The sequence below is a fragment of the Mus caroli genome, unplaced genomic scaffold (genome assembly GCF_978045245.1).
Source record: "Mus caroli unplaced genomic scaffold, Mus_caroli_1 scaffold_14, whole genome shotgun sequence".
NCBI classification, from domain to species: Eukaryota; Metazoa; Chordata; class Mammalia; order Rodentia; family Muridae; genus Mus; species Mus caroli.
The window spans coordinates 1,935,907-2,079,444 of record NW_028227269.1 but is presented as its reverse complement, the minus strand read 5'-3'; the positions used below and the strand labels follow the sequence as shown (position 1 = coordinate 2,079,444).

Here is a 143,538-nt window from a genome sequence, read left to right as displayed (position 1 = left end):
ATTTCAACATAAAGGGAAAGGCACACTGAGTAGGACAAGCAGAGACAGGCAAAGAGTTCAAATAGGAGCACTCACCAACACATTTTTCTGCCAATTCTCCTAAAAATGCATCAGACAGTTTTGGGTTCCAGTCCCTGGTGTGGATCTGCAAGATGTGCTTTCTGGCCTAAGAAGAAGAGTACAGCGACATAAGACAGCACCAACTTCTCATGGGTTTGCTGTAACAAATTCTGACTGTACCCCCACACAAAGCTGTTACTGTTTTAAAAGAATTTTAAACACCTTGGCATTCACATCAACCTGTTTGTTATAAAACCTAAGATTTGGGGAGCTGGAGAGAAGGCTCAGCAGTTAAGAGCACTGGCTGCTCTTCCAGAGGTCCTGAGTTCAATTCCCAGCAACCACATGGTGGCTCACAACCATGTGATGGAATCTGATGCCCTCTTCTGGTATGTCTGAAGACAGTGACAGTGTGCTCACATACATAAAAAGAAAACTTAAAAACAAAAACCCTACGATTTTTATCTCTGCTTCATGAGTTTAGACAATTAATGTTCTAAGAGGTAAAAAGAAACTTTATTAGTGGCATTAAATAGTGAATCACTAATGTGTGACTAGAAGCTAAAACTAAATGTTACGTTCCTACATGCCTCCTTTTCTATTTTATTTATTATTAGTGGTGGGGAGGTAGGGAGAGGTATGCACACACACTACATCACAGAAAAACTCTTGGGATCATCTCTGCTCCAACTATGGAGTCTGGGGATCAAAATCATGTCATCAGAACTCCACGACAAGTGCTCTTCTCATAAGCCATCAACAGCCCTAGACTGCTTTTACAGCAATACTTTTTGAACATTGCCTCCAATTTCTTCTAATGAAATTTATGCAACCACAGTGAGAATCACTGGTAACTTAAATGTGTTGCTAAATACAATGTCTGAATTCTTTTCTCTTCTCATTAGCAACAAGTGCAAATTGATCACATCATGGTCTATTCATTTGGCTTCAAGAACATCTATCTATTCTTATATTCCTCACCCACTGCCTATTCTGTAGGACAGAAGATGAGGTAGCTCATTTAGTCTCATGGCCTTAAATACTATGAAAGAACAGAAGTCAGCATAGATCTCTTCCAGAAGCCAGGCCGAAGAACACTGGCAATGTCTCTCTGAACAAAACATATCCCCATGAACTGGTAGGGCCGCAACCCTGGGCTTAGCCTGGTGTTGGAAATCACAAACTGATAATTCTCTGTATCAAAACAGAATGTACCCACTTTGGCCATATCTCCTACAACTAAATTGACCTCTGGGCCCTGAACTGTTCTGGTAGCTGCACCTGAGCAATGAAAGTGAGACTATATCCCAAGGCTCAGGGAACATCACAGAAGGGGCAGACAGGATGGGAGAGTGAGAAGGGTGAGTGTTGTAGAATGCTACATCCTGATATGGTGAGGCTACTGAATTCAAGAAGTCACAGCAGCTGTCATTACTGGCACAAGAAAGGCAAAGAATAAAAGAGGGCTGCAGAAAGCCCCACACCTGACTGAGGAGCTATTGGGGGTGTGGACACTGGTAGGTTGCCCATGTTTCAGTGAATGACCCCAAACCCATTTATTATGTGAGTATGGGCAGCACTAAGTAGACCAATGAGAGAGTGTTTTAAAGGGGTGGGGAGAACGCGAAGTAGAAAAGAAAGGGATGCTACTGAGGGGGATCCAGGACAATCTGAAGGAAGAAAACTGTGGGTGGATATGATCAAACATATTACATACAATTATGAAATTATCAAAGAATAAATTTAAAATATTTGTAAAAGAGCAAGAGAGGCTATATAGGTAGCATTTTGAAGCCTTTCAATTCGTGTGTGGATCCAAATCTAAGTCAATGGCAAGTAGTTATGCTGACAGATAGCAAACTGAGGCATCAAAATATCCTACAAAGGGCAAGTCTGGCTGGCACTCCTAATCACTACATCTGCTCTACATATGTAAACCAGGCATCTCACAGACAACAATATGCATGCCTAGTGTATCCTCTCTAATATGAGCTCTCCATGGAAATTTAAGAAATAAATTAACACAAAAACATAATTACAACTATGAAGGAAAGAACTTTTTACAATTTACAAGAAGCTATTTTGTATAACAAATAACCATATGTTATTCTGTCTTTAGGGGACATTTTTTAAATACCTCAACATAATGAATAATATTTACTGCTTTTAACTAACTAGACTTCATATGTTAACTATGAAACTTTAGTACCGGATATTTATGAACATAGTTTTAGGGAGGGTGGCTGGAGAGCTGGCTCAGCCCTGGATGCTCCATCTGTAACTTCAATTTTTGGGGATCCAGTAACCTCTTCTGGCCTCCGCAAGAACCAGGCATGCACTCAGTACATTTACATACATGCAGGCAAAATACTCATACTAATAAAATAAAAATGAATGTTTTTAAAAGTTTATTGGGGAAAATACCTAGTTTGGTCAACTAGAGACATACAACAAGTAAACGTGATAACTGAGTCAATGAGGGTATGGGTGTCAAATAGGCATCTGCATAAACCCAACCAGGAAGTTCCCTTTCCCTAAGATTCTTGAGCACTGTGATAACTGCTAGTAGAACAAGAATGAACTGTTCAATAATTATCTATCGATAGTTTGCTGCTGTTATTCCAGTTGTTCTGAGATACCATGAAACCCAAGCTGGCCACAAACTTAGAATTCTCATGCTTCAGTCCCAAAGTGCTAGGAGTATAGGCAAGCATTAACAAGGAGTGCTACACAAGAATTTAAGTATTAACTAAGATATCCCATAAGCAAAAATTGTGAAAATACAACCTTCAAAGCTTCTGCTGCTGAACTTTGGGGGCAGGTTACTGGGGCCTGCTGGGAACAGAACTTCTAAAAGGCAACTATGTCTGCAAGGCTGTATGTAGTGCAAGGCCATTTTTGCTGGCTATAAGCGAGGTCTCTGGAACCAAAGAAAGCACACAGCTCTTCTTAAAATTGAAGATGTTTATAGTCAGGACGAAACTGAATTCTACTTGGGCAAGAAATATGTTGATGTGTATAGAGAGAAAAAAACCAAAAACAAACAAACAAACAAAAACAAAAACCAAAAAACCCAATACAGTGACTTCCTGGACAAACCAAACAAACTCAAAGTAATTTAGGGAAAGGTAAATTAGGCCTAGGAAGCAGTAGCATGGCTAGTGCCAAATTCCAATGCGTCCTTCCTGCAAAGACATTGGCACAGAATCATGAGATGCTGTAGCCTCTACTGGAATGTAAAGAAAGCAAAGTGTGGCAAGGGGTATCACCTTCAAAGTATATGCTTTGTAACTGAGTTGTGTGTGTGTGTGTGTGTGTGTGTGTGTGTGTGTGTATACATGTTCATGTGTGTATACATGTATATACACACACATACATACATACATATACCACACTTACACACACACACACACACACACACACACACACACACACACTTACATATATCAACAACAACAAAAACCCCTTACCCTTTGATCAGGCAGGTTGAAAAGAAATTCTCTGTCAAAACGACCAGGTCTCCTGAGTGCAGGATCAATAGAGTCAAGTCTGTTTGTAGCACCAATGACAACAATTTCACCTCTATTATCTAATCCATCCATAAGAGCAAGGAGGGTTGACACTATAGAGCTGTTTAAAAAGAAAAGGCCATGCAAAACTTAATGAAAAAAAAGTAAACATTCTTGTTAATAATAAGGCCTTAAATACCAACACAATAATTGTACCACAAATATATATTAAGGAAGCACAGAGAAAACAATACTGGAAGTGCACAGAAGGCTGGGGAGGGTTGCAGTACTCTATCTGTTAGCAGAGAGCAATCTTGGTGTTGTCCATTTGTTTCCCCGTCTAGAAATGTATGGTCTCTGCAGTTCTCCTATTTCTAGAAATGGTGTTTTTCTTAGTTTGCCAACTGTTCTCACTCCTATTCTTTATTTTTATTGCTGAAACAATTTCTGGAAAGCACAAACCATGTCAAAAATAATTTTCTGTCCCAAACACACTATTCTAGCTGTGTTTAAAATGTGAGATATTATTTATTTTAGGGAATATCTATGATTTATGTTTTCTAATTGAATGGCTGAAATTTTATGATATAGGCATCTTATCTAGAAATAATGTGAGCTAGTATCTTTAATTATAAATTTATGTTTAACCACTGGTCTCATTTAAATCTGATATGACCCACACAGGCTCATGTTTTGGATGCTTGGTCTTCTACAAATAGTACTGCTGCATTCTGATCTTATCTTTAACTTTGTAGACCATTCAGAGTTGGTTTCGTACAGAATGGGAAATCTGGGTGTAGTTTGAACTGAGGAAATACAAGTTCCTGGTATGTATCGTACCATTTATAAAAGAGTTGTGATTCTTTTCTTTTTTTTTTTTTTTTGGTTTTACGAGACAGGGTTTCTCTGTGTAGCTCTGGTTTGGCCTCAAACTCAGAAATCTGCCTGCCTCTGCCCCTCAAGTGCTGGATTAAAGGCATTTGGCAACACTGCCCAGCCTGAGTTTCTTAAATATTTGATTTTAACACTTATGTTGGAAATCAGCTGACTATATACACATTGGTTCATTTCTAGCATCTCTTCTATTCAATTGGTCTGTGTGTTTTTCTTTAGCCATAGCAGCTTATTTGGGTTATAACACTTCAACAGTGTGTCTTGAAATTAGGTGTTATAATACTTGTAGTTTTCTAGTCTACAGGATTCCTGATGACTCGGGTGTTTGTGCTTTCATATCAATTTTAAGGCTGTCTTTATCTAGTTTTCTCAAGAATGTCAATAGTATTTGGAGGGGATTGCATTGATGTGTGACAAACATACTTTGGGGAAAATGAAGTAACCTACTTCCTCAATTACCCACCACTCCCTACTTTTGACCACCTCCCAACTTGCATGATATTAGGAGTCTATTAAGGAATTGACCTGTTGCTTAGAGGTCCCAGGGTTACTTCTTGAAAATCAATTACACCTGTCAACCAAGCTCTTAAATATGTGGGCTTGTGAGAGACAATTTAATTCAAGCCACCACCTCAACTGAATGATTTGATAAACAATTTATGTTCACCAGAGACACTGGTCTATAGGGATTTTTGTAGTTTTGTTGTTATGTTTTTGTCTGATTTTTTTATTAGGATGATGGGTTTAGAAGGCTTCCCCACCTTTCAAATTTTTGGAACAAATGGAAAAGAATTAATACAATTAATACTTTCTTCTAAAAGTCTGTTAATTCAGCAATGAAGTAACTGTTCTTAGCTTTCTCTCTATTGGATGTCTTTTTCACTAATGATGCCTTCTTATTACTTTGTTTTATGTTTGGTTTCAGTGTTACTGTTTTGAAAGGGGGTCTCATACACCCTAGACTAGCCTCAACTGCTGAGGCCGTCCTTGAATTCCTGACCCTCTGACCTCTGCCTCCTCAGTGCTAACATTAAACACATGTATCACCACTCCAGGCTCTGTAATATTGTAATATTGTTAGTTATTACTGTTCTAGCCAATTTTTCTATGCCATCAGTGTTCACTCTCAGTGGGTCAAATGTTCAAAACAATGTGCCCTTTTGGTTTACATTTTCCTGTTATCATATAGTTTTGCATAAAATTCCTAGTTATATTTTATAATAGCTATTAAATGTTTGTTGATTTGAAATTGCATTTATTTGGGAGTTTTCTCTATTTTTTTCTGATTAACTAGAGGTTTGTCAATATTATTTAAAAAAAGCTTATCCATCACAGATCACTTGATTTTTATGTTTACAGGTTTCCATTTATTTCTGTTCTGATTATTACATCTTCCTTTTACTAATTTGTGTTTGGTTTATTCTTGTTTTACTATGCCTACTAGATGCATAATTAAGTTATTTATTTGTAATTTAACTTTTATTTTGGGTTTATTGCAATAAATTGCCTTCATATATACTGCTTTTAGTATAGCGCTTAGATTCTGGTATGTTATATATCTACTATCGTTTGTTGTTGTTTTTTTTCTTTTAACCTACTCTGTTTCACTAACCTTTTGTATTTTTAAATATGTGTGTTTATGTGTGTGCACATGTGAGTATACATATGTGTGGAGGGTACACACCAAATGTTTGGAAGCCAAAATGGGTATGCAATCCCTCAAAGCTAGTTACCGGCAGTCACAAGGTGCATGGATTGCTCCATGTGCTGGGATCTCAGCTTCAGCCCTCATGTTTGTTAATAAGCACTCTTCCAGCCCCCTTAAGGAATCCCTTTCCTCCTCTATCACTAATTTTTATTTGAATTATTGAGTTTCTCATTTACATCATGAATTACTTTCTAAATATTGTTGAGCTGTCTGTGTTCACTTTAATTCATTAAATTTCATTATGCTTATTTTGTAGAATTCTTTCTTATCACTTATATTTTTCCCATAGAGGTTTATTACTTGAGAGCAATTATGCTCAGTTGTCACGTTATTGCTTTTCTCATGATTTCCGTGAGCTTATAGTGACATCCATGCATCTGGCTGATCAGATGGATATCTCTGCCCCATCATAGGCAGCACTCATATTAAACAGCATTCTTTGAAGATGTGTCTCCAAAGGCCAGTTTGGTAAACGATGTTGCTTTGGGTCTAATCCCACAGTACAGTGTCTCTATGGTTTCTTTTATGCCCATCAGTGGATCTGGGTGTGGCATACGGGCATGGGGTCAAAAACCCTTCTATTTCCAGATGCCACACTCACAAAAGCACTCTCGAGCAGGATGTGAGACACCCATAAGTATTGTTAGGCACTGACTGTGGTTCCAGAACCATGCAAAATGTATGCTTTCTCAAGAGTAGTGCCAGTGTCTTGGGCCCAATGATGATCCTAAAGAACAGAAACGAACATGGCAGTAGACAGAGATGGGTGACGTAGCTATGTAGAAGCAGGGGCTAAAGTGGAATATTAGGATGGGGATTTAAGCTGACTACAAGTCTTGGAGAGACTATGGCTTGAACCTGACTGACTAAACACCTTCAGGAAGAGACGTGAAATAGGGTCACTGTACCAAGACAACATGGTCATTCAATGGTCCAAACATTATTTTCTGGTGAATGACTGTATTTGTGAATGAGACACCTTTCTAAATAATCACAGTGTCAAAATAAAGCAAGTGGGATGAATAACAGAAAAACTAGACTTTGAGGTGGAAAGGGAGCAATTCAAAATCTCTCAGATAACCTAGGAACATAACCTAGGAGGGTGGGGCTGGAGAGATGGCCCCTTGTGTAAAGACCCTGAGGCAAGCCCTGAAAACCTGAGCTCCATCCCTAGGACCATCATGGTAGGAGAGTAGCATCTGAAAGCTGTCCTCACATCTCTGCACACACCATGGGGAAATGTGCTCTGCTGCTTGAACATACAGAATGAATGAATGAATGAATGAATGAATGAATGAATGAATGTTGTTTTTACAATTTTTTAGGACAACCCGGTTTAGTGAACTCCAAGCCATGGCTACGCAGTAGAACTCTGTTTCAAAAGAATAAAATTTTAAGTTTGGCAAGATAACTAAGCAGAAGATAGCTTGCTACCAAGCATGACAGCTTCGCGCGCACACACACACACGCACACACACACAGAGTGGGGGGGGGGGGCAATTTAAAACATATTTTTAAAAAATTTTTAAGATCTACCCAGAAAAAAAGTAAAATATACACACAGAATCACAAATACAAATATTCACAGCAGGACTATTACAGTGGCCCAAACCAAAGGCAGCCAAATTGCTACAGACTTTAAATTAATTCTGTGTTGAGTGAAAGTACCTCAGGAAATAGACACATTTAAAAATTCTTATAAGCCTTCCAGTGTTTAACCAAGGGCAAAGGCCAAATACTACGTTGATAAGTGGAGAGGAGAAAGGAAAATCAATACAGTCAGTTCAGGAAAAATTACCTGTGGATCTGATCTTGTCTACTAGAGCGAACAGGAGCTAAGCCATCTATTTCATCAAAAAATATTATAGAAGGCCTCATCAAATATGCCTATAAAGAGAAAATTAATATTACTTTTCATTTTTGAATTTAACTTAGTATTTTCTTAATAATGAACATAAAAGCAAATAGTACAACATGCAACAAGTATTTAAAAGCACACAGTAGGGCTGAGGAATATAGTTGAACGCGTACAAGATCTGGGTCCGTTTTCTAATGGGATCTAGAATCAAACACCAAACAACAGAAACAAAGACATCACAGTGAAAAGGAAACATCATGAGGAGAGTCAGCTGCAAGGTGTCCCACAGCCCAAAAGTACTATTGTCAGACATATGTTATCTTTTTATAATAAAGAAAATTGAACCCAAGGTCTCACTATGCAGCCCTGACTGGCCTGAAACTTGCGATGTAAACAGGATGACCTCGAAGTTAGAGATCCACCTGCCTTTGCCTCCCAAGGGCTAGGATTAAAGGTATGAGCCACTAGGTCCTGCTCTATACTAATAACTTTTAAATGATTTTTGAACTGTTCCATCAATTATATATCTACTTCACATTTTTACGTAAAGGATATTTTGTTTTGTTTTGAGACTTCCATTCTATAAATTAGGGGCGTCTGGATTTTACCATGAAGACCACCAGACTGGCCCCAGCATTTGCTGGAATTAGAAGTGTTAGACAGCAAACCTGACTTACAAAAGATTTCACCTATATCACCACAGAAATGCATGGCTAATAAATTCTTGATTATATTTTTATTCACATATATTAACTGATATATAATCAAATATAAAATTAATTGCTTTCTTCACTAAATCCATCAAGCACATGAAAACTTATTCTTTTTTAGTACTTGAAAACTGGGATTTGCTTGTTGTTTGAGACATGTTCTCACTCACTAGCTCAGCCGGCTTGAAGCTCAAAGCAACCCTCCTATGTCACCCTGACCAAGTGCTAGGCTTGTCCTCATGCCTAGGCTCCAGTGATCCTCTCACCTCAGGGTCAGGAGTGGGACTCTTTCACTGTTATGTTTATTTGTTGTGATTCCAGGGATTGAACTCAGGCCTTAAACACATACTGATAATAATAAAAAATATCTGGGACAATTGCATACTACCATGTTCTGTTTGGAAAAATAACATTTTAAAAGTACCTGTTACAGTCAGCCTACTCATTTATCTCATTCTGCACTTTCAAAGCATTCATTTACTTCTGAATTCCACAAATCATGTGTTTATAATCTAGCATGGTCCGAGTAAGAAGGTCTCAAACATTCACTTTTTAAATTTCTGAACCTTTAGGGTAGCACTTAGATTAAAAGGTGGTACAATGTTCAGGAGGCAGTGTGTTATAGGTCACTGAAGACACATCCTAAGAGAGACTGTGGGGTCCTGGCCTGCTATTTCACCTTTCCTTCCCGGCTAATGAACTATAATGTGAGAAGTTTTGTTCTGACATCTGCTCCAGCATCATGTACTTTCTTACCAAGGTACCAATCGAGGACTAAGACCAGCAAACATGAGAGCAGATGTACTTGTTCTCCACCTAGGAAACTGGCCCAAGCACTTACTATAGTGACAGAAGAGCATCTACAATACAACTATGACAGTAAATAACATAGGGTTTTATAAGATTCCTCCCACAAATATTTAACATTTCCTATGTGTCCCATTTCCTCGGTAACACTAGAATCTAAGATGACTTTACACCCGGGTTTCCAGTGAGCCCCAACAGTCACCCCAGCAGGTGCTTATGGATCGTCATCACCCTCACAAGCCCTAGGACGGGGGCCTAAGCATAAGAAGCTTCACCTCTGCCGCTCTGCACCGCTCACCAAAATGCTTTGTGATCTTGCATCTGTACCAATCATGTACAAACATTTTTTCCTTGTCTTTACTTAAGTCACAGATGTGTCCAGCCTATGGCCCATGTGCCCCTTATCTATGAATACAGTCCAAACCAAGATTATAAATTTACTTAAAACGTTATGATATATTTTTATGTATTTTTTTTTAATTCAATTGTCTGGTTCTGGAGAAAACAACATGTTCTTGCAAAATCAAAAGGTTGGACACATCTGCTCAAACTGTTTATATAGTAAATATATTGCATGAGCTATTATAAGAAATGTAGAAATGCTATTAAGCATACATAAAGATGTATATAAGCTATATTTAAATCCTTTACTATTTTATTTATTAGACCAAAACATCTGCAGACTTTGGAATCCTGGGGACTGCTAGAATCAGTTTCCCACAAATAACAGAGGGTAAGTATGGCTTACAACTACTAATCCTAAATTTCACACTCTTTTTTTTTTTTTAAGATTTATTATTAGACATAAGTATACTGTAGCTGTCTTCAGAAGCGCCAGAAGAGGGCATCAGATCTCCTTATGGGTGGTTGTAAGCCACCATGCAGTTGCTAGGATTTGAACTCAGGACCTTAGGAAGAGCAGTCAGTGCTCTTACCCACTGAGCCATCTCACAAGCCCTCAAATTTCATACTCTTAATTAGAATATATGTCCCCTCATAACTGTATCTACAGACAAAATATAATATTTTATAAGATTTATTTATTTATTTTATATGAGTACACTGTAGCTGTCTTCAGACACACCAGAAGAAGGCATCAAATCTCATTATGGATGGTCATAAGCCACCATGTGGTTGCTGGGAATTGAACTCAGGACCTCTGGAAGAACAGTCAGTGCTCTTAACCGCTTAGTCATCTCTCAAGCCCAAAAATATTCTTTTTTAAAAAAAAAAAAAAAAAAAGGAAGAGAAGAGAAGAGAAGAGAAGAGAAGAGAAGAGAAGAGAAGAGAAGAGAAGAGAAGAGAAGAAGAGCACTTGAATTAGCTGGTTACCTTACCTGATCAAAGAGAAGCCTCAGCTGCCTTTCCGACTCCCCGACCCACTTGCTCAAACAGTCTGCTCCTTTTCGCATGAAAAATGCTACCTTTTTGTCTCCTTGACTGCATTCATTAGCTAAGGCTCTAGCAACCAAGGTTTTACCTGTGCCAGGAGGACCATAAAACAAACAGCCCCTAGAAGGAATCAAAGAAAATAGTCAATGCTATCACCAATGACCAAGTTTAAGATATCCCTCTACCGCATTTAACTTTGGATTACTATATAGTAATTAAGCACTGGCTTTTTCTAGTGTATCTGCAAGTTTTTCACTTTGCTGAGTCCTCCAAGGACCAAACTCCTCCAATCAAGAAAGGTTAAAACTATAGGAGGATTCTGAAAGGCCTGGAATTTCCCATCTCCATGAAGAACCTCATCTTGTGCCTTAATGACTCATACTCCAAAGTAGAAAGCCAGTCTTTGAGCTCTAAATAATAATTCCTAAGTCATTGTTAGAACATAGCAAATAAATAAGTATATATATATATGAAATTTTTATAATCAAAGGCAAATTAATTGATATTCAATCAATTAAAAATAATAGTACAAAAATAAATATCTAATATATGACATACCTTGGAGGCTGAATTTTAAATTTTTCAAAAATTTCTGGATATAAAAGTGGAAAAACTACCATCTCCTTCAAAGCGTGAATATGATGGCTCAATCCACCTATGCTATCAAACCGCACCTTGGGGAAAGAGGGTGAAGTTTAATATAAAGTGGTTTTATATGATCGATTCTTTTGCCTGTTTTTGAGTCAAAGTCTTACAGTTTACCCCTGGCTAGTCTGAAATTCACTGTATAAACCAGTCTGGCCATGAATTCAGAGAGATGCTTGTCTCTGCCCCGCAAGCACTGTGATTAAAGGCGTGCACCACCACACCCTTAATTCATGAGCTTCAGAAATACATTCCTTCAGAAGTTGTTTTCTTTTTCCTTTTTTTCCCATTTTTCAAAACATGGCATATGTGTGTGTGTGTGTGTGTGTGTAGTCTTGGCTGAAACTCATTCTGAACAAGGTTGGCCTTGAACTCAAGAGATGCACCTGAGCATACATACAAATAAGTGTAGAAAATAAAGTCAAAGGTAAAATTCAACTGAGGCAAATGAAGCTATTTTTCAGGTAACTCAGGAATAAGATAAAATGTCAAACCTAAAACATTAATAAATCTATAGAAGATGTTACATTTCAAATGCCATACTGTCTCCTCCCAGAAGAAAACTTACTTCATGGATAAAGCAAGAAAGCCTTAGTTACCAAAGTGGCGCTCCAAACCACAAATTAATCAAACAAAACCTTACTTACTCTTCGGTATTCAGTCCTCTACTAGGAAAGAGCTTTAACTCCTCCTCACAGGGAACAGTAATGAGGACACTGGAAAGCACTAACACAGCACTGATACACCAGGAGTGACAGAGACTGCTCCTCTCACTCACAGCAATTACACCAATTAAAACATGTTGCAAAGAATGTGTACAAAAACAAAAAAATGACAAAAGAAAATTTCACAGAACGTTAACAGATATTGCCTACTGAGCCTGGTAGAGCCTTTCCCCACTACTCATTCTACCATAGAACTTGGAAATGTTTTATCAATCATTTATTATGACAGAAAAATAAACTATAAAAATTGAAGCAGGCTGAGCTAAAGGGATCTGCAACCCTATAGATGGAACAACAATATGAACACTCGGAGCTCGTGTCTCTAGCTGCATATGTAGCAGAAGATGGCCTAGTCGGCCATCATTGGGAAGAGAGGCGCCTTGGTCTTGCAAACTTTATATGCCCCAGTACAGGGGAACACCAGGGCGAAGAAGAGGGAATGGGTGGGTAGGGGAGTGGGGGGGGGGTGTCTGGGGGACTTTTGGGATAGCATTGGAAATGTAAATGAAAGTACCTAATTAAAAAACAATTGAAGCAGGTCAAAACAGAAATATTCTAAAAGAAGCTAAGTTCTCTTATTTATGTTATCAAATTAAAAGTGACTGGCAGAGACATCTGAAGTTAAAAGACGCAAACTACATCTAAAAAGATGGTAAGGTCCTCAAAAACTTGTTCTATTTTCTAGGAATTCAGGACACACATAATCTAAAATTTCCATTAGTCCTAGTTAATTAAATAGATACTTTACTCTGTAACTTTGATTTGGAGATAATTAAAATTTCATCTTCAATTGTATATGTAAGTCTACTTTGATAACTTCTTTAAATCACATGTAAGAATCAGTTAAATTACATTGTAGAGACGAAAGAGACCCATAAAAACAACGATAAACTCTTGGTTATGCAATGATATTTTAAATTATCCCATGTGAGACACTGTGGTCAGTGCAGCACATCCTCATAAGCCTGCGGTCTTCCCACACCACCTTCCTTCCCTGGGGCATTCACTGAGCATAACAACGACAACAGTGTTTTACACTGATGACACCACACCTAAATTTCTACCCACATAGTTCTACCTTATACCAAACCAATCAATTGCTCACATGTAACTCCTACTGCAGGCATGGCAGATACCTGTAACGTGTGTACAGTCAGCCCTTCCAGTCTCATTCCTCTTCTTCTATACTCAACTCGAGATAATGGAGCCACCCAATACTTTCAAGTCCATCTATTATTAGCTATCTATTTACTTAAGCCAAACACCTACACAGCACACGCAGTTTGTTTCTGTCATTCTCCAAAAGCAATCAGTTCACAAAATTCCATCATCTTTGAATCCTCTTATTTCAATGCAATTACAAATTACAAATAATGCCCAATGGGCACCTGTAATACCTACCTTGCTTCTCTTAAAAATCATTAGCAACATCACAGCCAAAATAACACACATAAAACCCAAGTGCTATTATGAAATCATGTACTTAAAACATCAAATTGAGCCAGGCGTGGTAGTGCATGCCTTTAATCCCAGTACTCAGGAGGCAGAGGCAGGCGGATTTCTGAGTTCGAGGCCAGCCTGGTCTACAGAGTGAGTTCCAGGACAGCCAGGGCTACACAGAGAAACCCTGTCTCGAGAAAAAAAAACAAACAAACAAACAAAAAAGAACCCTTCAAATTGGCTCCTGTGGTATATGGAACATTTCCTACCTGCTATATATTCTTTTGGTTTTGTTTGGTTGGTTGGCTTGGTTTGGTTTCTCTGGCTGTCCTGAAACTCACTCTGTAGACCATGCTAGCCTCAAACTCAGAGATTCACTTGCCTCTGCTTCCCAAGTTCTGGGATGAAAGGCCTGCACTACCCTATCTGGCATCCGCTATACATTCTAATTACAAAACAGGAAAAGACTTTATTAAGCGGCCCAAGTTTTGAGGATCCAAAACATATGTGAAAGTACTAATACTGGTCATATCTGAGTTTCCGTTTTTATATAGACTGTTTTAGAAATAAGGAAACCCTTAAGAACATAACAAAAAAGCTACTCTGGGAAAACATTTACAAACTTACTGATTTATCAATGTTCATGGGATCAACATCAGCCAAGCTTGCACCCACTTTTACCCGTTCTCGGAGAATGCCGCTCGCTAAATCTTCTGCTCTGAAGTTCATAGGCAAACATCTGAAACGTGTAAAACATGAAGATAAAGGCATTAAAATATTGAGGGGCCAATGGCATGGCTCAGTGGGTAAAGGCTCTCGCCACCATCCTGAGGACCTGAACAGGATCCCTGGACCCATAGTGGGAAGCAAAAATCAACTCCCACAGTTATCCTCTGACCTTCACACATGTGCATGATGGCTTACAAACACAAAATAAATAAATGCTACATTTATTTAAATCTTTCACATTTTAAAGTCAACATAAGCTAAAATCTTTAACATGGGCCCTGCACCTCACCTGGGCAGCACACACAGTAGAGCTGAACCTGGTGGAGGGGGTACAAGTGAGCCAACCCTAGGGGCAAGAACAAGAGAGAGCTGGCCCTGCCACTTATCTGTCATGAGATAGGGTGGATGCATGGGGGTTGCCTTCCCCAGTCACCACCTGTGGGGGTCAGGAGAGCTAGTCCTACCCCTCATTAGCCCAAGAGAGCAGGCCCTACACCTCACCCAGGCAACACCGCGGAGCTGGCCCTGACAACAAAGGCTTGGGTAAGCCAGCCCTGAGGGGGTGAGAACAGGAGAACTGGCCCAGCCCCGAGCCCCTAGCCTGGACTGGGCAGCACAGTGGAGCTGGCTCTAGAGGCTTCGGAGCAGGTGAGCCGGCCTCAAGGGCTTGAGAGCAGGAGAGTTGTGTAAGTGAATCTGTGTGGACAGAGGGCTATACTGTCAGTCACAGTGTGACATACTACAGACAGCATCCAGGACAAGATGTTTTCTGTGCTTTGTTTTGTTTATTGTGTTTGTTTGTGAGGGTTTTTTTGACGGGAGATTGCAAGGCTGGAGAGGCATATCCCACGGAAGTGAGTGGGATGGGCATACATGATGGAAATCACAAGAATCGATAAAAAGTTAAAAAAAAAAATTTAAATATTCTGTAACATATTTTCATCAGCCTGCTTTATCATAACCCAGAAAAACAACATCAAAAGGTTGCATGTCTTAAATTATTCTTCCTACTTTCAAGTGACCCAAATCAGTAATTCACCAGATAAAACAAACATGAGCATGAATCTATTTTCTCAGAGTTTATCTCCCAATAGGAAAAGCTGGGAGGTTTTGCTGTGATATGAACAGTAGGACCTTAAGGTCACGGTGAAGCCCAGCCAAACGGCCTCTGGTCAGTGGAAGCACAGTACAAGAAGAGAGGAATGCCTCACATGAGACCTTGTTTTGTATCCATTTCCTACTTCACACGTGAAGCCCTGTGTTCCTGCCACAATGACATCTGCTTGGATGTGAAGCAGCCACAGGGGCCTACTGCCAGGGACAGCACTATTTTGTATGCAGTCAGCCTCCAAAACTACATGCTACATAAAATCCTTTTTTTTTTTTTTTAACAAATTACCTAGGCTCCAGTATGTCATTATAGCACAAGAATATAATTTAGTACAGGTAAAGATCATTATATGGGATAGCCTAAAAAGTGTACAATTTTTATGATAACTACAGCTTCATTAACATTTCTAAATTCTAATTACCTTTTAAAAACATATTAGCAACAAGCAATGGTAGCACATGCATTAATCCCAGCACTCAAGGCAAAAGCAAATGGAATTCTGAGTTCAAGGCCAACCTGGTCAACAGTACAGAGTGAGTTCCAGGACAGCCAAGGCTGCACAAAGAAAAGAAACATGGTCTCAAAAAAATAAATAAATAAATAAATAATTGCTAAAGTAGGTTATCCTAACCTGGACATACAGTTTAGTGCACCATAGAAGTATACCTAGAAAGTTTACTAACCTGTTTCTTGCCCTTGCCATGCTTTTCGATTTCCTTCTTTCAAAGCGTTCCTCGTCAGAAGAAGTGGTATCACTACTGTGAATGGCATGTTTCTTCCTCCTATTGGAAAAGGAAAGAGTAAAACCATTAGAGTGTGCAACAGCTTCCTCACTTCAGGCCTCTGTGTCATCTGTTTTGTGTCCTTCTGCTTTAGTAGTGCAGCTCTTAACCCAAGGCTCCCACATTTGTTGTTCCTCCTCCGCTGACTGAGCTAAGGTCTAGCTGGCGATAACTTTTACTTCCCAATAATGACTCTTCTACCCTGTTTGAAGTCTAACCAAATGCATGAAATATTTCTAATAAAAAAAAATAGCCAGGCTTGATGATATGTCTGCAGTCCAAGGTATTTGGGAAGAGCATGAAGTAAGAGGATCTCTTGAGCCCAAGAGACCAGCCTGGACAACATAATAAGATCCTACCTCAAAAATAAGTAAAAGAGGAGCTGGAGAGATGGCTCAGCAGTTTAGAGTACTGGCTGATCTTATAGTGGACCCAGGTTTAGTTTCCAGTAATCATATGGTTACAGCTGTCTGTAACTCCGGGTCTAGGGAATAAATGCCCTCTTCTGGCCTCCAGAGGTACCAGGCATTAAGTGGTGCACATTCATGCAGGTAAAATACCTATACATAACAAAATAAAAGAATTATCCAAAATAACTAAATAAAAGAGACTAAAATCATTCCAAAGAAGAAATAATGGTTAAATTATTATATAACTGGCCAGGCATGGTGGTACACACCTTTACCCAGCATTTGGGAGGCAAAAGTAAGCATATCTCTTGAGTTCGAGGACAGTCTGGTCTTCATAGCAAGCTCCAGAACTGCAAGTACTACATAACAAGGTCTCAAAAGACAAAAGGAAAAAAAAATATTGCATAACTGGTCTAGAAACTACAATAATTTTTTAACATTGCATTCCTTCAACATGTCCTGACAGAATTTATCGTAGACAAATTAAAATCTTTTTTCTTTTAAATTGTATACTTCAAGACACAGCCACAGCAATGACTTTCTAAATTAATATTCCAATAGTTCAAGAAATTGTAAAAAGTACTCACAAATAAAACTGAATCAGATTTAAGACCCTCTAGCTGGGTATAATGGCATATGCCTAGAACTCTCAGCATGGAGGGGACTAAAAGAATTGAGGTTCTAATCCAGCCTAGGCTTTAGTGAGATGCTATTTCAAATAAATAAATAAGCTTTTCTATATCACAAAGAAAACAACTACCAGAGTGAAGTCTAGAGAAAGAAAAAATCTTTGCCAGTGATTTATCAAATAGGGGATTACTGTCCAGAATATGCAAAAAATAAAAATAAAAAAATCTAAAGACTGTATAATAATCCAATCTATAAAAAGACACTATGGGAAGAGAAACTAGATGGTCACCACAAATTCAAAGCCAAACTGATATAGCAAGGAATTGTCTCAAAAATTAATAAAATGATACACTTCTAAATTTCTAAATTTCTGTATCTGCCGGTTGCACTTTGTTTTGTCCTTAGGTATGAAAAGGGGGAAATGCATCAAGACCTAGTGCCAAGGTGTGGTGGGCAGTGAGTGTCTGTATTCCCAACTATTAGGGAGCAGAGGCGCAAGACTCTCTTGAGATAGGAGCTTCAGGCAAGCCTGGGCAACAAAACAAAACCAGTTCTCTCAAGGGAAAAAAGCTAGCCAATGTCTCAAAGAAGGACATCATGAGCCCTTCTCCAGTCAACTCTTAAGATACTTCAACTTAGCTGGGCGTGGTAGCGCACACCTTTAATGCCAGCACTTGGGAGGCAGAGGCAGGTGGATTTCTGAGTTCGAGGCCAGCCTGGTCTACAAAGTGAGTTCCAGGACAGCCAGGGCTATTTCTCAAAGAAAAAAAAAAAAAAGATACTTCAACTTTCAGGATGTAAAAGTCAAAATTAATTTAAAATTTAAATTTAAAAATAAACTGTGAACCAAAAAGAGTCATGTGTAGGATAATAAGTGTTGTCACTAATGAGAGAAAGGACAGGAGAAAGCCAGGAAGAAAGCAAAGGATGCAATTAAATCTCTCATTTTCTCATTAACATATACAACTACTTTCTTCTTCCAAATCAAACACAACTTACCTGATATGGCTTCTTCTTGCTGGAGACCTGTGAATATCAAATAGTGTATTTTCCCTCTTTTTTTGATGAGCCGGTACTAAAAGAAAAAGAGAGAAAGAACTGAGGAGTCCATGCACTAAGAGAGCATAAGTTGACTCTGTTAACTTTCTAGGAGGATGGAGTTCTGTATCTTCAATTTCCACACTGCTGTGTGGAAACAGAACAAAGACAAAAACTTTGTATCAGTACTGCTTTTTTTCAAATAAACATTTTTTAAGATTTATTTATTTAACGTATGAGTACACTGTAACTGTCTTCAGACACACCAGAAGAGGGCATCAGATCCCATTTCAGATAGTTGTGAGCCACCATGTGGTTGCTAGGAATTGAACTCAGGACCTCTGAAAGAGCAGTCCATGCTCTTAACCACTGAGCCATCTCTCCAGCCCCCAAATAAACATTTTAAATAGACGTTAATATTTCCAAAAGTATGATCCATTTTTTACAAACTTGTAGTAGGGAAGAAAGTAGCATAGTAGTACCCCAGTAATAGTTTCCTACAAAAACATAAATGTGACAAATCTTCATGCTTAAAAGCACCTTCACAAGAGCTAAGAAAGCAGGTGAGCATCTGGTTACAGCATAGTATAAAATATGCATTAGAAAAGCAGGAAGAGAAGGTTTACATGGCCTGCCCTACACCTCCCCACAAAGGCTCCGTGAGGGCAAGACCCTGCCTATCTGTGGTAGTTTTAGTGAGATGTCCTCAGGTATTTGAATTCTTGGTCCTTAATAGGATGTTTGGGAAGGATTAAGAGATAAATAAGGCACGCCTTTAATCCCAGCAGAGGCAGGTGGATTTCTGAGTTTGAGGCCAGCCTGGTCTACAGAGTGAGTTCCAGGACAGCCAGGGCTACACAGAGAAACCCTGTCTTGAAAACCAAAAAAAAAAAAAAAAAAAAGAGAGAGAGATAAATAAGTCTTTGGGCTGAGTAGTAGTATCACAGACCTTTAATCCCAGCACCCAAAAGACAGAGACAGGTGGATCTCTGTGATTTACAAGTCAGGCTGGTGCTCTAGAGTGAGTTCTACGACAGCCAAACCCACAGAGAACCCTTGTCTCCAAAAAAAAAAAAAAAAAAGTGAAAGTGAGTGAGAGAATGAGAGAATGAGACGGAGACAGAGACAGAGAGCCTTGTTGGAAGAGGTGTCACTAAGGTAGGCTAAGGCTTCAAAAGTATCTCACCAAGCTCTCAGCACACTCTCTCTGCCTCCTGCTTGTGCATCACATAGCACATGAGCAGTTTGGTCTTCATGTGGGTCCCCCAACAAATAGAGTGGGAGCTATCTCTGAATCTGTTGCCTACCTGTGGATCCCATTCCCCTAGCCTAGTGGGAGAGAATGTGCTAGTCCTGCAGGGACTTAATATGCCAGGGTGGGGTGATACTCAGGAGGGCTCCCTGTTCTCAGAGAAGTCGGGGGGGGGGCTGCTTTTAGGATGTAAAGTACAAATAAAGAAAGATGTAAGTGCTCAGCTGCTGTTCTAGCTCCTGCCACCATGCAATCCCTTTGTCATCACAGAGTCTATCCTTCTAGAACAGTAAGCTCCATTCATCTCTTTTGTAAGTTGCCTTGGTCATATTGCTTTATCAGCACAATAGAAAATAACTAAGATAGAAGCTAAGCTTCCAACTTGTGATTGGAAAAAGCCTAAGGGGTTACATGCTTTTGCTTGAATACAGGAAAGCTACAACTAAAGTAGTTGAAGGAGCTGAGACTCTACCCCAAGATGGAAGGCAAATGTGGCAGTATCATGCATATGGTATTAGCTTTGGAGGCATTAAAAATACAAGAGTGAGGTTGTTATAAATTACCAGTTTCAGAGAGGCACTGAGACCAAGCAATGCTGAAGTCATTGTCAGAAAAGATCCTAAGAAGCAATTATGTAAAGCTGTGAAAGTGAAGCCTGGGTTGTAGCATAGCAGAGACACCAAGATGTTGGAGATGCTACAGCCATGAGACATCTGCTGGAGAGAGTTGCATATAGGGACTGGAATGAGGCCAAGAAAGACATATGTGGCAGAGAGCAAAACTGGAGGGGCAGGTCTAAGACACAGAAAGAATTACAGGATTTGGCATTTACCCTGCTGGGATTCTATCTTGCTTTGGTCCAGTATTTCCTCATGATGTCCCCATTTCTCTCTTTTGAAAGGGAAGGTATATTCCATGCCAGTATATTGCATACTTGGAAGTATGTGTTATTGTTTTTTTAATTTTACATGAGATCCTAGTCACAAATCTTAAAGTTAGACTAAATACATTTTGCATTACGATCTCATGGGCCTATGGGACCAGGGAGTAAAGTGAGAATGGCCACCATAGGCTCAAGGTACTTGAAGACCAGCTAGCAGTGCTCTTTCAAGAGGTTATGGAACCTTTAGGAAGTGGAGCCTTGATGGGGGTGGGGAGGGGCACTGCATCAATAAGCAAGAGCCTGAGAACTCACAGCCTCACCTCACTTCCAGCCACTTGCCACCATGCCTCCCCCATCATTGTGGACTACTCTTCTGGAACTAAATAAATTCTTTCTTACTTAAGTTGCCTTGAGCCAACAAAACCAACAACCAAACTCCTAATACAGAGACTGATGAGGACACTGATGTTGATACACACAAATACACACACACCTACATGCACATGGACACACACACACAAAGACTTGCCAAGTAAACATGAAAAAAGTGTTCAACCTCCTTAGAGAGACACAAACTAAAACTACAATGTATACCCTATTATAGCTAGGTTTTTGCACACACATACATATATATACAAGCACATCATAACAAGCACTGATGAGTATATGAAACAACCTTTTTATTAATTTCTTAAATTTATTTATGGGGCAGAGGAGTCGTGAGAGGACAACTGTGTTCTCAGTTCTCTCCTGCCACCTTCACAGGAGTTCTGTGGCGCTAACTCAGACTGTCAGGCTTAGGCAGCAAATGTCTGAGCCATCTCACCAGCTCTGGCACATAAAGTTTTTATTTTGGGGTTTTTTTTGGTTTTGTTTTTGTTTTTTGAGACAGAGTCTTACTGCATAGCCTTGGCTACCTAGAACTTACTCTGTAGCCCAGGCTGCCTCTGTGTCCCAGTTCTGGAATTAAAGGCATGTGTTACTAAGAGTTATGCCAGGAGCATGAACTCGTTCTCTTCTCTAGCAGGGAGTGTAAAGGGCCAACTCTATGTAGTCCTGGCTGGGAGCGGACAGTCTTAATGGAAATGCCACAACCAACCACTTTGGAAGATAGCTACTTTTTTACAAAATTAAATATGCACACCTAATCATAAAATCTAACAACCATACTTTTTAAGTATTTGCCTGTTTGTCCTTAGTTTTTTTTTAAACAGTCTCAGGCTCAGGATCAAAATTTAGATTTCCCCTTCTGTCGCAGACTTGGAGCACTGATATTAAAGATGTGCTGGTACCAGCACACCTGGGCTTATAACAACCAAACCAAAAGCTGAAAGTAATCTTAATGTCCTTAAAAAATGAATAAGAAAACAGTTGTCAGGGCTGATGAGATGGCTCAGCAGGTAAGAGCACCTGACTGCTCTTCCGAAGGTCCTGCGTTCAAATCCCAGCAACCACATGGTGGCTCACAACCATCTGTAACGAGATCTGACTCCCTCTTCTGGAGTGTCTGAAGACATCTACAGTGTACTTACATATAATAAATAAATTAATCTTTAAAACAAAAAACAAAAAAACAGTTGTGATTGTCCATGCCTACAATGAATACTACAATAATTAGACTGAATGAAAGAAAGAGAAGGCAAAATGTATTCTTGTGGTCTTTTAGCTGGATATGGTGGTGATTTACGCCTCCTAACTTGGAAGAGTGGGAAGGGAAGATCACAAGTCTGAAGCCACCCTAAGCTATACAGGGAATTCCACACCAGCCAAGGCTAAGAATGAGACTACTTCAAAAAATTTAAAAAACAACAAGCACTTACAATTTCATTTGTATGAAATAAAAAACATATAAATCTTATCTAAAGTTAAAGTTAAATAGATAGGTACCCAAAGACTAAAACAAGGGAGACACAAATAATAGAGCAGCATGCATACAGGAATGAGGGAACCTGGGGGCATTGATGAGTATGTCTGCTATCTTCAGTATGGTCAAAGCTTCATGGGTATGGACAAATTACAAAACTTGCCAAATTGTAAACTACAAATACATACTTGGAATTTTATTTCAGATAAAGATTCAAAAAATGAAAAACAAAAGAGCAGAATAATGATTCCCAACATTTTTTCTGCTGTAACACATCTCTCTTATTAGTGACAGAGCTGAGACCGTGACTCCTAGGAGGAATAGAGGAACGTTTAAACGTTTGAACAGCTTCTAGAGTTAGCACACCTCTACCATACAAGCACAATTTTAGAGTATAAGATTCTGAGTAAGGGGCTGGAGAGGTATTCAGTAGTTAAAAGCACTGATTACTTTCTAGAGGATCCTAATCTGCGTCCCAGTACTCACATGGTGGCTCACAACCATCTGTAACTCCAATTCCAGGGAGTCTAATGCCCTCTACTGGCCCTTTTAGGCACTTAGCATACACATGATGCACAGACATATGTATACACTGACATACTTTCAGGCAAAATACACATTATTCACAATAAAACTCTTTTTTTCCTTTTTAGCCTTGGCCTTCCACCATAGCCTTGGCCACCCTAAAACTCTCTATGTAGACCAGGCTAGCTTCAAACTTACAGAGACCCATTTGCTTCTCCCTCCTGGGATTAAAGACTTGCACCACCATACCTGACCAAAATAAATAAATAAACAAACACACACACACACATATACATACATATATATATATATATATATATATATATATATATATATTCTAAGTAAAAATATTCTTGAAAACATTATAAGAAAAAGGGTACATGAAATGTCACAGAGACTGACCCAATGACAAAGCATTTGCCCGTGTATACAAACCTTATCTTTAATTCCTAACAACAAAATAAAAACACAGAATGCAGCATACAAGCAAATTTAACACACAGAAACAAGACAGTAGTGGCAAAAGGATTGAGTGAGAGGAAAAAGAAGAACAAGAAATAACACTATGCATGACCCAGAGCTCCACCGTAGCTACCACAGCATGTGTACACAGAATTATGTAGAAAAAGACACACAGGACTTCAGAGGTTTCATTATGTTAATTCAGCACTGTTTGTTTGTTTGTTTGTTTGTTTGTTTTTTCTTGGTGGTGGGTTTTGTTTTGTTTTGTTTTTTTAAATTAGAAAAGGGATCTTGCCAATGATGAAGACTTGGGCTTAAGGCTTTTAACTTCAGCCTCCTAAACAGCAAAGAACACAGGGCTACATCACTGAGTACAGAAAAAAATGCTCTTTTTTTCTCAAGAGTGGTAAATTAGACAAGGAAGTTGTTGAGTCACCTACCTATAGGCGGTGCTTGGTATCGATCCACTGTTTTCCTTTGTCTCAAGTTATATGGTCTATCATTTTCTTCTCCTTCTGCCTCTTCAACCTCTATGTCTCCATCCTCCTCTTGAGATTCTAGTTTCCATATATAGAAAAGAAGAAACACTTTAATCCATAGGTATGGCTCCATTCTCAACCGAGTATTTACTTTCATCTATTATTCTTTCTACACATTTGACATATTAAAATGTTAGCAATTTATGATACAGTATAAACTAGTATAGCCAAAAATAAGCCTAGGTAAATATATATAAAAACAAAAAGTTCTTCCTACCAACATTTAATACACTTCTGTGAAAAAATAAACCACTGTGAATGAGGTATGGTGATGCACACCTTTAATAGGATAGCCCTGTTGCTGTTATATATATCTTGATGTTAATTCAGCTTCCACAAGAGGGGCTACCTGGCACTCAGGACTTCACGTGACCCTTCTAATAAATAAAGAAACCAATCACTGGATCCGAGAGAGAGAGAAGAGGCGGCAGAGAGACTTTTGAATGGGGGCAACAGGAGGACAAGATGTAGCTACACGTGGCCCCGTTTAGGAGGATGCGCCACTGGAGGATTTATGTTTAATATGGTCTATAAGATTAGGATTCTAATTGCTGCACCCAACAACTGAATTACCTGTTGATTCTAAACCAAGTTTGTGTGGTGTTTTCCTTCACTCGGCGACTCAACTGGATTCCAAAGAGAAAGGTACAGCGGCAAACCGTGGGTTTGCAAGATGTGCACCCCAAGTGGCCATGGGAATTTTGAAGTGTGGAGCTAGTGTGGTAGCAACCCACCAGTGGGAACTTAGTGAGCTGCGTGGAGTGTTTTCAGAGCTCTGAGTCAGAGAGTCTCCATGAGATGAGACCAAGCGGCCATGCCCACCAGTGTGAGGCCAGCCAGTCCACCGGGACCGGCTGGCACAGAGTGGTTTGCTTTATTTACTATTTCCCCCCCAAAAAAATCTCAGCACTCAGAAGGCAGAGACAGGCAGATCTCTGTGAGTTAGAGGCTAGCCTGGTCTATAAAGGTAGTTCCAGGACAGCTAAGGCTACACAAAGAAACCATGCCTGGGGGGAGGAGGAGAGGGAGATTATCTTGGAAAGTAAACTATATTATCAATATACCAAATCTCCTGATGATCTTTGATGATCACTGCTTAGAGAATTATACCATTGGGTTTGCTGGACACCAGTTTAAAAATTGACAGGGCCAATGTAGTCTTCATGTTCCTAGTTCCAGCCCTACAAGTTCATTCTGTGTTACTCAGTTCAGAACTACAGATGTCAGGTAAACAGTATTAGCTCCTTCACTGCTATCACTACCTCCATTTCTCTCTCTTCTTCTCAATCTATAACAAAAAACTAAAATCCAAATCATCAGAGACTCGGAGCCCTTTAGTTAGAAAGTTAACAAGTAACACAAGAGGGCTACCAACGAGGCAGGCTAGCCCAAGCCAAGGTTTGCCCACACTACACAAGTAAAGGGCTACAAAAGAGCCGCTTCATTCTGCCAACTGAAGGAACTGAAACTTCAGATAGTATCTGAATTTAAATTACTTTATACAGCACAGACATAAAAGGCAAAAAACAAAAGCAAAACAACTGTCTCTAAGTCCATAGCTAGTATACATCCTTCTTCCCTCTCAGAGTCCCCTAGCATTTCCCTCCCATGGCGCTGTACAGACCTTCTTCCTCGCCCTCAGTGGACACCTCATGATGATTCTGTATGCCATAACTATTTCTTCTCAGCGATTTTCTTCGTCTTTTTACCCTTGAATACATATCCATATTTTCCTTTTAAAGAAAGAAATTTGTCAACTAATAATATAGCATTTATCTCTGCTATAAATAAGTCAATAAATCAAACATGTTTGCTCAATATAATTTACCATACATCTACTTGCAAGTCACAAGTTCATGAAAAGAACATCTTAAAATCAGTAAATATAAAGGATAAAAAGGATATGGGAAGTGGCATAGTTCAGAGTCAGTGTTTAACATATACAAGACCTTGGGTTCAAGCCCATAGGGCTATTTTTATTTTTCTTTACAAGAAGGGAAGAGGGGAAAAAAGCTAAGAGAGAAGAAAATCAGAGAGAAGAAAAAGAAATTGGGTGAGGGGTTTGAAGAGGGAGCTGCAGGAACAGCAGCAAACAGTAAAATCCCAAACTAAGCATGGAATGAAGAGGAATAAACAATTGTTAATTTTAAAATATATGGCATTGGGTGGCTTGAGAGATGGCTTAGCAGATAAGAACACTGGCTGCTCTTCCAGAGGGCCCAGGTTCAATTTCCAGCATCCACTTGACAGCTCACAATTATCTATACCTCCAGTTCCAGGAGATCCAACACCATCACACAGACATACACACGGCAAAACACCAATGCACATAAAATATAAATAAATAAATAAATACTGCTGTTGGGCTGGGAGTGTAGTTCAGTTAGCAGTGCTCACCTCACTGCCCAATGCCCTGGGTGCCATCTGCAGCACCCCACAAACCAGGCATGATACCACATACCTGCAAGTAGGAGGTCAGAAGTTCAAGGCCAGTTAGCTACATTAACAAGAAAGAGGGGGAGAGGGGATGAAAGAGGAGAGGAGAGGAGAGGAGAGGAGAGAAGAGATCTACTGCTATCATCCTGTTTCTAGACTCCTAATTTTTTGCAAGTATAAAGAAAAATATTTTTCTTCCAGGCTTCCCAGCACACACATCAAGAGGTTCACGACCAACTGTGACTCTAGCTCTAGGGGATCCAACACCCTCTACTGGCTTCCGTGGGCATCTACACACAAGGCACACACACAGACAGACATGAATAAAACCTAAGGAGAAGTACTTGCAAAGGTTTCCACAGCTAATATACTCACAAATTCTGTATCTGTCCACATTCGAAGCCTCTCTACTTCGCCTGATCGACGGTTTCGTCGGATATTAATATTATCCATTTCTTGTAATACAGCTTCAGCAGTACTACAATCATATAATAAAAAGAGTTTAGACAATGGTGGGAGCACATTTACACAACATAAACGTTAAAGGGCTTGTCAAACCAATATTAAACTATCTCTTGATATGTAACTATATATAACATCTCAATTGAATAACTTTCATAGCCAGAATTTATCAAAACACAATTCCCAATTCATAAAACAAGATGTCCAAGTGTGGTGGAGCACACCTTTAATCCAAGCACACAGAAAGCGGTTAGGTAGATTTCTGTGGGTTCAAGACCAGTGTACTGGCTTTGTGTCAACTTGACACAGCTGGAGTTATCACAGAGAAAGGAGCTTCAGTTGAGGAAATGCCTCCATGAGATCCAGCTGTAAGGCATTTTCTCAATTAGTGATCAAGGAGGAAAGGCCCCTTGTGGGTGGGACCATCCCTGGGCTGGTAGTCTTGGGTTCTATAAGAGAGCAGGCTGAGCAAGCCAGGGGAAGCAAGCCAGTAAAGAACATCCCTCCACAGCCTCTGCATCAGCTCCTGCTTCCTGACCTGCTTGAGTTCCAGTCCTGACTTCCTTGGTGATGAACAGCAATGTGGAAGTGTAAGCCGAATAAACCCTTTCCTCCCCAACTTGCTTCCTAGTCATGATGTTTGTGCAGGAATAGAAACCCTGACCAAGACAACCAGCCTGGTGCACACAGTTTCAGACCAGCAAACACTAAATAGTGAGATATTATACTAAAAGATGGAATTGTTCTATTATAAAATTAATTCCCAACATCCCTATCAGGTAGCTAGTTCACAAACACATGTAACTCTAGCCCCAAGGAATCCAAAGCCCTCTTCTGCTCTCCACAGGCACAGGTACTGCATTTACACATACAAACACAGAAATTAAATAATATTTAAAAAGACATGAAAGACTATCTTCAACTTTTATACATTTATTAAAACTTTACAATTATAAACCTTTTTTTTAAGGCTCTAAATAAATAAACATGTTTGCTTATTAAAACTTTAAAAATCCATAATGTAGGTTAGGCATGGTGGCGAATACCTTAATCTCAGCACTTCAGAGGCAGAGATAAATGAATGATTATAAATTCATGACCAGCTTAATCTACACAGTAAGTTTCAGGCCAACCAGGTCTACACACTGAGAGAAAGAAAAGGGGATAAAGGAGAGAAAACACCACCCTAGCATGATAAATAACTACTACATTCATGGCACTGGCGGGGCGGGAGGGGCGGGGGAAGGACACCACCCTAGCATGATAAATAACTACTACATTCATGGCACTGGCGGGGCCGGAGGGGGGGGGGAAGGACACCACCCTAGCATGATAAATAACTACTACATTCATGGCACTGGCGGGGCGGGAGGGGGGGGAAGGACACCACCCTAGCATGATAAATAACTACTACATTCCTGGCACTGGCGGGGCGGGGGGGGGGGGGGGGGGGGGGAAGGACACCACCGCAGCATGATAAATAACTACTACATTCATGGCACTGGCGGGGCGGGGGGGGGGGGGGGGAGGACACCACCCTAGCATGATAAATAACTACTACATTCCTGGCACTGGCGGGGCGGGAGGGGGGGGAAGGACACCACCGCAGCATGATAAATAACTACTACATTCATGGCACTGGCGGGGCGGGGGGGGGGGGGGGGGGGGGGGGAAGGACACCACCCTAGCATGATAAATAACTACTACATTCATGGCACTGGCGGGGCGGGGGGGCGGGGGGAAGGACACCACCCTAGCATGATAAATAACTACTACATTCATGGCACTGGCGGGGCGGGAGGGGGGGGGGAAGGACACCACCGCAGCATGATAAATAACTACTACATTCATGGCACTGGCGGGGCGGGGGGGAGGGGAGGACACCACCGCAGCATGATAAATAACTACTACATTCATGGCACTGGCGGGGCGGGGCGGGGGGGGGGGGGGGGAAGGACACCACCGCAGCATGATAAATAACTACTACATTCATGGCACTGGTGGGGCGGGGGGGGGCGGGGGGGGAGGACACCACCGCAGCATGATAAATAACTACTACATTCATGGCACTGGCGGGGCGGGGGGGGGGGCGGGGGGGGAGGACACCACCGCAGCATGATAAATAACTACTACATTCATGGCACTGGCGGGGCGGGGGGGGGGGCGGGGGGGGAGGACACCACCGCAGCATGATAAATAACTACTACATTCATGGCACTGGCGGGGCGGGGCGGGAGGGGGGGGAAGGACACCACCCTAGCATGATAAATAACTACTACATTCATGGCACTGGCGGGGCGGGAGGGGGGGGGAAGGACACCACCGCAGCATGATAAATAACTACTACATTCATGGCACTGGCGGGGCGGGGGGGGGGGGCGGGGGAAGGACACCACCCTAGCATGATAAATAACTACTACATTCATGGCACTGGCGGGGCGGGGCGGGAGGGGGGGGAAGGACACCACCGCAGCATGATAAATAACTACTACATTCATGGCACTGGCGGGGCGGGAGGGGGGGGGAAGGACACCACCGCAGCATGATAAATAACTACTACATTCGTGGTATGGGGGGGGGGGGGAGTTGAATCTTTTAATATTAAGTTGTTACCCAAAAAGTATAGAAAATAGATATATAAAAACTTTAAAGCTAATAAGGTTAATTAAGCAATTTTTAAATTAAAGTAGAACACACCAATGTTTAAGAAACCTAGGATAATGTCTTAGCAATTGCTATTTAGGTTTTTTGTTTGCTTTGCTAGGCTCAGTTCATGTAAAAACTGGGAATGGCACCCATGTGGGAAAAGGTGGAGAATAGCTACAAGTGAATGGGGTGGAGACAGAAGACCCCTGCCTGGAGTGAGGCGAGTGAGTGGTTTGCTCCGGATTCAGCAGGAGAACCTATCTCAAAAATTAGTGCAATTGAGGAAAACACTCTATGTCAACCCCTGGTCTACAATGGCACTCCCCATACATATTCAAACAAATGTACACACAAACACATATACAACATATACACATGCATACACTAAAACAGCTGAAAAATCAAAAAATTAAATGAAATTGCTTAATTCATAAACACTCATACCTATTTACTAGCTGATCAAATAATAAACTCTGATTCACACTTTCAAATCTGTTTTTCCTGGACCGACAACTTTTTCTGACTTCCATGTCACCATTTATACATGAAAGGTCGCCATCTCCTTTCTTTTCCCCTCGAAGGGGGTGGCTTCGAAGTGCTGCAAGAGAGAGAATTTCATTTCAAAGTACAGAGTACAGAAAAATAGGGAAAAAAAATCAAAATTTAAAGGCTATAAAAACTGAATATAACTTCTTAAGTGGCTTTTTATTAAACAATCAAGGATCTCAATATTAATATTTTATGAAATTTAGTCATTTCCAACTAAAAGAGTATGCTATTAAATCACTCTAAGGGGTTGGAATATATGGCTCAGAAGTAGGAAACTTTTGGGGCGTGCAGGAGAACCATAGTTCAATCTCTAGTCCCAAAAAAATGTTAATAAAAACAAAACTAAATGGCTACTCTTTTGTCCATTCTCACACCTAACCTAATTAATGCCACTGTAACCATTTCAATGTTATCCAGTTTCCCATCAGAATACTCACACAAGCTACTATGTCCGTTTGGTAATGTAGCACCAGGCTGAGAAGCTAACCTAGAATACAGATACATTTAATACACAAACATATCAATATTTGTTTATATAAGTAAGAAATAAATAATGCTATTCTTATCCATTTTTAAAATAATATATTTTACTTTGATAACCTATCAATTAAAATAATAGTAGTTCAAAGTCATTTCATTATTTCAAGAAACTTTAATAAAAAACTGAATATAAGCTGAATTAATGTTGCTGTCAACTGTACAATTCAAATCCTATTAAAAGATTAAGGTTAAGCAGCATAAATTTAACCAAGACCGTAAGGAGCCATGGCAACAGACAACTATAGACTTCACTGAGAAAATAAATTCCAAGCTATGACAAATTTATTCAAACAAACTGTAAAAGAGGAAAAGAAATACTTAAATATCACAAACATTTGATAATCCAATCCATTTTAAAACACACACAAAGACCTATTCCCCCTTGTCTCTGAAACAAATAAAAAAGTCTATCTTAATACACTCTCAAATGTAAAAGCTCACGGTTAGCACCTTTGTACACCATATGCATGATACTCCAGGTATATGAATGTAAGTATAAAGCAACTGACTTAATACATGCACTCTAAAATGTTGCTGCTACATAATGGTTTCCAGAAATTCTCCAAAATCATTCTCAATATCAACTTACAACCACAAAGCATCACTTTTATTACCTCATAAGTACACTTTGGCACTTATAACATAACATGAACTCAGTTTAATATAACATAACATGAACTCAGTTTAATATAACATAACATTAACTCAGTTTAATATAACATAACATTAACTCAGTTTACTTGCAAATTATCAGTTTATTCATGGGTCTTGGTGCCAAATAAATTTTGGATGGATGTAGCTATAAATGACTAAATCACATCATTAAATTAGTCAAAACAGTAAGATGCAATGCTAAAAATAATTATGGAGAGGGGGAGGGGGAGGGGAGGAGAGGGAGGGGAGAGGGAGAAGCTTTTCTGAACAACATTATCATCACGGAGAAAAACAGCACAAATATGGTTCTGTTTTGCTCTAAAGGAGACAGGGTTTACTTAGCTCCTAATTTGTTGCTTATAATGTTGCTTTTAAGAAAAGAGGACTGGGGCCTGGCGTTGGTGGCACAAGCCTTTAATCCCAGCACTTGGGAGGCAGAGGCAGGAGGATTTCTGAGTTCAAGGCCAACCTGGTCTACAGAGTGAGTTCCAGGACAGCCAGAGAAACCCTGTCTCGAAAAACCAAAAAGAAAAAAAAAAAGAAAAGAAAAGAAAAAGAAAGAAAGAAAAGAGGACTGGGGATGTGTTCAATTCTCAGCATTGCTTAACCTATAGCTCCACCCCCCAGCCCAACTACCAGTGCCTCACCAGGAGATAGAGGAAAGAAGGAAAACAAAAATTTCAAGCAATTCAAGTACCTGACTATAATAATCATTAGCATCTCTCTTTATGAAGAAGATCCAGGCACTCTTGAGAGGTAGAAAGAACCAGAGTTCAATGCCAAATATGCTACATAACAAGTTCTAGGCTAGCCTAGGCTATATGAGACTCTGTATCATACATAGATGGATGGATGGATGGATGGATGGATGGATGGATGGATGGACGGGTGCATAGATGCATAGATAGATACTTAGATACCTAGATACATAGGTAGGTAGGTACATACATACATACATACATACACAGACAGACAGACAGACAGACAGACAGACAGATAGACAGGCAGGCAGGCAGGCAGGCAAAGACTAGTGAGATGTCTTTGTGGATAAAAGACCTTGCCATCAAACCTGACCTAATTTGATCCCCAAGATCTGCAAGATGAAAGAAGAGAATAGACTCCTATAAGTTGTCCTTTAACCTCCCATGCCCCACTATAATGCACTTTTGCACATACATATTACACATACAAATTAAATAAATGCTTTAAAAAGTAGAGCTAAGGCTGGTGAGATGGCTCAGTGGGTAAGAGCACCCGACTGCTCTTCCGAAGGTCCAGAGTTCAAATCCCAGCAACCACATGGTGGCTCACAACCATCCGCAACGAGATCTGGCGCCCTCTTCTGGGATGTCTGAAGACAGCTACAGTGTACTTACATATAATAAATAAATAAATCTTTAAAAAAAAAAAAAAAGTAGAGCTAAAATGGAACTCAGAATTATAACTACCCATGTACATTCAAGACCCATCAAAATCCCTATCCTTTTAGTACCAATAGTTTCTGGTACATGCTATTATACATGTCTTTATAAAACAAACACATTTTACAGCATATTTGGAAAAATAAAATTACAGAAAGTTTAAAATAAGTCTATTATCAATTATGAATATACATGAGTATTTGTAAAACACTTTCATTTAGAAAGAAAATTAACATCATTGCCAGCCCTAAATCATAGCAAACAATCCATGTATTCATGAAAAAACAGATACAACGAGTCCTCACCTGGTCTGACCAGATGGTATGTTCCATTCCTCTCGCTGACCAGTACTTCGTGATTTTGATTTGTCTTTGCAAACAGAATCCGGCTGTTTCAAAGTGCGTTTGGCTGGAGGAGATACGTGGCTATCACTTAAGCTTCCGTCAACTTCAGCCTTCTGAAAGACAATAAAAATGTATGTATTGGGGCTGGTAAGAGCACTGACTATTCTTCCAAAGGTCCTGAGTTCAAATCCAGAAACCATATGGTGGCTCACAACCACCTATAATGAGACCCAGCACCCTCTTCTGGTGTGTTTGAAAACAGCAACAGTGTATTTATTTATAATAATAAATAAATCTTTGGGCTGGAGTGAGCGGGGCTGACCAGAACAAACTGGGTTGGCCAGAGCAAGCAAAAGTCCTAAAATTCAATTTCCAACAACCACAAGAAGGCTCACAACCATCTGTATAGCTACAGTGTACTTGTATACATAAAATAAATAAATAAATCGTTTTTTAAAGTGTGTATTATTCCTATCAAGATTAATATGCTTAGATAATAATGTTTTTGTTTTAATTTATATATAAGGAATTTGAACTAGCCTTTAGACACTCTCAAAAAATTAAAAAGAAAAAGAAAAAAGAAAATATTATGAGTGTTTGAGGTGCACATATGTATCTCTCTGTGACATGATGCCTCAGACTCGCCCAAATACTCCACTACTCAAATCCCAAAGCAAGGACACTTTTTCTAACACGGACCCTTCCAATGTAGGAAGTCATAACACATAGCCAAGCCAATCAAATTCTGCCAAGTTTCTCCACAACATCTCAAGTCCAAGATCCTACCCATGAGCTAGCTCACTGCACTTAACAGTCAGATCTCTTCCCTTCAGTTTGCTTCTCTTTAACAACCTTGACTGTAAGAATATAGTTTTCAGCCTAGAATGATCGCTCACGTCTATAGTCCCACCTCAGAGGCTGAAGCAAAATGTGAAAACTCAAACTACAAATGTGAAAACTGCCAGAACTACACAGTTAAGTTCTAGAGCCACACCACAAGACTCTGAAAACAAAACAAGAAATAAAAGGGAAGGGAGATGAGGACGGAGGTAGAGAATAGAGAAGGAATGAATAGCTTTTATTTGCTAATCCAACCCTCCAGTCTGTGTCTAGGTGTTTCCTCATAATCTGATTTAGGCCATACATTTTAGAGAGAACGTATGGAAATAATGTTGGGTACACTAACTCACCCTTCCCCCATCACCTGACCATAATCTAGGTCAAGCTGGTACCTGTCAGGTTTCCCATTGGCTTCACTACATAACAGAATGATAACTAAACAATACAGTGACCCTTTCTGCAGGTTTACCTGGCTCTGTGCTTTAAGGGAAAGTGTCTTCCTTCCCACTAATTTACTCATTTCTATCAAGTATAGACTCATGGGTTCTCTATACTAAAATCATAACACTTTACTCTTATTTTATTGCTTAAATTAGGTAAGAATTGGCTAAAAGGAGACCCTTAAAAAGTGATTCCTGAAGCAAGCCAGTAAGTAACATCCCTCCATGGCCTCTGCATCAGCTCCTGCTCCCTGACCTGCTTGAGGTCCATCCAGCCTTCCTTTGGTGTTGTGCGAGTAAGTGTAAGCTGAAGAAACCTTTCCGTCTCTCTCACCGCCCCTGCCCCATCATTTTTATTTTTATTTTGTTTTGTTTTGTTTTGTTTGTTTTCGAGACAGGGTTTCTCTGTGTAGCCCTGGCTGTCCTAGAACTCACTCTGTAGACCAGGCTGGCCTCGAACTCAGAAATCTGCCTGTCTCTGACTCCCAAGTGCTGGGATTAAAGGCGTGTGCCACCACTGCCCGGCTTGAATACTTTTTTACAGAAGATTTTTTTTTCAGGACTCATTTTGTACTTTCTTGTTCTGGCTCTAGAAATAATCATTTCTGCAAGAATCCCTGGTTCCTTTTGGTAAAAGATGGTGTTTAAGAACTAGGGCTGGCCGGACGGTGGTGGCACACGCCTTTAATCCCAGCACTTGGGAGGCAGAGGCAGGCGGATTTCTGAGTTCGAGGCCAGCCTGGTCTACAAAGTGAGTTCCAGGACAGCCAGGGCTATACAGAGAAACCCTGTCTCGAAAAACCAAAAAAAAAAAAAAAAAAAGAACTAGGGCTGGAGAGATGGCTCAGCGGTTAGGAGCACAGACTGTTCTTCCAGAGGTCCTGAGTTCAATTCCCAGCAACCACATGGTGACTCAGAACAATCTGTAATGGGATCTGATGCCTCTTCTGGTGTATCTGAAGAGAGTGACAGTGAAGTCGCATGCATAAAATAATAAAATAAATCTTTAAAAAAAAACCAAAACTAAGAACCAGTACTTGGTGCACTTGCTGTCACTGGCGTCTCACTCACTCCAGTGAGCCCTCTCAGAAAAGAGCCACACACATCTGAGCACAGACGTAGGCAGATCTGCTTGTAAGCCATGGATAAATAGTGAAAGACATGGACTTACCCCAATCCTGCTACTATCTATCCCACATCCTAACTCCACCCGTTCTTTTCCTCCTCTACATTTATAAAGCCTTCTCAGATATAACCTTGGCTTCCACTATAATCAATACATTTATTTAACCAAGCATAGTGGCTCATACCTATAATCCCAACACCTAGGAAAAAAAGCAGGGAAAGGAGCAGAGGCTGGACATGGAGATATACACCTGTAATCCCAGCATGTGAAGGTTGAGCGAGGTAGATCAGGAGTTCAAGACTATCTATACATATCCTCCTTTCCTACATGAGATCTGGTCTCAACAACAAAATGGCCCTAGGTTTGCTCTGCAGCACCACAAACAAAGGAAAAGGTATCATATGCCATCCTAGATAAGCATTTTCCAAGGCATATATAAGCAGGAGCAATATGGCTAATATAAAAATACATGAGAAAGGCCGGGCGTTGGTGGCGCACGCCTTTAATCCCAGCACTCAGGAGGCAGAGGCAGGCGGATTTCTGAGTTCGAGGCCAGCCTGGTCTACAGAGTGAGTTCCAGGACAGCCAGGGCTACACAGAGAAACCCTGTCTCGAAAAGCCAAAAAAAAAAAAAAAAATACATGAGAAAACCTAAATCTGGGCATAGGGGACTACTTAGGTCAAGGACAGCCTAGAAACATAGAGAAACCCTGTCTCAAGAAAAAATAAAAAATCCTTTAGATAATCTAATTGTTTCCGTTTATACACTTAAGAAAATGCATTAAACCACTCTGGAAATCAGTTTGGCAGTTCCTCAGAAAATTGGACATAATACTACCAGAGGATCCAGCAATACCTCTCCTGGGCATATATCCAGAAGATGTTCCAACCGGTAAGAAGGACACATGCTCCACTATGTTCATAGCAGCCTTATTTATAATAGCCAGAAGCTGGAAAGAACCCAGATGACCCTCAACAGAGGAATGGATACAGAAAATGTGGTACATTTACACAATGGAGTACTACTCAGCTATTAAAAGGAATGAATTTATGAAATTCCTAGGCAAATGGATGGATTTGGAGGGCATCATCCTGAGTGAGGTAACATATTCACAAAGGAACTCACACAATATGTACTCACTGATAGGCGGATATTAGCCCAAAAACTTAGGATACCCAAGATATACAATTTGTTAAACGCATGAAACTCAAGAAGAACGAAGACCAAAGTGTGGACACTGTGCCCCTTCTTAGAATTGGGAACAAAAAACCCATGGAAAGAGTTACAGAGATAAAGTTTGGAGCTGTGAAGAAAGGATGGACCATCTAAAGACTGCCATATCCAGGGATCTATCCCATAATCAGCTTCCAAACGCTGACACCATTGCATACACTAGCAAGATTTTGCTGAAAGGACCCAGATATAGCTGTCTCTTGTGAGACAATGCCGGGGCCTAGCAAACACAGAAGTGGATGCTCACAGTCAGCTATTGGATGGATCACAGGGCCCCCAATGGAGGAGCTAGAGAAAGTATCCAAGGAGCTAAAGGGAACTGCAACCCCATAGGCGGATCATTATTATGAACTAACCAGTACCCCAGAGCTCTTTGACTCTAGCTGCATTTGTATCAAAAGATGGCCTAGTCGGCCATCACTGGAAAGAGAGGCCCATTGGACTTGCCAACTTTATATGCCCCAGTACAGGGGAAGGCCAGGGCCAAGGGGTGGGGGGGACTGGGGGGGGGGGGGAGTGTATTGGGGACTTTTTGGATAGCATTGGAAATGTAATTGAGGAAAATACCTAATTAAAAAAAAAAGAAAATTATGAGCAGCTATAAAAAAAAAGAAAAAAGAAAATGCATTAAAATTATCCAACTCCTAAATGCGTATTTTTCTATTTTCCCAAAGCAAGTTATCTGTATTACACTGGTGAGAATGTAGTTATTAAGAGCTGAGACTGTAGCTCAATGAGAGTGCTTAATGTCCATGAAGAACCACCAAAAAGAAAAGGTTACTAGTAAATATACAATGAACTGTGTCCGTGTATATTCGAAAGACATCTATTTAATAGAAAAATTTCTCCTAGAACTAAATAGAGGAAGCTGGCTTCAAACTCATAGATCTGCCTGCCTTTGTCATCCAGCTGCTGGGATTCAAGGTATGTGCCACCCTCCCTGGATGACATGAACTTTTTTTTTCTTTTAAAATTTTTTACTTTAGTTTTCAACATTTTTTTTTCCCTTTCTCTCTCCCATATATCCCTCCCTACTTTCCTTCAAATTTTTGGCCCCTTTTTTCACTAACTGTTATTCCTAAATATAACCCACTCAGTCCTTATTTTACTTGTATGTGTGTTTATAGGGCAGACACTTGGCAATGGACTTCCCTGGGGCAGAGCACCTTTCCTGCTCCCATCTCCCCTCAGCTGCCTACAGGGCTCAACTCATTTTAGGCAATCATGCTGGTGAGACTTGATGGGTGTACCTTCTAGCATTACTAGAAGACACAATTTTACAGCCACCCCCCTGATCCTCTGACTTACAACGTACCCACTGCCCATTCCCTGAACCCTAAGTGTAGAAGTGTTTTATACACCAAGCTTTCTGGACTGAGCTCCCCACTCTGTGCATCAATCAGTTGTGGTTTTCTGTAGTCATCTCCATCTGTTGCAAAGTGACTACACAAAAAGAAAAGCAATTACAAACTCAATCGTAGGACCCCAAAATAATAACACATGCCTGAAATCCTAGCACTTGGGCTACAGCAAGAAAATCACAAATGCAAGGCTAGTCTAGGCTACAAAGTGAGACCCTGTCTCAAGAGAGAGAGAGAGAAAGAGAATGTTCTTTAAACTGTACAGTAGGCTCTTGCTTTCTCTAACACTGTCCTTTAACAGAGTAAATACTAAGGTTCTGAGTTAAGTTAACTAGCTAGTCCAAGACCACCTGGCTAATAAGTTACAAAAGCAAAAAGAAAACCACCTAGGTGCTGGTAATGATAGTAACTATCTTTCATTCACCACTGCGGAGGCAGGAGCAGGCAGGGCTCTCTGAATTTGAGGCCAACCTGGTCTACAGGCCAACCAGTTACATGGTGAAATGTTACCTCCAAAACAAACAATAAAAACAAAACAGAAAAAAAAAAAAAAAGGACAAGAAAGAAGGGGGGGGAGGGAAGGAGGGACCTAAAATTTTGCCCTTTCTTCAATAATGTTCTGTGTTCGATCTCAGAAAGTGCATCCTATTGTACTTATGGTGTCTAGAGAATCCTCACCAACACCCACCCTAACACTGTAGTCGGAAGGCCAACAGCACAGGCAGCACAGGCAGCACAGGCTGGGAGGTATGAGTGCTTCGTCTCTATGAGAGGGAGGAGCTATGATGTGGCATAGTCTAAAGTAATTACTGAGAAGAAACCCTTATCTTCTGAGCTCAGGTATGCTGTAATACCTATAAGCTACTGTATCAACTTAGACAGCATAAGTCAGCAATATTCCTTCTTTTTCTTTGATAGGGGGTCTCACTGTGTAGCTCTTGCTGTTCTGGAACTCACTCTGTAGACTAGGCTGACCTCAAATTCAGAGATCTGCCTGCCTCTGCCTCTGCCTCCCAAGTGCTGGGACTCACCCTGCCAGCATTATTCCTTCTAATCAAATCCTATCACTCATCATTTAAGACTCTTTTTTACATTAAATCTTCCTGAAAAGGCTCTAACCTAAACTACTGTATCTTCCTAATAATTTATATATCATAATTTCACAAGCTTATTTGACCAAGTTCTTTATCTGCAAGTACTGAACTGTTCCAAACAAAATTCTGAAGACAAGTACTATGTTCTAAGGAATTAAACATAACAAAAAAGGTAAATTTTTACATAATCTGTCCACATGATTTTCTAAATATCAATAAGTAAGTTTTTAGTAGCCCTTCTAGTTCCACAATTAAGAAGTTCTAGGCCATGATGACATATACCTTTAGTCCCAACACCCTGGAGGCAGAGAAGCAGGGGAAGTGGCAGGGTAGGGATGTATTGTATGAAAGAATAAAAAATAAAAATAGAAAAAAGAAAATAAAGATTCTTTACCCAAAAAAAAAAGGTTTTGCTAGACATGGTAATATATGCCTTTAATCCCAGCACTCAGGAGGCAGAGGCAGGCAGTATCCCTTTCTTTTTGTTTTTTAAACATTTTTTTTAAAGATTTATTTATTTTTATTATATGTAAGTACACTGTAGCTGTCTTCAGACACTCCAGAAGAGGGAGTCAGATCTCATTACGGATGGTTGTGAGCCACCATGTGGTTGCTGGGATTTGAACTTCCTACCTTCAGAAGAGCAGTCGGGTGCTCTTACCCACTGAGCCATCTCACCAGCCCTCTTTTTGTTTTTTTTTTGTTTTTATTGTTTGTTTTGGAGGTAACATTTCACCATGTAACTGGTTGGCCTGGAACTAACTCTGTAGACCAGGTTGGCCTCAAATTCAGAGAGACCTGCCTGCTCCTGCCTCCGCAGTGGTTAATGAAAGATAGTTACTATCATTACCAGCTCCTAGGTGGTTTTCTTTTTGCTTTTGTAAGTTATTAGCCAGGTGGTCTTGGACTAGCTAGTTAACTTAACTCAGAACCTTAGTATCTCTGAGTTGGAGGCCAGCCTGGACTACAGAGTAATTTCTGGGCTACACAGAGAAACAAAACAAAACAAAAGCTTCTTTCAGACTGTTGTCCAAATACCAACTGCATCGGAGCCTACCTACATTAGTTAGTCATCATGGACTATAACCTGCTCAACTAGAATCTCTGGAGGTGGAGGGATCTAACAAGGCCTTCAACTGATTCTCAATATGCAAGTTTGAGGGTATCAAGTATCATCTGAGATGCAGCACCCCAACTTACGCACTAGACCTACATATTCACTTTTTTTCCATGAGAGGGTTTCGACATGGACATACTAAAGAGCAGACGTCAGCATAAACACTACTACAAAAAGGTTCCTCCTTACAAAAGAATCCAAGGATTTAAGCAATACAAATAACCAGATCTAAACAGGGAGAAAATAATTATTTTAACACCATTTAATTAGCCTCAAGGTTTGGGAAAGCTTTTATCTACAAACCTGATACTAACAATTTACCTTTAATAGGCTGGTCATAATACTCAACCTTAGCTTTTTCATCTTCAAAGCACTTTGCTAGCTAATTATAACCTAACCCTTTGAGGGTAGGTGTTACTGGTTTCATGACAAAGATATTTCAGAGAGATTATGCAATCTACCCACAGCCATTTAGCAATCTGTCAGAGTAATTACAATCCATGAGTAGGAAAATATCTTAGACTAAAAAAATAAATTCAATTAGCAAACACTTACTGAAAACCTAGTATGTACAGATGACATTAAGGAGTAAAAATGACATACTTGAAATCAATACAATTCATTGGGTTGATAGAGTCACAACACTGATATAAATATTTATAATAGCAAAAAATTCTCAGAAAAATGGAAAACCAGGAATAATTAAAAGAGACAAAATAATTATTAATAGAGACAAAGTTAGATCAAATAGTCTATAGGTATGAACAGTCTTTTCCAATTTCCTTAGTAAGACCACCTTTTAGTCTACCTTTTAAGGGAGTGGGGAACAACTAGCATATTCCAGGACTCATTACAAAGCTCAACAAAAAATGCAGCTGCTCCTTTTTTCCCCCTTTTATTTGTTATAAAAAAAAAAAAAAAAAAAAGCACAGAGGTAGCAGTTACCGTGATTGCAGAAAACAAAACTGGGGCTGCTCTTTATTTACTTGAAACAGCCGTTGTCAGGCATAGAAAATGTCCTGAATGTCCCCCAAACATCCCAAAAGCAGTGCTTACTTACATTGTTTCTAAACAATCATTATAAAATTATGTCCAAGCACACAAAAAGATATGCAAGTGACAAGTGGCCAGAAGGTACAGAAAAACAGAAACAATCTGCAATAACTCAGATGCACCTCTTCCGACAGAATACTGTAGATGATAGTTTTTGCTTTTAATCTGAAAATGAAAAAGGAGTATCATGACACAAGGTTCTAAGCTTGATCTTAAATAGTAGCGGGCAGGAGAAACAGACACTGAGAACTGAGACTGAGTAGAGGAACTACCACAGACCTGGAACACTACCACTATGAATCCAGGACTGTAAAGACTGTTGCAAGTGTAAGAACATATGGGCTTAAATGCAGACACTTGGCAGCTCTTATCTCCACTAATTTACACCTGCCACACCACTTACTACATACCTATTCTTGTTTGATATACTAAAGATTATAAGGGATGTAGCAGTCCCTACCGTTCAAGAAAGTTAAAACCGAACACGTAGGTATATAAAAACTTTAGTGCTCAGACTACTGAAGAGTGGGGGTAGTTTTATTTAGACTCTTTGTAGAACAAATCTATAAAAATTAAAATACAGATCAAGCAAGATGTCTCAGCAGGGGCTGGAGAGATGGCTCATCGGTTAAGAGCACTGACTGTTCTTCCAGAGGTCCTGAGTTCAATTCCCAGCAACCACATGGTGGCTCATAACCATCTGTAATGCGATCTGATGCCCTCTTCTGGTGTGTCTGGTATATTCATATAAATAAAATAAAGTCTTTTAAAAAACAAAAAAGCTGTCTCAACAGAAAAACTGCTTGCCTCAGAAGCCTGGCAGGACCCAAGTAAAGATAAAAGGATAGGACAGACGACAAAGTTGCACACTGTGGCACATGTGCCCTACACACACACACACACACACACACACACACACTTTTAACTAAAATAAAAACAACTCTAACCCAGAGATTTCACTTGCCCTGAAAGAGAGAGAGAGAGAGAGAGAGAGAGAGAGAGAGAGATGGTAGCACAAACGAGTAATACCTGCAACAGGGATGCAGAAACAACAAGATCACCTTCAGTTCAAGGTCAACGTCTTCTACACAAAATTCCAAAACAACCCAACGTTACCTAGCAAGACCCTGACTCATAAAAAAAGGGCAGGAGACAAAGCAGACATCTAGGCTCACAAAGTTATGGGATACACCTTTTTGGATGTAGAAGCTAATGAAGACAGCCTGGCCACTGTGAGCTGGATGAAGCTGTATGCTCCAGCAAATGACCGGCCCTGGCTGAGTGTTCCCAGGACTTCTATGGTGGTCACTCCCCTGGACAGTGCTCAGGGACAGCCAAATGGGTGCTACCAGCCTTCCCAGTAACTGCATCAAGCAGAGCTCAAGAGGTAAATCTCTGTCTGGCTAAGGGGTCATCTGTTTCCTTACACGAATATCCAGTGAATCTTGACCTTTCCCAACCTACCTTGTACCCTGGGCCATGCCCCCACCAAGCCAAACAGGGACTGTATCTTCACAGCTGATCTCTTCACAGCTACAAAGCCCCCTGCTTGCAACCAACTCCCAGCTCTACTTAAAATGGACACACCACTTTTTATTCAAAGGCAGATCTCTGTGAGTTCAAGGCCAGCCTAGTCTACACACAAAAACCCTGTCCTGGGAGGTGGGGGGTGAAAGGAGGGGATAGAGGGAGTTAAAGAGATGGCTCAATACTTGTTGCTCTCTAAAAGAACTCAGGATCACTTCTCGGCACCCACATAAAAGTCTCACAACCATAAGTAACTCCAGTTCCAGGGATTCAATGCCCTCCCTCAGCCCTCATAGGCACCAAGCACACAAACAGCACACATACAAACTTCTAGGCAAACATTCATAGAAATTCTCTGCTACTTCAGAGACACAAAGAGCACTTAAGCCCAGGAATTCAAGACCAGCCTGGACAAAACAGCTAGACTCCATGTGGGAGAAAGAAAACAGATGGGGGAAATACAAAGTTAAACTCTATGTGTATGCAAGGTCAAAAATAAATAGTAACCCCCCATCATGGAATAAAAACTTTAAAGCTAGCCAGGTGGTGGTGGTGGAGCACGCCTTTAATCCCAGCACTTGGGAGGCAGAGGCAGGCGGATTTCTGAGTTCGAAGCCAGCCTGGTCTACAAAGTGAGTTCCAGGACAGCCAGGACTATACAGAGAAACCCTGTCTCGGGGAAAAAAAAAAACAAAAAAAAAAAACTTTAAAGCTGAGCTGGACAAATAGTTCAGTGGATCAAACTGCTTGCTGCAAAAGCACGAAAGCCTGAATTTAAATGCCCTAACACTCCCATCAAAAAGCATATCCATATGTACCTGTAATGCCAGCACAGTGGTGGAAGGTTCACTACCACCAGCCTAACCAGAACACAGGGAGTCGAGGTTCAGTGAGAGTCCTTATCTCAAGGAAAGAGGTGGAGAGTGACAGAGGGACACACAATGTTCTCTTCTGACCTACTCATGTATACTTATGGTCATAGACACCTGTGTGTATGTGCACACACACAAAATCAATAGTCTGGAAAACTTTGGAAAAAAAGAAAAAAATACTGACTTCAACAACAAAAAATAAAGGGGGTTGGAGGAAACTTAACTGGCATTTTATAAACAAAATCAAAATAAAATTAATATGGGTATAATAAGTTGCTCAAGGCCAGTAATTAAAGAAACAATGTTAAATATCTAAATATCAGTAGAAATGTGGAAATATAAGAACTTTTATACACTACTCCGAGACACAGAGACAAAACAGAAAATCTGGAGTAACCATTATTTTTAGTACAGGCATTCTCTACTTATTTCTAGATCTATCACAACACTATTCCCATACCAAATCTACAAGAGGCACTGTATAAAGGTTTTAATTGGAGTAATATTGAAGCATTGTAAGTACTCACTCAGGACTTGAAAGTGTATGGTTAAATGCAGTATGTACATAAAGGCATCAATCAGACAGCAATCAGACATTGACTATATGTATCCTCAACCACTCAGGGGCTGAAAATAAAGAGTTAAAAACTAAAATGAGCTCTAGAACTAGATATTACTCATATAAAGTTATGTATGTGCACCTGTTCATATCTCATATTCAACTGAGTGTTGAGGACACCGATCTTTCTTCTGGCACAAGCACGGACTGAATGCAGGCAAATAATGGTCACCCCACCTAGTAAGCATGGTTTTCCATAACCTAGAAAGACCAGGCTTTATTAAGAAGATAAATACCTCATGACTTTTAACTGTGCTAATGCTGATATAGCAGATTTCCAATGAAATATTAACCACAAAGATGTGCTAACTACCAACGAGAGCAAAAGATAATGAAATATATGCATGAAAATATTTAATGAGGGATGTAGCTCAGTTAGTAGAATGTTTGCCTAGCATGCATGAGGCACTGGATTTGATGCTCAGCACTATATGAATTAGATGTGGCACTCCAATAACTATATAATATAGCAAGATTATAGCCCATATGGGCTATATGAAGCCCCATTTAAAAAAACAAAAACCTAAATAAAAAGTCCTAACGAAACCTACTACTTTGTATGTTAACCTAAAAATAAAAATAACAAAAATAGAAGCCAGGGATAGTGGTGCCTACCATTCTCCCAGCACTCAGAAAGCAAAGACAAGTAGATCTCTGGAGGCTGGTTCATATAGTAAAATCCAGGCTAGCCAGGGCTGTATAGACTCTTTAGAATAACAATAACAATAATTACAATAACATTTTTTTAAACCTTCTTATATAAATTACTTAGGAATTATCATCATTTATCAAGGTAGATATCTATAAACTAATTATTCTAAATAGTGGAACTCTGTAAAAATGACTTTACAATTTCTATTACATTTTCAACCTGTGACTTTTTTACTCAAATTTTCTTCTAAAGGTACATAAAGCTCAGACACGGGGCTGGAGAGATGGCTCAGCAGTTAAGAGCACTGACTGCTCTTAACCAGAGGTCCTGAGTTCAAATCCCAGCAACCACATGGTGGCTCACAACCATAATAGATCAGTCGCCCTCTTCTGGAGTGTCTGAAGACAGCTACAGTGTAGTTAGATATAATAATAAATAAATCTTTTTTAAAAAAATAAAGCTCAGACACTAAAATATTAAAAATCTAAAACTTTAGCCAGAATCAAATATGATCCCACTTAAAGCAAAAGGATTTCCCCGTTCAAGTCTAGTGAGACTTAAACACAGCAGGATACTGTCTCAAAAATCAAATAGGTAAGTAAATCTAAAGAGTGAAAACTGGAAAGAGATTAGTTCTAAACTAGACTTGATTCTTTACATTTGTCTATTGTGTGTGCATGTGTGTGCTGTGTGTATGGAGGAGTTGGTTCTCCCGCTCCATCATGCAGATTTCAGTGGTCAAACTCAGGCCATCAGTCTTAGTGACTTGATCTTTACCCTAAAGACGTCAACAGCCCATATACTAGCTATGGACTATATTTTTCCTTTATCTTTTTGAAGACCAAATATTTAATAAGTGATTCAATTTTATTAACCATCTTAAGTACTTTAAAGAAAGTTGGCTAGCACTAAAGATTTTTGCAATAAATAAAAATATTTACACAAAGCCGGGCGTGGTGGCGCACGCCTTTGATCCCAGTACTGGAGAGGCAGAGGCAGGCAGATTTCTGAGTTCGAGGCCAGCCTGGTCTACAAAGTGAGTTCCAGGATAGCCAGGGCTACACAGAGAAACCCTGTCTTGAAAAACCAAAAAAAAAAAAAAAATAACACAAGAACTTTAATTTTTTCTATTTCTCTGAAATTACATTTCTATGAAAAATAAAACTGAGGGATGACAGGTTTTTAAAGTAACTTGAAAATCCAAAGTCCAAAAGTACCAGATCACTCCATTCACTGCCTCTCAAATACTCTTAAGGCAAAACCAGGTCACACTAAGCTCACTTATAATATGCAAAAAGCCTTAGATAGCCCAGGAGAGTAATGTCTGTAACCAAAGGCCCCCGTCGGTTCCCTACACCAGTGCTACTTTATTTCCTCACTTCAATCTAAACTTGCCAATAAGTGAGCTATTCAAGACTTTAAAGACCTAAACAGAGATAAGGACGAGTATAAAATTCTGACACAGTGATTAGGCAAACAATTTCCAGATGCTTTTGGCCCCATCCAAAACCCATGCACGAACAGGCTGAGTGTTCAAGTGGTAACTCTAAAAAGGCTGCTAAATTATCCAAATAAATGTAGACAGAAGGCACCAGATTTCAAAGAAGGGTTAATTATATTTTTATAGTATGTACTTTTCTCCCTCCCACTAGGCTTTAAAAATTAAGAGGCGTAGATTTTGTGGTATAACTACCTACCTCATCCCAAGCACCTTGCTGGAGTCTGGAGACTCCAATAGTCATGACATTCAAGAACGAGACTGTACAATTCCAGGAGGGGCAACTCACGCAGACTATACTGTGAATGGGACCTCAACTTTCAGAATACATCAGTCAAGGTAATGTACGCTTAGCATCCCAGCTCCCTGGGAAGCTGAGATAGAGTACAAATTCAAGGACAGCCTAAGCAACACAGAAGACTGGATCTCAACAACAGAGAACATGAAAGAATTCCATCAAAACATTCAGAAGGTAGAATCCAGAACTATAATTGAACTTATCTATGTCAGTGATTTTGTCAGAAGCAACTCACTCGGTTTTCTCATATGCCTATCACATATACATTCATAGTTCTTAATGTAGGGGCTAAATTTCACTTGTCCTCTATTCTTTTTTTCTTTTTTGTTTTGTTTTTTAATTATCTTTCATCTTTTTTTACATTATTGCCTTCCAGGTTGCCCTACCACAGACAGTACCTCATTCCATTCCTTCTCTATCCCCACCCCGACCCCACTGGGACTCTCCACTCCCTGGGGCCTCAAGTCTCTCCAGGGTTAGGTGAATCTTCTCTCACTGAGGCCAGACCAGGCAGTCCTCTGCTGTATAAGTGTCAGGCGTTGTCCTCTATTCTTAAAGCACTGGATTTTCATTTCACAAAATAGGCCAGCTCGTCAAATTACTGTTCATTCAACCATTAGCAGATACAATGAGCATCTTGTTTATGTCACATGTTGGAGTAGGTCCTGAATGGACGAATTAATAGGAAAATAAAAGTGCCTGCCCTCATGATGCCTACAGCCAATTTTCCTACAGTCTAAAGGTACTAGGTACACGGTCTATAGTTAGTTATTGAAAGGGCTATGGCAGAAGTTCAAGGCCAACCTAATCAACATAGCAAGATCTCTTCTGAAAGAGAAAGACGACCTAAAAAGAAACCTCCCCACTACCCTACCCCCTCACCCCTTGGAGACAGGGTTTCTTCTGGCTGTCCTGGAACTTCCTATGTAGACCAGGCTGGCTTCGAACTCACAGAGATCTGTCTGCCTCTGCCTCCCAAGTGCTGGGATTAAAAGCGAACAACCACCACTGCCTGTCCTAAAAGGGGCTTTTTCTATTGTTGGTTTGGTGTTTGTCTGTTCATTTGTGTATTGCTTTTTTGGGAGGGTTTTGGTCTGTGACCCATGATGGCCTAGAACTCACTATATAGCTAGCCCAGGCTGGCCTCAAACTCAAGCAACCCTCTTCCCTCAACCTCCACAGTGCTAGGATTACAGGAATGAGCCATCTTGTGCAGTTAGAGAATGACTTTAAGCAAAATCTATATCTTATCTCCAGATAAGTACAAAACAATAAGAAAAACACTACCAGCATATGCATAACTCACGAGCACCATAAGCTTAGAATCTGACAGCAGCATACACTCAAATTATTTAAACACCAATACAAACTACAACCTGACACTATATATAAGATCCTTAAAAAGGCATCTAGATTGGGGTGGCAGGGTGTTTCAGAACAGAGTATATGCTCAGCATAAGCAGAATCCGATACTTTTTCTTGGTTTTGTTTATTTTTGAGCCAGGTTCTATGATCCAGACTAGCATCAAACTGGCGCGCACACGCACACACACCCCTTGGTTTTCTAAGACAGGTTCTCACTATGCAGCAGCTCCAAATGGTTATAAACTCACTCTGTACCCTCGGCTGGCCCCATACTCCTGGTAATCCTTCTGCCTCAGTCTCTCTCTCAAGTGCCCAAATTTACAGGCATATATTACTATTGCCAGCTATAGCTTACATTTCAAGTTAACACATACACCACATACACTTTCTCCACCAGTTTTGTACTCCCATATAACAGTTTATCCAAAAATCATTACATCTTTCCTCCCAGGTAAAGCATTTTGCCCAAAATTCTCCCCAAGGAAGGAAACATAAAATTGTAAAATAGTCCTACTGTAAAACCCAATACCTAATATCAAGACATAAACTCAAATTGGCTGGGCACATAATGTTCATTTCCTAAACAAAAATATCCAATCGTTCTAGCACTTTGAGGTAGCCCCTTAAATAGCGTCAATTTCCATTCCAAAACAAACACAGTTGGGCTCCAATAGTTCTCAGAACAAGTGATAATCCTACCACCTGCCCAGCTGGCTGTCAGAAATCATAATTTATCTATAATAAAAAAATGAGGAACATCCAGTAAAGATTCTAAGAAACTATCAAAAGATGTGACAGAATACTGGCTTACTCTGGATTCACTCCTCACCGTCCAAACAAGTAAAACCCTAAAGAGACGTTTCTCAAAAGAAGGCATACAAATGACTAACAGGCATATTGAAAATGTGCACAATATTACTCAGAAAAATACAAATAAAAAGAAAACTAAATGGGGGTTCGAGACAAGGTCTTACTACATACCTCTAGCTGTCCCGAAACTCATTATATAGACCAGGTAAGCCAGGCTGTCCTCAAACTCATAGATATCTGCCTGCCTCTGGCTACTTAGCCTTTAGGCATTCTCCACTACACCTTGACTAAAAAAATATTCTTAAAATATCTATCAAGTAGTAGTGTGTGGTAGTGTACACCTTTAAACCTAGCACTAGGGAGGCAGAGGCACATATCTCTGAGTTTGAGGCCAGCCTAGTCTACACAGCAAGTTCCAGGACAGCCAGGACTACAGAGAAACCCTGTCAGGGGTTGAAGGGAAGGAGGAAGATATCCGTAAAGCATTGGTGAGCATGTAACCAAAGGGAAGCCCATTTTATTTCACTATCAGTGGGTAGAGAAAATGGTATAGCAACCCTGGAAAACAGTGGAAGATTCTCAAAACAATAAAATGGAACCACCATATGATTCAGCAATGTCACTTCTGTATATTTATCCAAAGGAACTGAAATCAAGACTCTAGTGAGGTGTCCCCCGCCTGGTGGCCCACACCTTTAATCCCAGCACACAAAAAACTGATGCAGGCAGATCTCTGAGTTCAAAGACAGCCAGGCTACAGAGAAATCCTGCCTTGAAAAATAAAAAACAATAAGAAAACCAAAAAAATATTTCAAAGAGGTAACTGCGTTTCCATATCTACATTATGCATAATAGAAAAGGCATAAAAATATTAATGCCACAAACCAGATAAATGAAAATATGGTGTGTGTGTATATATAGAAAGCATATACATTGAAATATTATACAACATTTAAGAAGGAAATTCTTTCATTTACAACATAGCAAACTTGGAGCACATTATGCTGAGTGAACTAAGCCAGACATGAAAAGATACTATATGATCTCATTTGTATGTACAACAGGAGACAGGCAAACTCAGATATGCAGAATGAACAAGGATGAGTGCCAAGAGCTAAAGGGATAAAGAATAGGGAGGCAGCAGTCAAAGCCAACAAAGTTTCAATTATGTCAGATAAATAATTCTGGAAAGCTACTATACAGCATATTGACTACAGCTAAAAATATTGCATCACACCTAAAAAGAAATACAATGTATCATACACACAAAAGAATACACAGTATCAAAGTGAAAAGGAAATAATTGTATCATTTCTAAAAATAAGATTGGTAACAATAGAAGTACTAAAGAGAGGAGGGAAAATATGGAAGTGATGGCTGTTCCTGCGGTTTTCAGGGTGGTGACAGTTTTACAGTTTATCCTTTTTGTTTTAAATTAGGTTACTTATTTACATACAAATCACAGCTTCCCCTAGACAGAGTTGATTGGTTGTTTTTCTTAGACAGGGTTTCTCTGTGTAGCCCTGGCTGTCCTGGAACTCACTTTGTAGACCAGGCCTGCCTCTGCCTCCCAAGTGCTGGGATTAAAGGCGTGTGCCACCACGCCCGGCTCAATTGGTTGTTTTTTGAGACAGTTTTTACCAGCTATACAGAGAAACCCTGTCTCTAAACAAATTTAAAAATTAAAAAAAAACTAAAAATAAAAGATACTAAAAAAAAAATCATTTCAATGCACACAGAATGCATCTACTTCCCTACATAGACAACAATTAAGAAAAAGTCAAGCCGGGCGGTGATGGCAACGCCTTTAATCCCGGAACTTGGGAGGCAGAGGCAGGTTTGGTCTACAAAGTGAGTTCCAGGACAGCCAGGGCTACACAGAGAAACCCTGTCTCGAAAAACCAAAAAAAAAAAAAAAAAAAAAAAGAAAAAGAAAAAGTCAAAACTCTAGGAATAACTTTTGGTGCTATGATTTTCTGAGAGAAATGAAGAAATAAGTAAAATGAATGAAATAATTTAAAAATCATTAGAAGGGCCCGGCGCAGTGGCGCATGCCTTTAATCCCAACACTCGGGAGGCAGAGGAAGGGGGATTTTTGAGTTCGAGGCCAGCCTAGTCTACAAAGTGAGTTCCAGGACAGCCAGGGCTACACAGAGAAACACTATCTGGAAAAACCAAAAAAAAAAAAAAAAAAAAAAAAGAGCCAAGCCAACTGTTTATGATCTCTTAAAACACTTTAAGAAGAGTTCTCAAGATAATGTTTCATTAGTATCCTTCTAGAAAAACAGTATCTTTCATTCTTCTGGGCATTTAAAAGCTACCAAGTGTTCACTTCTACATTAGACTATTGATTCTTTGCCTTTTAACATCTCCATAACAGCTGCCTGACAAATTACCTCACCTTATTCCTCAGGGGGTAAGGACAGCATGAGATCCCTGAATTCAAAAATGGGACCACAAACTGATCAGTGAGAGATGAGCTAATTGCCTCAGTTTGACACTGCTCTAAAGACTAGGCACTCATGGCATGATACAATTACATGCTTAAATGCTAAATATTTAATTTGCACTTTAAGTGTAGAGGACACACTGTTCCTTAAAATTATTTAAGAATGTGATAGCACCAAAAATTTGTACCTTAGGATGGTTTCTGGAGGAAAAAAAAAAAAAAAAACTCCAGAATACTTAGCTCAACCAAAGAACTCTATACACTCCTAAAAGTCTACTAAATTAAGACAGCTCAAAAATACTTTCCGGATTTCTCACACACAAAAGAAGATACAATAAATATATTTCATGGCATGATTGCTGTATATACTAAGCGTACACATAGCATTTCTGTTGTATATACTAAGATTCATTCTGATTAGTGTCAACACAGAGAAAACATATAAACAAACCACAACTTTGTATATCCCTACAAAACCTTATGTTAAGTTACAAAAATTGTGTGAATTTAAAGGAATATTTTAAATAAAGAACACTGTTCAGCCAAATTACTGTTAGAAAGTTAACCTCTTTCTAGACAGAATTAACCCACTCCTTGAATTCAGAACCAATTTCATAGTAACACAAACTTCTCGATGTGCTAGCTTCATGTTTTACACTACAGGTGATAAACGTTCAGGATCTCAGATCTTATCTAAAGAACTAAAGCAACTCTTGCTTCTGCAATTGTACGGACCACAACAATGCTAGTTTGACTTTTGAAAACCATTTCCTTAACAGAAATGTAGAAACCATGTCACTTTGAAATCACGATGGTCACGTTTCTTTCTACATACTCCCTTTGTAACTTGAAAGTCCTCTGCTCTCTACAAGAACCTTGGTTAGCTGGCTGGCTCGCCCTACAGCTTACAGCACCGTGTCTGATCTGCCTTGCCTACAGAGGCGTTAAGCGTTGGTTTTGTTTTTAAAGTTGGTGTCAGTGCAGCTACAAACTTTTTTCAGCATCCCTGCCTGCCTGCCAACTGGAGCTCTGCTCACTTCCTTACCAACTTGAACCACCCCCAAACTAAGTAAACTCAGACAGCGGCAAGAGCTGACACACTTTCAAGAGGGGTTTGACACCGCAGAAAACTTTCACTTCTCTCTTCTCCCCTTCCAAGCCAGGCACTGCAGCCTTAAATTCTTGCTTCCTCTAGAATTCCCTTCTGAAGCCGGGCAAGGACACGGATGGCAGAGCATTCTAATGTCCCCGAAAAGAACCCCAAGAGCCATCTCCCGTGGACTCAAGTGCTGTTCTTTACACAAAAGAACCGGGCCGGCACAGCAAAGGTGCTGGAGTCGCGGCCCTTCGGCGGCTGCCACCCTCCACCGCACCCGCAAGACGGTCTCCGGCCAGACAAAGCCCGGGCGGCCGGGCCAGCACTTTCAAGCCTCGGCCGCGGGCCGCCGCTCTTACCCGGGCCTCGTCCAGGGCGCCGCCGCTTCCCCCGGCCTTGGCCGCCGGGCAGCTGGCCGCGCGCGTCTTGGAGGAGCGGGTCCGAGAGGAGATGAAATGGCTGCTGCCGCCGGTCGCCCCCGGCTCCGCTCCGGCTCCGGCCCCGGGCCCAGGCCCGGGCCCAGGAGACTTGGACCCGAGAAGGCGCAGAGAGCTCTTCCGGGTGTTCACCATGGTCCAGCCAGGGGGACCGGGTCCACGCCGCGCCCGCCGCTCCCGGGAGAGGCGAGGAAGGCCGGCCCGCCGGCGGGCAGGGGCCAGCGGAGCCTCGCCGGGCCGGCTCGCGTTGCCTCTCGGGGACGCAGGCCCGACAGGCTAGAGCGGAGCAGAAGCCGGCGGCGGCCCGAGGAGGCAGGGAGCGGGAGGCGGAAGCGAGGCTGCAGGCCGGCCGCGCAGACCCTGCGCCCGCTCAGCGGTCCTCAGCGGGAGCCGAGCGGAGCCGCCATGTCTGCCCCTTTCTCTCTCGTTCTCTCTCTATCGAGCTCCGTGCGTCAGGTCTCTGGCGCCGCAGGGCCGACAAGGCCACTTCTGGACGCGGCCGCTGCGGGGCGCTGCAAGGACGCGCAGCCCTTCCTTCTGCACAGGCCCCGCCTCGATGTGATGTCAGCATCGGCGGGAGGCCTGCGGGGAGGCGCTCTGGGCTGTGAACCCCGCAGTGGCCAGCCAGCTTTTGCTGCCCTGTCTAGACTGGGGGATGGGCAGAGCCGGCCAGGGCGCAGGATGGGTTTCCGCGTGGAACGTAGTCCGGACCCTTCAACGCCTGGCCAAGACCGAGGACCCCAGATTCCAGACTCCTGCGGTGGCCTGGAGGACGCCAGGAACGGCCGACCAAGCGCGGGGTAGAAGGAATGGAGAGGAGGGTGCTGTGCGGGGGTTCCAGTTGCCTAGGTACTTTGGGCAAGACCCCTAATGAACTTGGGCTGCACATTGCATGACTGTCCAAATGATAATGGCAGTGAATGAAAGAAGTCCCTGCGGTAATCCACGCAAGATAAACTAAGGAAAGAACAACTCTAGGAACTCTTCATCCTTTTTTAAACTCACTGTGGAGACCAGGCTAGCCCTTGGACTCCGCATTCATCCCAAGCGCCAGGATTAAAGACTTGAACCACTGAACTCAAGTGTGTTCCCTATGACTTTAGCCAAGTCTACCGGAGGGATTTTGCAGCATCTTTTATCTCCATCCTACCCATGTGCAGAATTAAGACAAAACACTTCCAAAGGAAAAAAATCAAAGTACTATGTAATTATTAAATTAATGTAATATGGAAAGGTCTGGAATTATAGAGGGAAGAATAAATGTTCCTTTCAAAGCATCACAGTTTATCAAAGATAGAGAGCCTACTCTTTATTTGGGCAGAAATTCCCCTGATTATTACACTAAAAAAATGAAGAGTGAATAAAGACCAAATAGCTTCGTAGTTATAACATTTTAGCCATGTAAGACCCCAAACAAAAAATTAATGAGCTTTGTTCAGTCCTCACTATATAGAATGTACAGAGTAGTTTGAATTCCAGAAAAGCAAACATTTGGAAGACAGAGGCAGGGGGTTCTATATATATATATATGAGTTCAAAGCCAACTTGGTCTACATAGTGAGTTTCAGGACAGGCAGAGCTACATAATGAGACCCTCTGGTTCTCAAGAAAGCTCACCAACAAATGGACAAGGGACCAGTAAAGTACAACTGATGGTAAGAAGCACGAGCCCCTACTTCAAGCAAGGACTTAAGGAACTCCTTTAGAGATACATTCTGAACTACAAAATGAGGGGAAATACATCACAGACAGACAGAAAGAAAGAAAGAAAGAAAGAGGAAGCAGGCATGGAGATCATAGGGCACAGCTGTCTGTACTAGAGAAAAAATAAGTCAATAAAATACTTTTTAAACTTTATTTAAAACTATATACAAATAAGACTTGGGGATATAGTGTAATGGCAAAACACATGACTATACCGTATAACCCTCCCCCACGCCTGTCAAAGTAGCACAATAAAAAGAAAAAAATTACACCCGTTAAAAAGATACTAAGTTTGCTTACTTTGGAAACTACCAAAAGCTAAGCCCTAGAGGGAACTTAGGCAGAGTTTTAAACTTCGCTTCTGTTTTCAGCATACTTGTCCTATCCCAGGGAAATCAGAACCTCTATTTTGAGAAAAAAAAATATTTAAAAAATTTAAAGAAAAATCCCTGAGCCAAGACAGCTTTTATGTGCATGAGCACACCATCCCTGTCTTCAGACACACTATAAGAAGGCATCAGAGCCAGGCGTGGTGGCACAGGCACGGCTTTAATCCCAGCACTCGGGACGCAGAGGCAGGTGGATTTCTGAGTGCGAGGCCAGCCTGGTCTACAAAGTGAGTTCCAGGACAGCCAGGGCTACACAGAGAAAGCCTGTCTCGAAAAACCAAAAAAAAAAAAAAAAAAAAAAAAAAAAAAGGCATCAGATCCCATTACAAATGGTCATGAGCCACCATGCAGTTGCTGGGAATTGAATTCAGGACCTCTGGAAGAGCAGTCAGTGCTCTTAACCACTGAGCAATCATCTCTCCAGCCTGACAGCTTCGGTTTTAAAGCCAGCCTAAACTAGCGCAGCAAGTTGAAGGTCATCCTGGGCTACACTGCAAGATCCTGCCTGAGACAGAGAGAAAAGTGTATCTGGGCAAGTGCTCTTACACTGACCTTCACTCTTGCAATTTGTTTTATTGTCCTGATAAGATCTTACTAAGTTGCCCAGGCTAGCTCTGCACAAACTTGTAACCTTAGTATTTTGGTCTCCTTGGCACCTGGGGTTACTTATAAACATGTACCACCCTGATGACTATAAAAAAATTTTTAACAAATAATGTTAGAACAATTGGATATATGTTATGCATAAAATCTCTTTATTACTATCTCATGTATAAAGATTAACTTTAAATTGATTAGAGGCATACATAAAGCTGTGTAGTGGATTGGTCTGATGCTACTGTGTATTTTAATGCTAAATACTTGCTCCCAAGATCTTGTTGCCTCTGCCGAGCAGGAGCAGATGGGTGATGTTATGTAAATCTTGCTCCCTGATTTAACTGGTTAATAAAAGGCTACAGCCTGTGATTGGGTAAAGGGAGAAAGATGGGACTTGAGGATTAAGTGAGAGTTCTCAGGAGAGACCAAAGGGAGAAGAAAGGGCACAGAGGTGGAAGAGGCTAACATGAGAGGAGATGGGACATGAGCATTTGGCCAGGAAAAACAGCAAGTAGCAAGGGACACATAACTAGGAAATAAGTCAGAATAGCTCCAAACCAGCCCAACCTAGGCTTATGGATTATAAATAAAATACCTGCATTGTGTGTCTTTTATACAGGCTAGCTAAAATGTTCTATTTCTGTTAACAAAGCTGTTAATTTTTTAACTCAAAAATTTTATAATCATAGGGTAAGAAGACTCGGGGTGGGGGAGAAGACATTTCTCAAAAAAGACATAAAATATTCTATAAAAGAAAAGATGAGCTGGGCGTGGTGGCGCACGCCTTTAATCCCAGCACTCGGGAGGCAGAGGCAGGTGGATTTCTGAGTTCGAGGCCAACCTGGTCTACAAAGTGAGTTCCAGGACAGCTAGGACTATACAGAGAAACCCTATCTCGAAAAAAAAAAAAAAAAAAAAAAAAAAAAAAGAAAGAAAGAAAAGATGATGAATTATGTAAATAAAAATTCTTGTTTGTTTGTTTGTTGACACAGGTTTCTCTGTATAGCCCTCCCTGGCTGTCCTGGAACTCACTCTGTAGACCAGGCTGGCCTTGAACTCAGAAATCTGCCGGTTTCGGCCTCCCAGGTGCTGGGATTAAAGATGTGATGCCTCATTTTTTTTTTCTTTTAAAAAGGTACGGGGCAGTGGTGGCACATGCCTGTAATCCCAGCACTTGGGAGATATATATATATATATATATTACATTATTATATATATATATATATATTACATTATTATATATATATATTACATTATTATTCATATATATGAACTGGGCAGTGGTGGCATACCCTTTTAATACCAGCTCCCAGGAGGCAGAGGCAGGTGATCTTTTAGTCTGAGCCTATAGATTAAGTTCCAGGACAGCCAAGGCTACACAGAGAAACTCTATCTTGAACGAGAGAGAGAGAGAGAGAGAGAGAGAGAGAGAGAGAGAGAGAGGATGGAGAGGAGAGGAGAGGAGAGGAGAAGAGAAGAGAAGAGAAGAGAAGAGAAGAGAAGAGAAGAGAAGAGAAGAGAAGAGAAAAGAGAAGAGAGAAAAATGTGATAGTTGATGTTTTTAGAGATGGGGTTTCACTGTGTAGCCCATGCTGTCCTTAAACTCCTAATCTTTATGCCTTAGATTCTCAAGTACTAGGACTACAGGTGTGTGGCACTGTGCTCAGGTATGGTTAATCATTGTCTATTTGATTGCACTTGGATCCTGATGGTTCTGACCTAATCAAGGGTTTAATCTACTAATAGACTACAATTTGAATGGACTTTTGTGAAGTGGCAGAGCTCTAGAATGTAAGGGCTGGTTTTAAGTTGCCGGGGGTCATGCCATCTTGGCTCCTTCCTGTTACTCTCTGTGCTTCCCCCAAGACATGAGCAGCTTCAGTCTGCCACACAGTCTTGCTGCCGTGATGTTCTGCCTCACCCAACCCCACAGCAACCAGCTAAGGCGACCATGGACTGAACCTTTGAGATCATGAGCCAAAATGAATCATTGCTCTCCTAAATTGATTTTCCTAGGTGTTTGTCATATGAGGAAAAGCGAATCAACACAAATTAGCAATGGCAATGTCTTCAAAAGGGCATTTCCAGCGGAGGAGAAGCACACTACAAGGTTGTAAGGAATTCCTCGGTGAAGATCTGACCCTGAGTTAGCAACTATGAGATGCCATCCAAGAGACTATCTCTAAGCTTGATGCATGTGAAGAAACACTAAATTACAAGGCAAAATTTATGTCGTGAAACACGAGATTTGTGTTTTGTCCAGTATGTTTCCTAGCCATGCATAACTTAAATTTGTAAAATTAAAAATTCAGTCCTTCTGGATGGGGTGGACTATCCTGGTTCAAGCTAGAGAGTAAACTGAGCCAGGGTGGTTCAGGGCCTGCCTGAGCAACACCAGAACACCCTGACGCTTAAAAGCCGCTGAGGGTCTGGAATACAACTCAGCTGGAAGTTGCTGTTTACATACAAAAAGTCCCAGGGTCCTTCTCTAGCACCACATACGCAGTCTCCCCACCAAGGAGGGGGACCAGGGAGGGTCAGATACTCATCCTGGGTTACATTGCGAGTTTGGGATGCCAGCAAGAGATCTACGAGATCCTGTCTAAAAAAAAGAAATATATATATATATATATATATATATATATATATATATACATGAAGAAATTATTTTTTTCTTTTTTTTAAAATTTATTTTATGTATGTGAGTACACTGTCACTGTCTCCAGACACACCAGAAGAGGGCATTGGATCTCATTACAGGTGGTTGTGAGTCACCATATGGTTGCTGGGAATTTAACTCAGGACATCTGGAATAGCAGTCAGTGCTTAACCACTGAGCCATCTCTCGAGCACAACACATTATTAAAATATACAAACCTCCAAAGCTGATTCAAAAGAAAATTAAGAATGTAGCGGATGAGCCAGGTGTGGTGGCACAAGCCTTTAATCCCAGCACTCGGGAGGCAGAGGCAGACAGATTTCTGAGTTCGAGGCCAGCCTGGTCTACAGAGTGAGTTCCAGGACAGCCAGGGGCTACACCGAGAAACCCTGTCTGGAAAAATAAAACAACAACAACAACAAAAAAAGAATCTAGCAGATAGAAACTTAAAAGTGTAAATAGACCTGAGTACTATTTCTGGTCAACTTCACATAACCTTGGGTTGCAGACTTGAGAGACCTTAAGTTGAACTGCCTAGGGCAGATCGGCCTTCGGCCATATGTCCTCAAGGAACTGTCATGACTCAGCCCATTGTTGGTGGGACCATCCCTATGCAGGAAGCCGAGGCTGTATAGGAAAGCTTACAGAGAGCAAGCCAGAGAGCTAGTCAGTGAGCAGAATTCAGCCATGGCTCCTGCTTGAGTTCCTGCCCTGACTTCTTTCAGTGATGGACCGTGGCCTAGGAGTGTAAACCAAGTAAAACAAAGCCTTTCCTTGAAAGTTAGTGTTGGTTGGTGTTTATCATAACATCAGGAGACTAAACTACAAGGCCCAGTCTAACAAGAAACTGAATCCCTAGTCAAAGAGGAGGAGCTCCCATTTGAGGCCAGCTTAAACTACATAAGACCCTGTCACAGAAATGAGAAAACTGGAGGCTGGGAGGGAGGTGAAAATCGCATACAGCATTGCAGAGGGCCTGAGTTCAGTTTCTGGACCCAGGCCAAATGGATTTTCAAAAACCTCCTGGACTTCAGCGCTAGAGGATATGTTGCCTTCATCTGGATTCCACAGACTCCTGCACTCACACGTGCACATAACTTTTAAAAATCAGAAAGGAAGCGGCTGGTGAGATGGCTCAGTGGGTCCTGAGTTCAAATCCCAGCAACCACATGGTGGCTCACAACCACCTGTAATGAGATCTGATGCCTTCTGGTGTGTCTGAAGACAACTACAGTATACTTATATATAATAATAAATAAATCTTTAAAAAAAATAAGAAAGGAAGAAATATTTTCTAACCTGTTGTATGGGAACAACATTGTTTTAACAACATACTCAGATGAAAACTTCACAAAAACTATAGACTATCCCTTGTTAAAAAAAAAAAAATAAAGCAACCTTCTTTTGTTGTTTTGGTTTGTTGTTGCTGTTGTTGTTTTATATTGGTTTGTTTGATTTTTGAGATGGGGGTTTCTCTGTGTAGTCCTAGTTGTCCTGGAACTTGCTCTGTAGATCACACTGGTCTCAAACTCAGGGATCTGTCTACCTCTTTCTCCCATGTGCTGGGATTAAAGGTCTGTGCCACCATCAAACAACTAAAGCAAAATTCTTAAACAAAATAAAACACCAACAAACCAAATCCAGAAGTTTGACTGGGAAGATTATACGCGATGACAAACGGATTTGTCCCAATCCTATTCAACCAACCAAGGAAATAACATTTTCTGAAGTAAATGGCACTGGCAAAATTATACTCTGGGCAGAGTGACATCTCAGTGGATACAAACTCAAATTTTAAAGAGAAATAGTGAGGGACCCTAAGGGGTTTTCCAGTCCCACACCTTCCTTACAGCTTCCCCCTCCCACCTGGAGTCAAGGCTAGGCCAAGTTCCATTCTCCACCCACAGGAACATTCTTGAGTAAAAAATTCTCAGAATGTCCTGACAGTTACTTGACCCTCTGGAAAGTCCAAGTTCATGATTGCTAACCAGTAGACTTAAAGGTCAATATGCTTAGCCAATAAGTTTGAACTGTAACCTTGCTGATGTAACCCATGCCCCTAAAAAGTATAAAAACTGCTTGTAATAGTCATTTGGGGTCACCTTCTAGTCACTTGCCTTGAGGGACTAATCAGAGGTCAACCACCCCGATGTGCCGGAAAATAAACCTCTTGCTTTTGCATAGGCCTGCTTCTTAGTATCTCACTCAGGGGCTTTTGAAGTAAGTACCACTGACCGAGCGAGGGTCAGGGACCGACAAGACCAGGCTGATCTTAAACGTACATTCTTGTGGACCCTGCCAATTCTGGGGTTGTGAGCATGTGCCACCACACCCAGCTGTGTAAATCAACTTTTGACATGGGAAAGAGTCTTTCTATTGCCATTAGAACAAACACTATAATAGGACTAGGCTAGGGACAAAAGGACAAAATACTAGATCCTTATAGAAGGATCAGAGAAGTGCCTGGACAGAGAGGTAAACACCTATGATACTAATATTTGACAGACTGACACAGGAGGATCTGAGATGGTAGTTTACAGACACTTAAGCAGGCAAAACACCCATACATATACACATAAAATTTTTTTAAACCTCCAAGTATACAGTATATATATTCTGGCTGAATCAAACTAAATGTTTCCTGTAGAGAATGCCCCAAACTAACAATTATTAAATACATAGCATATATACATATGACAATTTTTCTATGTAATATATATATTCATAAAATAATTATGTATATTATAATCTGCATGATTATGTGGATATGAATCTTTAACTGCTGGTAAAGAAAGTAACAAACAAGCCAGAAGTGGTGGCACACACCTTTGATCCCAGCACTCAGGACACAGAGGCAGGCAGATTTCTGAGTTCGAGGCTAGCCTGGTCTACAAAGAGAGTTCCAGAACAGCCAGGGCTACACAGAGAAACCCTGTCTCAAAAAAAAAAAAAGAAAAGAAAAGAAAAGAAAAGAAAAGAAAAAGAAAAAGAAAAAGAAAAAGAAAAAAAGAAAGTAACAAACAGGAGATCAGGAGCTAAACTCACCACTGGATCCCTGAGTTGCTCAGTAGGTCTTCAAAAGAATCCCAGGTTGCTTTTACCTAGGTAGGTATGGTTGGCAAGAGAAGCCCAATCTAAAACTTACTCTAGGCACTGTCAAATAAGAAGCAAATCCAGGCCTGGCAGTGGTGGTGCACGCCTTTAATCCCATTGGAGGCAGAGGCAGGCCCATTTCTGAGTTCAAGGCCAGCCTCATTTACAGAGTGAGTTCCAGGACAGCCCAGGCTACACAGAGAAACCCTGTCTCAAAAAAACAAAAACAAAAGCAAAGAAACAAAAGCAAATCCCAGTTTAGGTAAATCTAGATTCTCTGGTTGGTTGGTTGGTTTTTGACAGGGTTTCTCGGTGTGGTCTTGGCTGTCCTGGAACTCACTCTGTAGACTAGGTTGTCTTCAAACTCAGATCTGCCTTCCTTTGCCTCCAGAGTGCTGGGATTAAAGTGTCTACCACAGCGTCCATGTGTAAATCTAGATTCTGTGTAGAAAGATTATTGTAATGGGTGGGAAGGGATGGCCCGTTATAACGATCCATTGCCATAGGCCAAGTGTGAAAAACTCAGAAAAACAAACTTAAGATAAGCGATAGTGTATAGTTTAGCTGCAAGACTTTGTCTGGGACGTAAAAAACTATGGTTCCATCTTGAAAAACAACTCTAGATTTAGATTTAAGAGACCATTGTACCTGGGCAGAGTGGCACACGCCTTTAATCCCAGCACTCGGGAGGCAGAGGCAGGCAGATTTCTGAGTTCGAGGCCAGCCTGGTCTACAAAGTGAGTTCCAGGACAGCCAGGGCTATACAGAGAAACCCTGTCTCGAAAAACCAAACCAAAACAAAACAAAAAACAAAAAACAAAGAGACTATTGTATAGAGGAAAATCGATGAGATCTGCAACAGTTGCCTAGATTAGTCAAAGTCTTATTCTCTCCCCCACCTGCGTGTGTGTGCACGTGCGTGTGTTTCCTCTATAGGGAAGAATAAATAAGGCTAGAAAGACGTGTGAGTAGGAAAATGTAATCAACCAACAATAGAGGAGACAGTGAATCACACAGGGCATCAGAGACATTTTGTTTATTCCAAAATCAGTGTACTTTCTGGAGTGGCAAAAAGGAGAGGGGAGGCTTCCAGGCTCAGGCTGAGGCTGTGAAAGTGTGGGAACCTGGAGAAGATATGCTACACTAAAAATGGTATGTCGGAACAGCTGGCATTTAGACCACGTAGCGATTACAGGGCAGTTCTGCAAATCATTTAAAGGACAAAGACCGGGTATGTAAAGAGTATATGCCTGACCTTGCTGTAAGTAGAATAAGGGGCATCCTGAAGTCCTATAAATCCTATCTATCGGAAGCCAACTTCAGAGGCAGAGGCAGGAGGATCTCTGAGTTCCAAGACAGCCAGGGCTACAAAGAGAAACCCTGTCTCACCCCACCCCCAAATATATACACAAGCAAATAAATAAATAAGTCCTCTAAAAGAAAGGGGTCTTTGTAGAGAACCTTTTTAAGACGCGAAGGGCAGGCAAGTTTCTTTTAACAGTCACTCTTCAGACGGTAGGGCTCAGGTGAAGTTCACTGACAGGATGCAAGATCTCTCCAAGGAGGAGCACAGGAGGCATCGAAAGAAATAGGTAAATCAGGACTATCAGGTGCTCCTGCTTTCTCCGCGCCTCCTAAAAACAACAAGAAGCAGCACCTGCAGCAGCAATAAGGCCGCTGCCGCCGCCATTAGTGCGCGCCTTGCGGCAGCCTGAGAAAACCCGCCGCAGGAAGCCCCGCCCCCGGCGCGCTCCCGTTTCAGCCAGACAATTTCCTCACGGCCGCGCGGAGCCGTCCCCGGCGCGCTCCCGTCAGCCAGGCGCGCTCCTTAGAGCTGCGCGGAGCCGTCCCCGGGGCGCTCCCGTCAGCCAGGCGCGCTCCTCAGAGCTGCGCGGAGCCGTCCACGCGCGCTCCCGTCAGCCAGGCGCGCTCCTCAGAGCCGCGCGGAGCGGTCCCCGGCGCGCTCCCGTCAGCCAGGCGCGCTCCTCGGAGCCGCGCGGAGCCGTCCCCGGCGCGCTCCCGTCAGCCAGGCGCGCTCCTCAGAGCCGCGCGGAGCCGTCGCCGGCGCGCGCCGGGCGGCCTGAGGGAGGCGGGTCAGATCTGCGCGGCGAGGCCGCTGGTCCCGACAGGGTTTCCCGGCGCTCCGGGGCTGAGGGGTTTCAGCCCAGCGGCGCCGGCGCTTGCCCGAGCCCGGGCACCGAGGACTAGGCCGTGGGGCCGCGCCCTGAGGTGAGTTTCCCGGCTCCAGGGCACGTTCGGTGGGTGACGGATCGGGCGGGTGGTTCCCCGGAGGCGCCCTGGCTGTCGCCTGCGACGGCGACGCGTCTGTGTCGCAGTGAGTCGCCACCTGGGGTTTCTGGCCCGCGCGACTGCGGCCCGGGAAGGACGCTGGAGGACCGAGGCCTCCACCCGGCCCGGCCCGGCCCGGCCCGGGTGAGTGCGGACCTGCAGCTACCGGCTCTGCTGGCCGCGGGACTCGGAACTCGGCAGAAGAACGTAGCGCTTCTCTCTCTGAGGCGTCCAGAAACTTCGGGTTAGGTGCTGTCGAGACATCCCCAGGCAAAGCTGCGAAAAGCGCACTCCTGAAATACAGGACTAGATCGCCGAACGTTTCCTAATTGACTTCACCAGCCTTCCTTCCTTAACAGACTTTAACTGATGTTTTGGAAAGATGGTGTTCACTGTTTTCCTAATTGACTTTTTTTCTTCTAGTATCTTTCCCCCCTTTTCTTAGACTCGTGGTAATAAAAGTTTATTACTTCTCAGCAAAAATGAAGGTCAGAGTGGCTTCCAATGTTTGTTCCAATGTTTCTATGTAATTCGAGATGAAAAATAGGGAACTGATTATCTGTGTTGACTCGGTTTTTTGTTTGCTTTGTTTTTGTTTTCGTTGTCTTTATCAAGTCCCAGGCTGGACTTGGAATTCTCACACTCCCAAATGTGCTGGTATAACAGGCGTTGATTCATCTCCTGAGTTGTCTTGATGTTGATACAGGGAATAACATCACTAACCTCAATGTTATTCCCTGTACTGGTGAAATGCAAAGGTCAAAATGCGTTCAGGTAGGAAAGAACACCTGAGTACAGAGTACTGGGAAGGATACGATAGATAGATAGCAGTTACTACTTGAGCACTTACTTTTTTTTTTTTTTTTTTTTTTTTTTGGTTTTCTGAGACAGGGTTTCTCTGTATAGTCCTGGCTGTCCTGGAACTCACTTTGTAGACCAGGCTGGCCTCGAACTCAGAAATTCGCCTGCCTCTGCCTCTTGAGTGCTGGTATTAAAAGCGTGCACCACCTCTGTCCTTACTCTTAAGAAATGTTATTGACTGAATGTGGCCAACTTTTTTCTATATTCATATCTGTGCACCACTTTTGTGCCTGGTACCCGTGGAAGCCAGAAGAGGGCGTCCTCTCTTAAAACTAAACCACCAGAGCCGGGCGTGGTGGCGCACGCCTTTAATCCCAGCAGCATTCGGGAGGCAGAGGCAGGCGGATTTCTGAGTTCGAGGCCAGCCTGGTCTACAAAGTGAGTGCCAGGACAGCCAGGGCTACACAGAGAAACTCTGTCTCGAAAAACCAAAAAAAAAAAAAAAAAAACCAAAAAAAAAACTAAACCACCATATGGGAGCCAGGTTCTCTGGGAGAGCGGCCATTGCTTTCACTTAATGAGCTATGTATGTCTCCAGCTCCTTGAGCATTTAATTCCATCCCCCCACCCCCACTCCATGCATCTTTTGGGGCTCCAATCCAGGGTTTTTTGGGTTTTTTTTTTTTGTTTTTGTTTTTGTTTTTTTTTTTTTTTTCCATAAGCTTGAATACTCTTTCTTCCACCGCTGAGTTACACCGCTGAGTTACACCCCAGGCCTCCATGAATACCTTTATTTATTTATTTATTTATTATATGTAAGTACACTGTAGCTGTCTTCAGACACTCCAGAAGAGGGCGCCAGATCTGGTTATGGATGGTTGTTAGCCACCATGTGGTTGCTGGGATTTGAACTCTGGACCTTTGGAAGAGCAGTTGGGTGCTCTTACCCACTGAGCCATCTCACCAGCCCTCCATGAATACTTTGTGAACTTTTACTGTGGAGAAGCACACAAATGCTCACTCCCCCTAGCAGAGCACCATTGACAGCCGATGGAGGCCAGCTTCACGTGAATTTATTGGACTTACTTATAGGTCATAGGTGACAGGTTACTTACAGGAGTACAGGTAACCCCAAGCAGCTTCATTGCTGAAGTCTTACCCTCACATGGATGATGACTTCCTCAGAGCTCATAGATGTCGTTCCCCTACTACCTCTTTCTTCACTTAACCTTGGACACTCCATAAATCCTAGACCTCAGAAGGCCATCAAGCAAAACTTGTCAGCATTATATTCAGCTGACTAGGAAATGAAGGGGAAGGGTTCGTGGTTTCAGGGGAGGGTCTAATGACCCTTCCCACCCTCTTGTTCTATGAAGAAATATCAACAGGCTTGATCTTGAAGGTCTTTCGCAAGTCACAGCTGCTCTGATGAAAGGGGTAATGGCTGTTATGCTTCAAGTACAGCATTCTACAATAATGCTTGGGAGAATTAGCTAATGCCTTAGTAAATGTTATTCAGTTTTGAAAACTTATGTACAACTGGGCTTTGTAATTCACACCTTTAATCCCAGCACTCAGAAGGTAGAGGCAGGCAGATATTAGAGTTCGAGGCCAGCCTGATCTACAGAGTGAGTTTCAGGACAGCCAGGGCTACACAGAGAAACCCTGTCTCAGAAAACCAAAACAAACAAACAAACAAACCGAACCTATCTCAGAGAAAGGAAGAGTTGGGGCGGAGAGGGAGAGAGGACTGAGTACTAAGACATGATGGTGATTATTGAATCTACATTTAGATTATATAGAATAATTAGGTAAAGAATTATTAAACAGAAATAAATGCTGGTAAATCAAGATAGAAACTAAGAGGAAGAAATAAAATATAAGCTATTTGTGATAGGGTGTTAATAATGGATTTATCCCCAGTGGAAGAAAACACAAAGTTTCTATAGGAAAGTAATCTTTGAGCTGAGGTTTTATAGGTAAATAGGAATTAGGGGAATGTTGACCTCTTAAAGTGGGAAGGGTCCATGCAAAGGAAATAGATGCCACAGAGACTAAGAGGAGGCCTCCAAGAATGCAAAGCTCTCAGCATCTGGAGTATGGAGAAGAGAAGGGTACTGAGTGGTGAAGAAAATCAGGGCCAGACGAAACATGTCACCTTTTTATGTAATGTTGTGAATTTAGGAATAGTCTTTTCCTTTTTCAGAACTATTATAGAGGAAAAATGTTACCTCAGGGGTTGAGTGTCTTTGTTGATGCCCATTATTGCATTCAAGGAGGCACAGTAAAGAAGCCACTGGAGGGGCTGGTGAGATGGCTCAGTGGGTAAGAGCACCTGACTGCTCTTCCGAAGGTCTAGAGTTCAAATCCCAGCAACCACATGGCTCACAACCATCCGCAACGAGATCTGGCGCCCTCTTCTGGAGTGTCTGAAGACAGCTACAGTGTACTTACATATAATAAATAAATCTTTAAAAAAAAAAAAGAAGCCACTGGAATGACTACTTCATGGCACGGCTAAGGGGGCATATCTAGAAGGTATCTAGAGGTATGTGAAAGGATCCAGAGCTGAGAGAAAGAGAAACAGACCTGGCCAGGGCTATCTACAAGACAAGGGAGAATAGAATAGCACATAGCTAGAGAGCAAGAGGAGAGGGAGGGGCTGAGGGAGCCTGGAGGTCTTCGTGGGCTTTGATATGCAGCCACAGGATATGTCAGTGGAGTCATATGTCCCTTCTGCTGGCTGTTTTTAAGGGAAATGATGCCTCTGGCAAATGGGAACCAGTTTCACAAGTTCCTGAGGAATGCTGGCTTTTATCTAACCTCCAGAAACCCACCTGTAGCCCTGGTTGAGCTGGGCCTAGACTCAATTTTGGATCCAGTCTGTGAGCCTGCCCTTTGTGGGTGGAAATGAGATACCTGTTGGACATGATACCTATATTAATATTTTCTGTATTATTGCATGAAATAAATACATGTAATAGCTGTATGAAGTAGCTGAAATAATAATCATATGACAATTTTCAGCAATACTCATACTCTAGGGTACAATTAAGGAAACATACTTTTTTTTTACACTGTAGCTGTCTTCAGATGCAACAGAGGAGGACATCAGATCTCATTACAGATGGTTGTGAGCCACTATGTGGTTGCTAGGAATTGAACTCAGGACCTCTGGAAGAGCAGACAGTGCTCTTAACCACTGAGCCATCTCTCCAGCTCAAGGAAACATACTTTTATTACAAGTTATTAATTGCAGCTATGGAAAAATGTAAAGAGCTATATTATTTCTCCTGTAATATTGCCCGAAGGATTTGGACCTTATTCTAACAACAGTTTTTGGGAATCATAGAGGGATTTTCAGTAGGAAGTCCAGAGATGAGATCTGTATTTCAGAAAGGTCACTTTGACAGCAGTGTTTACTGGTTTGAATGAAGATAGGACTGGGATGAGGGCCTTTGGAACCATCACAGGCTCTGTACAGAGACCTGATCTCAGGAAAAGAAACAAATTGATGAAAAACTTCTGGAAGCTGCAGAATGCCTTAGTCAATGAAGTGCATTCCTTGGGCAAGCATGAGGACCTGAATTTGATTCTCTAGCATCCACATAAAAGTTGGTCGTGATGGTGGTAGACACCTATAATCTCAACACTAAGGGAACAGAGACAAGTAGATCTCTGGAGTTCACCGCTCTGCCAATCTAGCTGAATCAATGAGCCCCAGGTTCCAGGGAGACACTCTACCTGGTAAAATAAGGATGATGGTGTCTGAGGAGGAAAGCACCTGAAAATGCCCTCTGACCTCCACAAGCATTGCATACATACCCGCACACACACACTGCACAAATACAGTGGGAAAAGAGCTAGAAAGACACCTGACATTTGCCTCTGGCCACCACATGCCTGCCTTCATGTGTGTACACAATGCACACACACTCAAAACACCCTTCAAAATATCAGTATTTTTAGCAGCTAACAGTGTTTAGTGGGGGCAGGTGTGAGGAAGCATATATAGAGGACAGAAAAAGACCCTCCGGAAGCAAAAAAAAAAAAAAAAAGCCCTTTAAAATATTATCATTGGTGTCTTTGTGGGACATTTTTTCAAAAATGAATGAGTGTTTTGTTCATAAGTATGGCTGTCGATACACCATGTATATGCCAGGTGCCCTCAGAAGTCAGGGAACTCTGGAACTCGTGTTAGGGATGGTTGTGAGCTGCCAAACCCAGTCCTCTGCAGCCACGGAGAGGCCTCTCCAGCCTGTGTCCTTTTGCTTTGGCTTGGTTTGTGACAGGGTCTCATGTGGTTCTAGTTGGCCTGGAACTCATAGAGATTAGCCTGCTTCTGCTTGCTCAGGAATGAGGTTAAAGGCTTGCTTTCTTTTCAGGGTTTCTCTGTATAGCTCCGGCTGTCCTGGAACTCACTTTGTAGACCAGGCTGGCCTCGAACTTAGAAATCCGCCTGCCTCTGCCTCCCAAGTGCTGGGATTAAAGGTATGCGCCACCACGCCCGGCTGCTTCTTTTATCTTTTGAAACAGGGTCTTTCTCAAGGCCCATATTTGTAGTTAGCAATCTATCTGAAGATGACCTTGAATGTGGGACCATCCTTTCTGATTCCCAGGTGCTGGGATTGCAGGCACATAACACCACACCCTGCTAGGTGTTTTGTTCTGTACTGTTCTGTTCTGTTTTAGATGAAAATGACCATGTTGAATTTGGTCAGTTCAGTTTTTTTTGATACTATTAAAAACTTTAATTTTGTTTCTTTTAACTTTTGCAGTAGCAGAAAGAGAATGAAAGAAGTAGATAATCTTGACAGTGTAAAAGAAGAATGGTAAGTTAACTCAAGCCATGAATTTGTTAATGCCTTTGTTATTTTCTTTCTGGTTTTCTTGCATGTCACTGGCAGAAATAGTAAGGAAGCTTTTAATATACATGACCACATCCACAAATTGGTAATAGTAATTTTTTGTTGTTGTTGTTTTGTTTTGTTTTTCAAGACAGGGTTTCTCTGTGTAGCCCTGGCTGTCCTGGAACTCACTCTGTAGACCAGGCTGGCCTCGAACTCAAGAGATCAGCCTTCCTCTGCCTCCCAAGTGCTGGGATTAAAGGCGTGCACCACTGTTGCCCAGCAATAGTAATATATTTTGAGGGTGGTTTGTTTTTATTCATAGCTGCATTGAATAGTTGTAGTAAAAGTTTGTTCCTTCTTATAATCATGATTACTTTTTCTCTTTAATTTCCTTTCCTTTCTTTTGTAGTGATTGAACCTCACATATACAAAGCTGGCACCTTGCTACTGAGCTACATTCCCAGATCTTTTTGTTTTTTTGAGGCAGAGCATTACTAAATTGTTCAGGTTGTCCCTTCACTCTGTAGCCCACGCATTCATTGAATTTGCAAATCTGTCCCAGCCTCCTAAGCAGCTGGAGATACAGTCTTACAGCACAAGGCCAGGCTATGATTTATATATGTGTGTGTGTGTGTGTGTGTGTGTGACACACACACACACACACACACACATATATATACACATATATAATTTTTATTTATTTATTTCGAGACAGGGTTTCTCAGTGTGGCCCTGGCTGTCCTGGAACTCACTCTGTAGACCAGGCTGGCCTCGAACTCAGAAATCCACCTGCCTCTGCCTCCTGAGTGCTGGGATTAAAGGTGTGTACCACCACTGCCCGGTTTATGATTATATTTTTTTAAATTGCTATTGAATAAAATCCATTACTACTACTACTACTATCAGTGTGTGTGTATGCATACATACATATGTTCGTGTATATATGTCTACATGCATGTGTGGAGGTCAGAGGACAACTTCATGGAGTCAAGTTCCTTCCTTCCATGATTGTATGGTTCTGGGGATTGAACTCAAACGTACCCAGTAACTAGCTAAGCCAACTTACTGAACCCTGACTTTTTTTTGGTTTTTTTGGCCTTATCTTACCTATTTACAGTGCTTTTCTTGAGTTTTTTTTTTTTTTTTCAAGACAGGGTTTCTCAGTATAGGTTTCTCAGTTTCTCACTTTGTAGAGGTTTTCCTATAGCTTTTGTTTGCTTGGTGTAGAATGAATTAATTTTAATATAAACATAAAAAGTGAATAAATCCAGCTGCTGTAGTTCTTTACCTTTAATAGTCCCAAATAACTACACAGAGATAGCAGGGTTTATTTCAGGCATCACCTCAATACCTGGGCAGTAAAATCTAAGCTCATCTGGCTATTTCCTAGCTATGCTCCCAAGTAATAGTGGCTACCAGGGCTTCCATTGTCCAGCTGAACTCTTAAGAACTGTTTCTTTCTCCCTCTCCTTCTCTGTATTCCCCTCCCTCCCTCCCTCCCTCCTTCTCTCTCTTGGCTGGTAGATGTCCTGCCCTAGTCTCTCTTCTGCCCAGCCAGACTTGAGATTCTAAGAATAAACATAGCAAATCCATGTCCATATTGAAACCGGATGTGAGGGCAGAGAAATCAGCATTTGAATAGCACAAAGATAACCTTTACACAGTGGACAAAAATATGGTGCTTAAGGGTTGGTTTTCAATACCAGATCTCTAGCCCTGAAACTGGCTCTGTAGTCCAGGCTGGCCTGAAACTCAGAGATCCTCTGGATTAAAGGTGAACACCATCACTTTCAGCTTTATTGTCTTTTTCATTTAATCTTCAGGGCCATTTGTGGTGGCATCTGCATCTTTGCTTATTTTTTTGAGACACTCTCACAATGGCCCTGGCTATCCTTGAACATATTATGTACCCAAGGGTCACCCTGAAATTCTGATCTTCCTGTCTTTACTATCAAAGTACTAATAATTTTAATAGTATCTATAGGAAAAGTGATCTGGGGAAGTAAAAAGAATCTAACTTAAAGCCTTACCATGGGTATGAATAATCTCATCATCTAGAACACCTGCCCTTTGTTTGTTTACTTGTTGAACTAGGGACTCAACTGCATAACCCTGGTTAGCCTGGAACTCCTACCTGTCTCTGCCTTGAGAGCTGAGATTCACTATCACAGTCCCTGCATACCTGGGCGATGGGGATCAGATGCAGAGCCTTGTGAGTGAGCCATATCCAACCTAGCTGTATCCCCAACTCTGAGGACCAACATTGTTTTTTTAAACAAATGAGTGCTGGGCGTGGTGGCGCACGCCTTTAGTTCCAGCACTTGGGAGGCAGAGGCAGGCGAATTTCTGAGTTCGAGGCCAGCCTGGTCTACAAAGTGAGTTCCAGGACAGCCAGGGCTACACAGAGAAACCCTGTCTCAGAAAACCAAAAAAAAAAAAACAACAACAACAAATGAGTAAGTGAAGTCATGAAAAGAATCGGAAACAAAGTGGAGGCAGAGCTGAGGGGAAAGCTCAGTTTTTTGTTTTTGTTTTTGTTTTACGATTATTTATTATATGTAAGTACACTGTAGCTGACTTCAGGCACACCAGAAGAGGACGTCAGATCTCATTACAGATGGTTGTGAGCCACCATGTAATTGCTGGAATTTGAACTCAGGACTTTGGGAAGAGGAGTCAGTGCTCTTAACTGCTGAGCCAACTCTCCTGCCCAGTACCAGCATTTTAATAACAATATAATGATGACTATTTGAGAGACTGTCTGACATAGTGATAAGAACAGAAGCCTTGCATAAGCAAATTACTTAGCCTTTTCTTCATCTATTAAGATTAAAATACTTTCTAGGATCATTGTGAAGCTTTAATGAGCTGGCACATGTAAAGTATTTAGAATATATCTTTATAGAAGATCATGGTTTGAAGCACAGATGAGAGGTAGATTAGCAGCAGGATGAGTGAATGTGTCTTTCTTAGAGTTCCTATCAGTGAGAGGTACAACAAATTGATATTTCATCACTTCTTACCAATCTTGTGCCTAACTTCCAAAAGCTCTGAATCCATTTCTTACAAGTAAAATCCTAGATAATATATTTTATATATTTTATACAAATTCAAAATAAATATCAACAAAAGCCAGGTAGAGTTGCACATGCTTATAATTCTAGTATTCAGGAGGTAGAGACAGGAGAATCAGAAGTTCATGGCCAGCCTCAGTTATATAGATTTTGAGGCTAGCCTGGGCTACATGAGGTCAGTTTGAATAAAACAAATAGAAAAGAAAATGGGCTATTAAAGTAATCATTAGTGGAGGATATCCTCATGAGTGTGTAAAGATAAAGTGCCTAGCCCAGCAAGGTCTTGGTGGGGACAGAATGCAATGGTTCCTGCCCCTGGGACAGGGCCCAGATGTGAGTGAGAATGGCTATATCCGGTGTAAGGCTTGTTTGTATAATAATGTGTTTCACATTTGTCTGAGGAATGTACTCTCTTGTTAAGGTAATCAGAAACAGCAAGAAACTGAGAGTCAAAGGTGTGGCTAATGTTTTAGCAGAATGTTAAATGCTGGGACCTTCAGGACAGCCCTTAAGGCTGTGGAAAAGAAAATTCTAAAAACACGAGTTCAAGGATATATAATTTCTCAACTATTCAAAAATATAAGGATGCAATGTGAATTATGAGGGGCTTCAGGAATCTAAAGAAACAGGTAACTACACTATGAGCCAGCTTGCCAGAAAGATACAAAGATAGGCAGATACAAATACAGGCAGGTTCCCAAGGTCAAGGTCAGCCTGAGACAGTAGGAGTCCAGGCCCAGGTGCCATAAAAATAGTAATTTCAGGGCTTGGTCCTACCCAGCTAGTTTTCCACCTCTACTTTACAGAGGCAGGCTGATCTCTGGATTCTTTTGCAAAGTTAAGAAAAAAATGGTTGCTTACTGTCCCCTAAGGATCAAAGGGCTGGGGTCCTAGGATGCCGATTCATGGGATGATCAAAAGGGAACCTGGGATAAATAACTGAATTGATATGTAAATTAAAAACTGGGCTTTTCGGGTGTAGTGGCACAGGCCTTTAATCCCAGCACTGGGGAGGCAGAGGCAGGCAGATTTCTGAGTTCTAGGCCAGCCTGGTCTACAGAGTGAGTTCCAGGACAGCCAGGGCCACACAGAGAAACCCTGTCTCGAAAAACCAAAAAAAAAAAGAAAAGAAAGAAAGAAAAACAAACTGGTCTTTTGGTCTGCATGAGATACGCTTGCAGAAAGCAATTGCAGATTCTAGAATTTTTCTCTAGAGAGAGTTGAGCAGTTTGGAAATGTCAGGATAGCCAAACAGCTCCTCAGTAATGTTTTCTAACAAGATTTCTGAGTTGGTTGGAAACTCCAAGAATTTTGTTTTGTTTTGTTTGTTTTTGTTTTTTTCGAGACAGGGTTTCTCTGTATAGTCCTGGCTGTCCTGGAACTCACTCTGTAGACCAGGCTGGCCTCAAACTCAGAAATTTGCCTGCCTCTGCCTCCCAAGCGCTGGGATTAAAAGGCGTGGTGGCGCACGAGAATTTTTTATAGCACCTTTTCTGACTTTGGTCAGAATTTTACAATTTTTATTAACTGAAACCAGAGATGAGACCAGAGATTTTATTTTTTTATTTTTATTTTTTTTTAGAATAGCAAGAAAACGCTGTCTAGAGAAGAACAGAACACACACAGGGGTTGGGGGTGAGTGAACATGAACGCAGTCTGGAAAGCCATCTCAGCAGAGCCTAGACCGCCAGCTAGGACCAGTCCTTTTCCCTACTCCCCAGCACCCTTGCTTTCAGAACCCTTCCTATGCTGGTCCTTGGCAATAAAGAATGTTTGTTAGTTCAGCATTAAAAAGTACAAAGTAACCCCTTTTGAAGTCATTAGAAGCTGAGCACAAAGCACAGGTTTAGAGTCCCAGGATGTATGTGTATGTGTGTGCGTGCCGTGCATGTATGTGAGTGTTGGGGATGTGGAGTGATAAAAAAGTTATTTTGAATTCTTCAGAAATAGCATACTTTTGACTGGGCATATACATTAATTGATAGGGTTTTTGCTTAGTGTTCATTAGGCCCTGGGTTCAGTCCTTAGTACCATATAAGCCCAGCAATTGGTAGATAGAGGTAGTGGTAGTAGTTCAAGGTTATCCTTGGCCACATAGAGACATTGAGGCCAGTCTGGGGTACATGAGTCCCTGTCTCCAAAAATAAAACATGTACTTTTTTGTGCTTTTGGATCAGTATTGGGTACATTTGGCATTTATAAAGATATTTTTGGTAATTATAGTGAAAGACCCACAACGTGAGGACTCCCCCACATTCTGACTCAGGAGAGGCGACACCCCAAAATCACCCACAAGAAACGATCTTGCTGCAAATTGCAAGAGGATTTTTATTCGAGAGTGTTCTCGGGCCCATGGTCATACACCACGCAGGGGTAGATGACCATGGCGCCCCGAGTAGCTGAGTAAGGGGGTATTTAAAGGAAGAAACCACAACTCACGGAGGTGGGGAGGGCGTTGTTGGAAAATAATAAAAATACCAGTTAAGAGTCACAAGGAAGTATAAAGTCACAAGTGTCAGGTTATCTCTCAAGACAGTTTCTAAGAGCCCCTAACAATCTAAGAGCCCCTAAAGATAGCACATTTGCATTGCAGGTTCCAGTAATGGTCAGGGTGCCTTTCTTTGAATGAACACTCTTTGAACTCAGGAAGCAGGTGGGTGGAGGAAGGAATGTCGCTATCTGTTTTATGACCAGCACCTGGAGCACTAAGCCACAAAGGCTACACTCCCAAGCCTGGGCCCAAAAGCCTCGAATTTTGCTATACTTCTTCAATAGCACTTTTAAGTGGAGATTGATGAACAAATGTTACTTAATACTGAGATCTTTCAAAAAGTGTTTTTCAGAGATGTAGTTGTGCGCCTGTAGGAATGTTGCAGCTGTGTGCAGCTGCCTTCAGAGGACAGAACAGAGCATCACAGCTGCTGGAGCTTTAGTTGTGAGCTGCCACGTGTAGGTGCTGGGAACCAAACTCAGGTCCTTTATAAAAGCAGTATATATTCTACACTATCTTTCTAACCTCCTATTGACCTCTTTTAAAAAGTTCTTTTTAAATTCTGAGGTAAATGTGATAGCTCCTTGTTGCCAAGAGTAACAGCCTGACTTTGATCCTAAGACCCATGTGGTAGAAAGAACAAACCAGCTCCCATAACTCTCACAAGTTGTTCTCTGACTTCCACAAGTGCTTCCACACATGAACACATGTACACAGACTCATGCACACAAATAATGGAATAATGAGCATCTAGCATGGGAGGCTTTTAAATTAATTTTTAAATTACGAAATAATGGGTTTATGATGGCATTTTCATACATATGTATAACTCTACTTTGTTATCATTTGTGCCTTTCCACACTGTTCTTGTTATCAATACTACATGGCCTGTTAGATGTCCTAAAATATAAAAGGTACCATACACAGCAAAAAGTTAGCCCTCCCCAAAGATTTAATAACATATTTATTAACTTAGAGGTAACAACACTTAATTTTTGTTTATTTTTTAATTTTTTTTTTTTAGGGTTTGTGAAACAGGACCTCCTGACAGTCAACCCCTCAATGATAATCAACAAAAGGACTGTGAATATTTTGTTGACAGCCTTTTTGAGGAAGCAGGGAAGGCAGGTGCCAAATGCTTGTCCCCAACTGAACAGAAGAAACAGGTAAATATCTGTTACTTATTGGCCTCTAGAAGGACCCCTGAAGTCAAAACTACTTTTGTAATAGGAAAGCTATTTTTTACTATTTTCATTGTTAAATTCCCACAGGTGCCAGAAAAGCAGTGGTAGGTAAAGCTGTTGGCATCTGAGCAGGAATCAAAGCAGTCACTACAAACTGGTTAGACTTGGCGGGCGTTTTCACAGAATTATTAAGTAAGCCTGGTATTGCAATGGAAATAACTTATGGTATTTATTTGTTTGTTTGTTTATTTTTAAAGATGTATTTATTTATTTTTTGTATATGAGTGCACTGTAGCTGTCATCAGACACACCAGAAGAGGGCGTCAGATTCCATTACAGATGGTTGTGAGCAGCCACCATGTGGTTGCTGGTAATTGAACTCAGGACCTCTGGTTAAGAGCCATCAGTGTTCTTGACCGCTGAGCCATTTCTCCAGCCCACAGTATTTATTACAAATGCAAACATGTTACTTAGTCAGCTTCTAACTAAACAAGAATTTAAAGAAATTTCTATCATGCACTTGACAGCTTTTCAAACTTACAGTATTTCCCCATGAGGTTAGTGTTATTTTAATAAATATAATATGTATTATATAAGGATATACATTAGCATTTAGATTCGCATGGCTTAGGAAACTCCTATTTTCCAAATGACTAATTATGTGTTATTATAAAGTCATGCATGATCTCGGTATGGTAGCGCAGGCCTGTAAGCACAGAACTTGGTCTAAAGTAGGAGGATCTTAGAGTTCAAGGCCAACCTAACCTATTTAGTGAGCTTGAGGTCAGCCTAGGCTATACCAAGACCTGTGTCAAGGGGAAAAAAATCACATTTGAGTAAAAACCCCAACATGTATAGTACAAAGATGGAGGACTTTAATGTAACAGGTATATAAAAAGATGAAGAGTGAGTTTCAGATTTCACATTCAGATTCTCAACAGACGGAGATATTACCACTTATTAAACCTTGATGAACTGTCTATATCTAGGAAACATTTTAAAATAACTCTGTAACTTCCTACCTAAATAAGGTTTGATTTTTTTTTTAAAAAATGCACTTCAATTATAATAGTACCAATTATAAGAATCCAAAGGACGTTTTGAAGGCTGACATTAAGAGGCTATGTGAAAAAACTCTCAGAGTTTTTCATGTTTTTGTTTTTGTTTTGTTTTGATTTTTTTTTTAAGACAGGGTTTAGCCAAAGCTGGCCTTGAAGCTATTCTGATCCTTCTTGCCTGTACCTCCAGTGCACAGGGATTATTAATAAATGTCAACATGTTTGGTTTTATGCAGAACTGGGAATCAAACCCAGGCAATCACCCTATAAACTGTGCTACATTTTCAGGCCTTTTTAAAACTAAGTTTTATCAACGTAAGAGTAGGGGGCTGACAAGATGACGTAGAGGGTAAAGATGCTTGCTGCCAAGCCTGATAATCTTGGGTTCAGACCCCGTATGCTAGGAGTGAACGACTCCCACACCTGTATGACAGGTAAGCAGCTGGGTGAAGGTATTTTCGTCAAGTCTAATGACATGAGCTCAGTTTCAGGGACTCTTTATGGTCAGGAGAATGGTCTGCAATAGCCATAGCAAGCATAAATTCTTATTAAAATAGCAAGTAACATATAACAATAGCAAGATGTAACATATAGATAGTAAATTATCATTAAATCAGGAGCTTACTGAAATCAACTGGGGAAGCCCTATTGAAGCAACCATAGGAAATCCCCAATAAGAGAGAGAGTGCCCTTGAGTGGAGCGGCCAAGCCAAAAACAAAAAAAAAAACAACAAAAAAAACCCCAGCGCACGCCTTTAATCCCAGCACTCGGGAGGCAGAGGCAGGCGGATTTCTGAGTTCGAGGCCAGCCTGGTCTACAGTGTGAGTTCCAGGACAGCTAGGGCTACACAGAGAAACCCTGTCTCGGACCAAAAAAGAAAACACCCAGCAGGTAGATTACATCACCTGATTGGGTGAGCACAGAGTCCTGCAGAAACTGACTGGGGATGGTCCAGCAGTCAGTCAGTTATACTTTCTAGCTGCTCTTGAAGGTACAGTGTTTTTATTCTTAGGTAGGTTTTAGAGGAAGGAGGGTTAGGTGATTATGGACAGCCTCAGCTACATAGCAAATTTGAGGCAAACAAACTCAGCATTTGTATGTACTGTGTGCTCTCCCAAAGGCTTTTAGACTCTGGAAACTGGTGTCTTTATGGGCCCGGAAGTGGGTCCTTTTTCATTAATTCAATCCATAGCAGGCTTACCATTCCAGGCCATTTTCTTGTTTACTTCTCTCCGCCACCCTCTTTGTCTGGGCATGCTCTTAGATACTGAGCTTTTTCTTTTTTTTTTTTTTTGGTTTTTCGAGACAGGGTTTCTCTGTGTAGCCCTGGCTGTCCTGGCACTCACTTTGTAGACCAGGCTGGCCTCGAACTCAGAAATCCACCTGCCTCTGCCTCCCGAGTGCTGGGATTAAAGGCGTGCGCCACCACGCCCGGCTCGAGCTTTTTCAACTAAGATAACTTCTGAGTGTGGTAGGCTTCTTAGGTTCAAGTGATTTTGATAATTTAATTGTGGTGGTTTTTTTTCCCATCTATGAAGAGATACTTAAATATCAACAGAAATAAGTTTATGTAGGGAAAGTATATTAAACTGTGAGCCATCATGCGGGAGCTAAGAACTGAGCCCTTGTCTTCTGTCAGAGGGGTAAGCACTGTTAGCAGCTAAACCATCTTTCCAGTCCAGTGTGTTTGCTTTTTGAGGCAGAATTACACATTGGACCTCAGACTGACCTGGTTGGTACTTGGTATATATCCCAGGGTGGACACCGGAACTCAGTCCTCCTATCTCAGCCTCCTGAGTGCTAGGATTATAGGCATCATCACTAGACCACCCTGCGTGTTCTCCATGCTCAGAATCGTTTCAGATGAAGTCCTCTTACTGCTGAGATCTGAAAAGCCTTATTACCTCAGGTGTCAGTCACACATGGCACAGAACTTTTTCCAACTGAGTTATCTTAATATTACCATATAGTATATAAATACATTATTTTTATATTTCACATTGGAAATGTGTTCTTTACATATGGAACATATAGTGATAGGGGGCTGGAGAGATGGCTCAGCAGTTCAGAGCACTGGCTGCTCTTCAGAGGGTGTGAATTCAATTTCCAGCATGAGTGGTGGCTCACAACCTTCTGTGACTCCAGTTCCTGAGGATCTGATACCCTCTTCTGGTCTCCATGGGCACTGCACTCAGGTGGTGCACAGACATCCATGTAGGCAAAATGATCCTGTGTATAAAATGACAATTGGGAAACCCACAGAGCTAGGAAAGAGTTGAGAGGACTTCACTTACGACTATCACCTTTACTAACAGTGTGTTCCTTTCTGTACCGCCTTGTAGGTAGATGTAAATATAAAATTGTGGAAAAATGGATTCACTGTCAATGATGATTTTAGAAGTTACTCTGATGGTGCAAGTCAGCAGTTTCTGAACTCCATCAAAAAGGGGTAAGCAGGCTGTGTGAAGGGTACTGTAGGCATGTTTCCAATGGAGGAAGGATTTGTGATAATGGTTGTGCCCCTTTACGCATTCACAGACTAACTGTTTCCTCTGTGGATTCACATCTCCTCCCTTTTTGGAGGGGTGAGTGGCAGGGGAATTGAGTTTGTTTGTTTGTTTGTTTGTTTCTTTTATTCACACAACAGCTGGAGCTGGAGAGGTGGCTCAGAGGTTTTTTTTTTTTTTTTGGTTTTTCGAGACAGGGTTTCTCTGTGTAGCCCTGGCTGTCCTGGAACTCACTTTGTAGACCAGGCTGGCCTCGAACTCAGAAATCCTCCTGCCTCTGCCTCCCGAGTGCTGGGATTAAAGGCGTGCGCCACCACGCCCGGCTTGGCTCAGAGGTTAAGAGTGTTTGCTGCTCTAGTTTTGAAAGCTGGGGTAGGGGTGTCCAACATCTTCTTCTGGCCTCCCAAGGGCATCTGCTCTCACATGCATGTACCTACCCACAGACATAAACATAATGCAAAATCTTTAAATAATAGTTTCATCTAGTCTCAGCTAGCCTTGAAATCCGAGGTATAAACAACCACATTTGACCTAAATTGATCCTTGCCTTTGTTCCTTTCTCTCCCTCGCCCTTTCTACCTACCTTCCCTCCCTTCCTCTCTCCAGGGTGGCCTTGATTCAAAGTGGGTTTTTTGTTTGTTTGTTTGTTTGTTTGTTTGTTTGGGTTTTTGTTGTTGTTTTGTTTGTTTGTTTTTGTTTTTTGAGACAGGGCTTCTCTGTGTAGCCCTGGCTGTCCTGGAACTCACTTTGTAGACCAGGCTGGCCTCGATCTCAGAAATCTGCCTGCCTCTGCCTCCCGAGTGCTGGGATTAAAGGCGTGCGCCACCACTGCCCGATTCAAAGACTTTTAAAACATTAAGAAAAACTTGAAAATTACAAATAATTTTAATACTCAGAAATAGCTGCCATTAACACCTTGTTGAGTTTTCATTCCCGTGAAGTGAAACATTTTTCATTTTTAAGATTTTAAATGTTATTTTATATGTGTGGGTATTTGCCTGCATGTGTATCTATGCTTCATGTGCATGCTTGGTGCCTTGGTTGTGAGTCATCATATGGGTGTTGGGAATTGAACCCAGGGTCAATTAGTGCTCTTAACCTCTGAGCCACTTCTCCAGCCTGTGCATTGATTAAATGTGAATATTCTTTTATAAACCAGTTTTTACTTTTCCATCATGAGCTCTTTTGAATATATCTATAAAATCCCACAATGATAACTTACACACACTTAATTTTTCTTGGCAATTGAGGCTATTTAACCATTACTATAATAAGTATCTGGCTAATCATGGTGGTGCGTGCTTTTAATCCTAGCATTCTCAAGGCAGATAAAGATAGATCTCTGTGAGTTCAAAGACAGCGAGGGCTACTTAGTGAGCTATGCCACAGTTTTTCTGTTTATCAGTGGTTAGATGTTTGGGTCATTTCCATATTTCCCGTTGTTAAAAGTAATGCTACTATGAATATTTCTGTGCAAGTATTTTGCTTTTTGTTTGTTTGGTTGTTGGTTGGTTTGGGTTTGCTTTTTGTTTTGCAGAGATATAGATCAAAGCCCGAGCTTTATTCAAGCTAGGCGAGTGCTCTATTACTGAGCTACATTCTCACATCCTGTATAAACTAATTAGTTTAGAGAGATATCAGTGTCTCATTTCGCCCAGGCTGACCCCAAGTTCATTACTGAATACGACCTTGAAGCCCTTATCTTTCTCTCTTTACCACTTAATTCCGAGGAGTACAGGCAGGAACCACTAACCCAACTAAGATTTTGTCTAATTTTTAAATTATGTGTATACAAGGGGAAGGGATGCAATGTACACATACATGGCAGATAGATGCCTGCAGAGGCCAGAGGCATCAGGTGCCCTGAACTAGAATTAGAGGATGTTGACAGCCACCTGATATGGGTTCTGTAGCCAAACTTGGGTCCTCTGGAAGAGTGGACTATGTTCTGAACTGCTCATCTCTCCAGCCCTTGGCTAAGTTTTTTTTTTTTGGTTTTTCGAGACAGGGTTTTTCTGTGTAGCCCTGGCTGTCCTGGCACTCACTTTGTAGACCAGGCTGGCCTGGAACTCAGAAATCCGCCTGCCTCTGCCTCCCGAGTGCTGGGATTAAAGGCGTGTGCCACCAGGCCCGGCTTGGCTAAGTTTTTATGTGGACAAATGGTTTCAGCTAAGGATATGCACATACATAGAGATCTCAACAAATGTTAATTCTGTCTTTAACTTCACAAAGAGCTGTTGATCTGTATTCCAAAGAACTCTAGCAGTGTATGAAGGTTACAGATTTTCTGTCTCCACTAATATTTGTCAGTGCCAGCCTTTTTAAATTCTTATAAGTATGAAACAATGTTTTATTCTGGTTCTTTTCCTTTTCCTCATGATTAGTAATGTTGATTAGCCACTTGTTTATCTATCTAAATTATTTGTCCATTTTCTTCTTTACCTTTTTAAAAAATATTTATTTACATCCCAAACTCTGCTCCCTTTCAGTCCCCCCCCCAGACACCCCCTCTCTCCTTCTCTAAGAGGCCGGGGCCTTCCTGGGTGTCCCCCACCCTGTCATGTCAAGTCTCTGCCAGATTAGGTGCATCCTCTCCCACTGAGGCCAGACAAGGCAGCCCTGTTGGAGAACTGATAACACAGTCAGGCTACAGTATTAGGGAGAGCCTTTACTGTGGCTTTTGCGGGGCGAGGGGGGGGGCATATGGAGACTGAGCTGCACATCTGCTACATATGTGCTAGGGACCTTGTTCCAGCCCGTGTGTGTGTTCTTTTGTGTCTCAGTCTTTGAGAGCTCCCAGAGGTCCAAATTAGATGACTCTGTTGGTCTCCTGTGGGGTTCCCATCCCTTTCAGGGCCTTCAATCCTTCCCCTAACTCTTCCATAAGAGTCCCTGATCTCTGTCCAATGTTTGGCTGTAGGTATCTGCATCTGTTTCAGTCAGATACTGGGTATAGCCTCTCAGAGGACAGTTATGCTAAGCTCTTGTCTGCGAGCATAACAGTATCATTAATAACTTTGGGGATTGGTGCTTGCCCATATGATGTGTTTAGGTTGGGCCGACTATTGGTTAGCTATTCCTTCAGTCCCTATTCCATCTTTTTCCTGCATTTCTTTTAGACAGGAAAAATTATGATAGAAGGTTTTGGGGGTGGGTTGGTGTCCTTATCCCTCCACTGGGGGTCCACCCAGCTACAGGAGGTAGCCTCTTCAGGTTCCGTGTCCACGGTGTTAGGCATCTCAGCTAGGGTCATTCACATTCACTCCTGGGAGCCTCCCACATCTCAGGTCTCTAGGGATTCCTAAAGATTCCCCCCATGCCCCTTTTTGCCTGTTTTAATATTAGATTATTTGCTTCCCCCAACCCATTTACAGAGAGATCCAATTCAGGGAACTAGCACATCAGGACCAGTGTTCTACCTCTGAGCTATAACCCTCCAGTTCAGTCCCAGGAGTTGTTCTATATTCTCTGTAGAGTCCTTATGTGATATTTTAACTCAAATAAAAAAGTATACATTGAATTATTAAACTTATGAAGAATACTTAGTCTGGATGTGGTAGCACACAACTTTAATCCAGCACTCCAGAGGTAGGGAAGGAGATCAATGAGTTCGAGGCCAGCCTGGTCTACATAGTAAGTTCCAGGCCAGCCAGGGCTACACAGAGAGACCTCATCTTAAAAGAGTATCTGAAATATTAGACAAAACCTAGCCTCTGCTGTTTAAATCTTTTAGAAGGATGAAATAAGTGCCAGGCAATGGTGGTGCACTTCTTTAATTCCAGCCTTCAGGAGGCAGAGGATCTTCAGTGGATTTCTGAGTTGAGGCCAGCCTGGACTACAGAGTGAGTCCTAGGACAGCCAGAGCTACACAGACGAACCCTGTCTTAAAAAACAGATTTTTTTTTTTTTAGAAAAGGATAAAATGTGAAAATATTTTTTTTTTGGTTTTTCGAGACAGGGTTTCTCTGTATAGCCCTGGCTGTCCTGGAACTCACTTTGTAGACCAGGCTGGCCTCTAACTCAGAAATCCGCCTGCCTCTGCCTCCCGAGTGCTGGGATTAAAGGCGTGCGCCACCACGCCCGGCTGTGAAAATATTTTTATGTTAATTCAATAGTAGTCTGTATTTTACCATTGTCATTCTCAAAGTAAATCTGTATTTTTATTTAAAAACTTAGATGAGCCAGGGAAGTGACCTGCCTATTAACTATACTCTTGAGAGGCTGAGGCAGGAGGATTATCATATCTTTGAAGCTAGATTATCATGAATTTTAGGCCAACCTCTGCTACCAAGTCAGAACCTGTCTCAAAACCAAAAACCACCACTAACCAAGTATAGCGGCCTATGCCTGTAATTCTGCATTCAGGAGGTAGAGCCATGAATCAGATTCAAGGCCAGCCTCAATATATGAGATCCTCATCTCAAAAAAGCAAATAGCAGTAACAAAAACAGAACTGAAACTTAATATTTCTACTCACTCAGAGTCCTTTGGGCACCTCTTTTTTTGGGGGGTGGGGGGTGCAGACAGATATAAGCTAATGATTGTCTTTGACAGCTCATCGGATCAAAGTCCTTTCCAATCAAGCTTGAAGACCTGACTTTAGTCCCCAGAATTAATTCATAGTGAAAGGAGAAAATTGACTCCCAAAAGTTGTCCTCTGGCTTCTACATGCACACATGCCTATATTTTCATATACACATGATGATAATGAAGAAATTTCTTTTTAATTTATTTATTTTATGTAAGTACAGGGTAGCTGTCTTCAGACACCCCAGAAGAAGGTATCAGATCTCATTACGGATGGTTTCGAGCCACCATGTGGTTGCTGGGATTTGAACTCAGGACCTCTGAAAAAGCAGTCAGTGCTCTTAACTGCTGAGCCATCTCTCCAGCCCTGATAATGAAGAAATTTTTAACTAGGGTGGAGATGACTCGGTTGTTCAGAGCACCGTGAGGACCTAATGAACATTGTCTCGTGTATCTGTAACCCCAGCACTGTTGCAGAGTAGAGGCGGGGGATAACAGCCTGCCAGTCTAGTGAAGGAAGGAAGGAAGGAAGGAAGGACAGACAGACAGGCAGACAGACAGAAAGAGCTTTAGGTTCATGGAGAGACCCTGCCTCAAATGAATAAGACAGAAAGTAATAAAACACCTCATGCCCTCCTCTGGCTTTCATGCACACATTCAGTTGTTTCATTGTAGAGGTGTTGTATATCTCATTTATATTACTTGTTTAATGTATTTGAAGTTTTTACATTCATTCATACATACATACATACATACATACATACATGCCACCCCTGTGTGTTCATATTAGAAGTCAGGAGATAAGTTACAGCGGTTGGTTCTCTCCTTCCACCATGTGGGTTAGAGACAAAACTCAGGTGGTCAGACCTAGTAGCAAGTACCTTTACCACCCAATTATTTTAGCAAGGGTCTCTTGTAGTCCAGGCTGACCTCAGTCTCGCCATAACTAAGGATAGTCTTAAACTCTGATCCTCTTGCTTCTGTCCCAAGTGCTCAGGTTCTAGCATGCACACCTTGCCTCATATGTGTGGTGCTAGAGAGTAAACTCAAGCCCTGCACATTCGAGGCAAGTGCTCCAGCTGAGCCACCTCCTCAGTTCAGATGTTATACTTCTACAATCATGGAGTTAGTTTGGAATATAGATGTATTTCATAGAAAGGGGAAACAGGAGCTTTGTAATTTTCTTTTCTTTCAAAGGGAATTACCTTCAGAATTACGGGGAATTTTTGATAAAGAGGAGGTGGATGTTAAAGTTGAAGATAAGAAAAATGAAGTATGTATGTCTACAAAGCCTGTGTTCCAGCCCTTCTCAGGACAGGGCCACAGACTAGGAAGGTAAGCATGGTTATTGTCTGTGCTTTCCATGACAAACACTCTCTCATTATTCTGACCATATATAACTTGACATTTCTCCTGCTAGGAAGGATTTTTTTTCCTAGTTCTGGCGGTTAAACCTAGGGCCCATACACATGTGAAGGAAAGAACTTATTACTGAAATACATCTTTGGTTTGTGGAAGTTATGTTGAAGTTACATCTGGATTTTCCTCCTAGCCCCAAACTCCCAGAAATAATACTCAGACTCAAAATATATTTACAGATACCTTGGCCATAAAGCTAGGCTCTTCTCTGACTAGCTCATAACTTAAGATTACCCACTTATTCTGATCTACACTCTGCCCTGTGGCTGGTTACCTTTGCTCACCTACCAGTTGTCTGTCTCGTCAGTTCTTCTCAGACAAATCTCCCATCTGGCACTATCCCATAATCTTTTCTGCCTCTGAGTGTTCCACTTCCTCTTTCCTGTGTAAGCCACAGGCCATCAGATTTATTATTGACAGGTGCCACATCCATACAGACACAAATTCTTTCTACACCAATTCCCAAGTGAGTTTTTTTTTTTTTTTTTAAAGGTTGATTTTGGGTTTGGTTTGGTTTGGTTTGGTGTGGTTTATTTGTTTTAGGCAGGGTCTTTATATATGACTTTGCACTTTTGATCCTCCGCCTCCTAAGTCTTTGGATTAAGATGTTTGCCACTAGGCAGATTTCTGAGTTCGAGGCCAGCCTGGTCTACAAAGTGAGTTCCAGGACAGCCAGGGCTACACAGAGAAACCCTGTCTCGAAAAACCAAAAAAAAAAAACAAAAAAAAAAAAAAAAAAAAAAAAGATGTTTGCTACTTACTCAGTTTTATGGGGTTTAAAGATTGAAATAAAGATTTGTCTATGCTTAAGCAAGCACTCAGCCCAACTAAGCTACAGATCATGTGTGTCCCTTCTATTAATTTTTATTTATTTATTTTTTATTATTGGGTATTTATTTCATTTACATTTCCAATGCTATCCCAAAAGTCCCCCACACTCTCCCACACCCACTCCCCCACCCACGCACTCCCACTTCTTGGTCCTGGCGTTCCCCTGTACTGAGGCATATAAAGTCTGCGTGACCAATGGGCCTCTCTTTCCACTGATGGCCGACTAGGCCATCTTCTGATACATATCTATTAATTTTTATGAGGATTCCTGAGGCCTATTTTTCTTAGTTAATATAAGACAGAACAAATCTTGGGCATTTGGTAGGGGCATCAGATCAAAAGTTCCTACTAGGGACAAAATTAATTAAATCATTTTTTTCCTCCTCAGTCCATACAACTAAAGCACCTCTCTAACTTTCTAAGAGTAAAGCTCCACATTTTCCGTTGGAAAATCTAACTTACGATTTCCACTGCCCACACACTTGGTGCTATGATCACTGTCTGAATTTTCAAATATTAAACATAAGAATACACCTGGTAAAGCATTACTGTCAAAGATATGTGACAGTGCCCATGACAGAACCTACAGAGATCGGATATTAGGCCACTTTGTGTTTTATAAATTGTCATATTTCAGTCATCAGTAGTGGGAAGATATATACATTTTAAGCTTTACATATAGAATGTTCTAGGTGTACCTTTCAAAATACTTTGTTTGCTTTCTTTTTCTTGACAACTCAAAGCTAACCTCTACAGAAAATACCTAACTTCTTCCTGTGTCCCAGCTAATGCTAATCTAGTGTCACTCTGTAGGCTGACAGACAGATTGGGTGTGCATTGTTTCCTTTTATTCACAGAGAATTATGTGTTGTGATCATAACTAACATTTGTTATTTACAACTGAGGGAGTAGTTGTGACTTATAAAACTGTTCCTAACATGAGCATGTTGCACAGTTTTTACAATAATGAGAAAATATGTATCTAACTTTGTTGTTTGGATTTTCTTAGTGCTACACCAAGAATCGTTTCTAAAGCAAAGAGTGTTGAAGTTGACAATACAAGTCCTGTGTCTGCTGTTTCACTGAACAACTTGGAGCCCATTACCAGGATCCAGATCTGGTTAGCCAATGGGGAAAGAACTGTCCAAAGATTTAATGTTTCTCATAGGTCAGTCCTTTGTTTCTGTACTTGTCTAATTTGTTTTCCAATTTTAAATTTCACTTTTTAAGTTTAGACAAAGTTGATTTTTGAGAACCAAGGAAGACTTTGGGGTGGGGGGAGGTTTTTTCTTTTTTGTTTTGAGACAGGGTTTCTCTGTATAGCCCTGGCTGTCCTGGAACTCACTTTGTAGACCAGGCTGGCCTCCAACTCAGAAACCCGCCTGCCTCTGCCTCACAAGTGCTGGGATCAAAGCCAAAGAAGACTGCTGGGCGTGGTGGCACATGCCTTTAATCCCATCACTCAGGAGGCAGAGGCAGGTGGATTTCTGAGTTGGAGGCCAGCCTGGTCTACAAAGTGAGTTCCAGGGCTACACAGAGAAACCCTGTCTCGAAAAACCAAAAAAAAAAAAAAAAAAAAAAAAAAAAGCCAAAGAAGACTTTGAATAAATAACTCTCTAAATGTAGTGTGTCAATGCAACATAACTTAGACTCAAGTATTTTTAGTTTTTCTTTTAGATGTTGATTCTATATTATAGCTTCTGTTTTGTATCTATTTCTTCCTCTCTGACTCTTTTTTTTTTTAATTTGTTTATTATATTACACACATTGTAGCTGTCTTCAGAGACACCAGAAGACGGTGTCAGATCTCATTACAGATGGTTATAAGCCACCATGTGGTTGCTGGGATTTGAACTCAGGACCTCTGGAAGAGCAGTCAGTGCTCTTAGCTGCTGAGCCATCTCTCCAGCTTCCTCTCTGACTGTTTATTGCTGGGTACCTCACATGCATTAGCATATATGCCCTCCAGTGAGGTAAGCTGATCGTGCCACCAGATACAAGAACTTACCAGGTTGAACGAGCCTAAACCCCCATGAAACTCAGAATTGGGTACAGTAGACATGGGGCCAGCTCCCTACCAAAACCTGCTCTGGAACAGGTAAACACCACACCCCACTGAGAGAGAGGACCAATCAGTCACCAAGGGAAAACACCTAAAGTCCTTCTCCATAGAGCATCACTACCACCTCAAATTGCGCCAATGGGAAGCATCTACCCCAGGATGCCAATCTACTTATTAATGTTTATAAAGTCCTATCCACATGGAATAAAGTGCACAAGTTATTTCACCGAGAATCAAGTGAGAATGGCTATTTTACTGAGCTGTAACAAATGGGGAAGTTTTTCCTCCTAAAACATTCATCTCTAGAACAGAGACCTGCCTGGCAGGCTAGGCTCACAGCCCTTCCATCCCTGCCACTGCTCGCAGCTGCCTGCCAGTGGCCGGCATTGTGCTGCCACAGTAGCAGACAAGACCTGGGTCCCCAGCTACATGCTGTGTGTAGGCTTCCCGCTGAGAACTGTAATACTTGGGCTGTTTCTGTCCAGACCAAAGATCCATGGAACCCTTGGTTCTGCAGAGGACTACACCATACCAGTGATGTACAGCTCCAGCCCAGGTCTTTTTGTCTACGAAGGTCTACCATATATAAATAGTTGTTTATCTATTTTATTTTTATTAGCAGTAGTCCACGTTTAAGTTTTTATGCAGATGTGTTAGTCTTCTGTTGCATAACATAGTCACAAAATCCCAAAATCATGACTCTGAGCTGTACAAGGTTATAGAACAAGGTAGCTTGTGAAGTTGCAGGCTTCTAATGCCATGGCTTGAGAGGCAGAGACAAGGCTTTCTATGAGGCAGGCCAGTTTGGTCAACATAGTGAGATCTAGGCCAGCCAAGGCTGAACAGTTGAGACCCTGTCTCAATAAAGAAAAAAGTCTCAGTGTGTTCAAATCTTAGCATACTTGGTGTGTTTACATTACTTCCTTGTGGAAGTACTTAACATGATTTGATAAATGCTTGCAAAATTAAGTCTGAAAGGACTCTGTTTCAATAAACACAAAGCAGAAATTCCAAATGTTAAGAAAATATTCTTGATGGCTTGGGGTGTAGCTTGGTGGTAGAACTTACCTAACGTGCACAAGGTCCTGGGTTTGATCCTCATCGCTGCAAAAGGAAAGGAAAGGGGGAAAGAAGAAGAAGAAAGGAAAATACTATGGCATAATTTCATTTTAGAATATTTGTAGGACCAGCAAGATGGCAGCACCGAGGTAAAAACCACTGTGTGGTTGCTGGGATTTGAACTCAGGACCTTCAGAAGAGCAAGCAGTGCTTTTAGCCGCTGAGCCGTCTCTCCAGCCCCCACATTCAAACTTTTGACACTCAGTATTGCAGTGATTACGGGCTGAGTTGGTAGAATGCACACATACACGTGCATCAAAATTTTAAAACCTAGAACTTGGACTCTTGAGTAGTAGGAGTTCCTGGCCAGCATATATGATCTTCTGGGTTCATTCACAAAGGATAGTGAACTTGGCGCACAGATGGTAAGTACCTGCCCTTCACAGTGTGTGAAGCCCTGGGTTTGATCCCCAGCACCACATAAACTGGGTATGGTGCCACATAGCTGTAAACTCAGCACTGGCCTGTAATGCCAGCACTCCTAAAACAACAACAACAAATAACTAGTTGTATCATAAAAACAACTTTCTCTAGTCTCTATTATTTTTTTCTTTTTTCTTTTGGTTTTTCGAGACAGGGTTTCTCTGTGTAGCCCTGGCTGTCCTGGAACTCAGTCTGTAGATCAGGCTGGCCTCGAACTCAGAAATCCGCCTGCCTCTGCCTCCCGAGTGCTGGGATTAAAGGCGTTCGCCATTCTAGTCTCTATTTTAACAAATCAAAATAACTATTCAAGTTGATGCCACCTTAAATTAGTTTGGATTTTTATAAATTAATAGTTTGTGCTATTTTGCAGGGTGAGCCACATCAAAGACTTCATTGAAAAATACCAAGGACCTCAGAGAAGCCCTCCCTTTGCCCTGGCAACAGCCCTTCCTTTCCTCAGGTTTCTGGATGAAACGCTCACATTGGAAGAAGCAGATTTGAAGAATGCTGTAATCATTCAGAGACTCCAAAAAACTGCCGAGCCTTTTCGAAAACTTTGATAGTTTTTATTTTTGAGAGACTGAGAAAAATGATGGTTGCAAGTAGACATGCAGAGTGGGAGACAGAAGTCAATGTGACAAAACTTTCGGTTTGAGGGCTTCTTAACCCCTTATGAGGGGGTTCAGTCGTCACAAGCTAGGAGAGTGACATGGCTCTAAGCCAGGGTCAGTGCGTTTTCCTCAACAGGCTATTCAGATATTAGTTAGCCAATATGACATATTAAATAGCTGTGTCATTAATCTTAATGTGGTCTAAATTAGCAGAGTATTCAATTAGCTAAATCAACATCAGCATTCAAATATTATTTCCAAACAGCAGATATTTATATAAATGTTAGCTATCTCAGTTTTTAAATAGCAATACATTAAAATATTATCCATGCCATATTAAAAGCATCAATGTAGTTATTATATTGCCTGTGCTTCATCCTCAGAGCTTTTCAGTTTCTACTCTGTGATGGCAAAAGATACTCAAATACTCATTTGGCAACAGTATCCAAGAATGTAGACTTCTAGGAATAAAATTGTGTAGCTTAGTATAATATCAATACGAATCTATATACACAGTTTTCTATGCCTTCTACATGTAGTTTTATGGACTGGGAATGTAGTTCAGTGGTAGGGATTATTTGCCATGAGACTAGTTTAAATCCATCCCAGCACTACAAAAAAAATCCTTTCAATTTGTAATGTAAAAGCACACACAAAAAAATTCTTCAAAGCTGGGTGGTGGTGGTGGCAAAGCAGGCCTTTAATTTAATCCTAGCACTTTGGAGGCAGAGGCAGGAGGATCTCTGAGTTCAAGGACAGCCTGTCCTACAGAGCTAACTAACTTCCAGGGTTACACAAGGAAACCCTGTCTAGAAAAGAAAACCCTAGAAAATTATAGTTTTCAAATCTTTACTCATTTAAAAATAACTTTGAAACTGCCCACAGGTGCATGCCCTAGCTCTAGCTCACACCAAGCTGAGAGGAGAGGAGCCCAGGAGTTTGGTCAGCATAAGAGACATAGCAAAACCCTGTCTCTTGATAGTAACAACCTTCCCACCCAGAGAGATAGATGGCTCAGCTGTTAAGAACACTGGCTGTGCCTTTAATCCCAGCATTTGGGAGGCAGAGGCAGGTGGATTTGTGAGTTCGAGGCCAGTCTACAGAGTGAGTTCCAGGACAGCCAAGGCTACACAGAGAAACCCTGTCTCGAAAAACAAAACAAAACAAAAAAAAAAGGAACACTGGCTGCCCTGGCTGTAGATCTAGATTCAATTACCAGCACACACATGGCAGTGCACAGCCATATGAAACTACTGCTTCAAGATATCCAACTCCCTCTTCTGGCCTCTGTGGTCACTGCACTCAAGTTATACGTAGACATACACGCAGACAAAATATCATACATATTAAACTAATAATTTTCAACGAATGGAAAGATTTATGGAGAAAGGTGGCATTGTATTTCCTTTTCTCCAAAAATGTAATGTCTAACAATGAAGATAAAGATTCTCACCTGGCTGGGTGTGGTGACGCACGCCTTTAATCCCAGCAGAGGCAGGCAGATTTCTGAGTTTGAGGCCAGCCTGGTCTACAGAGTGAGTTCCCGGACAGCCAGGGCTATACAGAGAAACTCTGTCTCAAAACAAAAACAAAAAGATTCTTACCTGTTTCACATTCACTGTGATGCAGTGTCACATAGCTTATAGTCTCTAGAATACAACACTCCATTTGTGGGAATGAAAAAGAAACATTTAACTATATGATTAGGAAAGACAGTTTGACAAGGGGTCATTTGGGAGTCCTGGCCAAACATGGGAATTCACACTGATCTTAAGCACTTGAGAGGCTGAGGCAGGAGGATTACTGTGAGGTCAGGGCCAGCTTGGGCTACAGAATGAGAGTCTGTTAAGTCAAAACAACAAAGTCTATTCCTGCCCCTGTCACAAGCATTGTGCGTCACTGTCTGAGATGGGTGACAGCTGCACTTGGAACCTTGAGTGACTTGTAGGTATTTGGTGTAAATGCAGGAATTCTACACTCGCCCGAGTCCACCCCATATGCTTCACCAAGGACAGAGAATGGCTCCACTCAAGTAGTTTCCACAGTTGAGCTTTATCCTCTTGCCCAGTTTCCTCAGGCTATGCCTTGCCTCCCATCCACACATGAGGCAGGGCTGGAAAGTGTGAATGAGGTTTTCAGTAAGACTCAGGAATAACAAGAGGGAGCCTGTGTGCGTGCATAACTAGATGTCCTTTCTTTCAGCCCTTCCTTCTGCACTCCTGTTTTAAAGATGCTTTCTTCCCTGGCTCCCAGGCTTCCATGCCAGACTTCTGTATTTTGGGTGGGCTTTGTGTAATAGAGAATGAAAGAGAGCATTTTTATTTTGCCCTTTACCTATGAAATCAGCATGTATATAATAGAAAAATTAAATATTTGTCGATAACATTTACACAGCACTATCAGAGCCCCCTTTTAGCAATATAAACAATTCATTAACAAAAAAGGGGATAGTAAAATGAATGGTTTTATTTTTCAGATATAGGCAAAAACTTTTGATTGTTAATATGTTCAGGAATCTGTATGGAAATGTTTCATATAGGCCTATCCTGAAACCTCTCCATTTACATAGTTATAATTGACAAATGGTTCTCCATATTTTTATGAGGAACCTCTTACAAGAATGTTTCTTGTGTATCTACAAATAAGGCCTCCAGTCTCTAATTACCCAGAAGGTACAGTGGGGGTCCTTGTGTGTCCATGTAGAGTACATACCAGGGAGATGTTCCACTAGGAAGAACAGTCATCAGCAATAAGTTGCATTTTTTTAAAACTGTGAAAATGTTAATGTAAATAATGTTTGCAAAGATTTCCTTAAAGATAATCATCTGATAAATCTTTTTACTTGAAAATTCAAAAGTTATAAAGTTGCTAACTTATAGACTCCTTATTGCAGGTTGATTTTGAAAGAATAAATTGCCAAGGGAAGCAAAATTTAAAGTAAGTGAACATCTCAGGAGTAGAATACAGTTGACCCAAGTCATTGCTCCAGAATTGTCATAGTCCATTGTCTTGTCTTGCAGATGAGACAGACATTGAAATACACATCTGATTGCACACGTCATATTTGCTAGTTAGATCACTATCACAGCTAAAGTAGCCGTACTCCATCACGACTCACTCAGCACACCTCATGGTGTTTCCGTTCATTGACAATGTAGTAGTATGCATTTATTTTAGTGCCTTAATATATTTTTGATGTATTTTGCTAATGGTAAAATGAACTGTCTCTTGAAGATAAAATGCTGCTCACTGAGAGGATCTGTTTAGTGATTCACACTTGTTATACGATGGTTGCTGTGAATGCTCTCGTCGTTTTGTATTTGGCCGAGTTCTACAGTTTGAGAATCAATGATTGTCTATTAGATGCCTTTTCCTTAAGCAGTGTTGTTTTCATTTCCTACTCAGAAATGTGAAGAAGTGATATTTAGTGGCTGTCCAATGGTTGTTATTTATTCTTTGACCTAGCATGGAGGCTTGTTTACAGTGTTCACTCCCTTGTACGTTTCTACCCCTTCAGTAAAGAGATGCTCATCACACTGGATCCTCAGTCAGACGTGGCTTACTTATTACACTTATAGCTGGCTCTTTGCCATTTGTTTTAAATTGTTTTGGCACAGACAATCCATACTCATTATAGAAAATTATATCATACAGATATCCTAAAGATAATCTCAGTATGAATTGACTTGGGATCTAGATAGCTCTACTGCCAGGCACACAAAAAAAGTAGAATCAGTGGTTTGTTTTTTTTTTTTTTTTTTAATGTACTCAGCTATATTATCCCACCATGATAGAGTTTGGAAATTTGCATCTCCTTGAAAAGAAGCTCCATCTGGCTGGGTAGTAGCGGTGTGTGCCTTTGATCCGGAGCTTGGAGGTAATGGTTCTCTGTAGTTGAAGGGCAGCCTGTTCTACAGATGGAGCTCCAGGACAGCCAGGGCTACACTGAGAAGCCCTGCCTCTAAGAAAGGCACCACTGCTAAACCCAATATGATCGATCATGTCCTTATTATGTGCTTATGGTTCATCTGTATGTTTTTAAAATGAGATTTTTTTTGTTCTTTGTATATCCCAATACAAGTGCTTTATACTTTGTTCTACACTTGGGAGGACATGTTTATCTTGTCATATGTTGTAATTACTTGCAGCACAGAGTTTTTCACTTCACTGCAGTGCAGCTGTGCTATTTCCTAAGGAACAGTTGTCTTTTTTTTTTTTTTTTTTTTTTTCGAGACAGGGTTTCTCTGTGTAGCCCTGGCTGTCCTGGCACTTACTTTGTAGACCAGGCTGACCTCGAACTCAGAAATCCGCCTGCCTCTGCCTCCCGAGTGCTGGGATTAAAGGCGTGTGCCACCACGCCCGGCTAGGAACAGTTGTCTTAACTAATATGTACATTAACCTCTTGTTGCCAGACTTATGGTCACAACCTGTCCCCCCAGCAAACCGGGTTTGAGTCATCTACCCTCCACACACCAATTCAAAGAGTCAAATGACTAGTGAAAGGCAAGAAGGGAGATGTATTCGGTGTGGGCACTGGTGGGGTTCAGGGGTCTCCACTTACACCATACAAAGTGATCTCAGTTAAGCAAGATTAGTTTACTGAACACACACCTTACTGCTGGACGTCCAGGACCGCCGACAGGACTGCGAGAGCCTAATTGCGGTACTAATCTGCTCTCAGAGTAGACTTTTTATAGGAAAAACCAGGGTCAAAGGTTTAAAGGGCAGGGAGGGGAGCAGTTGGCTCACTAGGCAAAGTGTTATCAACTAACCTTTGGGCTGATTGGTCCTGGGTAAGGTAGGGGGGTTACTGGATGGGTGGTGAGCAGGAGAATTGCAGAGCTTTGATATAGCAGCATGAGAATTATAACTTTTGGCTTATTAGTAGCAGCCACAAAAACAACATACGTACATGCAGTGCTCACATATGTATGTATGAGCTATAGGGAGGTGCAGGAAGGGCTGCCCGTGGTCAGCTCTGACTCAAGATATTTTAGAAATAACAGTTAATATTGAACTTTGATTTGATGGCCATGTAATGCTTTGTGGAATTTCTTCTTTTCTTTCTTTACTTTTTTTTTTTTTTTTTTTTTTTGAATTTCTTAAGATTAGCAAACCTCTAGCCAGGCATGGTGGCACATGCCTTTAATCCCAGCACTCGGGAGGCGGAGGCAGGAGGATTTCTGAGTTCGAGGCCAGCCTGGTCTACAAAGTGAGTTCCAGGACAGCCAGGGCTATACAGAAAACCCTGTCTCGAAAAACCAAAAAAAAAAAAAAAAAAAAAAAAAAAAAAAAAAAAATTAGCAAACCTCATACAGAACATTCAAAATATACAGAACAAAACACAAAACAGGGTATGTGGTCAGCATGGCCTTGAGCCAAGTCACTTCTCTGTGTTGGTGATTGGCAGGTATGAAACAAAATGGCTAAAGCTATTCAGGAGGGGGGGGTGTGAGCAGACCATACCAAGCACTCTGAGGAGAGGAATCCAAAGATCCAGTGGCCTCCCAAGTCAATCTCCAAGAGAATGTAACTTGGCAGCCCAGCAAAGTTGACACATTGGAAATCTTTCTCTTAAGAAGTTGGCTGGCGGCCGGGCGTGGTGGCGCACGCCTTTAATCCCAGCACTCGGGAGGCAGAGGCAGGTGGATTTCTGAGTTCGAGGCCAGCCTGGTCTACAAAGTGAGGGCCAGGACAGCCAGGGCTACACAGAGAAACCCTGTCTCGAAAAACCAAAAAAAAAAAAAAAAAAAAAGAAGTTGGCTGGCCCTAGCCGGGCGTGGTGGACCACGCCTTTAATCTGAGCACTCAGAAGGCAGAGGCAGGGGGATTTCTGAGTTCGAGGCCAGCCTGGTCTATAGAGTGAGTTCCAGGACAGCCAAGGCTATTCAGAGAAACCCTGTCTTGAAAAGAAAAAAAAAAGTTGGCTGCCTAGCCCCTTTTATCCTAGGAGGAATATTTTGGGTTTGGGGTTTTTTTCCCCTTTGGGGGTAGGGGTCGACCAATTTCTGGGACCCATTGTTTCAGTAGTCTGATAATACAAGGAAGGATAGTCACACTATTTTCTTGTTAGGTGTTTATACAGTGTGGTCCTTTGAAAGTAGGACATACTTTTGAAAGTATGTCCTGGGTGAGATATCACACCCACCACACTTCATTCACCCACCAGGACTTGGTGGCACAGCTGTAGTTGCAATTTCCCTATAGGAAAGCCTGGGAAATGTGTAGTTCAGGCTGAGAGTCCACTCAGCCACTTAATCTGGACAAGTGATATGTATTGCTTGCTTAATTTAAAGAATAGGTTTATTTGCTGGCTTTCACCCAAGGCGGGGTTAGCTGAGGGTTTCTGTCTACAACATGTCTGCCAAGAAACAAACAAAATCGTCCCTGAGGACTTGACCGCTTTTTCCCAGGTGTATGGTGATTGGAGTTCCTCCTTGGAGAGGAGAACCCGAAGCTTCGAGGTCCCGGGTATCCCCACACTGCCGCCTCAGGTGGCACGCGGCTACTAGAGCTCCCGGGAGGGCGGGCTGCCTGCACACTGGGACCACGCCCACTTGGCCAGATCCACCCTCCCGACAGTGACCGCGCTGCGGCGGCAGTCTGAGCTTCACAGCCACAGGATGTCGGTGCCCCATGGACCCACCCCCGCTCCTGTCGCAGAGCCTCACACCCAGGAGCCAGGCTCGGTGAGCGCCAGGGTGGGAAGAGGGAAGCCGGGCTTCTCAGCGCTCCCAAGAGCAGGGAAGAACCTACCACAGCACTTTGTCCAGTTGTTGGGTAGTGTGTGGTTTGGCGCCACTGGGACACCCCAGAGAAAATAGGAAGGCATCCCAAGTCCTGGTGTGAAGTAACACAGCTTTATTCAAGAAGGACCAGATCTCCAGTGTCCTGACTGCAGCTCCTCCTGGAGGCCTCTTAGCCCTGCGAAGGGAGCTGCTTCCTTTCCCCAAACTCCCGGTAGCTCTGGTGGACTTAGCCTCCCTCCGAAATTATGGTGCTCCCCAGGTACCAAGTTCTCCTTAGAGGATTCTCCGGATGCCCAGGCAGGAGCTTGAGAGATTCGGTAGAGGGGAGATGAGAACCCAAGGTCCTTAGACCCTCTGCGTTCTTTTCGTGGCAAAAAGTGGCCCTCAGTTGGGAGACCCCGTGCCTAGGTGCGCCTGTAGTCTCAGTACCTGACTGGGGAGGCTAAGGCAGGAAGATTTCTTGATGTTCTGGGAAATATAATCAGAGCTATCGCCTTAACAATTAGGAAAAGTGGATGAGTAAGAGACACGGCCCGGTGGCTGCAGATCTCAGATGGTAAGACTCTTGTACTGGGGGAGGGGTGAGACCTCACCTCTCCCAGAATTTAGAGAACTGAGGTGATATGTGATATTAATGGAAAAAGGGAAAGAAACCTAAGACTGCCATCAAGTGTTTGACTACCTTAATAATGCTATGAGGTACATGTCTTCATTTTGCTTATCAAGCAACAAGTTCTGCAGGTCACACAGCCAGTTTGTTCGTTTGTAAAGTGTAGATTCCATGGACTCTACGGGGCTGATGGGGTAAGGAGACCCAGCATCACTCAGTGTGTGAGTCTGTCTCATGCCAGTTTCAGCTGGAGTTTGTTGTAATGGCCTTTCTATTATCTCAAACCTCCACAGGCCCATTTAGGGTAAACAAGAGACTCATTAAAGGATGGGAATCCGCTCACACTGGATTCTGCCTGTAAAGTTTTTCTGGCAGTTGCAATGATGTCCACACAAATGTCAGAAGAAGAATACATCCAGCCTTGACTGTGGTTTTCTCCTAGGGTAGGAAATGTGTGAAGTTTGTGATATGCCTTATCTAGGAAGACCTTCCCTTCCACACAGCCTGCCTGTGGTGGTGTCTACAAGATACTGATGGATGAAGTCCACACTCCCTCCCACCCCACTCTGTCCCCAAAGGATGAAAAAAAAATGATTCCTAGCCTTAGTTGAAGATAGAGTACTTTACAGTATCCTCATAGCCATTTACTGCTTAGAAACACATTGAGTGCCTACTGTCCGCTTAGGAACTAGAGGCCCCACAGTGAGTGAGAGGCCTTACTTACATAGAGGTGGGGAGGGGTAGGAAGTAAGCGAGAGTATACCAGACAGCTGGGCAACCTGGGTTGTCAGGAATGCCTCTAAACTCATACCCGAATGGTGAGCAGTCAGCTCTTAAAGACACAGACATACTTTCCAGAGAAAAAAAAGCAAAGGTCTCAAGGGGTTTGAACAATAAGAAACTCCCACCAAAAAAAAAGCTATTTAAAGGGAGAGACAGAGTGGGCGCAGAGTGGACTCCTGTAGACTGTCTTGAGGACTTGGGCATTCACTAGACAATAAAGGCAAGTTGTGGGTTTTAAGCAGAGAACAGCCATGGTCCTGTTTATAGTCAAAGAAGAGTGGGATGGCTGCAAAGAAGCCACTTAGGGGCTCACCTCATAGCTGTGGCAGGGGACTGCAAAAGAGGAGCCAAGGTGACCAAGGTTTGTGGCCTGAGCTACAGCAAACAGTGCTATTTAATGCAATGTGGCAAATGGGGTTCAGAGCTGGTTTTTATACCAGGATAGTAGCAAGCTGTGTAGACCACGTGGGGCTGTTTGTTGACTCCACTGGATGGCTGAGGGACTGTGAAATTCCACATTCCAGACTCTCACACTAGTTGGTGATACTGCTGTGTTGATAATCAGCCTTTCCAGAAGAAAGAGGGAGAGCTCTTATTTGTAAGGTTTGCTGGTGTCTGCAACATACACACCCCCATCATAGCTGATGCCAGGGGCTCAACAGGTAGCTTGCAAAAGTCATAAACACTGGAGAACTGAGTGGGTAGAGGTACCTGCCACCATGCCTGATGACCTACCTGAGTTTGATACCTAGAGTCCCCATGGTGGAAGGAGAGATCATGCTGTGGCCTCCACATGTGTGCTGTGGTACATACACATCTCCTCATACACAAAATAAATGTAATATGCAAACCCAAACATCAAACGAGCGATTCTTAGAGCCACTGTCATTCAGTCATCACAACATCCTTGTGAAGCTGGCAGGTAACTGCAGGTGACAGAAGAGGAAAACAAATCCTAGAAGTGTAAATAGGTTTATTCAAGATTACACTGGGACCCACAGCTCATTCTGATCACTGGCTCAGTACAGAAGGCGACTGTAGCAGGAAGCATGGGGACTGGATGTGAGGAAGAACTTCCCCCTGGAATGACCTAGAGGTCAGGGTTTATAATTCTGGGTTTGTTTGTTTGTTTCGTTGGTTGGTTGGTTTTTTTTTTTTTTTTTGTTTTTTTGAGACAGGGTTTCTCTGTGTAGCCCTGGCTGTCCTGGAACTCACTCTGTAGAAGACCAGGCTGGCCTCGAACTCAGAAATCCGCCTGCCTCTGCCTCCCGAGAGCTGGGATTAAAGGCGTGCGCCACCACGCCAGGCCATTAATTCTGTTTTTTAATTCTCACTTCCCCATAAGATGACTTGGGGACAAAATGAGGCTAAGATTGCTACGTCCTTAAGCTATCAAGGAATCACAGGATTTTTATGGAAGTCATGGGGATGTGGAGAGCTGTTTTGGGCTTGTATGGATAGCCGTTAGTTCCTGTGTCTCCCCTAGGACAAGAGAGATGGTCGCCTCTCAGTCTGTACAAAGGTGTGCTATGGCATTGGTGGGGTCCCCAACCAGGTGGCCTCCAGCGCCTCAGCCTTCTACCTGCAACTCTTTCTACTGGATGTGGCCCAGGTGAGTGTGGGTGGTGGCCCATGGCCTCTGACTTTCTGCCTCCTCTCCCCCCCACTTGTCCCCATGCTGCCACTTCAGTTTTGGTAGACAGCCCTTTGACCCAAGTTTAGTAACAACATAAAATGCTGTGGAGGGCAGTCTCTTCAAAGATACCTCATTACATCCTGCTTGTACGAGGAAAATGAGAAAAGAGTCAAATATAGTGACATACACGTGTAATGCTTACATTCCTGTAGAAAGACAGAGGCAGGAGGATCAGGAGTTCAAACCCAACCTCAGCTACATAGCTAGTTTGAGGCCAGTTTTAGCTACCTACATAAGACCCTGTCTCAAAACAGAACAAGATGGGGATCTGAATGTAGTTCAACATGTAGAGTGCTTGCCTAGTGTGCATGAAATGGGCACAGTGGCATAAGCCTATAATCCCAATAGTAAAGACAGGGTTATAAATTCAAAGTCATCCTTGTCTACATAGTGAGCTTGAAACACGAAACCCTATCTCAGCGTTTTCAACCTCTGTAATGCTATGACCTTTTAATACAGTTCCTCATGCTGTGGTGACCCCAACCTACAATTACTTCATTGCTGGTTCATGACTAATTTTGCTACTGTTGTGAATTGTATTTTGATATGCAGGATATGTGGGGGTCATGACCCACAGGTTGAGAACCATTGTTCTATCGCAAACCAACAGGTACTGGCATAGAATGCCTGTGCACGTGTCAGCATTACCCCTCTCCTCAGTGCTTCTGATGTCCCTCAGAGGAGGAGCCCTTCCCACCACGGCTCTAGCCCCAGATGAGTTCCCAGATCTTCACCCTGGCAGGCAAGCAGGCCTGGCTGTGTTGTCAGGCTTCGTGGACCCTTGGTTATATCCATCCTCTTGATGGTTTCAGATCCCCGCTGCCCAGGTGTCACTTGCCTTGTTTGGAGGGAAGGTGTCTGGGGCAGTTGCAGACCCTGTGGCTGGCTTCTTCATCAACAAGAGCAGAAGGACGGGGTCTGGACGGCTAATGCCTTGGTGAGTGGTCCCTTGGTGCTGAGACTCCTCCTGCCCGCTGGCTCTGGGTCACTGTCACAGCCTGTTTCCTAGCTGTCACTCGTGGATGGTTGGAAGGCAAGCCTGTACAGTGTAGACGAGCCAGGTCAGAGCATAAGTCATTCAGTAGCTCAGAGACAAGCTTAGACATTGTCTGTCTGTCCCTCATCCCAGGTCTGTCTGTGGCTCAGCACGGTGAGACTGGGCTGGTAGGTCCTAGAGGGGAGGTTCTCAACCTTCCTTTTTTTGTTTTTTTGAGTTTTTTTCTTGGTTTTTCCAGACAGGGTTTCTCTGTGTAGCCCTGGCTGTCCTGGAACTCACTTTGTAGACCAGGCTGGCCTCGAACTCAGAAATCCACCTGCCTCTGCCTCCCGAGTGATGGGATTAAAGGCATGCGCCACCACGCCCAACCTAAATTGGCCCTTGAATACAGTTCATGTTGTGGTGACTCCAACCATAAACTCATTTTGTTTTCTTCGTAATTGTAACTTTGTTACTGTTATGAATCCTAGTGTAAATACCCTAAGCAGGATATCAGGTGTGTGAAGGGTTGTGACCATAAGCTGAGAACTGCCGTCCTAGAGGAAGAGCAACTTGCGAAGTCAAGCTCAGGGTCTGATATATGCTAGACAAAAGCTCTGACTGAGGGATCCCCCAGTTCTCTACCAAGGGCCCTGGCCAGAGGCCCAACAGTGAATACCCCTCCATCATCTGTTACTTCTCTCCCGTCTCCATGGCTTCCTAAAAGCCTCAGCTCCACAGCCTGTAAAGGGGCAGCAAGGGTGAGGTTGTCCCTCCTGGGTCCTTGATCCCCATGCTGTAGACACAGTATTTCAGCTGTGCTTCTACAGGGCGCTGGGCTGCATGCCCTTAATCGCACTGGCCTACTTCTTCCTGTGGTTCCTGCCCCCATTCACCAGCCTTCGTGGGCTCTGGTATACCAGCTTCTACTGCCTCTTCCAGGCCCTGGCTACGGTAAGTATGTGACCTGTCCTAGACCGGTTCTGGCGCGCCTTGCTGCCAGATTAGATTACCATTTAGAGTAAGGGTGTCGTGGGGCTGGACTCTGCTCTGACCTGCCCAGTACTTGGAAGCCTGTCATTACATCTGCTGATCCTGCTCAGGGCCCTTGCTTCTGAGCCCTTAGCCCTAAGTTTCAGGTGATTTGGCCCTTTAGGAACTTGGATGGGACAGGGTAGCTGCTGGCTTTTGCATAGCCAGGTGGGAGGGGAGGGGAGCAGTCCTTGAGTGACAGTTTAGGTGGGAGAAGCCGTCCTAACCTCCGAGGGGACATCCCAGTTCTTCCAGGTGCCCTACACTGCGCTCACGATGATCCTCACCCCCTGCCCCAGGGAGCGAGACTCTGCCACCGCATACCGTGAGTGTGGTTCTGTGTTCAGGCTGGGAGAGGCTGTCCTTCAGGCCTAGCAGCTTGCCTCGTCACTTTGTACATGCTTTGTGTGCAGGGATGACCATGGAGATGGCAGGGACACTGATGGGAGCCACTGTCCACGGGCTCATTGTGTCCAGTGCCCACGGGTCCCAGAGGTGTGAGGATACTGTGCATCCCAGGAGTACTGCTGTTTCCCCAGATGTAGTAAGTGTCTGAGGTGTCCAGGACCCCTCTCCCCTCTGAGGTCAGCTGCTTCCTACAGGCATGCTCTTCAGTGAGAGGGGATGCTGACTGTACACTCACCCTTTTCCTATTTCTCTAGCTGAACTGAGGAGCCCCAAGACCGAGCAGGCTTATCTGGAAGGAAGGGAAAAGGAAGGGAGGGAGAAAGGAAGGGAGAGAGAATGACTAATTGGCTCATTGGTGGAGCACGTGACCAGTGTGCATGAGGTACTAAATAGGTTCAGTCACTAGGCATGGCCACAACCAACCAAATAATAACAGCAAAACCACATCCAGGCATGATGGTGCACACCCGTGATCCTGGCACCTGGGAGCCTGAGGCAGAAGGGACATGTGTCCAAGGATATCTTTGGTCAGTTAGTTAGTTCAAGGACAGCCTGAGCCATAGGAAACCTGTCTCAAAAGACAGGAAACATTCAGCGCGTGTGATTTTGTGATAACCAAAAGACCACCAGTAGACAAGAACAACAACAGAAAACGCAGGGGCCAGGCCACAGCTCAGTTGGGAGACTTGTCTAGCCAACTGAGTTATCCAGAGAGTAACAAGGAAGCCCTTCAGCACCTCATAAGCCAGGGGTGATGGCTCACAGCTGGAAACCCAGCACCCAAGGCGAGGCCAGGGCAGCTGCTTGTAGCTGAGCTGGGAAAGCCACTCTGCACCGCCACTGCCTCCTCCCGGACGCCCCCTCATGCTCCTCGGCTATCACCTCCATGCATCTTTTTATGTGCATTTTTATTTTCTTTGTATTTCATGCATCACACTATTGTTAACTGCCCGTGGATCTGCCCATCCCTCCCTCCCTCCCCACTGCCCAGCCCTTATTGTGGATGAGGGGCGACTTCTTCACTGTAACCTCAGGGTCTAGCATACAGAAGTTAGCAGCTATGCCTTGTTTGCTGAGTGAGATGGGGCAGTAAGCATGCTGACCCCTGGTCGCACACTGACCCCTGGGTGCGTGGATGTTTCCTTCTATATGGGAGCAAAGAGTCAGCAGTAAAGCGAGTCTGTAATGAGCCCTTAGACCTACCAGAGTAAACCAAAGGAGACAAAGCCAGCATCTGTGGACTTTTGGAATGAGCTTTCTGTTGGCACTGAAAGGTACCCATGCTTTCCTCCCTGGGCTGGAAACATCCCCAGTGCAGTTCTGTCCTGTCCTGCAGGCTCGCCTCTATTGTATTGCAGCTGCCGTGGTTGCCTTGACTTATCCTGTGTGTGGAAGTCTGCTGTGCCTAGGAGTGAAGGAGCAGCCAGGTACGGGGGTGCAGTGAGGGCTTAAGAGGCAGGAGCTGGGAGCAGGACTCCTCCTGGGGTGTGTGTGTATTTTGGACTCTGCCAATCCAGGTCCCGCTTTCCTGTTTTACAGATACTTCTGCCCCAGCCTCAGGCCAAGGCCTGAACTTCTTCACGGGCCTGGCCATCACTTCCCGGCACCCACCCTACCTGAGCCTGGTGGTCTCTTTCTTGTTCATTTCAGCTGCTGTCCAGGTACTGCCGGCCAAGTGACCTTTGACTTGCACTGTCTGTGCTTATTGTAAACAGGTATACGGTCTTGTGTGAACCAGACTAGCCCTGAACTTGATGTGTAGCTGATTCTGGTCATCATGTCCTGACTCTCCTGCCTCCATGACAATGGTGGGATTACAAGCTTACATCATAGTGCCTTCTTTTGTAGGCTGAGGCTTCTGGGAAGTTGGCAGTGTCTGGGATGGTATCCTCTTAGTACCTGAAGTCTAGTAAAGTCCACTTGATCTTAGCTATGTGAATGGAGACAGTGCACTAGAAATGGCTCATCTCTACTTTGGGGGGAATCCTTTGAGTTCAAGGACTCAAAGGAGAGGACCTACTGGAGACTCTCTTACACATGACTTCCGAATTCCTGCCATTCGCTGCATATGACAGTTTCCTGTGCATCTCCTCAGGTGGAACAAAGTTACCTAGTCCTGTTCTGTACACACGCCTCTAAGCTCCAAGATCATGTTCAGAACTTGGTGCTCATCATTCTGGTAAGGGGACCAAGGAGGTGGGGAGGCTGGAGCCCTTGGGAGCCTGACCTGAGAACCTCGATGGCTAAAGTTTTAATAGTCACATTTTGTTTTAATCTCATTCCAGCCGAGGGAGGAGTTGGGGGCCAGGCTCAAAGTTAATAGCTACTGGTTGAAAGCAGACAGTTTGAGGTTAAGTGTCCTACCTAAAAGCCAGGGCTTTGAGATCTGGGAGAAGGTGTGGCCTTCAGGACCCTGGTGGAATGATGCTGTCTGCTCACAGGTCTCAGCTGTGCTGAGCACCCCACTGTGGGAGTGGGTTCTCCAGCGATTTGGGAAGAAGACATCTGCATTCGGCATCTGTGTGAGTGAAGCAAAAAGCAAGGCCTGAGGGTGGCTGAGGAGGTAACCATGGAGTCTGAGCCTAACAGGGCTCCCTTGTATCTGCTGGGCCGAGCATGGGACCAGTTGCAGGGCTGAGCTTCCTAAGGGGAAAGCAAGCCCGGAAGCAGTGAGGGGTCAGCTCACAGGTCTGTCTCCCCAGGTGATGGTGCCCTTTTCTATCTTGTTGGCTGCTGTTCCCTCTGCACCTGTGGCCTATGCTGTGGCCTTTGTCTCTGGCGTGAGCATTGCTGTGTCCCTGCTGCTACCCTGGTAGGCTGGATGATGGGACGGGGATTGGGGAGCCTCGTATTCCTCCATAAGGGAGTCTCTCTCCTGCTGTCCTATTCCATGTGCGGGAGCCACCAGTTACTTCCTTTTGGGCTTTCCTAAGAAGGAGCCAACATCAAAACTGAAGGGAGCACAGACATACTGCTGGCTGGTTGTGGGCCTGTTCTGGGCAGAGAGGACGCCAACTTAATCTCTGCCCTCCTGAGGACTTGCAGGCTGGCTGCTGCTTTTCAAAGGGAAGAGGGATGATTCCATGCCCCTGCCCCTAGGTCCATGCTGCCAGATGTGGTGGATGACTTTCAGCTGCAGCATCGGCGTGGCCCAGGCGTGGAGACTATCTTCTACTCATCCTACGTCTTCTTCACCAAGCTGTCAGGCGCAGGCGCTTTGGGCATCTCTACCCTCAGTTTGGAGTCAGTCCTAGGGCGGGGGTATAGCAAAAGCACAAAAGACCAGGGGGGTGGGAAGAGAAGGTCAGAGCCTCTGCCCTAGAGCCACCCATGAGTCTGGAGTGAATGCTCGGCTCCACGGGGTGTGGGGGCCTCCATCATCAGGACTAACGGGTTCCCAACTCCTCCCTGCTAACCTGGCTGGAAGTGAGTTTTCAGGAGAGGGTGGGGTGACATGTCTGCACCCAAAAGGTAATGCTCAGCAAAGCTGACGAGATGAGAGAGCTGCTGCTGGTGTTTCTCCAGGTTTGCAGGGTATGAGGCAGGAGCCTGCCAGCAAGCAGAAGTGGTGGTCACTCTCAAGGTCCTCATCGGTGCTGTGCCCACCTGTATGATCCTTATTGGCCTGTGCATCCTCCTGGTTGGCCCCACTCCCAAGATGCCACGTCAGGACACTTCCTCCCAGCTAAGCCTTCGGAGGTGGGCAGTGTTTGCACATGGGTACACATGGGCAGAGTTACCAACCTATGACACACACACACACACTGCTCAACAGCTAACAGCAGCCTGCAGGTCCTGCCGCACTGGCCGGCTAAGTCTCCTGATTTCAGACCACTCTTTGTTCTTAGATTTCTTTCTATTTCTATTTTAATTGAGCTACCCCATGAATGGGAGACGTGAGGGACCTCCCTTGTACCCCATCTATGTATGAAACCTAGACCACCTCACACCTGGTGTGTTGTCACCCTCTACCCTGCACTTCTGTCAAGTTCCACATCCCGGGACATCAGTTTTTGCACGGCTGTACTTGCTGACCCACGGGCACATCAGCCAGGGGCGGGAAGCCGGGTCCTCAGCTCATCCTCTCCCTAGGCTTCTCTTTCTGATCTCCATCTCAGAGTGGAATCACTGTCTGCCCCATTGCCCATGCCTGGGAGCCTCCTTCCCTTCTTCTCATGACTGCTGAGTGGCTGTCTGCGCTTGTTCTTCCTCTACCACACATCCCACTACACGGGGGAGGGGTGTGTGTGCTCATGGCTTTCCCAGGATGGCACAGGAAGCTTGCAGCTGGGGATATATTACATGAATCCTGGTATCCCAGGAGCTCAGCACAGAGCCTCAGGAAGGGTATGCTGTCTCATCAACTCACATCTGGTCCGGGAGATGTTCCTACTTACAGATACACATGTGGGTGTCCATGTCTGCACAGGCCACACAAGGCAGCATTATCAGCAGCCCCTCACTTCATGGCTGATGATGTCATTCTCCAGCAAAAGGGCTCAGAGATGACGCTTTCACTCTAGCAATGCCCAGAGGAGGGGGACTTGCCTGATGGGACTTGGAAAGGACTGGGCTGTGCCTTTAACAGAGCTGTGAGTTATGGCACTCTATGACAGGGCAGAGACCCTCATCTCACCGCTCTCTTCCTCCTTGGCTTTCTCCCCTCAGGAGGACTAGCTACAGCCTTGCCTGAACTTTAAGGAGACCTCTGTGAGCTGGAAAGGAGAAACCTGCATTTTCTGGAACTCTCTTCGTTCAGCCCCTGAGCACATCCTAGCAACTTAGTTCAGGGATTTCCCCTTGTGGTGGTGACTTTAGTGACATCTCCTGAAGGGGATGGTCCAGGATCCAGGAACTCTAGCCCACAGCTCCTTGCCTGTTGGACCTGGATCCTTTCATGCTTGTACCTCAGACTGCTCCACCTTCAAGAAACCTGATTCTAAAAGCATCCTCCTGGGGCTGGTAAGATGGCTCAGTGGTTAAGAGCACCGACTGCTCTTCCGAAGGTCCCGAGTTCAAATCCCAGCAACCACATGGTGGCTCACAGCCATCCGTATCAAAAAACTGATGTCCTCTTCTGGAGTGTCTGAAGACAGCTACAGTGTACTTACATATAATAAATAAATAAATCTTAAAAGCATCCTCCTGGAAGATTTCCAGCATCAGGAAGCCCTGCCTACCCTGGCCCTGTACATTCCTTTTGCTAAATGGCAGAGTTCCAACACAGGAATTCAGACGCAGGCCTGGCTTGCACTCACACTCCAGTGGCCACCCAAACACAGTGCAAATGGTCAGGCTGAGGAAACAGGACATGTTGGAAGCTAAGCAGGTATTTATCCAGCATTTTGCTCTGTTCACACCAGTTGAGGTTACTTCTATCCATAGACAGAGGATGACATGGAACCATCCGAGGCCAGCCACTTTTACAAACAAATTGTGAAATATTCTGAAATTCTATGGTATATATAAAACCATATAGTAGGAATTACAGTTTTCTAGGGTCTCTTTTGTCTTTGGGGAAGAAAGATTCACTGGAGTTTATGTTTTTTTCAAAAACAAGTTTAGCTGGGTATGGTGACGCACACATGCAGTCCCAGCGTTGGGGAGCAGAAGCAGGAAAATCAAGAGTTCGAGGCCAGCCTCCACTACATATCAAGTTTGAGGCCAGCCTGAATAACCTGAGACCCTGTCTTAAAAGGAAATAAAGGGCTGGTGAGATGGCTCAGTGGGTAAGAGCACCCGACTGCTCTTCCGAAGGTCCAGAGTTCAAATCCCAGCAACCACATGGTGGCTCACAACCATCCGTAACAAGATCTGGCGCCCTCTTCTGGAGTGTCTGAAGACAGCTACAGTGTACTTACATATAATAAATAAATAAATCTTTAAAAAAAAAAAAAAAGGAAATAAAAACTAAAGCTTATTTCCTACCAAGTGGGTAAAATGTGACCATGGGTAGCCTACCATCCCATGCTAGAGTCCCCATTAAGCATTAAGCATAGTTCTGGCCCCAGCCACCGATCAGGCACCGTATTGTGTGGATGAAGTAGTAAAGATCAGGGCTGCCCCCAGCCCAAAAGCAAACAGCTTATCTCTTATTGCTCTCCTCACCTCTTGCCACTCCTATTGCCTCCTTCCCTGCCACCCTGGAAGCCCATTAAACTTGGTTTCAGCCTTCAGAATAAAGACAGTGCAGCTCTGCCCCACAGGACAGACTCCAGCACACACAAGAGAGAAGGAAGTTTGTACCCTGTTTCTACTTTTGCCACAAATAACTGCTCGATTTACTTGTTTTTTTCTAAAGATTTATTTCCTTTATGTGTATGTGTTTGTGCCTGAGTGTACATGCATGCAGATGCCGGCAGAGACCAGTAGAGGGCATCAGAGCCCCTGGAGCTATAGTTATGAGGGGCTGTAGGCTGCCCAGTACCGATGCTGGGAACCAAACCCAGGCCCTCTGCAAGAGCAGCAAATGCTCTTAAGACTGCGCTGTCCCACTAGCCTCTTCTTGGTTACTTTGTTGTTGTTTGAGATAAGGTCTCATGTAGCCGAGGTTGGCTTTAAACTCACTATGTGGCTAAGGTTGTCTTTGAACTGATCCTGCTGCCTTTAGCACTCAAGTGCCAGGATTACAAGCATGGATCACATCTGGTAATCTTGCTTTTAAAAAATCTAAGTTTAGTTGTTTAGACAAGAGGTATGTTGCGGGCTGGAGAGATGGCTCAGTAAGAACACTGACTGCTCTTCCGAAGGTCCTGAGTTCAAATCCCAGCAACCACATGGTGGCTCACAACCAGCCCTCTTCTGGTATGCCTGAAGACAGCTACAGTGTACTTATGTACAATAATAAATAAATCTTTAAAAAAAAAAAGAGGTATGTTGCTTAAGCTGGCTCAACTCCTGGGCTCAAGCAAGCCTTCTCTCTCAGCTGACTGAATAGACGGTTGTTTCTGGTTTTAACAAATATCTTGTGTACACCTCAGGATGAATATGTCCGTCAAGTTAATAACGGCTGACAAGGCACCAGCCTATAACGGTTGACACTGAAAGCTGACTTGGAGGGTTTAGACTTGCCTGGCATAGCTGAGGGGAGAAGACCTGCCCACTGGAGGTGATGCCCTTACACAGGCTGGGGGTTAGGCTGAAGAGAACGGAGCGAGCAAGCAGAGCTTGCTTCCTGGTTGTAGATGCACTGTGGCTGGCTGTTTTACGCTCCTGTCGCCATGTTTTCCAAAGCGCGGCTCTCTGAGCTAGGATAAACCCTTCTTTCCTTGTGTGCCTTTTATCAGGGTTCTTTAAAACAACAACAGGACAAGTAGTCAGTACACTGAGGACACCCTAAATGCTACGTAGCTAATGCTGAGCACTACACTTCAAAAGTCCCTTGGCTTGGCTTGCTTACTACCATTGTGACCCCCCATTCTCCCCAACCCCTTTGCTCTGCTACTCTGGCATCCCTTAATCTTCTCTGCCTTCCCAGAGCAGTGTGATCTCACACATCCCCGCCACCTACAAGCTGTGGCGGACTCCACTTCACCCCAGAGCTCTCTGCTGAGCTTCAGCTTCCCAGCCCCAGTGCCTCTGAGCGGTTCTCAGGCAGGCTCAGCATCATGCATCCAAATAGAACCCATCACCTCCCTACGTTGACAAACACTAAACGCTGCTACAGCAGAAGTACTTAGCAGACCAAGAACAAAGCGAAATACTTCTTCCTGAAAGAACTATCTGCCCAAATCCTACAGCAAAACATCATGTTTTCTATGTGTGAGACAGGACTTTACTGTATACTCTAAGTTGGCTTCAAATTCACCAATGTTGGCTTAGCCTATCAAATACTGGGATCACAGGTATGCACCCTGCTTGACAGTTTTTTGGAGGGGGACAAGGGGAGGCGGGCAGGTAGGGACTAAACCATAGGTAAGCTATGAACTACATCCCTAGCCCAACGTTCTTCATAGGAAAAGAAAAGAAAGCAATCCTTATATTCACATGGAGAGCACACAATAGTGCCTGGCCTGGACAAAAGACAACACAATGTGTAGTAACCACACAGCGCAACAGTGTAGTCATTAGTAACCACACAGCGCAACAGTGTAGTCAGTCATGTCGACCACAGAGGGACTTCGAAAATATCTGCATATGGAGAGATTTACAAAAGTACCCAAAGCAATATGGTTCATAATTAAAAAACAAACAAACAAACAGGAAACACCAAATGCCCATGCCAGCAGTGCCATAAACTGTGCCAACTCACAACAGTAAAAATAACACACATACCAAGAGGCTGTGTCTTAGAGACAGTACTGGGTGGGGGCTGGGAGGTAGCCTAGAGGGGAACGTGCTCCTATGTAAGCATGAAGACTCCCAAGTGAAGATGGGGACAGGGAGACTGTGTTTGGGTGGGGTTGGGGGAATGGGGGGCAGGCAGATCCTAGGAGTTCAACGGCCGGTCAGTCTGGTCAAAAATGAAGACTAGCTCCAGGATCAGTGAGAGACACCGTCTCAAAAACAAAGCAAAGCAAAACTAAACAAAAATAAACAAGGTGGACAAGCTAGAAAGATGGCTCAGTGGTCAAGAGCACTGGCTGCTTTCCCTGAGGACCTGGGTTCGGTTCCCAGCACCCACATGGTAGCTCACTATTATCTAGAATTCCAGTTGCAGGGAATCCAAAATCCTGAGACTCAAAGGTAAAATTCGCACACATACATGAAGGGTGGGGAATTGATCTCTGGCTTCTACACACAGACACATGGCAAGGACGCCTGCACATTTACATATTCATTCAACCATACACACAGGAAAGGATGGCAGGCAGGGGGCTGGAGAGGTGGGGAGAATAAGCATTGTGCACGCAAGGTGGTGACTCTCTTTTATAAAGGCGGGGAATGAGGAAGCAATCAGACATCTGCAGTCACCTTTGGTGCTATGGAGACGGAACTAGAAGAGACACAGAGGAAGCTTGAAAGGGTTCTGGTAATGTCTCAGCTCTTGAGAAAGACATCCTCACTTCAGTCTGGAACTCACTGTGTAGACCAGGTTGTCCTCCAACTCACAGAAATCTGCCTGCCTCTGCTTCCTGTGTGCTGGGTGTGCATCAGCACTGCCCAGCCCCTACAAAATCTTTTTAATGTGACATTAAACACACTAAAGGACTGAGTGCTTCTCTCTAAAGCCAGCAAATATTGGAACTGGCTTCTATTGTTCCAAAGACTGTATTAACAGCAGAGGCACGGAAACATGTGTGAGAGCTGCCATCAGCTGGAATCATATTTATTATAAAGAAACAATCATCACTCGGCACTATGTCCACAGAAGAAATAGAAAAATGGCAATTATGCATGTGCAAATCCAGATCGTCATAAAGACTGTATCATCAGAGCGATCAGAACAGTCACAGCGGCCGAGATTGTACCGAAGACTCACTGCGAGTCTTCTGTCCTAAGATCATAAAGGACAGCTTGAGCAGTCACACTAATCTTACTCAGGGTCCCTTAGTCCCTCTCCCTGTGTTCATAATAGCCGTGACTTCATCACACCCAGACACTTCCTCTGCAGATGGAGCCAGGCCTCACTCCACCCCACCCCCACTCTCCAGGCCACTGATGACAGGCATGCGGCCTTCCCGTCCATTATCCATTGATGACAGACGTGCGGCCTTCCCGTCCATTATCCGAGCAGTCGCCTAACGTATCTGAACCACAAAATAGGCCTTTGCCTCCTTCCTAGCTAAGCTCCATCTTCATAAACTGCAACAGACAGACAGACAGGGCCCCAAGGCACAAGAGATTTCCTCTCTGGCTACTTTTAAAGGAAAAAGGAGGGGGAGTACACGGGTTAATGGAGTCTCAATGGCTGAAGCAAGGCACTGCAGATGTGCTGCCCCCACACCAGCAACCTCACCACCACCACACACACAGTCTGCTGGCTGCAGGGCCTGGCCTAACCCAGGATGGTCGAATCTTGGCAGTTTATTAAAAATTTGCCCAGACACATTGTAGCAGTATCTGGACCTCTGCCATTCAGAATTGTGTAGAGGAGCAGGAGGTTTGGTTGTTTTTGATCTGGAGAGGGCCGCCAGCCTCAGAGCTTCCTGATCCAGACAGTCCTGAGAGCAGAGGTGCTCGGGATCCCTGCTACCTCAGGACCTGGATTAACAGGCTGTGTTGCAGCACAGGCTCCCCAGCAGCTCTTCTCACCTGCATCTTCAGAGCAAGAAGACCACCGGCGTCCAGTGCATCCTAAGAACACGCGTAGGCAGCTAACACAGCTACTCCACTGTATCCTAAGAACACACGTAGGCAGCGCTAACACAGGTGGGGGTGGGACGCAGGGCCTGGGGGCAATCATAAAGTACAGTCTATATGCCCATGTGGTGTTGCTGTTTCAGTCTTAGAACTTTGTCCTCAAAGTGACACAGTCATGAATACATAAGCAGCCACTTGCCCTGCTGCCCGCAAGGAAGGAAGCACACAGCCTGGGGAGAACATGGTAGCATATTCATGCTGCAAACCAGACATCAGGTCACACTGTCGAAACTGCCAGCCGTGTCTACATTCTGGGTAGCAAGGTCTCTGAAGACTTCAGGTGGAGGACCAGGATCCTGATTGTGAGAAAGAGGGCTCCTAGCTCCCTTTGGCTTGGACAGGCTGCCATCTCTCACCACGACTGTCTGGGCAGCTGTGAAACTTAATGGGATGAAACCTTGGCTGTCAGCAGAGAGGAGGATCCAGTGGGAGTCTACAAAGGCAATTAAGAACAGAGCGCGTTAGGCAACACACGATTCTGTAAGGACAGATGACTGCAAGACATCGTTACTGCTGAAGTTAGGTCGCAGGCTGGAGCTGGAGCTGCTCTGGTACCATGTAGCCCAATGCAAACTGGCAATCACGAGAGCCTCGAGGGCTGGGTCAGAGGCATGCACTACTACCCGGGGCTAACTTGTACAGGGGGAGGTTCAGTAGTTGATATAAAACCTTATATACGCCATCATCATCTAACAAACACTTTCCAGAAAAGACAAAGATGAAGAGTTGTGTTAGGGTCAGAGCGCAGGGCAGTGCGGGAAATGGGTGTCAAAAACAACCACCTCAAGTGGGTCTCTTTTTTTTTTTTTGGTTTTTCGAGACAGGGTTTCTCTGTGTAGCCTTGGCTGTCCTGGAACTCACTTTGTAGACCAGGCTGGCCTCGAACTCAGAAATCCGCCTGCCTCTGCCTCAAGTGGGTCTCTTAAAGCTAAGGACATACAGGTTTCCTAGGGACTGACATTTATCACATGGGGCTGTGTACATAACATCATGCAAATATTCATCTGTACACATTAGGACATAGGAGGGCCCACCCACTACCCAAGAAGGGTGAGCCAGCTAGAAGAGAGACAGTGGCTTGAAAAAGCCTGGTTTGTAGTGTGACATGTACTTGGGCCATCTCTGGGTCCTTCAAGTCTCAGAGACCCTGTGCTTTACTTCTGAAAAATGCACACTCCAAAAAGTAAAAGACAAATATGTAGGAAGGGTTTCTTAGTGTTATTTATAATGGTTAAACCTGAAAATGACTGGGGCTGGAGAGATGGCTCAGAGGTTAAGAGCAATGTCTGTTCTTCCAGAGGTCCTGAGTTCAATTCCCAGGTTTCTATAATGAAACCTGGTGCCCTCTTCTGGTGCACAGGCATGCATGCAGGCAAAACATTGTATACATAATAAATGCATAAATCCTTTCTTTTTTTTTTTAAAGATTTATTTACTTTATGTATGTGAATATACTGTAGCTGTCTTCAGACACTCCATCAGATCCATGGAGGTTGTGAGCCACCATGTGGTTGCTGGGAATTGAACTCAAGACCTCTGGAAAATCAAGCGGTGCTCATAACCACTGAACCATCTCACAATCCCCCGAATCAATCCTTTTTTAAAAAAGAAAATGACTTAAATCTGTAATTTGTTTGTTTGTTTGTTTTTGTTTTTTCGAGACAGGGTTTCTCTGTGTAGCCCTGGCAGTCCTGGAACTCACTCTGTAGACCAGGCTGGACTCGAACTCAGAAATCCGCCTGCCTCTGCCTCCCAAGTGCTGGGATTAAAGGTGTGCGCCACCACTGCCCGGCTAAATCTGTAATTTTTATTTTACTTTACAAGTCTAAGTGACCTGCCTCTGTGTGTGTGTGTGTGCATGGCGAGCTTTCAGAGCCTTTCAAGGACAGACAGAAGACAGTCCAACACTCATCTCCTAGGCCAGTGTGCCCATGGTGTAGAGGTAAAACACTCATACATATAAAATAAAAACAGAGCTGGAGAGATGGCTCAGCAGGTAAGAGCACCAGCTGTTCTTTCAGAGGACCTGGGCTAAGTTCCTAGCAAATGCATGAAGGGAACATGCATCAGTAACACCAGTCACAGAGAATTTAGTGCCCTCTTCTGATCTCCATGGGTACTACATGCATATACATGCCTGGAGAAACACATAAAATAAAAAGATAATAATAAATATTTAAAAATAAAACAAGGGGCTGGTGAGATGGCTCAGTGGGTAAGAGCACTCTTCCGAAGGTCCAGAGTTCAAATCCCAGCAACCACATGGTGGCTCACAACCATCCGTAACGAGATCTGGTGCCCTCTTCTGGAGTGTCTGAAGACAGCTACAGTGTACTTACATATAATAAATAAATAAATCTCTAAAAAAAAAAAAGATAAATGGTAACTTTAAAAAAAAATAGGGGCTGGTGAGATGGCTCAGTGGGTAAGAGCACCCGACTACTCTTCCGAAGGTCCAGAGTTCAAATCCCAGCAACCACATGGTGGCTCACAACCATCCGTAACGAGATCTGACTCCCTCTTCTGGAGTGTCTGAAGACAGCTACAGTGTACTTACATATAATCAATAAATAAATCTTTAAAAAAAAAAAAAAATAAAAAAATAAATAAATAAATAAAACAAAAGCCGGGCGTGGTGGCACACGCCTTTAATCCCAGCACTTGGGAGGCAGAGGCAGGTGGATTTCTGAATTTGAGGCCAGCCTGGTCTACAGAGTGAGTTCCAGGACAGCCAGGGCTATACAGAGAAACCCTGTCTCGAAAAAACAAAACAAACAAACAAACAAACAAAATATATATATATGTGTGTGTGTATGTATATAAATATTATACATACATATATATATACATACATATATAAAACAAAAATATGAGGAAATAAAAATGGTATACCTTAGAATACTAACCTATCTGTCAAAAATGGCAATTGTAAAGCCAAACTATAAATGTATCTGTCAAAACAGAAAAATGTTAGAATGCTAAAGGGAAAAATAAAATGTCTTATGTTCAATGTGGTGGTGCACGCTTTTAGTCACAGCACTTGGGAATTCTGTAAGTTTGAGACCAGCCTGGTCTACAGAATGAGTTCCATCCAGGACAGCAGAGGGGAAAAAAAAAAAAAAAAAAAAAGCAAGCAAGCAAGCAGCCATGTTTCTCATGTGTGAGTAAGGCATCAGGTATCAGGTAGGCCTTGCTAACACGGCCTCACTGTGTCATTCTGTCTTTCACAGCCCCCCATTCCCTCCACGTGAGAATGTCAACTCCACCAACACTGTAGTGTTTCCATGACGGGTGCACTAGACTGCAACAGGCACACTGCAGCTACGCACTGCCTTGCAGCTCACTTTCCCTTTTTTTTTTTTATTATGTATTTTCCTCATTTACATTTCCAATGCTATCCCAAAAGTCCCCCATACCTCCCCCCCCCACTCTCCTCCCCCCACCCCCCACTTCTTGGCCCTGGGGTTCCCCTGTACTGGGGCATATAAAGTTTGCAAGTCCAATGGGCCTCTCTTTCCACTGATGGCCGACTAGGCCATCTTCTGATGCGGCTAGAGACACGAGCTCCGGGGTACTGGGTAGGTCATATTGTTGTTCCACCTATAGGGTTGCTGACTTTCCCTTTTTAAAAGGTGTGCATTTCCCAAGCTGGGGAAGGGCTTGGGAAAGGTCTCCTATTCAACGAGCTCTACTGTCTCCCGCAGGCCTGGGTATATAGTAGGCAACTAATCATATTTTTAACTATTTAGTGAACTGCTTGAATGGCTGGACAGTTCCATTTCCATTCCTGAAGCTTCAGAGCAGAAGGGCGGGAGAGGGTGCTCTGGCTTTCACCTACCGTGCAGCATTTCAACAAGGTGGAGGCCAAACATCTGTTGAACGGTACTGAGCCTCAGCTTGCCATCGCAGAGAAGCACAGCTCTTCTCTCAGTGGGACCTACAGAACAAGGGTTCTCCAAGTAAAAGGGAAAATGGTTAGCTGACTGTTAAAGCAATAAACTGACATCTCTTAAGAACAATGTAGAGGGAGCTGGGACACACCTCCGAGCCAGCATTGGGGGATGAGGAGCAGAGGCAGGCAGAGCTCTCGGAGTTTAAGGCCAGCCTGATCTACAAGGCAAGCTGAGGCTAGCCCAGGCTTACACAGTGAGACCCTATCTCAAAACACAAACTTTTTTTTTGAAGTCACGAAAGAGTGAAGTCATTTTTAGAAGTGATTTAAAATATATCTAGAGGGAAATATCTTTAAATTGTTACAGTTCTAGCAAGACTCATTATGAGCTTAAAAGCATAATCATGAACACATAATAAAAATATTACTTCTAGGGCCAGGTATGCTGGCTAGTTTTATGTCAACTTGGCACAAGGTATAGTTTACTCGAGAGGAAGGCACTTCAACTGAGAAAATGCTGGCATAAGATTGGGCTTTGTGGGCTGGAGAGATGGCTCAGTAGTTAAGAGCACTGACTGCTCTTCCATAGGTCCTGAGTTTAATTCCCAGCAACCACATGGTGACTCACAACCATCTGTAATGGAATCTGATGCCCTCTTCCGGTGTGTCTGAAGACAGCTACAGTGTACTTATATATATATATATATATATATATTAAATAAATAAATCTTAAAAAAAAAAAAAAGATTGGGCTGTGTGCAAGACAGTAGGGCATTTTCTTAGTTAGTGATTGATGAGGGAGGGCCCAGCCCACTGTGGGTGGGGCCATTCCTGCATTGGTGGTCCTAGGTCTGTAAGAAAGCATTCTGAGCAAGCCATGGGGAGCAAGCCAGTAAGCAGCACTCCTCCATGGCCTCTGCATCAGCTCCTGCCTCCAGGTTCCTGCCTATCAGGACGATGAGCTCAGTTCTTCTTCTGATGAGCTGTTATGTGGAACTGTGGGTGAAATAAACCCTTTTCTCCGCAGGCTGTCATGGTGTTTCATCACAGCAAAAGTTCATGACTAAGATACTAGGCCAGTGAGATGGCTCAGTGGGAAAAGCACTTGCCACTGAGGTGATGATAACCCAGGCTCAAGCCCTAGAATCACGGTGAGAACTGACTTTTTGTGTTTTAAGACAGTCTCACAATCTAGTCCTGGCTGGTCTGCAATTGGCTCTGTAACCCAGTCTGGCCTCAAACTCAAGAGCTTCATCAGTCTCTGCCTGTTCAGTACTCGCACCACAGGTGTGCGCCACCATGCCCAGCTTCTGATTGTTGACAGCTGTCCTCTAACCTCTACATGCATGCCCACCCCGCACATACATGTTAAATACAAACACACATACAATGAATGATAAAGAAAAGTTATGTTTACATTATACATTACTTTCAATTATTATTTAAACATGATCTTCATTAAGTATTTGACGAACAGGGCTGGAGAGATGGCTCAGCGGTTAAGAGCACTGACTGCTCTTCCAGAGGTCCAAAGTCCAAATCCCAGCAACCACATGGTGACTCACAACCATCTGTAACGGGATCTGGTGCCCTCTTCTGGTGTGTCTGAGACAGCAACAGTGTACTCACATATATGAAATAAATAAATCTTAAAATAAAGTGTTTGGCGAACAGTGTTACAGTGGAACTGGAGGTCTGGCTCAGTGAAATGAGTCAGATGAATTGTGTGTGTGAGTGTTTTGCTGTACGTGTGTCTGTACACCACATGTGCACCAGAAGAGGTCAGAAGAGCGCTGGCATCCCCTGCAACTGAAGTTCTGAGTGCTAGGAACCAACTCTGGTCCTCCAGGAAAGCAGTGCATGGTCGTCCGTCCATCCATCCATCCATCCATCCATCCATCCATCCATCCTCCCTCCCTCCCTCCTGCCCCGCTTCCCTTCCTTCCTTCTTCCTTTCAAGAGATTTTTTTTTCTCTTCTTTTTTGAGAGAGAGGATCTCACTACATAGGCCTCGTTGGCCTGGAACTCACTCTGTAGACCAGGCTAGCCTCTAACTCACAGATATCCTCCTGCCTCTGCCTCTCAAGTGCTGGGATTAAAGGAGTCAGACTAGTTCATGTTCTTAACCTCCACCTCTCCAGCTCCTAATAGTTTTTTTAAAATATTTATTTATTTTATGCATATGAATATACCACCATTGCTCTCTTCAGACACACCAGAAGAGGGCACCAGATCCCATTACAGATGGTTGTGAGCCACCATGTAGTTGCTGGGATTTGAACTCAGGACCTCTGGAAGAGCAGTCAGTGCTCTTAACCACTGAGCCATCTCTCCAGCCCCTAATAGCTTTTTAAATACAAGTGGAAAACGGTATTAAATGAGCAGTTCTCCTCAAATGGTAGAGGTTAGTTTAGCACACACAAGACTCTTAGTTGGTCCCCAGCACAGCATAAACCCAGGTGTTGAGGCACACACCTATGGCACCAGTACTTCAGAGGTGAAGGTAGAAGGATAAGTACCTTGGGGTCTTAGCGTTACAGCCAGAGTTAAATGGAAAAAAAAAAAAAAAAAAAAGCAGGATAGGTGCTGGCAGAGATGGGGGCAGGTGACCTTGAACTCACTGGCCAAATCAATGAGATCCGGGTTCCTTGAGAAAGCTGGTCGAGTGGAAGCCTTCCCTCCAGACAGACCCAATGTGCACATGCACGTGACTCCCATGAGCACACACATACACTGCCCACAAGAAGTTCAATGTCATCCTTGAAAGGCCAGCCTGAGCTGCATGAGATCCGATCTCAAACAAACAAAAACTCCCCCCCCTCCCCACTGTCCCACAGTGTTGCTGGCAGGACAGACTGGATTCGAGGGCTTCCTGTATAGTGGAAGTTCCTCAAGAAAGACTGTACCTGGTAAACGAGGTGAACATATGGAGCATGCTGCAAGGGTGGATACGTGGGGGAGACGCGCTTCTCCTTGAGTAGAAAACCCGAGAGTTCAGAAAGATACTGCTGCATCGCAACCAGGTGTCGAGAGAGGATCTCCAGCTCTCGGGAAAGTGGGCACGTTTCCTTCTCTTTTTGTAAGTTCTCCCTTTGAGGTGAATTCAGTTCTGGGGTGCTGGTGTGCTCTGGGGTCCTGCTGGGTCTAGGCAATGCTGGGCAAAGCCAGGGGGGGCTGTGAAGGGTTTCACTGGACAGAGGGGACAAGGGACTTTTAATTTCTTGAATAAGGGCTCTTCCAGACCTCCCACTCTGAGTACTGGAGTTAGCTGTTAGCAAGAGCCCTTGGCTCAGGGGACTCGAACCTGGGGAAAGGCTGTCAGTGAACTTTTCTCTGTCTGCTTTACTTAGTAAAGCACTGAAATCAGAGTAAGCACCCTGACTCTCAGCACATGTTCCAGAAGATTCGCTTCCCTGGGTCACTTCTCTAACTATCAGACGAACTGTATACTGACCGTATTCTGAAGAAGGAAGAAAGGCTGCTTCACTGGGCTTTTGTTTCCCTACAGCAATTAACAATAATCTGTCTGTCAAGTAACAAATGCCTTTTGGTCTTTCGTTACTCTCTAACTGAATTTGCTGGATATTTGGCATAGAAGATGGAGCGGCCGAATAGATCAAAATTACGTTACACGTATTGGAAGCCACGGCCACTAGCTCTGCTGTCAGGTTAAATGCTATTAAATCAGGAACCAGGATGCCTGGAATAGCGACCTTTTTTGTTATGGTAATTGCTTTATTAAAGGTTACCAGGATCAAATGTGAAGAATCTTGGCCAGTTCCGGTCAAGTAGTCCTTTTTTCTTAAACAAATAAGAGAACTCTGTTCAGCTTGGGATGGGTTGAAATGTATGTGAGTCAGATCGAGAGGAACTGAAAAGGGAGAAACTGTCACTCCAGAATTCATGTCCATAGTGGCTACCTGCTCATCTACAGGGGGCGTCTCACCCACAGGGCGAGTATGAACAGAGCCGTCGGCACCGTTGGGTGCACTGTCGAAGGCTTCAGATGCATTTAAGCTACAAAGTTTATGGAGGGGAAGTTCGGTGGCTATGGCAACCTGTGAGTTCCCGGTGGCCGTGATGGAGCGGATGGAACAATTCACAGGAAACACTGGGCAGGAGGAGCAGCTGTGAAGGGACTTCTGAGAACTGTCCCAGATATACGAATGAAGGTTGCTGTCTATTGCCACCACCAGCCGCTGGCCGTCCAGGGTCCAACAAGCACAGTAAACGCGGCCCTTGGTGTTGACGTCCACTTTTACCCTGGAACCATCTTGGTGGACGTTAGGAAAAATGGAGACACCCTGCGCAGTCAACACGGTCAGGACAGCGTCCTTTGGGTGCCACACGCAGCCCTGAGGAAGGATAGGGAGTGACTCCCTGACCTCAGAGGTCTGAGACGCCTGCCATTTGCTTGCTCCTGCAGTGCTGGGACACAGCTGCCACACGGAGACAAGCTTCCTGTGCTGGATGGCAAGCAGAGCGGGCGAGTGCACCGTTCTGTCTGGTGCCCAGGAAACCCCACAGACAGATTCAAACCTTCCAATGACCTGGGAGTCCCCGAACTTGGCCTCTCCACTATGAAGCTGTAAATCAGTCAGGACTACACGATTCCCATCAGTCCAGGCCAGGCCCCAGGTTGGATGGACTGCTTGGTTCAGTGAGTTCAGTCCTGTCCTAGGCAGTTTTCCGTTTCCCAACTCCATCCTTTCTGACAAAGGCTATCTGAAATGATTAGGGAGGAAAGTTACAAAGGGGCGTGGTGGGGCACACCTTTAATGCCAGCACTCAAGAGACTAAGGCAGGAGAATCTCAGTGAGTCTGAGACCAGCCTGGTCTACAAAGTGAGTTCTAGGCCAGCTAGTTGATCACCACAGGCAATCTTGCCTAAGGCTTTCAGATTCACATCTAATCTCTATGTTAGAGCGAAGAGAAAGCAAACATAATCCTTACATTCCCATAAGTCATCACTACAGGAGTTTTAATCTTATCTTTTTGTGTGGTTCTGGGTATCAAACCCAGGGCCTTGTGCATGCTAGACAAGTGCTTAACTCCCTGATCCCTGCAGCTTTTTACATTAGAACTTTATTAACTTCAAGGCTGCTACTAAAGTGTTGTGATACTAAAGTGTTTCTATGAGCTGTAAAATTAAAATGAAGGGAAGCAGGCAGGTATTCAGAGGGCACTGGAGGGCCAAGGTTAGCCTGAGCCAGATGGGGGTTTGTTGTTGTTGTTTTTAGATTTGTTTGTTGATTTGTTTATTTAATGTATGTGAGTGCACTGTAGCTGTCTTCAGCCACACCAGAAGAGGGCATTGGATCCCATTACAGATGGTTGTGAGCCACCTCTCCAGCCCAAGACAAGGTCCTCCTATTAGGTGGCTCTGAATGTCCTAGAACTTGTTTTGTAGACCAAGCTGGCTTTGAACTCATAGAGATCTGGTTGCCTTTGCCTCTGCCTCCTGAGTGTTGGGATTAAAGGCACACACCACCATGTTGCATGAAAGAATAACTTTTTTTTTTTTTGGTTTTTCGAGACAGGGTTTCTCTTTATAGCTCTGGCTGTCCTGGAGCTCACTTTGTAGACCAGGCTGGCCTCGAACTCAGAAATCCGCCTGCCTCTGCCTCCCGAGTGCTGGGATTAAAGGCGTGCGCCACCACGCCCGGCAAAAATAACTTTTATTTTAGATAATAAAACCAAAAGCTCTAAAATGTTAAAAAAAAATTACAACAAAATAAACTCCAGATGGTTGAAGACCTAAATGAATAACCAAGTCTGCAAAATATAAGCCTATTTTACCACACCATGTAAGTCAATCACATATATAAATGTTCATAGCAGCGACCTGTGCAAGGGTACAAAGCCTAGCATAAGCACATAAGTCAGTGTGGAGCGCTTGCCTGGCATGTCCTGCTGCTAGGTTCAACCACTCATCGAGCAAACATAAGTCGAGGTCCAGGTCCATATTCTCAGTCCCTGGAGTAAGTCAAAGGCAGGAGGCCCAGGAATTCTAGGCCAGCATTAGCTCTACAGCGAGTGCGAGGCCAGCTTGCACTGCAGGAGACCCTGACAGGAAGTTCAGAACTTGAAGCGATGTTCCTCAAGAGACGGATTGCTTAGCATGTGCGATATCTAAAGCAATAAATAAAAGTGAGTTATGTCATTACAGAAGAAATTAGACCAATGATTCTGAACCTGTAGAACTCAGCCTTTGTTGTGGGGTTGAACCTAAGACCATTAGAAACCACAGATATCATCATGACTCACAACAGCAGCAGAATTAGTTATGAAGTAGCAACAAAAATGAGTTTATGGTTGGGGGTCACCACGACAGGAGGAACTGTTTCAGAGCATTCAGAGGCAGGCAGGTGCCCACCCATAGGCCCAGGTTCTCAAGAAGCTGAGGCAGGCCATCACCTAAAGCCCTCTGAGGCCAGCCTGGGTAAGAGCTCAGACAGAGAAAAAGTAACTTCCGTAAGTGAGAAACCTCAAAGAAGACTGGAACTCCTATGATAACCCCTAAATATGCGCTATTTAGGAAAAACATGCACCATTATGTGTCTACTCATGTGTGTGTGTTTATAAAGACTGAGGGAAAGGTCAGGGATAACATGCAGCATGTAAACTGTTCATAGTAAAATAAGGTGGCATAAGAGACAAAGTGGGGGCTGGAGTGATGGCTCAACGGTTAAGGGCACTGACTGCTCTTCCAAAGGTCCTGAGTTCAAATCCCAGCAACCACATGGTGGCTCACAACCACCCATAATGAGATCTGATGCCCTCTTCTGGAGTGTCTGAAGACAGCTACAGTGTACTTACATATAATAAATAAATAAATCTTTAAAAAAAAAAAAGAGACAAAGTGGACTTTTCAATTTCTGTATTTGGAGGGAATTCTTTTTAATAATCATATATCCAAATTATCTTCTTATAGTAAAATATTAATATATAAAAATATACTTAGCTCATAAAGAGTTTTAAGACTTAAAAAAATTGTAGCTTTTAAACAGTCAAAGAATACTAATCATTTTTTGTTCACCCCTGAGGGTTGGATCCAGGACCTGGACATGCTAGGCAACTGCTCCATCTGTGAACTAGACCCCATGCCTATCAGCAGGCAGTTTCCCCAACACGGATCAGTGAATGTGTAAAGGCTGGGTGCCAAGGCCAGCATGGCCCTAATGGAGACAGAGTGACATGGTTCTTGCCCCTAGGACAGGGCCCCAGTGTGAGCTTCCAGGAATGTCAATGGCTACGGTGGGCGACAGGCTTGCTTGTGTAATAATGAACATACTCTCTGGGTCCACGGCAGTGGAGGCCTCTTTCCTCCTGAGGAAATGCCCTCCTTGTTTATGACTCCATGATAATTAGAAACACCAGGAGTGTGGGCTATGTCTCAGCAAAATGGTAAACACTGGGACCTTCAGGACAGCCCTTAAGGATACAGGAAAGAGCTCTAAATACTTGAGTTTGAAAACATATTATTTCTCAACTATGCAAAAAAAAATTATGCAAAATGAATTATGAGTGGTTTCACAATTCTAAAGGAACAAAAGCAGCTGAGCTGTGAGCCAATTTGTTAGAAAATTACTAAGGACAGAGATAGAGAGACTTAGGGAATGGTGGTCACAGGACCCCAACCAGCTGAGTGCTCTGTTCATGCTTACAAAGGCAGATGGGTTCCTGAGTTCAGGACCCATCTAGGACAGAGCAAGGGTAGGCTCAGGCACGGTGGGAGGTGTAATTTTGGGCAGGGTTCCACCCAACTAGCTTATTATCTGTGTTTAACAAAGACAGACAGATCTCTAAAATTCTTTCGCAATATTAAGAAAAAAATGTATGCTTGCTGTCTCTTAAGGATCAAAGGGCTAAAGTGGGCAGTGGTGGCTCACGCCTTTAATCCCAGCACTTGGGAGGCAGAGGCAGGCGGATTTCTGAGTTGGAGGCCAGCCTGGTCTACAAAGTGAGTTCCAGGACAGCCAGGGCTACACAGAGAAACCCTTTCTCAACAACCCAAATACACACACACACACACACACTCACACGGAGGTCAGCAAACAACCTTGTTTGGGAGTTTGGGAGTTTGGGAGTTGGTTCTTGCCTTCCACCATATGGGTCCCAGATGTAAACTTAGATGTTAGGCTTGGCAGCAGTCATCCTGACCTGCTGGGTCACCCTGATCACCCTCATTTTGGCTTTTTATTTTGTTGTTGTGATTTGGGAGGGGGGGTGAGACAGGGTTTCTCTGTGTAGCCCTGGCTGTCCTGGAACTCACTCTGTGGAGCAGACTGGCCTCGACCTCACAGAGACCCGTTTCCTTCGGGATTAAAGGCGTGCACCACACCACCCAGGTTATTTTGCTGTTTTATTTTTTTAAATCACTTTTCTCTTCTATTCCCAAACCCAACTACTGAGCATATACCTTCAGCATATAAGAAGCCCTTCTGAATCTGAGGGTGTGGCTCACTGGTAGACTGCAGCCTCGGATGCTCAAAACCCTAGGTCCAATCCCTAGCACCCAACTTAAAAGTAACGAAGTTCTTTCAAAAAGCATTAAGACATAAATGCTTGTGTTATTTGCTACAGATATAACTTTCTAACTTGATCTGTTTTGGTCCTAAAGGAGGCAGAGGTAGCAGGATCTCTGAGAATAAAGGGCAGCATAGCATCTACCTACCTATGTATCTACCTATCTACCTACCTACCTATCTCTCTGGGGGGGGGGGGCGGGTATACAGGCCGACCAGAGTCACATGGGGGGGGGGGGTAAGAGTCTGAACACCACAACCATAAGGTGCGCAAAGAGTCAGTGGGTTGACTGTGGGTGACTCAGTCAGAAAAGTGTTTGCCATAAAACCTGAGTTCAGTCTCAGAATCCCACAAAGTTAAGGGAAAGAACAAACTCACAAAAGCTGTCCTGCGACTTCCACAGATCTGCTGTAGTATGTGTGCCCCACCTCAGAAAAAACAAAACAAGCCGGGCGTGGTGGCGCACGCCTTTAATCCCAGCACTCGGGAGGCAGAGGCAGGCGGATTTCTGAGTTCGAGACCAGCCTGGTCTACAGAGTAAGTTCCAGACAGCCAGGGCTATACAGAGAAACCCTGTCTCGAAAAAACAAAAAAACAAAAAAACAAAAAAAAAAGAAAAAGAAAAAGAAAAAGAAAAAACAAAAAAACCAAATCCTTAATAATAGATAAAAATAAAAGGCAAGGGCTGGAGAGATGGCTCAGCAGTTAAGAGCACTGACTGCTCTTCCCGAGGTCCTGAATTCAAATTCCAGCATCCACGTGGTGGCTGGCAACCATCTGTAATGAGATCTGATGCCGTCTTCTGGTGTGTCTGAAGACAGCTGTACTTAAATAAAATAAATAAAAAAATAAATAAATCTTTGGGACAAAGCAAACCAGACCAGAGCAAGGGGAAAAAAAGAAGCCAGGTGGTGGTGGTGGTGCATTCTTTCAATCCCTGCACCGGAAAGGCAGAGGCAGGCGGATCTCTGAGTTCAAGGCCAACCTGATCTACAGAGTGAGTTCCAAGACAGCCAAGATTACACAGAGAAACCCTGTGTGTGTGTGTGTGTGTGTATGTATGGAGGGGGGGGTTGGACAGATAAACAAAAACCCCAAACCAAACGGAAAAAAAACAACAAAGGATGAAATAAAAGAGAGAGAGGACACAAAGTGTGCGGCTGCTTTCCCAGAGGAAGGGGCTGGATGAGGAGGTGCTTCTGGCGCTCACACAGAATGTGAGTACTGAAAAATACTTGAGGGACAGCGTGCAAAGTTTTGGCTTGGGAAAGAGTGGAACCATTAGTCAGAGATGCAGAAGGCAGGCGTGCTTTGAAGATGAGAAAGGTGGGTAGTATGTAAGGTATTTATTTTTGATACAGACCCTCATGTAGCCCAGACAGGCCTGGAGCTTCCTGTTCTCCTGCCTGCACTTCCTGAGTATTGAGAATAATACTGGTCCACTTTATGCGGTGCAGAGGATGGAACCCAGAACCCTGTGTATGCTAGGCAAACACTCCACCGACTGAGATACTGCAAGATGTGACAAATCTTAGTATTAGACGTGTTTTATGTAAGGTGCCTATAAGTGGTATTAAACATGTTTCATGAAGGTAGCAGTAGATGTACCTTAGGCAGTCACGGGGAAGGATTTGGGAGTCACTGATGTAAGGTTAGTAAGGCCAAAGCAATTAAGGATCTTATCATTTAACAAAACAAAACCTGAAAGCCAGCCAAGATAGCCCAGCAGTTATCAGGGGCTTGTACACAAGCCTTATTTATATCTGAGTCCAACCCCTGGATCCCACAAAGTGGCAGGAGAAAACCAACTCACAAAAATTGTCCTATGACTTCCAGCTATGCACCAAAACAAGTGCACGTGCGTGCGCAAACGCTGAGGCGCGCGCGCGCGCACACTCGCACACTCACTCACACACACACACACACACACACACACACACACACACACACACACACACTGCCTCGAGTCCAGGTAGTTCCAGGCTAGCACTGATTGCAAAATGACACCCAGTCTCAAAAAGACCAAACCAGATAAAAACCAAACCAAACCCAAAAATCCCCATCTACCTTCCCAGAAGGATGAGAGCCGTGAGACAGAGATACTGGCAACAGCTTAACTGATCATCCCGTTAGAGCCTCCTGGAATTAACCCAAAGCTCGGCTATTATCATTTGTGATTTAAAACAAGTTCTTAGTTCGGTTTGTTCAAACACCTCAAAGTTCGTAGGCGACTTTAACTTACTACAAAGAAGGTAAGCTCTATTGATACTGATACCAGAAATATCGCTCGTGCATGCCAAGGGCACTTGTTAAAACCCACACCGTGAGCTTGCTTCTACCGCAGCCTGGTCCTCCTCCAACTCTCCCTCAACTTCTCCCCACACCTACATCCCTGGGCCTGAAGTGCCACCCACTTCCCTCTCTGCCCAGCCTGGGCCTCCCTTACACTCGCCAGGCCTGGCCACACACACACAAACCCACGAAATACCTTAGTCTTCTGCCTCCCCGTCCCACACGTAAAATCCCGGGGCCGCTCACGTCACAGGACCGGGGATCAGAAGTCCCGGGCACCTAACGGAAGCCTCGGTCTTTGGACCTCGGAGATGCCTCTAGACTATTGGCTATTGAGTGCGTCACGTTAGCGGAGGGTCCTTCCGATGGCCAGTAAGCGCGGGCTTTGCCGCAAGTGTTTCTGGGAGTTGTAGTTTCCGCGAAACCACCGCCCGAAAATCTTCACAATACACCTCAAGTGCTTCAACCTCCTCTCCCACGCATCCGTTCTCTTAGAAGTGGTTGGCAAGAGCTGGGTGTGGTGGCACACGCCTTTAATCCTAGCACTCGGGAGGCAGAGGCAGGCAGATTTCTGAGTTCGGGGCCAGCCTGGTCTACAGAGTGAGTTCCAGGACAGCCAGGGCTATACAGAGGAAAAAAAATAATAAAGTGGTTGGCAAGAAGGAATCGGAATTCTACAATCAACATGTGTAAATAGTTAGTTTTTAGTTTAGTTTAGAGGGGAGTCAAGAACTCCCCATTTAAAAATCCCATAAAATATCACTCCCAAATGTAAATACATCCGTTTACCTGAAGTCAGTGTCTTATCACGCCCCAAATGTAATAATAAATAAATAAATAAATAAATAAATAAATAAATAAATGTAATAATAAAATGTAAGTAGCAGATCTGTTCTACCCCTAATCTCAAAGTACCTGCCCAAGGCCATAACCAGTAGCGGAGTGAGGGTCAGGGTTGGAGGGTGGGGTGTCTTAAGCTTTTTTGTTTGCTTGTTTGTTTGTCTTAAGCCCTGAAGACTCTAGGGCACACACGCGGGTTTTTTCTGATCCTAACGTGCAGAGTACCGTAAACCATCTTTTCTGAGCACCAACTTTAGTCCTTGTATCTGGATACTGGCAAGCTAGTATCTGCTAGCTAGCCACTTGGAAGAGTGGAGACGGAGAAACCGAGGAAAATGCGTCAAGTTCCAGTTCTGGGCCTTTGAACAGGTCCTTCTCCCATACTCACCTACCATTGGCTCTTGTCAGAAACAAATTCAGGTCGATTTGTGCAACGGGTGTAGAAAAGATGGGGGTGGGGGGCATTTCTTAAAGTCTCCTTCAGCCTTCAAGCAAATGTTTCCTCCTCCCAATGTACCTTCCTAGGGGCCATGGATGTAACCTCTGCTAGCTTAGTGTGAACAGGCCCTGGCTTCCCTGGATTCAATTCCCAGGACCAAGGAAGCGGAGGATTCAGACAGGACAAAAGTATCTTTCTAGATCCTGGTTTGGTTTGGGTGGAGGTAAAAGAATGCATTCATTCCTTCTATAGCATTCATCATTCAGGCTGTCGCTGTGACTTCAGCACAGAGCTGATCCTCCTTTACTTCACTTGGAATCCCTAGGGAGCAGTCCTTTACCTTGAAAGGTGAGACCTCCAATACATATACCTGCTGTAAAACTTTGAGGGATGATGAATGTGGTCTTAAGGTGGTTGGGGAAAATTCGTCAATAATTGGTTTCTTCCCTTCGCCGGCTCTGCTCCAATAGATTCGGGAAGCCTAACCAGGGAAGGTATCGGTCTCGGGTGCTTCCGTTTTACTCTGTACCCCACGGCACTGAGCACACGTATTTAAAGAGTTAGTTTAATTACCGACTTTCTCCTAGTCTGTAGGACTGAGTGGACTCCCTGGGGCTTTGCACCCTGTAGGTGCTAAATAAATATACACTGAGCCGATAGATGGATAGATGTATGGATGTGCTAGTGCCGGCACGCCTCGCTCACCCTGCCTCCCCTTTCAGCCAGTGGGTTAATGGTGGTTAGTCTGGCCAGGATCCCGAGCAGCCACGTCAGGGTCGCTTCCCCCGGGCTCCGCCCCGGCCGACCCCACCTTGTCGCACAGCTCCACCCCGCCGCCCCCTTCCCGGCGGCCCCTCCCCGCGCAGGTCCTGACTCCAGCCGCACCTCCTCCGGCTCTGCAGTGGCGGCAAGAAGGCGAGCCGGAGTGCCTGCGGGGTCCGCGCCAGAGCGGAGCCGGGGTCGGGGCAGCCGCGAGGACCCCCTTGGAGGCGGGGCCTGTGGGATCGCGATGGGCGTGGAGATCGAGACCATCTCCCCAGGAGACGGTACCGGGCGGCTGGGCCCGGGAGGAGGAGGGGTCCCGGGGCGGAGTCCGCGGGCTGGGATCTGATTCCGAGGTGGCTCCGGGGACCTGAAGCGGGGAGAGGGGCAAAGATGCGGGCGGCAGGAGGAGACCTCCTACCCCGATTCTTGTGGGTTTCAGAGGACAACGCACCATCCCATTCTGCGCCCGCTCACCTTGGGGAGTGAAGGCGGCCACCTTAGGGCAAGGGGTTTATGTCCAGCCAGGGGTTTATGTCCAGCCACTGTCCTAGGCTGCGGCTGCTGCCGCCTGAGCTGCAACCTCTCGATTAACCGCTGCTACTGACTTCCCAGGTTTGAATTTCTGTTCCGTTTTCCCTGTTCGGTTCCAGGGATGATCTCGCTTTGGGGGTTCCTACTGTACAGAGAAACCCCTCCTATTGCGCCACACCTCCCCGGCCCTCTTGTCTGGAGGCCCCTAGGGCTGGGCAGTGGTTAGTTGTGGAGAGAGCCAATTTGGGAACCTGCCACTCCTTTGGCTGCTTCTGCTTCCTATTTCACCCTCCGGGTCCTACTCACCCTTCCTGGTCATCTGCCCTCTACCATGCCCTCTTCAGTCAAAACCCAGCCTTCCGACCTGCTGCTTGATCCTCCTGGGGGGTCCATGGTGCCGGGTCAGCCAGGTCAAAACAACTCAGCCTTCCCTAATTTGGTTCATCGCCCCACCCCACCCCCTCCTCCCAGTCTATCTCTGGGTTCCCTGTCTCACCAAGTTTCTTCAACTATTTAGAAAACTGGGTGTATTCAACATATTCAAGGAGTAGCTATTTCTTAAGCAAAATTTAATCCAGACCAAAAGCCACCCCCAAGGTCTAGAGTGTTTAACAAGCAAACTTGCTGTTGGATATTATTGGCATGCTCCTTCGCAGGGAGTTAAAGGGCTTCTTGGTTACAAACCGAGGGCTTCCTGGAAGTCCCCGATACTGCCCAGATCACTCTTTGCAGGTACACGTTTCTGCCCAAGCCTTGTCACCCACATAGCCTCTGAGCTGTGTCCCTATCTTCGTTCTCCCTGCCTTCCATTTGACTTCCGTTCTCACTCCCCTCATTTTTCTCACAGGTCCCCTAAAATGCAGAGCTTTACGGGCCCCTCCCTCAGGGAGAAAATCATTAAAAGACTCTTCCCCCTACTTGTGCAAGCAGCTGCCCTCTTGGTGATTGCTAGGGCGGGAGGGTTCCTCACTGGCACTTCCTCTTTTACTACTTACTATCCGTGCATCCACAACCAACTTCCCCAAGCCACTTGTGAGTGTTAAACAAACCACTCATTTAGCAAATATTTATGGAACGTGTACACTGTGTGCTGAACCTAGGGTTACAGGATGGAACCAATGGGCTCTCACTGTGACTGGACTCTAGGACCCTAAGGATTTGTGTGTTTCCGGGTGGAACCCTTGTGCTCGCTAGGCACCTGCTGTACATTGAGCTACATCCCAACTCTGGATTCCAGGTTTTGGGCATGTCTTACAACTAATTCTATTTCCCAGGTCCCTTTACTTCTCCAGACAGACACCTACCCATCTTTTAACAGCCAATTTAACTATTTTCTGTGGGGCTTTCTCTGGCTTCCTTTGGTAGGCTCCTACAGTCCACTAACCGCCGACTGTGTTGTTATGTTCCCAAGCTCCTAATCCAGTCTTGTAGCTTTCTCTTCCACCCAGTTTGTTTATCCAGGGTTGGCTCTGCATCTGCCTCTGTGCAGTAAAAACTTGCATGTCTAATAGGCAGCTCAAGATTACCACCCTCACAAATCTGTTCCTTTCCAGTTTTCTCATCTCTCAGAACAGCTCTACCACCTTCCAGTTTCCCAGACCCAAATCCTTTCCCACCATTCACTGGTGAGATGGGGAGTGGGCTCCGTCCTCTCATCCACTTGCATGCCCTTGTCAGCCCTGCTTCCAAGATGCATCTCTAATCTATTTCACTCTCTTCTCTGCTGCCACTACCTTAATTCATGCAACCATTGATTTCTTGTCTAGACTATAGCAACAGATGTCTAACCATCCATCCCACACTCGGGAGTTAGAGTGATCTTATAAAATCTTAATTCAGATTAGGTCATTTCCATGCTTTTAAACCCATCAGTGGTTTCCAATTGCATTTAGTATTGAACCCATCTCTGCACGCTGCGTGGCGCATCACTCTCATGATCCTCTCCTCCATCTCACCCTCTTCCTTCCTGTTCTGAAAGCGCACCAATCTTTTCCTGCTTCATGGTTTTTGAGTTGGTTCCTTCTTAAAGCAGCAGCTCAAACCTCATCTTCCTCAAAATGCCTTCCTGGCATACCCTTTCTGAAATTGCCAGCTCTCTGTATCTCTCTGAAATTCATCAGTGTTAATTTTCTTTAAAGGATTTATCACCATCTGTAATTATCATATTTATGTGAGCATTGTCTCCTTCCATTAGAATGTAAACCAGAGAAATGGCTCAGTGGCTAAGAGCTCTAGCTATGCATGAAGACTTGAGCTTGAATCTCCTTCACTCATCCAAAAAAGCGAGGTGTGACAGCTAGTAACACACACACACACACACACACACACACACACACACACACACACACACCACACCCCACTCCATTGCACCCCACATGACCATCCCATGTACACAAAAGAAAGAATGTAGACCCCAGAAGAGCAGGGCTCCTGTCTTTATTGTTCTCCGATGTGTCTCTGATATGAGGGCACAGGCCTGGTCATTACTGATTTCTTGTTAATGATATTCATCTTTGATGTAATCATGACTCTATAGCAATCTGAGATTTAGATTTGTGCTTCTCTTCTTCACGGGTTCATATATTACTCTCTGGTCATCTGACACACAGTAGGCTATTCATGATTCTGGTCTAGCACGTAGTAGGCTACTCCTGAACACTTGTAAAATAGATGAAAGTAAGGGAGTAATAAAGAGAGATGGAGCTAGGTTTGCTTTTGTTTTTGTTTTAGACCAGTCGCATCAAGTTCAAACACAAACCAGAAAGGAGACACCATTAGTTTGGGTTTGTTGGTTGGTTGGCTTTTTGGTTTTGTTTTGTTAGTTTTGTTTTGACAAGGTCTCTCTCTAGCCTTGGTTGTCCCGGAACTCACTATGTAGACCAGGATGGCCTCAAATACACAGAGATCCGCCTGCCTCTGCCTCCTGAGTGCTGGGATTAAAGGAGCACCACCGCCACCCATCTTGGTGACCTTTTCTAATACCTAACATTTCATCTGCTTTAATCTCTCCTAACAGGAAGGACATTCCCTAAGAAGGGTCAGATATGTGTGGTGCACTACACAGGTAGGTTTCATTCTCTCAGCACTGGCCCAGGCCTGCCCCCTCCCAAGGCAGGGCTGTCCTATAAGCTTCCTCAAGAGGATCTTGTCCATGGATTGCCCTCAAAGCCCAAACTTGCCTGTGACCAGTTTTACTTTTTCCTTACCCACAAAGACGATCTATGGTACCAGCCTCCGGTAAAGTCAAACACCTCCTGTTTTGCTACCTGTTACCCTGGACTTTCTTTTCCTGTCTGATGTTTCAGACTTATTCTGGAAGGTCTGAGCACCCTCAAAATCCCCTTTTACCCTATTTTCCCTCTTTTGTGCCTTCCCACCTCCACTGCAGTGAGAGGGATGGGGTTAGTGGCTGCACTGTCTCCAGGTGCTGGGAGAATCCAGAGGTAGTTACTCCAAGTCTACTGTCCCTTCTTGAATGATGTGTTTGAAGACCCAGGGACCAAGGGACAGTCTATACCTATTTAGTTTATCTTAGGTGTATGGGTGCTTTGGCTGCATGTGTGTAGGTATGTGTGCCGCATGTGTGCCTGGTGGAGGTAAGAGGTGTCGGATCCCCTGGTACTGGAGTTCTGGATGTTTATGACCCACCATGTGGGTGCTGGGAACTGAAGTGGGATGCTTTGGGCAAAGCAACAAGTGCTCTTAAATGCTGAGCCATCTCCCTCCTCCCTGCCCCCAGGAACATTCTAGATGAGTTCTTTAGGACTGCTGGCAGGAAGATTACTGGCAGGTGTTTGCTCTAAGAGGTGTGAGTTCTCTGCCTTGTGACTTGATTCCTAATGTGGCAAACTCTATGGGTGACAGCCATTTAGCATACAGCAAGGCCAGCTTAATTCCTGGGACATATTCAGATGGGGCCATTTTTAGCAGTTCTCTAGGCCAGTGTGAAGCACCAGATTGGTTCTAGCAGATGACATGGCTGGTTTTTTTTAACAGTTGTATCTCCAGCCACTGATGTCAGCACAGGAGGGCTGTTTTATCTCCTAGTGATGTGGCCTAATTGCCCTGGGGCCTCTGGAGCCTCTGACCAGGGTAATTGATTTATCTGTTGTACGTGTTGTTGGCAGACCATTGTTTATCCAGTTAATGAAACCAAACATCCTTCTGCTGAATTTCCCGACACTGTAAGCACTGAGCAGGCAGGGTGTGCTAAAGGAATCAGCTTACAAATGGCTCTGCTCTTGGAGACCTTGTCGTGTCGGATACAGCAGGAGATTGTGTGTAGGAAGCCTCTAGTGACCTTTTAAAGAAGTAAATATACGCTGCGCCCACACCTACAACCCCGGCACTCGGGAGTGGGAAGAAGAGCATCCAAAGTTCAAGGCCGACCTTGGCTACATGGGGAGTTTGTGTGCCTAGTGCCTGCTCAAGGCCAACCTTGGCTACATGGGGAGTTTGTGTGCCTAGTGCCTGCTCAAGGCCGACCTTGGCTACATGGGGAGTTTGTGTGCCTAGTGCCTGCTCAAGGCCGACCTTGGCTACATGGGGAGTTTGTGTGCCTAGTGCCTGCTCAAGGCCGACCTTGGCTACATGGGGAGTTTGTGTGCCTAGTGCCTGCTCAAGGCCAACCTTGGCTACATAGGGAGTTTGTGTGCCTAGTGCCTGCTCAAGGCCGACCTTGGCTACATGGGGAGTTTGTGTGCCTAGTGCCTGCTCAAGGCCGACCTTGGCTACATGGGGAGTTTGTGTGCCTAGTGCCTGCTCAGGCTGGAAGAGGACATTAGATCCTCTGAAACTGGAATTACAAACAGTTGAGAACTGCCGTGTGGTGGCAGGAATTGAACTGAGGTCCTCTGCAAGAGCAGCCAGTGCTCTTGATCATTGAGCCATCCCTCTGGCCTCGCCATTAGTCTTTTAATAGTATCCTTTGAGCAGAAGTTCTTCATTTTTTGTAGTGATGTCATACTAATCAGTCTTCACGCTTACATATTTTTCTGTGTTCACTTCAAGGAATCTTTCACTCTATTGTGAAGATACTCGTGTATTCATGTTTATTTATCACATAGTAGAAATGGTGGTGGTGGTGTTTCGTTTTCTTTTCTTTTTATTGTTTTGTCATTTGAGACAGGGTCCCATGTGACTGAGGTTGGCTTTGAATTTGTCCTATAGTCAAGGCTAGCCTTGAACTCCTGGTCCTCCTGCGTCCAGCTAAATGTTGGGATTACAGTGCATACCATCGTGCCTAGCTACTTTCTAGAAATTCTGAATGGTAGGATGCCTACTACTCCTTTATTATTTTTTATTTTATTATTCATATTTAGGTCTATGATTCATCTAGAATTGACTCTTATGTTTAGAGGTGGTAGAGGTTTAAGTTCAATTTTTTTTTCCCCAATGTGGATATAGATTCAATCCAGCAATGTTAATCCAAAAAGTCATCCTTGATTTGTTGTATTAAAGAAACATCTTTGCAAAAGAAGTCAACATATTTATGTGGGCCTGTTTCTGGGTTGTGTAGCTTTGTCTGAAATCACAGCCTCAGATAGCTGCTACACAGTTTCCAGTAGATTCAACTTTATGAAAGCTGAAGGCATTGGGGAAATGGGAAAGGCAGTCTATAAATGGATTGTGCATGTGCACATATTCAAGCATGCATTTGTCCAAGGGCCTATCTGTATGAATATATGTAGGTCTGTCGATCTAAATATTTTCTAAGCATCTGTTTGACCATCAGGGCTTCTCTCCTGTGTGTCTGTGTGTAAATGCATGTGAGCATGCATAAATATCTCTGTGAATGTGACTATCTTAGCAACTGTGTATATGCATGAGTTTGTGTTTGATCTCTGTAGCATCCATCTGTGTGTATCTCTGGGTAGCCAGAAGGATTTTTCCTTTGCTACATTTAGAACTCAGGGCAGGAGCCCAGTCTATTCTACCCAGAAGGTAGGTAAATAAGACTCCCTAGTACACATTCAAGCTGTAGGAATTCAGAAGTAAAATAATAGATGCTCAGATACTTGTAAGCTGGCAAAGCTAGATGTGTGGAAAATATGAGGCCTATTTCTCCAATATCACACAGTGTTAGTGCTGAAGTCAAAACCCTGTCTAACTGGGTGTGGTGTCTCACACCTGAGATTTGGCACCTGGAAACTCCTGCAAGTTCGAGGCCAGCCAGACTATATACTGAACTCCAGGCTAGCCTGGGCTACAGCCTGAAAGTAGTGTAAAAGGTTTAGAAGGTATGGAGGAACTTGAGAATGGTGTGCTCTGAATCGGTAAGGAGGGGGGGTACGAGGGGAGAGAGAACTTAAAGGCAGGCATTGTTAGCCTTGGGCTTTTGGATTCTGCTCTGGGAGCTATTGAAGTTTTCTAAGCAGGGAAGGAAATATGATCAGAATTGTGGGGAAAAGGAAAATCTGTCCACCTAGAGAGAGGAAGACTGGTGAGGAGTAGACTCGACAGTTTGGAGGCTGGTCCAGTCCACAGGTGAGCAGTGGAGGTGACGCCATGACACCACAGGTGGCAGTAGCAGAGACTGAAGCTGGATTCCAAAGAGATATAAGACTTAGAGGGTGAGGCAGAGAGATGGGTCCACGCTTCCTGCTTGACAGCAGGGCTGATGGGAGGGTCGAAGAAGAGTGGGTTTGTGCAGAAGAGGAGTGGTGTTTAGACATGCTGGGTCTAACTGCTGGTTCACTCATACCCAGGGCTCTTTTCTGCCCTCTTCTTACTTGGATAGGAATGCTTCAAAATGGCAAGAAATTTGATTCATCCAGAGACAGAAACAAACCTTTCAAGTTCAGAATTGGCAAACAGGAAGTCATCAAAGGCTTTGAAGAAGGCACTGCCCAGGTAGGCTAAGGATGGATACGAAAGGTTTTAAGGAGGCTGAGGACTCAACTACGTGGGTTTTAGGAGGCCCTGAAACAGACATCGCTCATGCTGCCTTAACACCTCCTAGTGCTCACCCTGGCTCTGTCCTTCTCCTCTTCTGTGACTGACATGCCTATGTCTCACCCCAGGCATTCCTCCTAGGATTGCTTGAGCAGGCTGAAAAAGCCAACAAGCTGTGTGAGCTAAGAAGAGCTAGAGATGGATAAGCCAAGAGGTGCTTTGGGGTTTGCTCTTTACAGTTTTAAAGCTATTCCAGACATAAAAATATTCTATATAATTTTCACCAAATGTTAACCTGTATAACCATACTGCAGTGATGCAGTGATTGAAGTAGAACATTAACATCAATACAACATTAGCCAGTCAACTCTGATTTTTGGTATTCTTTGAAATTCAAACCTCACAGCTCTCTTCCTAGCGACGTCCAGTGGGTTGACAGTGCTGGTGGGCCGTGGCTCCGGCCGTGGCTCCGGCCGTGGCTCCGGCTCTCCCTCAGCTTGGAAAGTCAGAAGATGTTTCATTCCTGTAGCTCTGCCTCTATCACCTCGATGTGGCCTTAAGTCACCGAATCTTAACTGTTCCTGTCACAAGTACATTCCTCAAAGGCTACCTCTGAAGAGGACCAGGGACAGCTATGAGCAGGCACAAGCATTTGAGCCTTTGCTCAATAAAAAAAAAGCATTGCTGGATAACCAATAACACTGGTTGCTTGGATGAGTCTGAGGCTACTTTGTGGCTGTTAACTGCCTTATAGTCAGGACTATTTCGAGACAGAATCTGCATGTTTAATCTCTTAGCTAAAGTTTAGTGTGCCCCCAATACAATTAATCTCAGATCTTTGGAATTACCCTAAAGATGGTTTTGGGGGAAATGCCATAGTTATCTTACTTTTTTCTTTTAAATCAAGCTGGGTCCTCTTTCTCCTCTCCCCATCTGCCCCCATCCCTGCTAGATGAGCTTGGGGCAGAGGGCGAAGCTGACCTGCACCCCTGATGTGGCCTATGGAGCTACTGGCCATCCCGGTGTCATCCCTCCCAATGCCACCCTCATCTTTGACGTGGAGCTGCTCAGCTTAGAGTGAAGGCAGGAAGGAAATCGAGGTGGCTGGAGATGGCCCCTGCTCTGTCCTAGCCTGCTCTCTCTGCCACTGGGACGGCTCCTCCTATGTAGGGCTCTTGATCAGTGTGCTCACCCCACCGCCCCTCCACATTATCTGTTCTTTCTACCCATCGTGCTCTATATGTGTCAGCCATTTTATCGTCCCCACACACCTCTGCTTGAGAAAACCTTAGTTCAGATCCAAACATTTCAGACTGCACATTTTGTGCGATGCATGTAGTAGCCATTCCTGATCATAGGACACAGATCTTGTTTGCACAATCTATATTGCCTTACCTGCACTTAAGCCGGACATACAAGGTGCTCAGACATGTGCTGTACATGGTTACACGGAGGGACTTGAGCCAGTTACCTTTGCTGTCATTTCTTATCTTCTGTTGGCTGCTCACTTTAAGCACTGCCCTCTTTGGAAATAATATGTAAAATAAAGGCTCTGTGCTTGGCATCTTCCTGTTCATCATGTTGTGGGAGGTTCTTTAATGACACACACGCCAACTACCCTTGGTGAAAAAGAGTGAAAGGGGACTTCCAAGTGGCTGAGAATGTATATAACAGCTTCCTGAACAAACTGCGCGTGCCAGACCTGTGGTGGACCTTTAGACAGGGTGACATAGCCCAGGCTGACCTAGAACTCCCTAGCTGGCCTCCTGGCTGCGGGTATTACAGGTGCATATAGATTACTACCAGGTCTAGTTTTACTTTTTAAATAAAATTATCACAAATCCTCTAGGCAACTTTGGAAGTTAGCTTCTACCCTACTAAACTCACCAGCTCGGAGTCCTCTACATAAATGACCCAGCATCCTAGCAATTCCATGTGGGATTTGATCCCCCAGGGTGGTCCTGCAATTTCATCTGTTTGAAGAGATTGAGGGAAGAGCCTCCCTCACTAGACAGGAGCTGTGTGCACCTGAGCACATGAATATGTTAAAGGCTTGAAACCTTGGACTCACTCACTCTGGGAAGTAATTTTTGAAAAAAAATAAAGTGTGGTTCTAGGCTTGTTTTCATAGGCAACATTTTGTTACATCTGGATTTGCTCTAGTTTACCTTGAAGAATTCTGATAACAATGCAGAATGTATCTGTGTGTGCCACAGTGTGCCCGAGTGTGCCCAAATGCAGGTGCGATCCTCAAGAGCCATCAGTCTTGTTCATTTATTTACTTATGTATTTATTTGAGACAGAATCTCACTGTGTAGCCCAGGCTGGCCTTGAACTCAAACAAACAGAGATTTATCTGCCTCTGTCTCCCAAGTGTTGGGATTAAAGGTGCACTGGTTTGCATTGTGTAACATTCTGTGAAGGATATGGACCACAACTGGGGCTATTTTATCTCCCATTCATCCCCAGGAAGTCATGCATGAATCCCTCTGCTGAGACCGAGGGCTTCACGAAAAGGTAGTGCTTTGGATGAAATGATGAATGGAAAGGACGTACCTTGCTTTTACTCATCCATAACCAAAGGATGCTGTACCCATTCCTTCTTGGGGTATCTCCTCTGAAATGTTCTGCTTCCTTACTCTCCTTGACGACTCCAATACCTATAGTTGCTCAGAACGCAGTCTGTACAGAAGACACAGCATGCTGGCTGCTGTGACACCAATAGGATGAGCAAAAATGACGACACCAAAGACTATTTCATGGGCTCTCTGCAGGGCACACAAAAGATCTGTCTATGGTAGTATAGCCTGGGTGGCAAGAGGCTATAATGCCACCTACTAAGAAACCCTAAAAATGCACATTTACTAGCTAGCACATGAAGGATACATGAGGCTTTACAGGTAAGCTGAGAAATGACTGCTTTCTCAAGTCTTTGGAAGATGATGCAGAAAATCATGACACATGCCAAAGATGGTATCCCGAGAGAGCCATTAAAGGTTGGTAAGCAATAGACCAGTATTTAGATCCATGTCCTATCAGTTGTTTTCAAACTGCTGCTAAATCAATCTCATGTGTTGTTGGAAACTTGACTCAGCTCACTGAAAGCAAAGCAACTTGGACACACCTGCCCAGGAGAATCCAGGGACACCATTTGCCCCACTTTCTGTCCTTTGAGAAAGAAGTTCACTGAGTAGCCTAGGCTGGTCTCAAATGTCCGACTCTCCTGCTTCTGCCTCTCGAACGTTCGGATTATAGGTGTGCGCCACCGGCCACCATGTTCAGCTCTGCCCCTTACACCTAACTTGGTTTTAAAAACTGAACTTTAGATGGCTGGTACCCAAGACAATCATCAACTAGAACCCTAGATTTAGCAATGCACCCCCTGCAGAGAGGCTCAGTGTCTCGCATGTCTAAGCGCTTGTAATTAAATCACAGAATTCCAAACAATCAGAAGTGAATTTGTTTTCTGTAGTGATGGCGTGTGCCACCATGCCCAGCAATTTCTTCATTTCTGAGTGAGTTTTGAAAAGGCAGTACAAAACCTACAAAGTGGCCTATTTCCTTAAAAGTAATAACAGACTTTAAATGCATTTAAAAGTAGCCACTGACACTAGTCAGTCTATGTAGCCTTCAAAGTGACTCTAGATTCTGGGTATACAAAACAATCAGTTCACACATCTCCATTTGGCCCATGCCTGAACTATAAAAAGAAAATTTATAGCTATCTTCTCCTAAGCTGTCAAGCCACAATGAATGTGACAATTATTACAGTCTTCCCATGTCGTGGAAACTCCTACAACTAAGCATTTATGGCAAAGATATATTGTGAGCTAAGTCCAAAATATATAGATCGTAACTATAGCCTTGGCCAAGAAATAGCACCATTCTCTAAAACAGCTTGCTCTCAGATCTGAGTCATTACTTCTGTGATGGACCTCTGTTGTAAGGACAAGTGTTGCCACACTGACAGGTGTCTGGGTCTCTGTGGCTCTCATACCAGACCTTTCATGTCCTTGTTTTTTGAGACAGAGTCTTACTCTGTAATCCAGACTGGCTCAGAATTTACAGCGGTAAGCTCCTGGTGATGCTCCTGCCTCAGCTTTCCCATGTGCTGGGATTAGAGCTGTGCACTATACTAGCTTTTGCTTTGTTTTGTTTTTTTGGTTTTTTGAGACAGGGTTTCTCTGTAGCTCTGGCTGTCCTGGAACTCACTCTGTAGACCAGGCTGGCCTCGAACTCAGAAATCCACCTATCTCTGCCTCCCAAGTGCTGGGATTAAAGGTGTGCACCACCACTGCCCGGCTTATGATGAAAGCATTCTCATGAAAGCATTTTATTCAACCAACAGGATGAATTTGGGTGTCATCATGTGTGACCTACTCGTTGGGTTGTCATTAATTATAACAAGTCTACTGTAGGCAGAGGCAGGAAGAAATCTCTATGAGTTGGAGGTCAGCCTAGTGGACATGGAGGGATCCTATTTCAAAAACAAGACAAACAAGTCTACAAGTTCCTCTGGCTCAGAGTTTGGCAAAGGCATTTGCTATCAAGCCTGACGACCTGAGTTCAATCCCTAAGACCCACCTGGTGGAGGAAGACTCAGCTCCTACAAGTCATTCTGATTCTGACATATGTCACACACACACACACACTAAATATGTCACATCCACACACACAATAAATATGTTACATCCACACACACACAATAAATATGTCACATCCACACACACAATAAGTATGTCACATCCACACACACAATAAATGTCACATCCACACACACACAAACACAATAAATATGTACACATACACACAATAAATATGTCACATACACACACACAATAAATATTTACACATCCACACACACAATAAATATGTCACACACACACAATAAATATGTACACATCCACACACACACGCAATGTCACATACACACACACGCAAACACAATAAATATGTACACATCCACATCCACACACAATAAATATGTACACATCCACACACACAATAAATATGTCGCATCCACACACACACAATAAATATGTACACATCCACACACACACACAATAAATATGTCACATCCAAACACACAAACACAATATGACAAATCCACACACACACATCCACACACAATAAATATGTACATATCCACACACACACTAAATATGTCACATCCACACACATACACAAACAATATGTACACATACACACACACAATAAATGTCACATACACACACACAATAAATATGTCACATACACACACAATATATACACATCCACGCACAAACACACAATAAATATGTCACATCCGCACACACAAAAACAATAAATACGTCAAATTCACACACACTCATCCACACACAGTAAATATGTACATACACACACACACACTAAATATGTCACATACACACACACAATAAATATGTACATATCCACACACACAATAAATATGTACATATCCACACACACACAATAAATGTCACATCCACACACATAAACACAATAAATATGTCACATACACACATAAACACAATAAATGTCACATACATACACAAACACACAATGTCACATACACACACATACAATAAATATGTCACATACATACACAAACAATGTCACATACACACACATACAATAAATATGTCACATCCACACACACACACACAATATGTCACTTCCACACACACATACACACATACAATAAATGTCACATCCACACACACAAACACAATAAATACATCAAATCCACACACAATATGTACATACACACACACACTAAATATGTCACATCCACACTAAATATGTACACATCCACACACACACGTCACATCCACACACACACACACAATAAATATTTCACATCCACACACATAAGCACAATAAATGTCACATACACACACAAAATATGTCACATACATACACAAACACACAATAAATGTCACACACACACATATACAATAAATATGTCACATCCACACACACACACACACTAAATGTCACATCCACACACACATACAATGTCACATCCACACACACACAAACACAATATGTACACATCCACACACAATAAATATGTACACATCCACACACAGACACACACTAAATGTCACATCCACACATATCCACACAATAAATATGTACACCCCCCCCACAATAAGTATGTACACATGCAAACACACAAATATGTACACATACATACCC

General features: G+C 43.3%; 5 protein-coding genes across 14 annotated transcripts in view; 3 read left to right on the top strand and 2 right to left on the bottom strand.

The window, feature by feature from the left end:
• Positions 1–53,581, bottom strand: part of Atad2b (ATPase family AAA domain containing 2B) — a 131,691-nt gene extending 78,110 nt beyond the window's left edge. For 2 of the 4 annotated variants that reach the window (XM_021178882.3, XM_029484502.2), the window contains exons 1-15: positions 52,836–53,580; positions 32,987–33,138; positions 30,504–30,553; positions 29,962–30,115; positions 26,785–26,887; positions 25,598–25,706; positions 23,875–23,991; positions 18,410–18,485; positions 16,272–16,370; positions 14,376–14,487; positions 11,497–11,612; positions 10,884–11,058; positions 7,970–8,058; positions 3,531–3,690; positions 76–166 (exon numbers count right to left, since the gene is read on the bottom strand). In XM_021178882.3, coding sequence (XP_021034541.1) covers positions 76–166; positions 3,531–3,690; positions 7,970–8,058; positions 10,884–11,058; positions 11,497–11,612; positions 14,376–14,487; positions 16,272–16,370; positions 18,410–18,485; positions 23,875–23,991; positions 25,598–25,706; positions 26,785–26,887; positions 29,962–30,115; positions 30,504–30,553; positions 32,987–33,138; positions 52,836–53,048 — 1,816 coding nt within the window. In that variant the 5' untranslated portion in view covers positions 53,049–53,580. Of the gene's footprint in view, positions 1–75; positions 167–3,530; positions 3,691–7,969; positions 8,059–10,883; positions 11,059–11,496; positions 11,613–14,375; positions 14,488–16,271; positions 16,371–18,409; positions 18,486–23,874; positions 23,992–25,597; positions 25,707–26,784; positions 26,888–29,961; positions 30,116–30,503; positions 30,554–32,986; positions 33,139–52,835 lie in introns of all 4 variants that reach the window. The other 2 variants (XM_029484503.2, XM_085830188.1) reach the window with 2 other exon arrangements.
• A 9,871-nt stretch (positions 53,582–63,452) lies between these two features.
• Ubxn2a (UBX domain protein 2A) lies at positions 63,453–94,138 on the top strand. 3 transcript variants are annotated; one of them, XR_015045160.1, is made up of 8 exons: positions 63,453–63,584; positions 69,224–69,277; positions 75,885–76,026; positions 79,446–79,552; positions 85,335–85,472; positions 87,397–87,555; positions 88,161–88,360; positions 90,362–94,138. XR_015045160.1 is itself a non-coding variant. In XM_085830186.1 (7 exons), the coding sequence occupies exons 2-7, from the start codon at positions 69,237–69,239 to the stop codon at positions 90,549–90,551; spliced, it is 777 nt and encodes a 258-aa protein (XP_085686312.1). In that variant the 5' UTR covers positions 63,453–63,584; positions 69,224–69,236; the 3' UTR covers positions 90,552–94,138. The 3 variants fall into 3 exon arrangements, 2 of the variants coding, with proteins under 2 accessions (XP_085686312.1, XP_085686313.1); XM_085830186.1 differs by lacking the exon at positions 88,161–88,360; XM_085830187.1 differs by lacking the exons at positions 85,335–85,472; positions 88,161–88,360.
• Positions 94,139–97,225: 3,087 nt separating this feature from the next.
• Mfsd2b (MFSD2 lysolipid transporter B, sphingolipid) lies at positions 97,226–109,894 on the top strand. The gene is made up of 14 exons (XM_085830390.1): positions 97,226–97,291; positions 100,231–100,356; positions 101,253–101,377; positions 102,247–102,370; positions 102,695–102,773; positions 102,862–102,992; positions 104,193–104,283; positions 104,396–104,517; positions 104,952–105,035; positions 105,298–105,378; positions 105,559–105,668; positions 105,956–106,099; positions 106,382–106,555; positions 109,837–109,894. The coding sequence occupies exons 1-14, from the start codon at positions 97,226–97,228 to the stop codon at positions 109,892–109,894; spliced, it is 1,515 nt and encodes a 504-aa protein (XP_085686516.1).
• Positions 109,895–111,168: 1,274 nt separating this feature from the next.
• Wdcp (WD repeat and coiled coil containing) lies at positions 111,169–128,176 on the bottom strand. 3 transcript variants are annotated; one of them, XM_021179603.3, is made up of 5 exons: positions 128,068–128,176; positions 122,951–123,182; positions 119,957–121,775; positions 116,997–117,111; positions 111,169–113,591 (listed from the first exon to the last, which is right to left on the bottom strand). In XM_021179603.3, exons 3-5 carry the CDS (start codon positions 121,754–121,756, stop codon positions 113,371–113,373), a joined length of 2,136 nt encoding a protein of 711 aa, XP_021035262.1. In that variant the 5' UTR covers positions 121,757–121,775; positions 122,951–123,182; positions 128,068–128,176; the 3' UTR covers positions 111,169–113,370. The 3 variants fall into 3 exon arrangements, with proteins under 3 accessions (XP_021035262.1, XP_085686311.1, XP_021035263.1); XM_085830185.1 differs by having other exon boundaries at positions 128,118–128,161; XM_021179604.3 differs by lacking the exon at positions 122,951–123,182.
• A 1,283-nt stretch (positions 128,177–129,459) lies between these two features.
• On the top strand, positions 129,460–138,922 carry Fkbp1b (FKBP prolyl isomerase 1B). Of its 3 annotated transcripts, none has more exons than XM_029484355.2 (4): positions 129,460–129,498; positions 133,463–133,510; positions 137,186–137,298; positions 138,293–138,922. In XM_029484355.2, the coding sequence occupies exons 3-4, from the start codon at positions 137,188–137,190 to the stop codon at positions 138,419–138,421; spliced, it is 240 nt and encodes a 79-aa protein (XP_029340215.1). In that variant the 5' UTR covers positions 129,460–129,498; positions 133,463–133,510; positions 137,186–137,187; the 3' UTR covers positions 138,422–138,922. The 3 variants fall into 3 exon arrangements, with proteins under 3 accessions (XP_029340215.1, XP_021034970.1, XP_021034971.1); XM_021179311.3 differs by lacking the exon at positions 129,460–129,498 and adding an exon at positions 130,010–130,196; XM_021179312.3 differs by lacking the exon at positions 129,460–129,498 and adding an exon at positions 130,010–130,196 and having other exon boundaries at positions 138,248–138,345.
• The last annotated feature ends 4,616 nt before the right edge of the window (positions 138,923–143,538 follow it).

Excerpts from the sequence above, each read along its gene's own strand:
- Fkbp1b (XM_021179311.3), top strand. The coding sequence starts at position 130,160 with ATGGGCGTGGAGATCGAGACCATCTCCCCAGGAGACG. Across the intron at positions 133,511-137,185 it reads ATGTGTGGTGCACTACACAG|GAATGCTTCAAAATGGCAAG; the intron begins GTAGGTTTCATT and ends TTACTTGGATAG. Across the intron at positions 137,299-138,292 it reads TTGAAGAAGGCACTGCCCAG|ATGAGCTTGGGGCAGAGGGC; the intron begins GTAGGCTAAGGA and ends CATCCCTGCTAG.
- Mfsd2b (XM_085830390.1), top strand. The coding sequence starts at position 97,226 with ATGTCGGTGCCCCATGGACCCACCCCCGCTCCTGTCGCAGAGCCTCAC. Across the intron at positions 100,357-101,252 it reads TTCTACTGGATGTGGCCCAG|ATCCCCGCTGCCCAGGTGTC; the intron begins GTGAGTGTGGGT and ends TGATGGTTTCAG. Across the intron at positions 106,556-109,836 it reads TCCCAGCTAAGCCTTCGGAG|GATGAATATGTCCGTCAAGT; the intron begins GTGGGCAGTGTT and ends TGTACACCTCAG.
- Ubxn2a (XM_085830186.1), top strand. The coding sequence starts at position 69,237 with ATGAAAGAAGTAGATAATCTTGACAGTGTAAAAGAAGAATG. Across the intron at positions 76,027-79,445 it reads CAACTGAACAGAAGAAACAG|GTAGATGTAAATATAAAATT; the intron begins GTAAATATCTGT and ends ACCGCCTTGTAG. Across the intron at positions 85,473-87,396 it reads CAGGGCCACAGACTAGGAAG|TGCTACACCAAGAATCGTTT; the intron begins GTAAGCATGGTT and ends GGATTTTCTTAG.
- Wdcp (XM_021179603.3), bottom strand. The coding sequence starts at position 121,756 with ATGGAGTTGGGAAACGGAAAACTGCCTAGGACAGGACTGAACTCACTG. Across the intron at positions 117,112-119,956 it reads ATGTTCACCTCGTTTACCAG|AACCCTTGTTCTGTAGGTCC; the intron begins GTACAGTCTTTC and ends TTTTACTTGGAG. Across the intron at positions 113,592-116,996 it reads CCTTGTTGAAATGCTGCACG|ACTCCCACTGGATCCTCCTC; the intron begins GTAGGTGAAAGC and ends TTGCCTTTGTAG.